General features: G+C 56.2%; 4 protein-coding genes across 7 annotated transcripts; 1 reads left to right on the top strand and 3 right to left on the bottom strand.

The window, feature by feature from the left end:
* The first annotated feature begins 2992 nt into the window (after window positions 1-2992).
* LOC111154737 (ciliary rootlet coiled-coil, rootletin) lies at window positions 2993-49742 on the top strand. The gene is made up of 37 exons (XM_022514620.1): window positions 2993-3052; window positions 3636-3780; window positions 4891-5045; window positions 9624-9809; window positions 9909-9992; window positions 10067-10128; window positions 10210-10375; window positions 11157-11263; window positions 14339-14575; window positions 15032-15128; window positions 16266-16349; window positions 16772-17005; window positions 17728-17927; window positions 19714-19896; window positions 20739-20883; window positions 21560-21706; window positions 21969-22199; window positions 22929-23122; window positions 23392-23519; window positions 24917-25086; window positions 26922-27101; window positions 27859-27993; window positions 28370-28513; window positions 28943-29181; window positions 29634-29793; window positions 31453-31620; window positions 32759-33131; window positions 42940-43109; window positions 43221-43341; window positions 43619-43782; window positions 45126-45341; window positions 46000-46224; window positions 46616-46765; window positions 47012-47212; window positions 47393-47524; window positions 48299-48475; window positions 49155-49742. Exons 1-37 carry the CDS (start codon window positions 2993-2995, stop codon window positions 49239-49241), a joined length of 6057 nt encoding a protein of 2018 aa, XP_022370328.1. The 3' UTR covers window positions 49242-49742.
* Window positions 49743-50917: 1175 nt separating this feature from the next.
* LOC111154799 (microfibril associated protein 2) lies at window positions 50918-56763 on the bottom strand. The gene is made up of 9 exons (XM_022514716.1): window positions 56710-56763; window positions 54408-54483; window positions 53316-53402; window positions 53116-53142; window positions 52931-53017; window positions 52773-52817; window positions 51916-52003; window positions 51648-51721; window positions 50918-51438 (listed from the first exon to the last, which is right to left on the bottom strand). The coding sequence occupies exons 2-9, from the start codon at window positions 54442-54444 to the stop codon at window positions 51335-51337; spliced, it is 549 nt and encodes a 182-aa protein (XP_022370424.1). The 5' UTR covers window positions 54445-54483; window positions 56710-56763; the 3' UTR covers window positions 50918-51334.
* Window positions 56764-60005: 3242 nt separating this feature from the next.
* Window positions 60006-78436, bottom strand: LOC111154726 (ATPase 13A2). Of its 3 annotated transcripts, none has more exons than XM_022514596.1 (29): window positions 78318-78436; window positions 71511-71605; window positions 71206-71388; window positions 70848-70906; window positions 70561-70672; window positions 70211-70290; window positions 69407-69484; window positions 69187-69256; window positions 68351-68458; window positions 68195-68261; window positions 67985-68116; window positions 67326-67481; window positions 66748-66858; window positions 66608-66654; window positions 66330-66518; window positions 65197-65403; window positions 64641-64736; window positions 64404-64563; window positions 64201-64321; window positions 63882-64006; window positions 62913-63073; window positions 62673-62789; window positions 62463-62542; window positions 62108-62260; window positions 61921-62017; window positions 60862-61085; window positions 60611-60762; window positions 60306-60475; window positions 60006-60220 (listed from the first exon to the last, which is right to left on the bottom strand). In XM_022514596.1, exons 1-29 carry the CDS (start codon window positions 78325-78327, stop codon window positions 60086-60088), a joined length of 3495 nt encoding a protein of 1164 aa, XP_022370304.1. In that variant the 5' UTR covers window positions 78328-78436; the 3' UTR covers window positions 60006-60085. The 3 variants fall into 3 exon arrangements, with proteins under 3 accessions (XP_022370304.1, XP_022370302.1, XP_022370303.1); XM_022514594.1 differs by having other exon boundaries at window positions 68351-68485; window positions 78318-78435; XM_022514595.1 differs by having other exon boundaries at window positions 68351-68485; window positions 70211-70287; window positions 78318-78435.
* A 6750-nt stretch (window positions 78437-85186) lies between these two features.
* Window positions 85187-115705, bottom strand: LOC111154638 (succinate dehydrogenase complex iron sulfur subunit B). Of its 2 annotated transcripts, none has more exons than XM_022514389.1 (8): window positions 115480-115705; window positions 104764-104897; window positions 96556-96641; window positions 93507-93643; window positions 92777-92893; window positions 89918-90019; window positions 87952-88074; window positions 85187-85387 (listed from the first exon to the last, which is right to left on the bottom strand). In XM_022514389.1, the coding sequence occupies exons 1-8, from the start codon at window positions 115549-115551 to the stop codon at window positions 85310-85312; spliced, it is 849 nt and encodes a 282-aa protein (XP_022370097.1). In that variant the 5' UTR covers window positions 115552-115705; the 3' UTR covers window positions 85187-85309. The 2 variants fall into 2 exon arrangements, with proteins under 2 accessions (XP_022370097.1, XP_022370098.1); XM_022514390.1 differs by having other exon boundaries at window positions 104764-104891.
* Window positions 115706-116280: the final 575 nt, after the last annotated feature.

Below are 116280 nucleotides of genomic sequence, written 5' to 3'. Positions count from 1 at the left end.
GGGAGGGTGGGCCAGAGCCCAGCAGGGGTGGGGAGGGAACAAGTGCAGAGTGTCTCCTCTGTATTTGCTGAACAACGGCTGAGATATGCCACTGTGTAGCGGGTACAAGGTTCTAGAATGGGTATTGGGAAAAGCCAGTAACACCAGCGGTAGTAATGATAACGCCAATAAGAGCCAGCACTCACGCACTATTTAACATGTAATCATTAAGGTGATACCAGCTGATATGACAGTGAGACCCCGAAGTCTCAGAGGCTTAACAGAAGTTTATTTCTCATTCATGGAAAGCCCTGGCGGGTGTTTGGCAGGTGGCTTTCTACATGGCGACCCACGGACCCAGACCCCTCCAGCTGGTGGCTCTGGCATCCCCTGGGACCTCAGCATTATTTCCTTCCAGCTGCTGGACAGGGCAGGAGATTAAACAGTCCCTCATGCAAGATTTTCATGGGCAGATCTGAAGTGGCACACATTCTACTTTGATTCTGCTGACCAGAACGTGTCACGTGGCCATATCTGACGGCAAGGGAGTCCCATTTTCTAAGAATTGGAAGTATGTTTTGGTGAACACATAGCAGTCTCTGCCACACCACGTCCAAGCACACAGCTAGGCATGGATCACCTTATTGAATCCTCATGATAGAAATAGGCACCATTATCATCCCATTTTACAGATGAGGAAACTGAGGCTCAGAGAGGTGAAGTCACTGGCCCAGGTCGCACAGCTGGTGGGGAAGGATAGCCAAGACTGGGGTTGGATGCTGAAACTATAATGTCCAGATTTTTCCTATGAGGAAGTTAATCATTGCTTCGAGGTTTGGCTGCAGATTCGGGAGACCTGCCTGTGCACACAGGGTTTAGATGTGATTTCTTGGCATCTGGAGAACCCAGTCAGACTCTAGGGGGAGAACTCTGGGCAGAGCCAAGGGTTCTGGCATCCTGCTCCCTTCCCCTGATCCCTTAGGGCACTGGCTGGGGGAAGGCACAGAATAATGGCCAGTCCACTAAGCACATCTGGGGTGCCTCTGTGCCAAGCCGGGCAAGTGGGGGGTGGAGATCCTGGTCTAGGGGGTGTTTGTGACCCCCCCCCCTGCTCTGGTTATGGGTGTGCAGCCTATAGAGGGGACTTCTGGAGGGTGTCTGGAGGTGGGAAAATGGGAGTCCCAAAGTTTTGTAGTGACAGCTCTCTGCCCTGGCCCGGTTCACTTTTGCCTGAATTTGGCCTTGCTTGCCATAGCAACTTGATGGTGCTTACCGTTTTGGCCTGGTGCCCTGTTTCCTGGTTTTCCATTTGCAGAATGGATTTCCTAGTTGAGGGTGAGGGGTGCAGCCTGACTAATGTGCACTTATATTGCACCTGCTGCATTTCCCAGTCTGACCTAGAGAGAGTAATAGAGTCTTTTTTTTTTTTTAAAGATTTTATTTATTTATTTGACAGAGATCACACACAGACAGAGAGAGAGAGGGGGAAGCAGGCTCCCTGCGGAGCAGAGAGCCCAATATGGGGCTTGATCCCAGGACCCTGAGATCATGACCTGAGCCGAAGGCAGAGGCTTTAACTGACTGAGCCACTCAGGCGCCATGAGAGTAATAGAGTCTTAAAGGGAAAATGTCTGGCTTCACCTTGGAGCACTTACTGGGGGGCTGCCTGGCCCAAGTGGAATGAGCTCTGGGCTTACCACTTCCCTGTGGTATGTCACTTTGAATGGGTGAGGCTCTAACCTCTCTAAGCCTTGGTTTTCTCACCTGGACATGGGTTGAGGTGGGGACTTAATGAAGTAATGCGACTCTGCCTCCGCTGGGACATGGCACTTAGTGGGGCCGCAGGAGGCAGGAGTGATGCTAATGAAAACAGGACGGAGCTACCCGCTGGGGTTCGATCCCCCTTAACCTTTGAACCCACATGATCCTCAGTGACTCTGTGTGGCAGAGGCTCTCAGTCCCATTTTAGAGATGAGGGAACTGAGGCTCAGAGAGAACCTTGGACAAGGTCATATTGCCGAGGAGTGGCAGCGCTGGGGCTCCCAGGTGACCACAGATATGCCGCTCAGTCCAGGCAGCCTCCCTGCCGGCAGGGCAGGAACTATGGGACGGGTGGCCGGACCTCTGGCCCTGGGATAGAGGGACTGGCCATTTTGGATTTTCAAATGAGTGCAGTTGTTATTTATTGAATGCTCACTATGAACCTGGCACTGAGTCACACGCTCTTTGTGCCCACCTGGTTTTTGGTTGACTCTCCCAGACAACTCCGTGAGATGAGTGCCAATCATTCTCCTCATCTTACAAGGGGATGGTGAGGCTCAGAGAGGCAAAGTTGCTTTCTCAGAAGTACACAGCCTGTGTGTGTGTGTGTGTGTGTGTGTGTGTGTGTGTGTGTGTGTGTGGCAGGGAGTGGAGATGAGGGGATGAGGGGATTCAGATCGCTGGGTGTGGGCGATTCCACAGCCTGCGATCCTTACCTGGAACCTCTTGTGAGAAAACGTCATCCCAGCACCCTGGGAATAAGGGCTTAGCAAATCATGTGACCCCTGTCTGGGTCAGCAAAGAAGGTCTAAGACTGGCCTTTTCCACCTCCTGATGCTGACCCCACTGCCTGGGCTTGGAGGGCTCTAGGACCCAGCAGCTGGGGAGGGTGGACAGTGTGTGTGTGTGTGTGTGTGTGTGTGTGTGTGGTTGGGAGGGGTAGATCCTTGGCTCCAGGGTCCTCCTCCCCCTTCTCTCCATCCTTTCCTTTTCTCGCCCACCTCCTCCCCTCTTTCCTCCCCTCCCCCCTCCATGCCTGCTCTTCCTCCGCTTCCCTCCCGTCTTCTCCGTTCCCGGCCCCTCCCCCTCTCTCAGCCCCTCCCACCTCAGTGGTCACATGGGGGCACCGCGGGATTTAAGCCTAATCTGCCCTGTGCTCAGCACAACGGTCTGGCTGTGGGATGGGCAAGCTGAGCTGGTCTCTGGGGCCCTGGAGAAGGGCCTGGAGGGGGGTGCCCACAGCTTGCCCCCCATGAGTTTGGGGCTGGAGGAACCTTTGGAGGCCCAGCTGGCACTGGAGACGGTTATCCAGGTGGGTCCTGAGGCCTGGGCCCACCCCGTCCAAGGCAGGGGAGCCTGGGTCTAGCAGGAGTGGGGGAGTGGTAGATGCCTCTTGGGGTCCTGGGGTGGGATAGGTGGGTTTGGGGTGCACAGGGGCCCCAGCTTGCCGCTCCCAGCCGGGCTGGGGGTAGAGCAGCTGCTCAGGGCTCAGCGGCTATGGCTCCCCTATTCCAATGTCCCATGGGGAAAAGGGCATCCCTGCTCCCAGACTGAAGGGTTGAGGTGACTTCTGCTAGCACAGTGGGATCTTCATCCATGTGGGGTTGGAACTGGACGGCCGCCCCCGACACTGCCGGCCCGATGGGTTTTGTGAGTGGGCCATGCCCCACTGGCCCTCCGTGGGGGCTCCTTCCCTGGGCAGGGGGCACACAGTCTTCCCATGGGGGCTGTTGGCCATTCTGACTCCCTGGCTTTCCTCCATTTGGGGGATTTCCTGAGGGTCTCCTGGGCACCCACATCTTGGGCTGCGGGACTTTGTTCCTCTCCCACCAGACCAGGGAGCCCAGCGTCCCAAATCCCCTTCAGAGCTTCTCTCCCCCTGCCCTTCCCACCAGACCCTGGAGAGCGGCGTCCTGAGAGCAGGCCAGGAGGAGGGCCTGAGCGTGCAGGACCCAGCCCAGGACTCTCCTAGGACCGCTGGCCTGCCTGCCCGCATCAGAGAGATTGTCACCCGCCACCTCTCCCAGCCTGAGAGCCAAGGTGCCACTCTTCTTTCAACTTCCACAGACACTGCATACCTCTCACCCCTCCTCATAGCCCCCTTCCCGTGGTCAGTGGCAATGGTGACTCACCTCGAGGCAGACACAACCCTGTGATGGAGGGACCCATTTCACAGATGAGGAAATAGAGGCTCAGAGGTATATTTGCCCAGAGTTGTTCCCCATGTGGTGCTTCTAGGCAGTGGGGACCAGCACCCCATCTGGTAGCCCATAGCAAAGACTGAGACCCAAACACCACATTCTCTCCCAGGGATGGTGTGAGCTGCCTGACCCTGAGACTACAGGGGAGGGCAGCTCAGCTCAGCTCAGGGCTTTGCAGAAGTCCAAAGGGTGGTACTGACCATTCCCTGCCCAGGCAGAGAGGCTGATGGGCCCTTGTTCCTCCCGGTGGGTGGCATCCTCAGCCTCATAAGCGGTTTGGGTCTGGGAAGGGCGCCCTCCGATGCTACTTGTGTGTTTGCAGCTCTCCTTTCCTTGGTGGTGTTGCTGGTGCTCTGGCTGCAGTCCTTGTCCAAGCTCAACCTCCTTGGGAGGAACAGAGACGTTGGGGCCCCTAGGAGCCCCAGGCAGGGAGAGACTCAGAGAGCCCTCACCTCAGTCTGGAAGAACCTAGAGGCCTGTGGTGTGTTGGCGTGTGTCCAGTTCTCCTGGGATGGAAGGGGAGCCCACAGGATCGGGGGGGGCACATCCACTTCTCCCTTTGGCTCTTCCTCCCTTTTCCTCCTCCCTTTTCCTCTTCCTCCTTCTCCTCCCAGCATGACCCATACTATCTTAAGCCCTGGCTTCAGAAGCTTCATGAAGCCCTTCCCTTAAGCGAGGCCTCCCGGCTCTCCTGGTCGGGTCTGGTTACCGTTCCACTCATTTGCAGAGCAGCAAAACTGAGGCCCAGAGAAGAGTAACAATTGGAGAAAGAAGGAGTTAGTCCCTGCCTCCTAGACTGAGCCTCCCTCCACACATTCTGGGCCTGCTGGGGCCACCCTTGCGCTGTGGTCGTGTCGGCTCTGAGGCTCGCTCCGGGGATGGATGTAGGGGGAGGATGTCCCGCTGCACCCTGGGGGAAGCCAACCTCGTGCCTGCTGTCCCTCTCCAGCCCCGCTGCCCGCCCCGGAGATGGCATCAGTGCGCTCACTGCAGGAGGAAAACCAGCTGCTGCAGCAGGAGCTGTCCCGCGTGGAGGACCTGCTCGCCCAGAGCCGTGCGGAGCGCGATGAGCTGGCCATCAAGTACAATGCGGTCAGCGAGAGGGTGGGTGCTGCCTGCGGCCCGGGAGCTGGGCCCGGTGCTCCTCCGATGCGAGGGCCGGGAGATAGCTGGGCCGGAGCACTGGGCCGAAGGTGGGCCCGGAGTCAGGCTGGCCTGGGTGCCGATTGTGGCTCTGCCAGCGTGAGTGGCCTTGAGCAAATCCCTGTGCCCTCGAGGTCTGTTTTCTGTCTTGGGGATGCCAGTGTGATGTGGGTTTGTGAGGAGTCGACCAGCTGATGGAATCAAGCGCCTATAGCCAGGGTGTTTCATGCCTACCTGTCCCACACCTGCTTGGGGTGGGGGGCACAGAGAGTAAGACCCCTAGAGGACCCTGCTACCCCTTCAGTGTCTGGACATCCCTCTGTGCTCCCATGTACACGGGTCTTGGGGTCCGGCCAGCGGTGGCTGGACATGAGGCAGGCAGGCTGGAGTAGGCACGGGTAGCGTTCTGCCAGCCCTCTGGGGCGGCCGCAGACCTGCAGCCACTCCCAGTGGGGTTGAGACCTCACCAAGGAAGGAAGGAGAAGCCAGGCCAGCCTCCAAGTCCAGACAGGACTCGCATTCCCCAGGCACCCGTCCCCAGGGCCCAGGCCAGGACTGTGCGTTGTTTTGGGTGCCTTGTTTTCACTGGGCCCCCAGGCTTGTGAGAGGGGACACCAGGGAGCAGTAGCTGGTGGCTGGGAGTTGGTGAGAGCGTTGCTGGAGGGAGGGCGTGTCTAGGTGGGAGACGTGCAGGTGGTACCAGTCATCCCAGTAACTACTGTTTACTGACTCCCTCTGGGCGTGGCGCTTGCTGGGCACTTCACAGTTGCTGCACCAAGAGAGCAGGCTCCGAGAAGGACAGCGCCAGGCTTGGGGTCACACAGCCAGTGAAGGCTTGGGCTGTTGACCCCCAGCCCGGGGCTGTGCTTTGCTGTTTTGTTTTCTGAGTGTAGGAAGAGCCAACTGTGCTGGGAGTTCCGGGGGGGGGGCAGTTGGAAAGCTGGAAGGACCTCAGACAGAGCCCCCTGTGCGCTAGGCAGAGCCAAGTTAGCCGAGGCTCCCCAGGCTGGGCCTGTCCCACGGGGGCTTGCCTAATCACATTGGGAAGAGGGGCACACATTTATGTGTGTGGTTGTGGGGGTGCAAATGTCCTGGCGTTGGCTTGCCTGGACAGGCCCCTGACTTGTTGAGACTTGCGGAGGAGCAGGGCGGAGGGCCCGGAGTGGCCCCTAGCGCAGGCGACAGTGCAGAGCTAGTGTTCCCAGGTTTGCAGGGGGTGCAGAGGTGGGGGCTGGCCCAAGTCCCCTGTTGTTGTGGGTGACGGGGCCTCGAGCCAGCCCTCCTCCAGTTTAGCCCCCTCTCATCTTTTGGCCACTGGCTCAGTGCCAGGCCCCCGGGGGACAGTCTCTTAAATGCCAGCTTCTGACTGACAATGAAGCTGGCACGGCACCCCCTCGCTGGCAGAGGAAGAAAAGGAGAGATGGGAGGTGGCAGGTTTCTCTTCTGCTGAGACACAGCTGCTGCAGCTGAGGCTGCCTTGGTCCAGAAGATTCCCTCATGTGGCTGGACAGTCCCCTGAACAGCACCCTGAGGGAGCCGGGCGTCTCGCTTTTCTGGGTGTGAGCTGGTGTGAGTGAGGCCCCCCGCGTGCAGGCAGGGTTTGGATGAGAGTGCCCTCCAGGCCTGTCCTGGGGTGTGGGCTCCCAGAGGACATCAGAGCCTGGAGATCGCCCATGACAGATGCAGAAGCAGGCCCAAGGTAGGGGCTTGATAGGGTCAGTGGTGGAGCTGGGTTAAGGGCCCTGGTCCAGGGCTCTGCGGTCCTGTGACACTCTGTCCCTTCTGCCCACTTGTTCCCATGATGCAGGTGGCAGGGCTGGACCTTGTGGCCATAACTATTACATGTGGGCTGTTTGGAGGCCCATCAGTGAGGTTGTTCTGACCCTTTCAATCCTATGCCATCCCTGGGAAAAAGTAGTGGAGGCGAGGTCAGAATCTGTGCCCTGTTGACTGCATGTAGAGAAACTGAGGCAGGGGCTCCCCGTGGCCTCCTCTCAGGTCAGAAGGAGAACTTCATGGTCCCTATGGAGGTCCCCTCCATCTTCCTGTCCCTGAGGAGCAGGTGTTGGGCAAGGCAGCTGGGAATGGGAAGGAAGGCATGGCCACGCCCCCTGGGCTCCCCCAGTGTCCATGGCAACCTGGACCCAGTGAATGAATGGCGGGTAGTAGGCAGCGGTTGCTAAGGGAGACAGTAAACTTCTTTCATCCTTAGCTTGGTGACCCGCCTCTTTCGCTTTTGAATTACAAGTTAAACTGAAAGGCTGTTTTGTGAGGGGTAAAGTTTGTGCGAAGGGGTGAGGTGTGGCTGGGAGGGGCCAGGGCCTGGCTGTGAGCTGTGGGGAGAGCCGGTGGAGCACCCAGCGACTGCCTGAACCCCCCAAAATCACAGCAAATAGTGCCCGCTTCACACAGATGTGCAAACACACAGAGCAGGGGCCCTGATCAGACCCCACCTGGACACACAGAGATGTCACCTGGAAACACAAGTCCCCCATCGTGATACACTCTGATTCGTGGACCGGACACAGCATGAGTCCCCCCAACAGCCAGACGCCACACTGTCCCCACCCCCCACAATTCACCGCACGTACCTCCCAGACACACAGCCACACCACTGAGCTGCCCTGTCCGGCAGACAGCACAATGCGTGGCCTCCCGTCTCGTGGACACACACAGCCAGACAGAGGTACGCTCATACCTGCACGTTGCTCAGAGTTGCTGATACACATGCTGCTGACACACGTGGAGCCCAGACACGCCCCCCAGCCCCGCCCACTTACAGATCTGCCTCCAGACATAAAAACACATGAACGGGGCGCCTGGGCGGCTCAGTTGGTCAAGCGTCTGCCTTCGGCTCGGGTCACGATCCCAGGGTCCTGGGATCAAGCCACACATCCGGCTCTCTGCTCAGCGGGCAGCCTGCTTCTCCCTTTCCTCTCATTCTCTCTTTCTCTCTTACTATCTCTGTCTTGTTCTCTCAAATAAATAAACAAAATCTTTGAAAAACAACAACAACAACATGTGAACACATGGGCGCTCACTGGGGTCCCTGTGAAGGCCTAGCCACAAAGACACACAAGGTCCCCTGTGGAGACAAATGACAAAGCACAGCCAGCGAGGTGCGCCCTCGATGGGCAACACACGTGGGATCTCAGTGCCACCACGCTCCGAGGGAAACACTGTGCCTGCCACCCTGGTCACAGGCCTGCAGCCCACCTTCCAGGCAGCAGCCCTCAAGCACTCCCCACCCGCCCCTCCTTATGGGTGGCACCCCAGTGGCCATGGTCGCCCTGCTCCGGCACTGACCCCAGCACACGGGGTGGGGTAGGCAGAGAGCAGGTTGTTATCATGGTCGGTGGCTCGTCGAGGGGCTCCTGGGCATACTGGGTAGATGTAGGCCCAGAGGGCTGGCCTGGCCTGGCCTGGTCCGGTTCGTTAGCCCGCGTGACAGCAGTTGCTCTTGCTGTTGGCGTCCCTGGGACTTGGTGTGGGAGGGCTTGTGAGTGGCGTGCCAGGCGCCGGGGAGGTAGATAGATGGTGAGTGTGGGCCTGGGTCAGGATCAGCCAGGCTGGGCTGTCTTCCTTTTGGTTCTCCCTGGGCGTTGTCACTCTTCTTTCTGTCCCACTCATCCTCAGCTGCCCGCTCCCCCCTCCCTTCCCCAACAGCTTGAGGAGGCTGAAGGGCCCCCTGGGATCAGCAGGTGCCTAAGGGGTTAGGAGGCTCTGCCAGAGCAAGGATGACGACAACAGCACACACACCCAGGCATCCGGCCTGTGCTCACGGGGTCTGCTAATGAAGGGGCTGCCAGCTGCCTGGGGGCGGAGCCTGGCGCTGACAGCAGCTTTCCATAGACGCCCGCCCTGTGCTAGAGTGGGTGCCTCTTACAGAGCGCTGTGTATGTGGGGAGTGGGGGCGTGGCGGGGAGCCCACCCGTGTCACCCCGGGGGTGTTTGAGACTGCCACTGTGCCTTCTGTGTGTGCGCGTGTCTCTAAGCTCGGATATGCATGCGTGTATTTTTGCCTCTGTTTGAAAGTATTCAGATGTGCTCATGCGATTAATTCACGATTCAACAAGCACGCCACTGCCACTCTCCTGGGTCTAAGATACGATGGAGAACAAAAATCTGGGTTTTCCTGAGCTCACCTTGGGTAGGGGTGGGGGGATAGGGGCCTGTTGCTAATAACCTTCCGCAGCCGGGTGAGGTGTTCAGCCCGGAGGCTCGTGGTGCCCCCAGGCAAGAGCACAGAGGGCCTGTAAGGTTCCCTCCCTGCCAACCCCAGGCAACTTTGTGTTTTGCGTGCGCGTGTTCATGGGCCCGCCTGCATGTGTCCACCGTGCCTGATCTGTGTGTCCATGCGTGCCCAGCCTGTGTCCCTGCACAGCTGCATTACCCTGTGCATGCGAGCGCTCCACCCTGGGCTTGCCCACGTATGCCTGCAGGGCATGTGGGTCTGGGCCCAACCTGGCATCCTCTGCAGAGTTCCGTGCCTGCCTTCCCCGGAGGCCCAGGCCTCTCACCCAGGGACCTTCCCTGCAGCTGGAGCAGGCTGTGCAGCTGGAGTCTGGGGAGCTGGAAGCGCCCGAGCCCAGGGGGCTGGTGCGGCAGAGCGTGGAGCTGCGGAGGCAGCTGCAGGAGGAGCAGGCCTCCTACCGGCGCAAGCTGCAGGCCTACCAGGAGGGCCAGCAGCGGCAGGCCCAGCTTGTGCAGCGGCTGCAGGCCAAGGTCAGGGCCACCCACTCCTGCTCCTGTCCCCCTCCCCCACCTTACTTTGCTCTGCCCCCATCCCCTGGGGCTAACCTTCCACTCCGCACCTGTCCACAGACCCTCCAGTACAGGAAGAAGTGCTCAGAGCTGGAGCAGCAGCTGGTGGAGAGATCCACAGAGCTGGAGCAGCAGCGGCTGAGGGTGGGTGCCAGCGGGGGGCAAGGCAAGGCCCTTCCCTCTGCTGGCCCAGGCTCACGCCCACTTCTCCTGCCCAGGACACGGAGCACAGCCATGACCTGGAGAACGCCCTTGTCCGCCTGGAGGAGGAGCAGCAGAGGTGGGGTGCGGCTTCGAGGGCGCAGGCTGGCAGGGCTGTCTCTCCTGCCATGGGCCCACCAGTCCCTTTTGCACCCCCCAGGAGTGCCAGCCTGGCCCAGGTGAACTCCATGCTCCGAGAGCAGCTGGACCAGGCGAACTCAGCCAACCAGGCTCTGAGTGAGGACATACGCAAGGTGACCGCCGACTGGACACGCTGTCGGAAGGAGCTGGAGCAGCGGGAGGCGGCGTGGAGGCGTGAGGAAGAGGTGGGCATGGGAGTGCTGGGAGGCCAGTGGGGCCTCAGGGGCCCAGCCTGACCTGAGGGGTAGGACTGAGGGGTCAGGAGAGGGGTCCCTGCTAGTGAGTGAGCCCTTTAGCAGAAGTAAATAGTTGTTACAGTAAGACCTGGCCTTGCTCAGCCCATACCACGTGCCGGAGCACATTTTCTCCTCTGTTCCTCATAATAACTGTGTGTGGTAGGTGCTGTCACGCTCATTTTAAAGAGAGGTTACGTAACCTGCCCACAGTGAGGCAGGGATGCCGCTGGTAGCAGGATATCTTTTTTTTTTCTTTAAGATTTTATTTATTTGACAGAGAGAGAGGTCACAAGTAGGCAGAAAGGCAGGCAGAAAGTGGGGGAAGCGGGCTCTCTGGGAGCCCGATATGGGGCTCGATCCCGGGATCCTGAGATCATGACCTGAGCTGAAGGCAGAGGCTTTAACCCACCGAGACGCCCAGGCGCTCTCTCCAGCACTTTACGACCTTTGCGCTGCCTCCTGCAGCTGCAGCCCGTGGAGGCGTTGCAACCCGATTCCCTGTGCGGGAGGGAGGCGTGGGATCCCGAGCGGGACAGCCCCCACTTCTCCTGTACGCTGGCCTGGGGCGCTGGCTCGCGGGAAGACCCACGCCCTGGTCCCCGCCCTGGTCCCCGCACCATCGATCTGAGTTGTGGGAGGAGGCGGGGCGGGGCCGCGGCGGGGGCGGGCGGCGGGGGACGCGGCAGAGGAGGGGGCGGACCGGCCCTCACGCAGCCCGCCTTCCCTCCAGTCCTTCAACACCTACTTCAGCAATGAGCACAGCCGTCTGCTCCTCCTCTGGAGGCAGGTTGTGGGGGTCCGACGGCTGGTCAGCGAGGTGAAGATGTCCACCGAGAGGTGAGTGAGGCCCGGGTGGCGGAGGGGCGGCCTGGGGAGACGCTGCGGCAGCTGGGAGACAGCCCCGCTTTTTGAGTTGGATTCAACTTAGCTCAGTTGAACTTCAGTCCAGCCCAACACACCTACTGTGTGCCAGGCTCTGTGGAAATGCAGAGACAACTAGTAATGTGAACTCCTACCACTCCTGGCAGTCAGCATTTACTGGGTGTTTACAGTGAGCTAGGCTCTTTGGCCATTTTGTTTCTTCTGAGATCTACAGCGTTCCTGGGAGGTAGGAACTATAATCCCCATTTTACAGATGAGGGCACCGAGGCTCAGAGGGGTAGAGTGACCTTCCCAAGGTCACACAGCAGTAAGTAAGTGGCTGAGTCAGGATTTATAGCTCCTGCTTTTAATCCACTGGACCATTCAGCTTCTGCTACAGGACCTCACAGGCTCTAGTGATGCAAAGATACGGACCCCCAAAATTCTAGACTGAGGAAGTGAGTGGTGAGTGACATGGAAATAGAACAGAGAATATCCCAGATTCTCAGGAGGATGGGAGGGTTGGGGAGGTCAAAGAAACAGTTCATAGAGGAGGTGGAATTTGCACTGACCTCAAGGGCTGGGTAGGATTTTAACCAGCAGAGCCAGGGGCGCTCCAGGCAGAGAGAAGAGTGGGAGCAGAGGCTTGGAGGTAGGAGGACATGGCAGTCGATGGGGCTAAGGCAAAAAGCAGGGGAAGGGAGGTCAGGCTGGGAGAGCCTCAAAGGGCCACATCAGCAGGGGAGCGTGTCCTGCTTAATCTTTGAGCAGGTGAGACTGCGGGAGAGCTGAGGCAGGCCAACCCCTTCCTTTCCTTTTCTGCATTAAAATTTTGTTTAATTAATGATCTTATGTTAAAGTCATCGGATATTCGGTGTCCAGAGTTCCAGTTGACACATCAGTGTCACAGATGATTCACTTTTTTTTTTTAAGATTTATTTATTTATTTGACAGAGAGAGACACAGCGAGAGAGGGAAGACAGGCAGGGGGAGTGGGGGAGGGAGAAACAGGCTTCCTGAGGAGCAGAGAGCCCGACATGGGGCTCGATCCCAAGACCCTAGGATCATGACCCGAGCCGAAGGCAGACACTTAACGACTGAGCCACCCAGGTGCCCCGAGTCACTTGTTTTTATAATTTGTTTGAATTAGAACCCATAGATGCTCACCAAATGTGACTGGCTGACTTGTGTTTTAAGTCTTTTCATTTATTCGTGTAGGAAACTGGGATAGTTGGGGGGCGCCTGGGTGACTCAGTCAGTTAGGCGGCTGCCTTTGGCTCAGGTCATGATCCCACTGTCCTGGGATCCAGCCCTACATCAGGCTGCCTGCTCAGCGGGGAGTCCGCTTCTCCTTCCTGCTGCTCTTGTACTCCCCCCCCACACCCCCCACCCCACCCCCCGGCCTCTTAAATAAATAAATAAATAAATAAATAAATAAATAAATAAATAAATAAAGGAAAGGAAAGGAAAGGAAACTAGGACAGTTGTCCTAAGAGTTTCCCACAGTCTGGATTCTGAGGTGGTGTTTAACACCTTGTCCCCTATATTTCCTGTCAGTTGGATGTTAAATTTAATTCTTTCTTTTTTAAGATTTTACTTATTTATTTGAGAGAGAGAGAGAGTGAGAGAGAGCACGAGCAGGGAGGAGGGGCGGAGGGAGAAGGAGAAGCAGGCTCACTGCTGCTCAGCAGGGAGCCCAAGGCAGGGCCTGATCTCAGAACCCCAGGATCATGACCTGAGCGGAAGACTAAGATGCTTAACAAACTGAGCCACCCAGGCGCCCCTGGGTTTAATTCTTGATCAGATTCAGGTCTGGGTTTCAGGTACCCCTTTACTTAGTTTCAATTTAAGATTAAATTTTTTAAAGCTTCATTGAGGTATGGGGCCTCTGGGTGGCTCAGTTAAGCATCCAGCTCTTGGGTCTGGCTGAGGTCATGATCTCAGGGTTGTGAGCTGGAGCCCCGTGTTGGGCCCCATGCTTGGTGTGGAGTTGGCTTGGGATGCTCTCTGCCCCCACTCCAATAAATGAATAAATCTTTAAAAAAAAAAAATTTAACGTTTTACTTTTGAACAACTCACATAGTCACATGGTTCAAATTTCAAAAGGGTGTACAGTGAAAAGTCTCCCCCGTCCCCATTTCTCTGGTCCAGATGCTTCCCTCCCCTCCTGGAGACAAGTGGTATGACCAGTTTCCTTCATGACCTTCCAGGCTTATTTTATTCAAGCAAATACAGCAGGTCACACACACACACACTCTCTCTCTCTCTCTCTCTCTTTCCCCTCCCCCTTTGCTCCATACTCTTGGTGGAATTTCATCTTTGTGTTCTTGAAGATGCTGTCTTCACCGAATAGCTATAACTCAGAGGTGGCTCCGTATCAAACTTTGAACAGCTTCCCCATTTTTCTTGGCTACAGAGTATTCGCTGAGTGGATATACCAAATTTATTTAATAGTAGCCCTCTTTTGGGGTGCCTGGGTGGCTTAGTTGGTTAAGCATCTGCCTTCAACTCAGGTCATGATCCTGGGGTCCTGGGATGGAGCCCCACTTCGGCTCCCTGCTCAGCGGGGAGTATGTTTCTCCCTCTCCCTTTGCCCTTCCCCTTTTTTGTACTCTCTCTCTCTGTGTCTCAAAAAAAAAAAATAAATAAATAGAAGTAGTAGCCCTCTTGATGCACATTTAGACTCTCCCCGGTATTTCTTCCATGAGCATTGCTACAGGGGATCACCTTGTGCACAGGTCCCTTTCCTTGCATTGGGGCCATATCTGTAGGATCAGCTCTTATGGGTATAGTCAGTGGGTCAAACAGCCTATCCACTTATAATTGTCAGAGCTCTTCCTAATTGCCCTGTATCGTGGTTACACCCACTTACCCTCCTGCCACAGGGCCTGTTTCTCCACAGTCTCACCTGCATTGTGTATTATGTGACTTTTCTTTTTTCTTTTTTTGCCATCCTGTTAGTGACATCCCACTGTAGCATCCTGGGATAGTTTTAATTTATCCTTGGGAGCCTGCCTGTATCCCATGCCTATCCCGTGTTCTCTCCACCAGAGACCTGCTGCATTTGGGAGGGGAGCTGGCCCGGACCTCAAGAGCCATCCAGGAGGCGGACCTGGGGCTGAGCACTGGCCTGCAGCTGGCTGAGAGCCGGGCCGAGGCGGCCCTGGAGAAGCAGGTGCTGCTGCAGCTACAGCTGGACGAGCAGCTGCGGGACAAGGTGCTCCAGGAGAAGGAGCTGGCCCAGCTGCAGGTGCAGAGCAACCTGGACAAGGCCAATCTCAGTGCCAGGTGGGTGCCTGGTAGGCAGCATAGGAGGCGGGCTGCTCTGCACAGGGGGCATCTGGGGATGCAAGGAGGAGCGAGTGCCTGTTAACTGGCCACGGGCCTTTCTTCCCAGTCTGCCCCAGTCACACCCTCTGTGACAGAGGGAGAGACTGAGGTTTGGGGGCTCTTGCCCAGGGCACATTAATGAGCAGTTTAACTGCTGATGCTAGAACTTAGGCTCCTTGCTCCAGAGACCTGGGCGAGTCCCAGTGCTAAAGCAAATGGCAACCTCCTTCTCCTTTATAGAGGATCAGCCTGAGCTGCAGAGGGGAGGGACTCGCTCAAGGTCACACAGCCAGGGACGCAGATGCTAGGGTCTCTCCCTGAGGTTAGGGAAGGCATGAAGGACACAGAGCTGGTGGGTTTGAGGAGAAGGTGGGGTGCGTCTCCCTTTCACCTCTGTTACTGCCCTTCCTCCAGAGTGACCGAGCTGGCCCTGACAGTGGAGCGCCTTCAGAACCAGAATCTGGAGAAGGATCGGGTCAACAAGGCCCTGAGCGAGAAGCTTGAGGCCCTGGTGAGATGCAGCTGCCCCTGAGATATGGAGGACGGGATCGAGAGATAGACCAGACCCCTGGATCAGGGTCATGTTTGCTTGGGCCACTCTTAGCATCCTGTGTTGGCTCAGTTTCAGCCCTCATTCACTGAGCTCCTAGTGCGTGCCAGGCTTAGTGTGAGCCCCTAGTGTGAGCCCCTAGTATATGCCAGGCTTAGTGTGAGCCCCTAGTGTGAGCCCCTAGTGCATGCCAGGCTTAGTGTGAGTCCATAGTGTGAGCCCCTAGTGCGTGCCAGGCTTAATGTGAGCCCCTAGTGCGTGCCAGGCTTAATGTGAGCCCTGAGTGTGTGCCAGGCTTAGTGTGAGCGCCTAGTGTGAGCCCCTAGTACATGCCGGGCTTAGTGTGAGCCTCTAGTGCGTGGCAGGCTTGGTGGTAAGTATGTTCACCTCCTTCATCCTATTTCAAACTCTCAGCAGCCCTGTAGCAGTTTCCCATTACACAGATGAGAAAGCTGAGGCCAAGGGGAAGTACTTGCCCAGAGTCTCAGAGCCAATAAGGTGGGGCTTGAACAGATGCCTGTGCCCTGCTAGCCCAGGGCTCCTTTTCTTGGAGCTCAGCTGCCTCCCCCCGAGAGGGACACCCTTCAAGAGTACTGCTGGGTTGGTCATCCTTCTATGTGGGGCCTGGCCTGGGTTCTTTTTTTTTTTTTTTTCTTTTAAAGATTTTACTTAGGTATTAGAGAGAGGGAGAGACAACACAAGCAGGGGGAATGACAGGTAGAGGGAGAGGGAGAAGCAGGCTCCCCTTGGAGCAGGGAGCCTGATGTGGGGTTTGATTCCAGGACCCTGGGATCATGACCTGACCCAAAGGCAGATGCTTAACCAACTAAGCCACCCATATGTCCCATGGCCTGGGTTCTATGTCCGGCTCTCCTCCAATAGTCTGTGTGACCTGTATGGTGACACTGCGCCTCTCTGGGCCTGGGCTGTTAGGTGCGGGCCCTGGGGCTGCTACGGGGTCTACCAAGCGGCGGCCTGTGGTCATGGCCTTAGAGATCTCCTGATGGGCAGGGCCTCCAGGAAGGGAGAGGACGGGGGAGCTTCAGGTTGGGCAGAGAGCCTGACCACTGTTTCTTCATCTCCACGACATCACTCCAGGAATCCCTGCGGCTCCAGGAGCAGGCGGCCCTGGAGACAGAGGACGGAGAGGGGCTGCAGCAGACCCTGAGAGACCTGGCACAGGTGTGAGGTGGGAGGGAGCCCTGTGCGGGGCGGGGCTCGGCCGGCTGGGAGCACCGCCGCTCTGGTGGCCTTGAGCTGAACTGCAAGTGGTTGGGGGCCCTGGGGACCCAGGCTGTTGCTGTTGGACACCCCTGCTGGCTGAGCCTGGCCTCTACCCTGAGGGGAGCCCCAGCCTGAGAGGGGAGGCACTGCCGGTTCCAGGCCCATCGGTGAGAACGGCCCAATCACGGCTGGGTGATACACGGGAGACCTCACCGGGGTGCTGAGGGCTGTGAGCCAGGAATGGGGAAGACCTGTAGGAAGCTTAGAATGTGCTGCGGAGTGTGCGAGGAAGCCGGACACCTAGCCCCGGGACCCCACTGCCTCGCCTGGGCCAGCTAATACGTGGCCCCCTTCTCAGTGGCCTCCCCACTCCCCCTCAGGCCGTGCTGTCGGACATGGAGAGCGGGGTCCAGCTGAGCGGCTCTGAGCGCACTGCGGATGCATCGGACGGCAGCCTGCGGGGGCTCTCGGGTCCCCGGACCCCCTCCCCGCCGCGGCGTTCCTCGCCGGCCCGCGGCCGATCCCCGCGCCGAGGCCCATCCCCAGCCTGCTCCGACTCCTCCACACTCGCCCTGATCCACTCGGCCCTGCACAAGCGCCAGCTGCAGATTCAGGTAGGAGGGGCCCCAGCGCCCTCCAGGGCGGTGCCAGAGTCCCGGGGGTTGGGTTTTGGGCCACTCGGGGCGGAGCCAGTGCCCTGGGGGTGGAGCCAGAGTTCCGGGGGAGGAGCCCGGGTCTGAGCTTTTCGGAGTAGAGCCAGAGCCCTGAGAACGAGCAACTGAGTCAGGACCCATGGAAGTGGCCGAGAGCGAGGAGGCAGATCTGAGCCCAGAGTGGGAGGTGCTTGGGCAGCGGGCGGCGGAGCCTGGGGCAGAGCTAGAGCGCGGGTATAGAGAGGAGATTACTGGACAGACAGAGCCAGGACCCGGGAACCAGGAAAAGGCCGGGTGGAGGGGAGGGGCGGGAATCAATCTAGGATCAGAGGAGCTGGAGAACTAGGGGCAGCGAGGAGTCTGGGGGAGAGTCAGAACCCGGATGCAAAGGGGAGGGGCCTGGGAGCCCTGGGGTAGTCAGAATCCGGGAGAGGACAGAGTGTGCTTGGTGGTTTGTGTGGGGCTTAGGTCAGAGTGGCCAAGGAAATGGAGGCTCCGAGCCGTGGCAGAGCGCTCTAAAGGGCAGTGGGGGCACAGTGAACAGGAGTGGAAACCTAGTGTGGGGCCTTAGCCCCCCTCTCCTGGCCAGGGCCTGGGCTGCAGAATGGGCTGGTTGAGCGGAGTAGGGGGCGCTCTGGGAGCTTCCAAGGGCTCCCACAGACTCAGCGGTTCCCATGCCACAGGACATCCGTGGGCGCTATGAGGCCAGCCAGGACCTTCTGGGCGCCCTGCGGAAGCAGCTCAGTGACAGCGAGAGTGAGCGCCGCGGCCTAGAGGAGCAGCTGCAGCGTCTACGGGACGAGACCAGCGGGGCCACCCAGGCTCAGGAGGATGCCCAGCGTGAGGCCCAGCGTCTGCGGAGCACCGTGGACCTTCTGAGCAGGTGCCTGAGAGGTCAGAGGTGGGGGCCCGGATCTCATGCCAGCCTGACCCTGTAAGCACGTGGTCATCACTGGCCATGTATGTCTGTTAAAATTCAGTTAAGCATTATGGGGGCTTCTGGGTGGCTCAGTCGGTTAAGCATCTGCCTTTGGCTCAGGTCATGACCCTGGAGTCCTGGGATTGAGTCCAGTGTGCGGCTCCCTGCTTCGCCGGGGGTCTGCTGCTCCCTGTACCCTTCCCCCTGCTTGTGCTCTAGTAAATAAATACCTAAAATCTTATCTTTAAAAAGATTTTAGGTATTTATTTGACAGAGAGAGAGAGTGAGAGCACAAGCTGGGAGACAGAAGGAGAGGGGGAAGCAGGCTCTCCCCTGAGCGGAGAGCCCGATGTGGGGCTCGATCCCAGGAGTCAGGGGTCATGACCTGAGCCCAAGGCAGATGCTTAACCGACTGAGCCACTCAGGTGCCCCCAGTTAATCATTTTAAAAAGTAAAAGTTTAGTCCTTCAGTTGTCCTCGCCACATTTTAAGTGCTCAGTAGCCACACATAGCCATAGAACATTTCGATCATCTTAGAGAGTTCTATGGACAGTGCTAAGAAATTACCTGCTCTTACCTGCCTGGTTATTTTTGTGTTTTGTTGTTGTTGTTTGCTGTGTCTCTTCATAAATGTAACCACAGAGTAAAAATCTCCCAAAATGAAGGGAAAATAAAAAGGTGGGCCCTCGTCGCAGCCTAACCCATTAATGCACTAGTTCTGCTTCCTGTTGCGCTTCTGGGTAGTGAGGCAGGGGACGCTCCCCATACACCTACCGGGTGCCAGGCTCAGTTCCAAGTGCATTACGTGTCTTAGCCCAGTTAGTCTCCCCACCAGACTCACGCCGTTCGGAGCTGTGACTGTCCCGAGCTTGAGAGACTTGTCCAAGCTGACACAGTGGTCTGGCTGGGGGTAGAACTTGGAACTCACGTCCTTCTGGAAGCAAAACCAGAGCTTCCCATGCCTTGGAAGGAGGGCATTTCTGTAGTCGTGTACACAGTGAACACCTCACTTCGCGTTGTGCTGTTTTAATGTTGTGCTGTGTGGTTTTTCTCACGTCCTGCCGACGTGAGTGTCTAGTACACACCCAGGTTGTCACTTCGAGTGAAGCGGTAGGGGCCATGGAGACGATGCCAGCAGTCAGTCCTCAGCTTGAGCTGAAAACCCCAGCTGGCTTGGAAGGAGGGGTGACAGATATACTCCCCACCCCCCCCTTTGCTGTGACTGCTGGAACTGGGGGAGAAGGCAGAACTCTGAAAATCTCCAGAGTTCCCGGTTGCTGCCCTGTCCCTCCACTGCTGGCTCCCATGTGCTACTGGCCTGTGCAGCAGGAGGGGAGGCATCTGGGCACACCGAGCTCTGTCTTCCAGAATTGTGGGGCTTGGGAGGGTGGAAGAGCTGTAGGAGTATCTCCTGGTTGAAGGGACTGGCACTGCCTGCGGGTCCCAGGAGCCTGGCCCGGCCTCTTCAACCTGGTGGGGTGGTTGGAAATGATGCCAGTGCCTCCATCCATCCTGCTGGGCCTCTGAGCTGGGGGGGTTGGCTGTTGGGGTGTTGCCCTGGGGAAGAGTCGGCTCCAGGGAGATGTGGATGAAGTGAGTCACTCATGGAGGGGGGCAGGGAAGGCTTCCTGGAGGCACTGTGCCTTAGAGGTCGGAGGCTGTGGCTGAGGCTAGGACTGCATCTTGGCCTCCTTCCCTGGGGAAAGCAGCCCCAGTCTCCCCGACAGCGCCCCCGGCTCTGGTCCTGCAGGGAGAAGGACAGCCTGGCCTGCAGCCTTCAGGCAGCCCAGCAGCAGGCCGAGGAGCTGCGGCAGGAGCGGGAGAAGCTGCAGGCGGCCCAGGAGGAGCTGAGGCGCCAGCGGGACCGGCTGGAGGAGGAGCGGGAGGACTCCGCGCAGGACAGCACGCGGGCTCGCAGGGAGCTGGAGCGCAGGTCAGTGGCTCCTGGTCTCCTGCCAGGGCCACTGAAACAGACCATGGGGCTCCCAACGGTGTTCCTGGGGGCTGGGGGGGAGGACCCACGCCCCCTGCTGTTTGGAGGAATCTCCACGGCACCCCTCTGAGGTGGGGCCTTCCAACCAGCCCTGTTTCAGGCAACAGGCTCAGACATAGACTCACTTCCTGGGATCAGAGGATCGCTGTGAGGTAGGGGTGGGGGTGGTGACAACAGTCAGAGTTCAGATGACCGTGGTAATAGTCATATTGTATTGTAAATGGCAAGTTACAGGAATAGTGTTAATAATAATATTACCAAGTGCCGGACACCATTTTAAGCACCCATGTTCTCTTGTTCAGGCCTCATGGTAACTCTGTGATGTAGGACCTGTCGCTGTCCCCATTTTGTGCGTGGTGAAACTGAGGCACAGAGGGGTCATGTAATTTGACCAGGGTCCCAGAACTAGTTAGTAGAAGAGCCAGGATTTGAACCCAGGCATTCTGCCTTCAGCGTTAACCTCTTCACCGTGCACGCCCTGCTTTCTCCTCTGAGGCGTATAGTCACGGTGCTGGTTAGTACCTCGTGGTACTCGGTATCATTCATGTTTCTGCCGGCTGTTGGAGGGGAGGTATGTCAGGCACTGTTCTAAGCACTTCGTGTTCAGTAGGTCCTGTATCCTTACAACAGCTTCATGAGGCAGCTGTTACCCCATTTTGCAGATGTGAAAACCGAGGCCCAGAGTCACAGAGCCCGAAGCAGAGGGCTTGGCTGTTCTTTTGAGTAAGGCTCTGGCCTCCAGGGTTCCTGTCTCAGGCCTGCCGGCACCCTCTGTCCCACAGCCACAGACAGCTAGAGCAGCTGGAAGGGAAGCGCTCAGGGCTGGCGAAGGAGCTGGTGGCCGTGAGGGAAGCGCTGAGCTCTGCCACGCTGCAGCGGGACATGCTGCAGGCGGAGAAGGCCGAGGTGGCCGAGGCGCTGACCAAGGTGGGACCCTCGGGGTGGCACCACCACTAACCCGTCCCTCCCCCAGGGCCCTAGGCCTTCTCACTCTGGCCGCAGACTGACCCCGGCGCCAGGATGGCCTCGGGCTGAGCCCTTGTGCCCGGACCACAGGCTGACCTCACACCCCAGCCACAAGTGACCTGCCCTCTATTCGTGGTCCTGTCCTTGCCTTTCCACACGCTCCTGGGCCGGTGCCCGTTTTTCAGGTCAGCCCGTCCCATCTCCAGATGCAGGTCCTGGGGACTTTGGGAGCCAGGGGCGCTGTCCTTGGTGGGTGCCTGCCCACCCCATAGTCTGGGTCCTGACAGTGTCCCCCTAGACCCCACTCAGGGACCCTCTGGCCCTGGCCCTGCCCTGCATGACCTGGGGTCCACCTGCTCCCACAGCTTTGCCATGTGTGGCTTTTGCCTGACTTCAAAGGCAGCAGGCCTTCCTCACTGGTTGTTTTCCGTCTCATGTCATGTCTTCTCTCGCCCGCCCACCCCACCGTCTCGGAGGGGTCCCCTCTCTCTGCCTCTTGTGCCACCCCACACTCCTGCCTCCATCTCTCTACCTTCTCCCATCTCCCTGTCTCTGCACATCTTTTCCTGCCTTTCCCCGGCTCTCTTCTCTCTCCGCCTCTCCCCTCTGACCATCCCTGGCCCCCCTGGTCCCGCAGGCGGAGGCCGGCCGCGTGGAGCTCGAGCTCTCGGTGACCAAGCTGAGAGTGGAGGAGGCCTCGCTCCGGGACTCCTTGTCCAAGCTGAGCGCCCTCAACGAAAGCCTCGCACAGGACAAGCTGGGTCTGAACCGCCTTGTCGCCCAGGTAGGCTGGTGCCAGCGGCCCCCCCTGCCCGGGTGCCTCCCTCCTTGTACACCTCTAGCCCTGCACCTGTCCTGGTCACTGCCCCTCTTTCTGTCCACACGCCCGAGGGACCACCCTTTCTCCCCATGGGCCCTCCCCTGGGCTGGTTGGGGTGGGCGAGTGGGTAGAGAGGAGGGGGCGTCCTTGGTCCTGGGTGGGACCCCCTTCCGTAGGTGGAGGGGCTGAGCCGACCTACTCCTTCTGCTCTGCCCGTCTGCCGCAGCTCGAAGAGGAAAAAGCCGCCCTGCTGGGCAGGCAGCGGCAGGTGGAGCAGGAGGCCTCCTTGGCGCGGGAGGAGCAGGAGCGGCTGGAGCAGCTGCGGCTGGAACAGGAGGTGGAGCAGCAGGGCCTGGAGGGCTCCCTGCGGGTGGCGGAGCAGGCCCGGGAGGCCCTGGAGTTCCAGCTTCCCGCCCTGCGCCAGGAGCGCTCCCGGCTGCAGGAGCAGCTGGCCCAGGTGGGTGTGGGGGCGGGGCGAGGGGGAGCAGGTGGAGGGGCTTTCAGGCTTCCAGCCCCCTGCATCCCGTGCTGGCCAACTCCCAGGCCTAGGAGCTTGATTCTGGGTTTAAATCCAGCCCTCCCTTTGCTAGCTGGGAGCCTTGGGCAAGCTACCCAACCTCCTTATGCCGCGGTTTCCCCCTCTGTAACATGGGGCTAACAGTTCTCATCACAAAGGACTGTTCTGAAGTGTAAGTACTTGGTAGATGGAGACCTCGCTGCTCATTAAGAATTCATGATATGATACCAGATAGAGAATTTTTGAATTGGAATCTTAGACTGTAGAACACAGCTGGAAGGCACCTTAGGGTTTTAGGGATCCAGGGGCTAGGGGGCCGGGGTTCCTGGGAAGGGGCTCTAGGGGATGGGCCATGGGGCATCCCCTAGATGGGGAACAGGGCTCCAGGTCTCCACTCTGAGTCTGTTTTGTATATTCAGCCCCTCCAGAAACTTACCCCCAAACCACGTGAGGACGCTTATGTGCTTTGGTACGCATGTACGTTGCGGGTCCAGAGAGGGCTGTGACTTGTCCCAGGCACGCATAGCACGTCGGGGTCCAGCCTGGGCTTGAACCCAGGTCTCCCACCTGCCTGGCCAGGGCGGGGTTGGGCTCAGGCTTGGAGTGCTGCTTGGTGAGCAGCTAGGAGATTCTGGGAGTGGTGCTCATAGTGCCCGGGGTGGGGGGCAGCTCTCCCGGCAGCTGAGCGGGCGGGAGCACGAGCTGGAGCAGGCACGGAGGGAGACCCAGCGGCAGGTGGAGGCGCTGGAGAGGGCGGCCCGGGAGAAGGAGGCACTGGCCAAGGAGCGGGCTGGCCTGGCTGTGCAGCTGGCGGCAGCGGAGCGAGAAGGCCGGACCCTGTCGGAGGAGGCCACTCGCTTACGGTAAGGCCCTTGGGCTCACCGCCACCCTGGGGGTCTGCCCGGGGCCGCACTGTGACCAGCCACACCTTGGCGTTGGTCTGCAGGGATGGTTACTTAGGACCCAGGCTTGCCAGCATGTCCTAGCTAGGGGCCCTGGCTTCCCCAAGGAGCGTGGGCCTGGCTGAGCAAGTAGGTTGGCACCTGGCCCACGGCTGGCCACGCCCCGGGAGTCACCGTTTCCTGGGGCCTGAGAAGCTGAGTCCCAAGGCCTCGGATTGTGTGTGCTGCAGCCTGGAGAAGGAAGCCCTGGAGAGTAGCCTGTTTGAGGTGCAGCGGCAGCTGGCGCAGCTTGAGGCCCGCCGGGAGCAGCTGGAAGCCGACGGCCAGGCCCTGCTGCTGGCCAAGGAAGCCCTGACAGGTATGGGGGGGTCCTGAGTTGGGGGTGGGGAACTCCAGGCTCCAGCCCAGGCTGTAACCTGTCGGGTCCTGGGGTCACCAGAAGTTGGGAGCACTGGCTTTGGAGTCTGGCTGACCTGAGTTCCAGTCCTGCTGCTGCCACTTAGATCCGAGCTTTCTCGGGCAAGCCCCTTCCCTCTCTGGGCCACAGGTTCCTCATCTGACAGTGGGCAGTGCTAACACTCACCTTCTAAGGCTGTTGCTAGGATGAGGTGAGAAAAGCACGGGAAGACCTTGGCACAGTGCCTGGCTCGGCCAGCGGTGGCTGTTTCTCGTCACCAGGGCACTTAGAGAGGTCTGAGTTCTTTGCAGAGCTGTGGACTCTCTCAGCCCAACCTCCTGCACAGCCCTGCTTCCCTCCATGTTCCTGGGGCCGCACTGTGACCAGCCACACCACACTGCACTCGTCCAGCATCTGAACTCAGGGCTTCCTCTTGCTCAATAAGCCTTGACTAGGCATCTGCTTGGGCCACAAAAATTAGCTTTCCCGTCCACATCTCCCTGGGCCAGACAGAACCAGGAAGGGAAATGCCGACAGAGGCTCTGGTGGGCTTCCTACCCAGGAGATGGCTTTTAGATTGTCCACAGTGGGGGGTGGCTTCCCCGTGGTCACATCCATTGGTGCTGACAGCCCACCAAGCACGTTTGTAGCCATCAGTCATGCGAGGAGATGCTTTATGGACAGCTGTTCGGCTTTGGGGAATTACCTGTCTCCTCTGAGCCTCCACTCCCTCCTCTGTAGGTTGGGCACGAGGTCAGCTACCCGAGTGTTACAGTGAAGCTGCTGAGACTGGCTTCACAGGCTCACCCAAGAGTCTGAGCCCTTGGGGCACCTGGGTGGCTCAGTGGGTTAAAGTGTCTGCTTTTGGCTCAGGTCGTGGTCTCAGGGTCCTGGGATCAAGCCCCATATCGGGCTCTCTGCTCAGCAGGGAGCCTGCTTCCTCTCTCTCTCTCTCTGCCTGCCTCTCTGCCTACTTGTGATCTCTGTCTGTCAAATAAATAAATAAAATCTTAAAAAAAAAAAAAAAAGAGTCTGAGCCCTCGTAAGCACTCAGTCCTTTATGGGGGTGGTTGTATTTTGCTAACCTCCCTATCGAGGGAGTCTTCCTCATGCCATTTCATTCCTTTGATGCCATTCTGGCTAGATAGGGAGGGGGACAGGGCCAGTGGAATCATGTGGCAGATGGGGACTCGGGCCCAGGGAGGGTAAGAAGCTTCTCCAAGGCAGCTCAGCTTAGATCCCAGGTGGAGCCTCTCCGCTCTGGGATTCTGCCCACATGGCTCATCTGGCTTGAGTCTGCCGGCCCACAGGGAGGTTCTGACCCGAGCGTGTCCCCTCCTCCCGTCCCTCCTGTGCAGGGGAGCTGGCAGGCCTACGGCAACAGATGACGATTACAGAGCAGAAGGCAGCTCTGGACAAGGAGCTGATGGCACAGAAGCTGGTGCAGGCTGAGCGGGAGGCCCAGGCCTCTCTACGGGAGCAGCGGACAGCCCACGAGGAGGACTTGCAACGACTTCGGCGAGAGAAGGTTCGGGCAGTTGGTTGGGACAGGCAGGGCTCTGAACCCGTGTCTCCTCTGTGACCTCAGAGAACTTACCCTTCTCACTCTGCATCGGTCTCCAAATCTGTGAAATGGAACTTCATCTCTGTTCCAGAGACCCTAGGGGCAGCTGAGAGAAGCCCCTGGGTATGCCTTCTCAAACGCACGGTTGCCCAGGCCCCACATCTGGTTCAGCCCTGGTGACCCTGATGCAGGTGATCCAGAGCCACAGTTGGGAAATGCTGACCTAACGTACAGTAGGAAAGCATTTTCATTTGCTAAGAAGTACTGTCTGCATATGAAAGACCACTCTGGAACCTGAGCACATAGAAAGACATAGAGCCAGGTTACTAGAAGACAGAACAGAGCTATCTAAGAACACTGGTTCTAGAATTTCATTGCCTGGGTTGGGACCTGATCTTGGCCACATCCTGGTTAGGTTACCTGAAGGGCCTTCATTTCCCCATCTGTAACAATGGGGACAATGACGCTGTAGAGTATTGTGAGGATGAGGCAGGGTAATCCGTAGAAAGGGTTTAGCGTAGTGACTGGCATTTCATAAGTGTTCCACTATTATTATGGTCCTGAGATACCATCCAGAGCAGGCCTTGGGGCAGGGCTGCTGAGTCACCCGTGTTGGACAGGGCTGCCTCCGTCAGAGGTTCAGGCTGTCCTTTATGACCCGAGGGGCACCACATCCCCCCTGTAGTCTTGGATTGGGGCAGGTATGCATCTCACTTCTCCTGCAGGTGGCAGCAAATCCCTCGAAGAAGGAGCACTTGGGTCTACTTTTTTCAGTAACTGGTGGGGCCTAGAGCCGGGGCCAGATACCTGCCTGGGACCCCGAGGGGGCCTATCTTTCTCTCTGGGTTCTACCTACACACCCGCCCACCCTCTAGGGAGCCAAACTCCTGTGTCCTCTCTGACTCCTCCCGCACCTTCTGACTTGGCTGCCTTTTTTTTTTTTTTTTTTAAGATTTTATTTATTTATTTGACAGAGAGATTGAGAGAGAGAGAGATCACAAGTAGGCAGAGAGGCAGGCAGAGAGAGAGGGGGAAGCAGGCTCCCCACCGAGCAGAGAGCCCAATGCGGGGCTCAATCTCAGGACCTTGAGATCATGACCTGAGCTGAAGGCAGAGGCTTAACCCACTGAGCCACCCAGGTGCCCCCTGACTTGGCCTCTTAATGTCACCAAATCTGCACTCGTCAGGCCAGCTGTTCTGCTGTCCCCTGGCCACCTTTGTCCCTCACAGTGCACCTAGCTCCTCTCTACCCGAGCCCCAATCCCCATCCCTCTTCCATAGCTTTGAACAACTCCTTAGTTCCAAATTCGGATACTCCTCGTCACCCTGACATGAGGCTCTCTATTGCCCTGACTGTTCTCAGAATTGGCCAACGTCTCCTTACAGCCCACAGGGCCTGGTCTGGCCTGGCTGCTGCCTGTGACTCTGGTTCCTTTGCTCACCGTGTCCCCTCGTAGTACAAGCTCCAGGGGCCTTAAATAGTGCATCAGCTTCTCTCTAGCCTCCAGGCCATCTCTGGGGCTGGACTCTGGGCCTGGGGCTCTGTTTCTTTTCTCTCTTGACCTGGTTGACCACTGCCCATCTCTCCTTCGGGACATGTTCTCTGACCCCCAGGCCAGGCTGTTGCCACTCCCTGGGGCTTGCACAGCCCTGGTGTGTCCCCGTCACAGCCCTGATCACTCACCCCGCCTTGTAGTTACCAGGTCACGGGCCCTGCCCCTCAGGGTCTGGGCTACAAGTGGCTCTTACTGCCTGGGCCGAACCTGGGGTGGTCACAGGTGCCTGGGCCTGGCCCACAGGAGGCAGCCTGGCGGGAGCTGGAGGCCGAGCGGGCCCAGCTGCAGAACCAGCTACAGCGGGAGCGGGAGGAGCTGCTGGCGCGGCTGGAGGCGGAGAAGGAGGAGCTGAGCGAAGAGATCGCGGCCCTGCAGCAGGAGAGGGACGAGGGCCTCCTCCTGGCTGAGAGCGAGAAGCAGCAGGTTCGTGAGCCCTGGTGTGGCCTCTTGGCTGCCTGAGGGGGCCCCTATTCTGGGGCCCGTCCTTGCTCAGCCACCCAGCAGCTAGGAGCTGGGAGTCCCTCTCTGGGTCTCAGGGTCCTCGCCTGCAGGATGGGAGGCTCAAGGGGCATGTGTGAAGTGTTGCTGAGTCCCGTGGTCAGCCACGCCTGGTGCATGGTGGGAACTCACCGAGTGGCACTGCCTTCGTGACGCTGTGAGCCCTGGGTCCAGGAAAGCAGACCCACAGTCCGCCCTCCCTTCTGCCACGGTGGGCTGGCCTGGGTGCCCACAGATCTGAGCAGTCCCCGTGAGGCCCACATGTATCAGTGGACCCTCCTCAGGAGAACAAACTCCTGTCTTACCCATAATGTCGTGATGGAGTCAGGCTAGATAGCATCCATCTCCTCATTAGCCGTGTCCCCCTGAGCAAGTCACTTTACCTCTTGAGTCAGTTTCCCCATCTGTAAAAGGGGAGTGATGAAGGGCAAGGATTGTTGCGGCCAGTTAGGGAGATTTCTAAGTTGTGTCCATGTCCAGATTTACTGTATGGCTGTTGTGCCCTTTTCTGGGGCCATAGAAGGGGTGTGTCTGCACCGCTGCCTGGGTCCACCTGCAGTGACCCAGACGAGGTACCAAGCCCGCAGTGGGCACATTTCCCCGGGGAGGGTTGGGGCAAGGCCCGAGCATGCCCCCAAGACCAGCCAAGCTCCAAGCCTCTTTGCTCCCTGCCTCTGCCCAGGCCCTGTCCCTGAAGGAGTCCGAGAAGACGGCACTGTCAGAGAAGCTGCTGGGCACGCAGCACAGCCTGGCCGCCATCTCCCTGGAGATGGAGCGGCAGAAGAGAGACGCTCAGAGCCGGCAGGAGCAGGACCGGGTAGGGCAGGCCAGGCAGGTGGGCCTCCATCTCAGCTGGGAGACATGGCCCTGTCTGGAGGGGCCCCGTGTCTAAGGCGTGGGGCACATGGCTCTGCCCTGGAGAAGCCTCAGGGCTGTGGGGGAAACTTCAGCCCTTCCTTGGGAGTCCCCATCAGAGGGAGGCGGCCGAGCTCTGCTCGGTGAATCCTAGCCTGAGGGAGAGAGCAGCTGTGGGGACAGCACTCACTGGGCATCGAGGGACCAGCAAGGCTGTCTGGCCGGGTGGCAGGAAGGGCTGTCTTTGGAGCTGAAGGTGGACAGCTGAGCTGGCCCCTCTGGGAGCAGCCGAGGGAGGGCTACAGTGGCAGCAAGTCTGAGGAGCCCGCCTGTCCTAGAGCACCGTGAACACCCTGACGTCCGAGCTGCGGGACCTGCAGGCCAAGCTGGAGGAGGCCACTGCCGCCCACGCCCAGGAGGCGAAGAGGCTACAAGAGCAGGCCCGAAACCTGGACAGGCAGCGGGAATCCTCGGCGCGCGAGGTGAGCTGTCCCCCCTCTTCCGGGCAGCGCACTGAATGCCACTGGGGCCTGGCCTGCTGGGGTCTAGAAGAGTGTGAGATTTGTCTCCGCATGTGAGAGCAACTGAACAGCCAATGCAGAAAGGAGGCAATAAGCATTTATGGAGTCCTTGGGGTGTACATGCGGGACTCAGGGCACGGGGTGGGGTGGTCCCAGGCCTCTTGGGTGTCCGTCCATTGCAAGATCGCAGGGGCTGATTATTCTAGGCCTAAACACCACTAACTCCATCATGCTTTGCGCCAAATCAGATCTCACACATGTGGTCTCAGTGGCTGCAGAGGGAAGCGGCAGGTGCCCATGGCCAGGGACAGGAGTATGGGCTGGTTTCGGCCAAGTCCCAGCTGGAGCGGAGCCCGTACCCTGTCCCGTGACGGCCTGCCACCCTCCCAGGCAGAAGAGCTGCGGACGCAGCTGCGCCTGCTGGAGGAGGCCCGGGACGGGCTGCGGCGGGAGCTGCTGGAGGCCCAGCGCAAGGTGCGCGAGGGGCAGGATGGCCGCGAGGCCCAGCGCCAGGAGGCCAGCGAGCTGCGGCGCAGCCTGAGCGAGGGCATCCAGGAGCGCGAGGCCCTGCGGCGGTCCAACGAGGAGCTGCGGGCCGCCGTGAAGAAGGCTGAGAGCGAACGGATCAGGTGGGGCAACGTGAGGGGACCCGCCCAGAGTCCTTCACACTGGATCTCGTCCCTGGAAGCTAACTTCACCCCCCGGTTCTGGGGAAATCACACAGATAGGGAGTCTTTGCCCCTGGAGCTGGGTGCGTAGGGGGGGTTTTAGGTGATTTTCCTATCTGAATGAAAGGGAAAGGTAGCGAAAGGCAAGGTGACCCCACCTGTTGGTGTCACCCCAGAGACTAGCCCTAACCTTGGAGTCACTGGCCTGCCTCTTGTGGCCTCGGACCTGGCCCCTGGCCCTCCAGGGCTCAGCTCAGGAGGGGACCCTGTGGGCAAGTAGCACTTGGGGCACCTCTAGGCCGAGAGCCAGTCGGATGCACTCGAGGGATCAGGGAGCAGCCTCTGTGTAGACCTACACGCTGTACTTTTCCCGGGACCAGTGGCTGCCTCTGACTTCTGCCTCCCCACGCCAGCCTGAAGCTTGCCAACGAGGAGAGGGAGCAGAAGCTGGCACTGCTCCAGGACGCGCGGGCGGCCGTGGGCAAGGAGGCGGAGGAGCTGCGGGCCGGGCTGCAGGAGGTGGAGCGCTCCCGGCTGGAGGCCCGCAGGGAGCTGCAGGAGCTCCGGAGGCAGGTACTGTCCCTGCGGTCCTGCTGAGGTACTGACCCTGCGCTCCTGCTGAGGTACTGTCCCTGCAACTCCTGCTGAGGTACTGTCCCTGCGCTCCTGCTGAGGTACTGTCCCTGCGCTCCTGCTGAGGTACTGTCCCTGCGCTCCTGCTGAGGTACTGCCCCTGCGCTCCTGCTGAGGTACTGTCCCTGCGCTCCTGCTGAGATACTGTCCCTGCGCTCCTGCTGCCGGAGCAGCAGCCCCCCCCCCCGTTGGTGGAGCCTGGGCCGCCACATCTGCAAAACCAGGGCCTTGGTCTCTAACAAGCCTTTCCAACTTAAGAACCCTTGAAACTGTGTGCAAAAGTGAGTGTGTGTGTGTGTGTGTGTGTGTGTGTGTACAGTTGTGTAAGTAGTCACTCACCTTTGTCCCTGGGGCTCTTGTCCAAATCTCAGAGCAGTCCTTGAACAGCTCGAGGTACAGACCCAGTGAGATGGAGCCGGAGCTGCAAACATCTTTTGCCAAGAGCCCAGCAGTAAATATTTCTGGCGTTGCAGGCCACACAGTCTGTCGTAACCACCCAGCTCTGCCATCGGAGCGGGAAAGCAGCCCCGCACGGCACAGAGATGCGTGGGCATGCGTTCCATTCCGACTTTGTGTCTGGACACCAAAATTTGAGTTTTATATCATTTTTCACATGTAAGAAATGTTGTTCCTCTTTGGTTTTCTTCCAGCCATTTAAAAACAAGCCATTTCCAACTATTTAAAAATATAAAAACCATCCTTGGCTCAGGCCTTCCCAGAAGACTTGCAGAGCAGGCGACGGCCCCAGTGGGCTCCTCTGCTCTGCCTTGCCCAGAGCTAGCACGGCCTGACAACCAAGTCCTCTTCATCTCCCATCAGCACCCCCTCCACCCTTTTAGCCCCCTTCCTGCTCAGTGGAAGTCCCGGAAAGCCATGGGAGTCCCCGAAAGGAAGGCATGTGTGTGTGCCAGGCTCTCGCTGGGGGCTTCGGGTGCTACAGCATGATCTCTGTTCCCTTCACTCCGGGCCTGACTCCCCACCTGCTCCTCTGGGGAAATAGGGGCTTAGAACTTACCTCTGCATTCTGCTTGTCTGAGATCGACTCCCAGTCTGCTGCTTGTGGGCTGTGTGACTTTGGACAAGTCGCTTCTCTTCTCTGAGCTTTAGTTTTCTTGTCTGTTCAATAAGGATAATGTTAGTACTTGCCCGTAAAGAATTGTGTGAAGATGAAATAAGTTCGTACACTTGAAGTGCTTAGAACAGGGGTGGACACGTGGCAAGTACACCATAAAACTCATGCATCCCTGCAGAGAAGGGGGGCCAGCAAGCTGTGCCTTCTGCCCTCCAGAGTTCCTCTTCCGATGGGGGTCTGCCCCTCCCCACGGTGAGTGGTTATGATGAGGTGGTCAGTGGAGGTCCTCGGTGCCCAGGTGCCAGGCATGGCTGGAGCTTGGTGAAGTTATCTGGGGCAGGTTCCCAGTGGATCTGAGGTGGTGTGGTGTTTGTGTCCTTAGAGCACTGGGTCCTGAGTGCCCCCCGGGCCTGGGCCGGGCAAGGTATGGGGCAGAGTTGAACAGGCTGTCAATATGTTGGGCTAGAAGGGGTTGTGGATGCTGAGAATGGGTCCGAGGTCCTCCCTGTGTCCGCTGTCTCTCACAGATGAAGATGCTGGACAGTGAGAACGCCAGGCTGGGCCGGGAGCTGGTGGAGTTGCAGGGTCGCCTGACGCTGGGTGAGCGGGCAGAAAAGGAGGGCCGGCGGGAGGCCCTGGGCCTCCGACAGAAGCTACTGAAGGGCGAGGCCAACTTGGAGGCCATGCGGCAGGAGGTAACTCGGATGGACGCGGGCTGTGTGGATGGGGAGGGTCTTAGGAGACGGTTGAGGTGCCCTGTGCTTCCTCCCATCAACAAGAAGTAGGTGGGGACTCCAGTGCTGGAGTCACTCTGAGAGATCCCTCCCTAGGACTTGTCCCTGTCCCCCACTCTTTGAAATTCTTCCCCAGGTATAATAGTAATAACAACTGCGAGAACTGTGTAGCAGGGGTGGGGAGGTGAAGGGGAGCTCTGTAGACGTAACTGGGTTTGAATCTCCCAGCTGCCTCAGGAGATAGGTATGTTTAGTCCCATTTTGCACAGACACCCAGACGCTTAGGCACACTGCTACCCGGGTCTGTCTGATTCCAAAGCCTGCGCTTTTTCCGTTCTGCTTTTCTGGCTGTTTCCCTGTAGTGGATCTACTGTCTGACCTTGACTAAGTCACTTGACCTCTCTGTGCTTCAGAGCGTTGGTGGGATGGGGGCCCTGGCATAGGTCCTGGCTTCCAGGTCTTTCGTAAATGGTGGCTTCTAGTGAAACTCATGACCGTCAGGGGTTGACTTATTCCCTAAACCAGAGTGCTGTGTGTGTGACCATGCACTCCGTCAGAAAATAATTTTTTAGTACATGCCCTGTTGTGTGGTTTATTGATAAATTTTGTGCACAGAGAGGCAATATGAGCTCATAGTTAAAAGAACAGCCTGTGGAGCCTGTGTGCCCGGCTTTGAATCCTGGCTCTCAACTTAGTAGCGGTGTGGCCTTCCGTTAAGTTATACAACTGCTGTATGCCTCAGTTTCCTCATTTGTAAAACGGGGATGATTCACAGTGGTAATTGGAGTTTTTTGCAAAGTATTTAGTGCCTGGCACTGATAAGCCCTATCTATGTAAGTGCTGGCTGTTAGTTTATTGCTAAGAAACTGTGTATATTACAAGGCATGTACACAGAAGGAAGAGAAAAAACAAATTCTAGCAGTTAACTCCCACACTCCCAGGGTTGTTCCTGCACATCCCACCTGGGTGGGGACCACTCAAAACCAGGTGTTGTGCAAGCCGCTTTTAGGGAGGTGGGCTCCAGGCTGGACCTGGGAGGCAGGGCGCCGGGTTGGGGGAGGCCCTGCTGACCCCCACATCTCGGCCTTGCCTGTTACAGGTCCAGGGGGCCCAGAGGAAGCTGCAGGAGCAAGAGGGCGAGTTCCGGGCCCGAGAGCGAGGCCTGCTGGGCTCCCTGGAGGAGGCGCGCAGCGCTGAAAAGCAGAAGCTGGACCACGCCCGCAGCCTGGAGCTGAAGCTGGAGGCTGCGCGGGCTGAGGCCGCGGAGCTGGGGCTGCGGCTGAGCGCGGCCGAAGGTCGGGCTCAAGGCTTGGAGGCCGAGCTGGCCCGCGTGGAGGCGCAGCGGCGCGCGGCCGAGGCCCAGCTGGGCGGCCTGCGCTCAGCCCTGCGCCGGGGCCTGGGCCTTGGGCGCTCCCCCAGCCCGGCCCCGGTGCCCTCGCCAGGCTCTCCTGCCCGGAGTGCGCCGGCTGGAGGTGAGCAGAGAGCAGAGGGCAGAGGGAAAGGGCGGGGCGGGGGGGGGTGTCTTGTGGAGTCTCCGCCTCTGGCCACACCCCCGTCTAGTTCGGCTCCAACCGAGAGCCCGTTGGGGGCGGGGCTGCACCTCTCCTGGACGCTGAGTCTCAATCCCGCCCCCAGGTCACTTTCCTTCCCTTTGGGGACCCTGCCGAGGTTCCTCCCCTTTGCTGATCCGTGCTCCCTTTGTTGCTTCATGGTGATGCGTCTTAAGGCCCCTGACTCCGAGTCTTTGAGGCTCCATCTAATAGAATCGATGCTCACCGTCTCCCCATCAGCACCCCATCCTCCGCAGTCTTCCACCCCTAACTTGACACACCTCCATTCTAGGCTTGTGACATCACAGCCACAACATCACAGCCAGACAGATACACACCCAGCCTACGAGCCCTTCCAGCAACTTCGTCAGACATCCTTCCAGTCCCATTTGCTCCCAGTGACCCTGGGAATGTCAGCCCTGTGCTTCAGGGAGTGTGAGCATCCACCTGGTCTCTGCCTGACCTAATCTTGATTCCTAGGGCCTAGAATAGAACCAGCACCGTCTTAGCCCTGCCGGCAGTTGACTTTGGGATACTGAGTCGTTGCCTCTTCAAAAGCAGATATAGCCCCAGGATCCCATTCATTCAGGCACTCAGTATTTATTAAGCATCTACTATGTGCTGAATACAATTGGACGGAGCAGTAGACAGAACGACTAGCATTTCTGCCCTTACAGAGTTTGCAGTCTAGGGATGGGAGCCACAGACAATAAATGCAGTATATAAATGAAATAGAAAATGTTCTCGGTGGTAGTAAGGGCTCCGAATCCGTAAGGACAGATGTATCAAGGGACTTGCTAGTGAGAATGAACTTCTACCTGCCATAGAAGATAGTTGGCAGTTCCTCGGAAAATTTAGGATTACCGTGGGCCCCCACAGTTCCACCCCTAGGTTATAACCCAAAGAACTGAAAAAGGGAACTGGAACGGGTACGTGTGTGTCCGTAGCAGCACTATTCACGGTAGCCAAAGGGTGGAATCGGCCAGTGTCTCCATCGACAGATGAACGGATAAACAAAATGTGGTGTATCCATACAGAGGAACGTTATTCAGCTTTAAAAAGCAATGCCAGGGGCGCCTGGGTGGCTCAGTCGGTTAAGCGTTGGACTCTTGACTTCGGCTCAAGTCGTGATCTCACGGTCACGAGATCAAGCCCTGCATCGGGCCCTGCGCTGAGCAGAGTCTGCTTGAGATTCTCTCTGTCCCTCTCTCCCCTCTCTGCCACCCCCACTCCCCACTGCTCGCACTCTCTCTCTCTCTCTCTCTCAAAAAGACAATGACATTCTGACACATGTTACAACATGGATGAGTCTTGACATTATGCTAAGTGAAAGAAGCCAGTTACGAGAGGGCAAGTGTAGTCTGATTCAGCTTATATGAAATGCTTCGAAAAGACACATTTCATAAAGGCAGAAAGTAGATTTGGGGTCCCCAGGGCCCAGCACGGGGGGAAGGGGAGAATTGGGAGTTATTGCTTAGTGGGTACCGAGTTTCTGTTTGAGGCTGTGCACATTAGTTTGCTTGGCCAAAACAAAGTACCGTGAACTGAGTGTCTTTTTTTTTTTTTTTTTTTTAAGATTTTATTCATTTGACAGACAGAGACCACAAGTAGGCAGAGAGGCAGGCAGAGAGAGGAGGAAGTAGGATCTCCGATGAGCAGAGAGCCCGATGTGGGGCTCGATCCCAGGACCCTGGGATCATGACCTGAGCCGAAGGCAGAGGCTTTAACACACTGAGCCACCCAGGCGCCCCTGTGAACTGAGTGTCTTAGGCAACAGAAATTTGTGTCTCATGATTCTGGAGGCCAGAAGTCTGAGATCAAGGTGCTGGCCAGGCTGTGCACCCTCCGAAGTCGCTAGGGAAGGGTCTATTCCAGATCTCCTGGCTGCTTGTAGTTCCTAGGCATGTGGCAGCAGAACTCCAGCCTTCAGATTTCCCCTCTATATTAGGACACCGATCGTGCTGGATCAGGGCCCACCTTACTCCACCAGGACCTCGTCTTAACTAGTCACATCTGCAACAACCCTACTCCCAAGTAAATTCACATTCTCAGGTACCAGGGGTTAGAACTTCAACCTATTAGTTTTGGGGGGACATAGTTCAACCCCAAATAGGGGTGATGGAGAAGATTTGGAAATAGTGGTGATAGACATACGACGATGTGAATATAATTGATGCCCCTGACCTGTACACTTAAAGATGGTTAGGCTATCAAAATAGACGCAGAAAAAGCATTAGATAAAATACAACATCCAATTATGATCCAAACTCTGGGAAAACTAGAAAAAGATTTCCTTAACTGATAAACTAGATCTTCAAAACCCTATAGCAAATACTACATTTAATCCTTCTATTTAATATTGTTTCGGAAGTCTCAGAGGTCCTAGCCAGCACACTATGGTAAGAAACATAGAATTACCATGGTAAGGTTCAGGAAGGGAGAAACTTGCCACTATTTACAGATCACATGATTTTTCTATGTAGAAAATATAGGAAAGCTACAATCAGTTGTTAGAACAAATAAGAAACTTTAGTAAGTTTGCTGGAAACAAGGTCAACATACAAAAATTAATTATATTTTATTATATCAATGGAAGCAGAGGCAAGAGGATGCTGGGGGCAGGCTGACACCCTGCCCTGCAGTTCCGCGGTTGGCCTCCAGGTGCCACCCTGTCTCTGTGCGCACTGCCCCTCCCGCCTCTTTTTTTTTTTTTTTTTTTTTTTTTTAAACACTCCTGCTGAGGTACTGTCCCTGCGCTCCTGCTGAGGTACTGTCCCTGCGCTCCTGCTGAGGTACTGTCCCTGCGCTCCTGCTGAGGTACTGCCCCTGCGCTCCTGCTGAGGTACTGTCCCTGCGCTCCTGCTGAGATACTGTCCCTGCGCTCCTGCTGCCGGAGCAGCAGCCCCCCCCCCCGTTGGTGGAGCCTGGGCCGCCACATCTGCAAAACCAGGGCCTTGGTCTCTAACAAGCCTTTCCAACTTAAGAACCCTTGAAACTGTGTGCAAAAGTGAGTGTGTGTGTGTGTGTGTGTGTGTGTGTGTACAGTTGTGTAAGTAGTCACTCACCTTTGTCCCTGGGGCTCTTGTCCAAATCTCAGAGCAGTCCTTGAACAGCTCGAGGTACAGACCCAGTGAGATGGAGCCGGAGCTGCAAACATCTTTTGCCAAGAGCCCAGCAGTAAATATTTCTGGCGTTGCAGGCCACACAGTCTGTCGTAACCACCCAGCTCTGCCATCGGAGCGGGAAAGCAGCCCCGCACGGCACAGAGATGCGTGGGCATGCGTTCCATTCCGACTTTGTGTCTGGACACCAAAATTTGAGTTTTATATCATTTTTCACATGTAAGAAATGTTGTTCCTCTTTGGTTTTCTTCCAGCCATTTAAAAACAAGCCATTTCCAACTATTTAAAAATATAAAAACCATCCTTGGCTCAGGCCTTCCCAGAAGACTTGCAGAGCAGGCGACGGCCCCAGTGGGCTCCTCTGCTCTGCCTTGCCCAGAGCTAGCACGGCCTGACAACCAAGTCCTCTTCATCTCCCATCAGCACCCCCTCCACCCTTTTAGCCCCCTTCCTGCTCAGTGGAAGTCCCGGAAAGCCATGGGAGTCCCCGAAAGGAAGGCATGTGTGTGTGCCAGGCTCTCGCTGGGGGCTTCGGGTGCTACAGCATGATCTCTGTTCCCTTCACTCCGGGCCTGACTCCCCACCTGCTCCTCTGGGGAAATAGGGGCTTAGAACTTACCTCTGCATTCTGCTTGTCTGAGATCGACTCCCAGTCTGCTGCTTGTGGGCTGTGTGACTTTGGACAAGTCGCTTCTCTTCTCTGAGCTTTAGTTTTCTTGTCTGTTCAATAAGGATAATGTTAGTACTTGCCCGTAAAGAATTGTGTGAAGATGAAATAAGTTCGTACACTTGAAGTGCTTAGAACAGGGGTGGACACGTGGCAAGTACACCATAAAACTCATGCATCCCTGCAGAGAAGGGGGGCCAGCAAGCTGTGCCTTCTGCCCTCCAGAGTTCCTCTTCCGATGGGGGTCTGCCCCTCCCCACGGTGAGTGGTTATGATGAGGTGGTCAGTGGAGGTCCTCGGTGCCCAGGTGCCAGGCATGGCTGGAGCTTGGTGAAGTTATCTGGGGCAGGTTCCCAGTGGATCTGAGGTGGTGTGGTGTTTGTGTCCTTAGAGCACTGGGTCCTGAGTGCCCCCCGGGCCTGGGCCGGGCAAGGTATGGGGCAGAGTTGAACAGGCTGTCAATATGTTGGGCTAGAAGGGGTTGTGGATGCTGAGAATGGGTCCGAGGTCCTCCCTGTGTCCGCTGTCTCTCACAGATGAAGATGCTGGACAGTGAGAACGCCAGGCTGGGCCGGGAGCTGGTGGAGTTGCAGGGTCGCCTGACGCTGGGTGAGCGGGCAGAAAAGGAGGGCCGGCGGGAGGCCCTGGGCCTCCGACAGAAGCTACTGAAGGGCGAGGCCAACTTGGAGGCCATGCGGCAGGAGGTAACTCGGATGGACGCGGGCTGTGTGGATGGGGAGGGTCTTAGGAGACGGTTGAGGTGCCCTGTGCTTCCTCCCATCAACAAGAAGTAGGTGGGGACTCCAGTGCTGGAGTCACTCTGAGAGATCCCTCCCTAGGACTTGTCCCTGTCCCCCACTCTTTGAAATTCTTCCCCAGGTATAATAGTAATAACAACTGCGAGAACTGTGTAGCAGGGGTGGGGAGGTGAAGGGGAGCTCTGTAGACGTAACTGGGTTTGAATCTCCCAGCTGCCTCAGGAGATAGGTATGTTTAGTCCCATTTTGCACAGACACCCAGACGCTTAGGCACACTGCTACCCGGGTCTGTCTGATTCCAAAGCCTGCGCTTTTTCCGTTCTGCTTTTCTGGCTGTTTCCCTGTAGTGGATCTACTGTCTGACCTTGACTAAGTCACTTGACCTCTCTGTGCTTCAGAGCGTTGGTGGGATGGGGGCCCTGGCATAGGTCCTGGCTTCCAGGTCTTTCGTAAATGGTGGCTTCTAGTGAAACTCATGACCGTCAGGGGTTGACTTATTCCCTAAACCAGAGTGCTGTGTGTGTGACCATGCACTCCGTCAGAAAATAATTTTTTAGTACATGCCCTGTTGTGTGGTTTATTGATAAATTTTGTGCACAGAGAGGCAATATGAGCTCATAGTTAAAAGAACAGCCTGTGGAGCCTGTGTGCCCGGCTTTGAATCCTGGCTCTCAACTTAGTAGCGGTGTGGCCTTCCGTTAAGTTATACAACTGCTGTATGCCTCAGTTTCCTCATTTGTAAAACGGGGATGATTCACAGTGGTAATTGGAGTTTTTTGCAAAGTATTTAGTGCCTGGCACTGATAAGCCCTATCTATGTAAGTGCTGGCTGTTAGTTTATTGCTAAGAAACTGTGTATATTACAAGGCATGTACACAGAAGGAAGAGAAAAAACAAATTCTAGCAGTTAACTCCCACACTCCCAGGGTTGTTCCTGCACATCCCACCTGGGTGGGGACCACTCAAAACCAGGTGTTGTGCAAGCCGCTTTTAGGGAGGTGGGCTCCAGGCTGGACCTGGGAGGCAGGGCGCCGGGTTGGGGGAGGCCCTGCTGACCCCCACATCTCGGCCTTGCCTGTTACAGGTCCAGGGGGCCCAGAGGAAGCTGCAGGAGCAAGAGGGCGAGTTCCGGGCCCGAGAGCGAGGCCTGCTGGGCTCCCTGGAGGAGGCGCGCAGCGCTGAAAAGCAGAAGCTGGACCACGCCCGCAGCCTGGAGCTGAAGCTGGAGGCTGCGCGGGCTGAGGCCGCGGAGCTGGGGCTGCGGCTGAGCGCGGCCGAAGGTCGGGCTCAAGGCTTGGAGGCCGAGCTGGCCCGCGTGGAGGCGCAGCGGCGCGCGGCCGAGGCCCAGCTGGGCGGCCTGCGCTCAGCCCTGCGCCGGGGCCTGGGCCTTGGGCGCTCCCCCAGCCCGGCCCCGGTGCCCTCGCCAGGCTCTCCTGCCCGGAGTGCGCCGGCTGGAGGTGAGCAGAGAGCAGAGGGCAGAGGGAAAGGGCGGGGCGGGGGGGGGTGTCTTGTGGAGTCTCCGCCTCTGGCCACACCCCCGTCTAGTTCGGCTCCAACCGAGAGCCCGTTGGGGGCGGGGCTGCACCTCTCCTGGACGCTGAGTCTCAATCCCGCCCCCAGGTCACTTTCCTTCCCTTTGGGGACCCTGCCGAGGTTCCTCCCCTTTGCTGATCCGTGCTCCCTTTGTTGCTTCATGGTGATGCGTCTTAAGGCCCCTGACTCCGAGTCTTTGAGGCTCCATCTAATAGAATCGATGCTCACCGTCTCCCCATCAGCACCCCATCCTCCGCAGTCTTCCACCCCTAACTTGACACACCTCCATTCTAGGCTTGTGACATCACAGCCACAACATCACAGCCAGACAGATACACACCCAGCCTACGAGCCCTTCCAGCAACTTCGTCAGACATCCTTCCAGTCCCATTTGCTCCCAGTGACCCTGGGAATGTCAGCCCTGTGCTTCAGGGAGTGTGAGCATCCACCTGGTCTCTGCCTGACCTAATCTTGATTCCTAGGGCCTAGAATAGAACCAGCACCGTCTTAGCCCTGCCGGCAGTTGACTTTGGGATACTGAGTCGTTGCCTCTTCAAAAGCAGATATAGCCCCAGGATCCCATTCATTCAGGCACTCAGTATTTATTAAGCATCTACTATGTGCTGAATACAATTGGACGGAGCAGTAGACAGAACGACTAGCATTTCTGCCCTTACAGAGTTTGCAGTCTAGGGATGGGAGCCACAGACAATAAATGCAGTATATAAATGAAATAGAAAATGTTCTCGGTGGTAGTAAGGGCTCCGAATCCGTAAGGACAGATGTATCAAGGGACTTGCTAGTGAGAATGAACTTCTACCTGCCATAGAAGATAGTTGGCAGTTCCTCGGAAAATTTAGGATTACCGTGGGCCCCCACAGTTCCACCCCTAGGTTATAACCCAAAGAACTGAAAAAGGGAACTGGAACGGGTACGTGTGTGTCCGTAGCAGCACTATTCACGGTAGCCAAAGGGTGGAATCGGCCAGTGTCTCCATCGACAGATGAACGGATAAACAAAATGTGGTGTATCCATACAGAGGAACGTTATTCAGCTTTAAAAAGCAATGCCAGGGGCGCCTGGGTGGCTCAGTCGGTTAAGCGTTGGACTCTTGACTTCGGCTCAAGTCGTGATCTCACGGTCACGAGATCAAGCCCTGCATCGGGCCCTGCGCTGAGCAGAGTCTGCTTGAGATTCTCTCTGTCCCTCTCTCCCCTCTCTGCCACCCCCACTCCCCACTGCTCGCACTCTCTCTCTCTCTCTCTCTCAAAAAGACAATGACATTCTGACACATGTTACAACATGGATGAGTCTTGACATTATGCTAAGTGAAAGAAGCCAGTTACGAGAGGGCAAGTGTAGTCTGATTCAGCTTATATGAAATGCTTCGAAAAGACACATTTCATAAAGGCAGAAAGTAGATTTGGGGTCCCCAGGGCCCAGCACGGGGGGAAGGGGAGAATTGGGAGTTATTGCTTAGTGGGTACCGAGTTTCTGTTTGAGGCTGTGCACATTAGTTTGCTTGGCCAAAACAAAGTACCGTGAACTGAGTGTCTTTTTTTTTTTTTTTTTTTTTAAGATTTTATTCATTTGACAGACAGAGACCACAAGTAGGCAGAGAGGCAGGCAGAGAGAGGAGGAAGTAGGATCTCCGATGAGCAGAGAGCCCGATGTGGGGCTCGATCCCAGGACCCTGGGATCATGACCTGAGCCGAAGGCAGAGGCTTTAACACACTGAGCCACCCAGGCGCCCCTGTGAACTGAGTGTCTTAGGCAACAGAAATTTGTGTCTCATGATTCTGGAGGCCAGAAGTCTGAGATCAAGGTGCTGGCCAGGCTGTGCACCCTCCGAAGTCGCTAGGGAAGGGTCTATTCCAGATCTCCTGGCTGCTTGTAGTTCCTAGGCATGTGGCAGCAGAACTCCAGCCTTCAGATTTCCCCTCTATATTAGGACACCGATCGTGCTGGATCAGGGCCCACCTTACTCCACCAGGACCTCGTCTTAACTAGTCACATCTGCAACAACCCTACTCCCAAGTAAATTCACATTCTCAGGTACCAGGGGTTAGAACTTCAACCTATTAGTTTTGGGGGGACATAGTTCAACCCCAAATAGGGGTGATGGAGAAGATTTGGAAATAGTGGTGATAGACATACGACGATGTGAATATAATTGATGCCCCTGACCTGTACACTTAAAGATGGTTAGGCTATCAAAATAGACGCAGAAAAAGCATTAGATAAAATACAACATCCAATTATGATCCAAACTCTGGGAAAACTAGAAAAAGATTTCCTTAACTGATAAACTAGATCTTCAAAACCCTATAGCAAATACTACATTTAATCCTTCTATTTAATATTGTTTCGGAAGTCTCAGAGGTCCTAGCCAGCACACTATGGTAAGAAACATAGAATTACCATGGTAAGGTTCAGGAAGGGAGAAACTTGCCACTATTTACAGATCACATGATTTTTCTATGTAGAAAATATAGGAAAGCTACAATCAGTTGTTAGAACAAATAAGAAACTTTAGTAAGTTTGCTGGAAACAAGGTCAACATACAAAAATTAATTATATTTTATTATATCAATGGAAGCAGAGGCAAGAGGATGCTGGGGGCAGGCTGACACCCTGCCCTGCAGTTCCGCGGTTGGCCTCCAGGTGCCACCCTGTCTCTGTGCGCACTGCCCCTCCCGCCTCTTTTTTTTTTTTTTTTTTTTTTTTTTAAACATTTTATTTATTTGAGAGAAGAGAGAGACAGTGAGAGAGAGCATGAGCGAGGAGAAGGTCAGAGGGAGAAGCAGACTCCCCGTGGAGCTGGGAGCCTGATGCGGGACTCGATCCCAGGACTCCAGGATCATGACCTGAGCTGAAGGCAGTCGCTTAACCAACTGAGCCACCCAGGCGCCCGCCCCTCCCGCCTCTTAAAGCAAGAGTTCATCTTTCTGCCTGGAAATAGGGCTTTACCTGGTTCCCCATCTCAGCTTGGGATCGTCCCAGCTTTGTGACCAAACAAATTCCTTAACTGCTTTGAGCCTGTCTGGCCTGTGCAGGGGGGACATTGGTCCTTCTCAGAATTATCGTGAAGGTGGACTAGGGTGCCAGAAGAGGCGGTGCCTGCACTGCAGGGAGATGGTGCGGGGGTGGAGTGTCCACCTTTGGACTGGGCCCTGGGGGTGCAGCCCTCACAGTGCTCCTGGTCTGGGTGGGGAGGCAGATCTCGGTGCCTTATGAGGGGGTGATGAGCTCACCCCAACCCAGGCTGGGCTTGGGGACACCTCTGGGCAGCAGGCCTAAAGGAATGGGCCAGGCAGAGAGAAGCCAGGGGGAGAGAAGGGAAGAGAGAATGTTCTAGAACTTGGGATCTGAGGGTGATGTGGAATGGACTGCTTGTAAAAGTGAGAGGGCTGTGCTAGGGTGAGCAGCAGGGCCTCTGTGTGATGGCAAGGAAGTTGGGGCTTATTCTGAGGGCCGTGGGGTCTGGGAAGGGTTCTGTAAAAGTGGGAGACCCCCAGCATAGTGCAGGAAGCTCATGTGAGCTGCTGGGTGCGGCAAGGTGAGTGAGGCGGTGCACACAGAGCCCGCAGGGTCCTTCCAGGCAGGAGAGGCCAGGGCTCCCTCACCGCTAAGCGTGCCTCCTCCCCTAGGAAGTGGCGAAGGGCTCTACAGCCCCAGCCCCTTGGAACACAGCCCTGGGTCTGAGCCACCATCCCCAGGACCTGCCACCTCCCCAGCATCCCCAGACCTGGACCCTGAGGCGGTGCGGGGGGCCCTCCGGGATTTCCTACAGGAGCTACGGAGTGCGCAGAGACAACGGGTGAGGCTGGGTGTGAGCGGCTGGAGAGGGAACCGGGTGCCCAGGGTCCTGCGGGATGCTTCGGGTTGTCAGAACCGAGGTCTTCCCTTCCCCCGGACGCTGGGGCCTCAGGACGAGCTTCGGGCCCAGATGAGCACCCTGAGTCGCCAGCTGGCCGAGATAGAGGCCGAGAGGGACAACGCGACGTCACGGGTGAGGCAGCTGCAGAAGGCTGTGGCCGAGAGTGAAGAAGGTGAGTGTCCACCCCTGGGTCCTTGCTCTGCTCTCTCTGCTCTTAGCAGCCACAGTGGGACCTGTGGGATTGGCCCGAACCACTCCTGCGTCCCAGCCCTAGCCATCGTGACCTGAGTTGGGGACCTGTCTCCTTTGGGGGGCCCCACTGGCTTTGGTCAGCCCCACTCCATGTGTCCGGACTGGCTAGACCCTTGAGGGCCCTGTGGTGGGTTGGGGGGCGGGCAGGCCAGGTGTCTGGCGGCCAGTCCGGGCCTGACGGGGCTGGGGGTCCGCAGCCCGGCGAGGTGTGGACGGCCGGCTGAGCGGGGCACAGGCGCAGCTGGCGGAGCAGGAGGAGAGTGTGCGGTGCAGCGAGCGGGAGCGCCGGGCCGCCCTGGACCAGGTGGCTGCCCTGGAGAGGAGCCTGCAGGCTACGGAGAGTGAGCTCCGGGCCAGCCAGGTAGGCAGGAGCCGAGGGCCACAGGGGCAGGTGGAGTCCGTGTGCGCTTCCGCTGCGGCTGTGGGTCCTACTGTGCCTCTCTGTTGCTGTCAGCCTGGGGCCCGGCGCCCGTGAACGTGACCAGCCTGGGACTCCGCCCAGAAGCACGTTCAGCTTCCACACTCCCCTTCCTCCCCGGGGTCCCTAGGCTGTAGAAGAAAAGTCCTGGGCTTTTGAGCCCGATGCAGAAAAGCCTGGATTCTAGTCCTGGTCCGGCGGCTTGCCCTGCCCACTCTCACTTTCTTCCTCTGTAAATGGGGGAGAGCAGCCATCGTCTCCTGGAGATGGAAATAACGTATGGTGTTCGGGGGACCATTTCTTTTTCCTCTGTATAGCTATACAAGTGTGTACGTGTGTGTCTGTCTGGGGCAGGACACCCTGGCCCTGGTAGTGACGGTCCAGGCCACCAAAGCCTTGAGCCTTTCTCACAGCCACAGATCCCCTCACTCCTTCCCCTCTCACTCCCTAGCCCTCCAGCCTTGCCCCCACAGCCCACCCCCTGCCTCTGGCTCCAGGTCAAGTTTGAGCTGGATTGTTATGTCTGTGGTTCCAGCTCTGGCCTCGGGCCCAGCCACAGGGGCCGCAGGAGGAGGCCAGGAACAAAGCTGGGCAGGGGCCAGCGTGGGGCTGTCGGGCCCAGACATGGCTGCATTGGGGCTCTGAGTACGGCGGCAGAGGGGCCGGGCACAGGGCAGGGTTGTATCGGATGTAATGGGATGGGAATGGCAATGGAAGGGCCCCCATCTGTCTTCCTGTCCTCTCCCCACTTCTCAAGTTTCCTTTATTGTCTGACCCCAAGTGAGGGGAAGAACACCATTCCCTAAAACCAGGTGGGGCCCAGGGCTCCTACCCGGCTCTGCTCAGGTCCCACAGTTGCAGCTTCTGGGCCTGCCTCTGGGGAGTGAGGCAGCAGAGCAGGGTCGCCGTGGAATCTGCATTTTTACCCTCCCTCCATCCTCCCCAGGGCTCTGTGAATACCTTGTGGTACCCCTCCCCAGGCAGTGCAGTCTCCCACTATACATATTTGAAATAGGGCCACAGAGCGGAAAAAGAGAATTCTGGATCACAAAACCTGGTACACTCAGCCCAAACCAGAACATGCTCTGAGATTCTCAGGTCAACGCATCCTGCAAACATGTGGGTTGACTGAGGCCTCAGGAGGGTCACAGGCTGGCCCCAGGTCACACAGGGAGTGGTTGGACCAGCCACCTCAAGGCTGCTCGGCACTTTCTCCTGTGGGTCCTGAGGGGATGGGGGGTGTGGGGCAGCCGGGCAGCCGGGGCCTGACCCCTCCGTACCCCCAGGAGAAGATCAGCAAGATGAAGGCCAACGAGGTGAAGCTGGAGAGCGACAAGCGGCGCCTGAAGGAGGTGCTGGACGCCTCCGAGAGCCGAACCATCAAGCTGGAGCTGCAGCGGCGCTCGCTGGAGGGGGAGCTGCAGCGCAGCCGCCTGGGACTGAGTGACCGTGAGGCCCAGGCCCAAGCCCTGCAGGACCGGGTAGACTCCCTGCAGAGACAGGTGGGTCCCCACCTCCGCCTGGAGGCTTCTCGTCCGCACGCCCAGCGCCAGGTGCTTCACAGGGACCACGTAATACTCCCAACAGCCCTGTGAGGCAAGCGTCATCCTCATGTCATGGACGGACAGACGGGTTCAGAGGTGACCTCATCACCCAAGGTCAACATAGCTAATAAGAAACAGACAAAATTAGACTCTCACAACAGAGTCTAGGAAGTCTGCTTCCCACCTAGGAAGTAGGTGGGACAAGTTAGAGATGTAGATTCCACTCGTGTCCCTTTTTGCCTTGGCTGCCAGGAAGCTCAGCTCTAGAATGTTCAGGAACTCTGCTAGCCCTGCATGGTCACCTGCCAAAGTCAAGAACTCAGAACATTTCCAGGTTGTGGAGGCTGTGGTGGTTATTTTCTCTCTTCTGTAGCAGGGAGGAGACCATGGGGTCTGAGACAACCAGGTGGGTTTCACTCCAGGTGAGGGACGTTAAGCAGCAGTGAGCCAGGGCCCCGGTTGCAGTGGGCTGAGCCAGCGGGAGCACATGGAAACAATGAGCATCAGTGATGAAGGCCGAGGCAGAGTGGGAGGGGCTTGGCTTGGGTTCAGCCTCCTTGCTGGAGGCCCTGGTGAGAGCAGAGCCACCTTACCGTCCTCTGTGTCCTCCTGCCAGGTGGCAGACAGTGAGGTGAAGGCAGGGACCCTGCAGCTGACAGTGGATCGGCTGAGTGGGGCTCTGGTCAAGGTGGAGGAGAGCGAGGGGGCCTTGCGGGACAAGGTGCAGGGCCTGACCGAAGCCTTGGCCCAGAATAATGCCAGCCTTACCAGCACCCAGGACAAGAATCTGCACCTGCAGAAGGCCCTCACTGCCTGCGAACATGACCGCCAAGTGCTCCAAGTATGGATTCCGGGGCCTGGCTCGGGGTGGGCTCAGTGAGAGTTTGCCATCAAGGGCAGGCTTGGAGGGACCCTGACAGAGAGCCAGCCACTGGGGCCATCAGTTGGGAACCCTAGGGAGCCAGTCAGTGAAGCTTGGAGCGGGGGTGGGGGGCAGTAAGAGAATAAGTCTATTCCTTGAGGCTTACAGGGACCCAGAGGCAGGGTTGATAGGACAGAGCTGGGGTCTGAGGGATCCCCACCTTATGTAAGTCCATGGGCCAGGGCTGCCATCTGCCTTGCCCTCCAGATAAGATTTTGGAGCTGTTTTATGGGCTGTGACCCTGACCCAGAGGTACAGAGTAGAGGGGAGCCTTTGCTCCCTCCTGGTACCACCAGCCCCTGTCCCCCAGGAACGGCTGGAAGCCGCCCGTCAGGCGTTATCTGAGGCACGCAAGCAGAGCAGCTCACTGGCCGAGCAGGTGCAGACGATGCGGGGCGAGCTGGCGGACCTGGAGCTGCGGCGGGCGGAGGCGGAAGGCCAGCTGCAACAGCTCCAGGAGGTGAGGGCCGGAATGGGCCCCTTCTGTCCCCAGGATGCTGAAGCCCTCCGGATGGAGTGGGACCTTCCTTATCCCCACCTCATCCCTGATCTTGGCTCGGCCTCCCATGGAAAAGCATGGTTCCTTCAGCCCCCGCCCCCATTACACAGATGCAGAAGCTGAGGCCCGGAGAGGCGGCCTCAGCTGATAGCTGTCTGACGGGCTTCGGGAGGCTTGGTCCCACTGGCGGCTTGCTGGCTTTTTTAGGTGCTGCGGCAGCGCCAGGAGGCTGAGGCTGCGGCCCTGCACACGGTCCAGAAGCTGCGGGACGAGCGGCGGCTACTGCAGGAGCGCCTGGACGGCTTGCAGGGTGCCCTCGGCCAGCTGGAGGTAGAGAAGCGGGAGGTAGAGCGGTCAGCGCTGCGGCTGGAGAAGGACCGCCTGGCCCTCAAGAGGATGCTGGACAAGGTGGGCTGAGCCTCCGGGGCCCTCCCCTGCCTTCCTCTGGGTCCTAGCTGGGGTTGATTTTGGCTGTGTGCCCCCCGACCCCGGCCCCTGGTCTTGCTGCCTCTAACCTGACCCCTCTTCGTGGGACCTCCCTCCCTCCTTCCCGAGGCCTCCTGATGCCCTCCTGCTCTCCCTGTGCAGGTGGAGCGCGAGAAGCTTCGCAGCCACGAGGACACAGTGCGGCTGAATGCGGAGAGGGGCCGCCTGGACCGCACGCTCACGGGGGCCGAGCTGGAGCTGGCTGAGGCCCAGAAGCAGATCCAGCTGCTGGAGGTTCAGCCCCTGGCCACCCTCTCTCTCCCGAGCCCTGGAGCCGGGCCCCACCTCCCACCCTGCCCTCGGCCTGAGTGCCCAACCAGCCCAGGAGCTGCTGATGGCTCAGCCGGTCCAGGCTCCTCAGCCTCCATAACCCCCTAAGTCTGGACCCTTGGAGGGGGCAGCCCAGAGCCAGGGCCCGGAGGGAGGGGTCCTCCCAGCGTGGAGAGAAAAGACATGCCAGTTAGTATGTGAGCCTGTGGGTGTGCTCTGGGCATGTAGAGGTGTGAGTGTGCCTGGGAGTATTCTCGTGCATGTCTCCTGAGTCTTGTGCATGGACATGGCAAGTGCAAGTATTAGGAATGTGTTTTACGTGTGTGTGTGTGTGTGTCTTTCTGTACAGATGTCTTCCTGTCTGTAGATGTATGTAGGAGTGTTGGGCTTTGCACATATGCATGCATCCATGTGAACACGGTAAGTGTTTACGTGCTTGCTTTTGTGCCTCTGTGTGCGTGTGGGTCTGTCTCTGACTACATCTGTGTGTGTGCACGCGCGCATGGGTGCACGCCTGTCAGCGGGGCTCACTAGCTACCCTGACCCAAGATTTGCAGACCAGGTGGGCCAGGAACATGGGAGACAAACAAGGGTTTCTCCGGCACCCCCTGCCTGCACTGACTTTGCCCTGAGGGGCCTTTAGGCTCCGGGAGGTGCCTGACATCCCCTTGCACGCGCACACGGCACACGCACTCACGTGCACAGGGCCAGACCCCTGACCAGCTGCCGCTCCCACAGGCCCAGGTGGCGGCCCTGGAGGCCCAGAGCCCCTCCCGGCTGGAGGCCGAGGAGCAGCAGCAGCGGGAGCTGCAGCAGGAGGTGGAGCGCCTGCGCAGTGCCCAGGGGCAGACAGAGCGCACGCTGGAGGCGCGGGAGCGGGCCCACCGGCAGCGGGTGCGGGGCCTGGAGGAGCAGGTACTCGGGCCCCTCCCCGGGATATGGAAGGGGGGAGAAGAGGGAGGAGCTGCAGAGGGCTGGCCCTGACCTCGGGTAGAAGCAGTCGCTGGTCTGATCGGGGACCCACGCTGGTATCCGTCATGGCCGGACACGGGCCCAAGTGATGTCACTGGAACTCCGGCCCCCTGCTGTGGCTCTGCTGTCCTCATGGCTGTCCCCTGGATGGCACAGGTGGCACGAGCAGCCCCAGCCTAGGTCATCCCAACGACCCACCGTAGAGAAAAGGGGACCTTTTTCCTGAGAGCAACAGCAGAAGTCCCAGGGATGATGCTGACTAACCAGCCTGGGTCCCAGATCTCTTCCCAGCTGTCCCCAACCGACCTGTGCATGGGTAGGCCAGGCCTGGGTCATGGGTTCCCTGAGTCGGGCTAGTACCAGGACTGCCTTAATGATGCAGGTGGGGACAGGTGGCCCCTGAGGAGATGCGAGGATCGGTCAGAAGAGCGCCAGCCGCCATGTGAGACGGAATGGGAGGGGAAGGAAGCGGCCTGGTGCTTCACGAGACCCATTTTTTCCTGAAATAGGCAGGATTGGGTCCCTTGTGGGGCCCTGGCTGCAGCCACCCCCGTCTCCCCATCCCCACCTTCTTTGACATTAGTCTGGTGGCCTGAGCCGCCATCTTCTCTTTCTTCTCCAGGTGTCCACACTGAAGGGACAGTTGGAACAGGAGTTTCGGAGGAGCTCAGCATCCTTCTCCCCCATGTCCGGCCCCGCAGGGGAATGAGCCCCTTACTGGTTGGCATCCTAGAGAACAGCCGCGGCCGGGTCAGGACCGCAGCCCCCCATCTGCAGGGTCCGCCCGGGCCCCGGCCTGCCAGGCCACCAGAGCTTGGTGGGGGGTGGGGAGGAGCCAGGTGGCAGCACTGAGGGCCAAAGGCTGGGGACTCTGAGGAACAGCTTTGTGGCCTCACCTGTGGGTCCCACCTCAGTTTGGTCCCTCCCCTGCGATGAGCCTCCAGGTCCTGTGATAGCCTCTCTGAGTGGCTGAGCCGAAGCCCGGGGTAAAGGAGACCCTCCCCTTGTCTTTGGCTGGCCCTGGGGCATGGGCTCATGGGAAAGAGGAGGGGAGCCTGGGGGTCAGAGACCTGGGCCCTCCCCCAGCTTTCCAGAGCTCTCTCTGCCTTAGTTTGGAGTGTTTGTCAGGAAATTCCTCAGAGTTCAGAGTCCCTGTATTTTTATACCTTTTTACAGTGTTAACGGTTCAGAACTATTGTTTTTTTGTAGCAAGGAGACCTCATTTTCTAAAAATGGTTTGTGTAGATGTGTCTCTTCACTTCTGCACCTGAGAGATTGGAGGGGCCAGGAGGGGGACACCGGGGCCTGGGCCGGGAGGGATGCGGCCCCTGGCCAGAGGTACACAGGGAGGGGAGGCTTGAGAAGTGCTGGGAGGCTTGAGAAGGGCTGTGGCACTTCCCAGCCTCCCAGGCTGTCGGCCTGGGGAGGGCTCCGAGGTCCTGTGCCACCCGGCCCAGGCAACAAATGCGGCTGTGACCCAAACTGCACTCCTTCCAGCCACAGCGCTCTGGCCCCTCCTCAGGACGGGGTTCCCCTCTGGACACAGGCAGGCGGTCCAGACAGTGCAGGCCTGGGAGAAACCATAGGGTCTTGTCCTGGCTCCACCGAGTGAGCCTGGCGAAGCCGCACAACCTCTTGGAGGCTCGGTTTGCTTGTGTGTAAAATGGGCACACACCTTGCAGGGGGGTCGTGAGGAGGTTCGTGTACAAGGCACTCAGTGTTGGCGAGGAGACATTCCTCTCCTCCCTGGAGTCCAGTGGAGTCAGGCTCTGCCCCAGCTCTGCCACTTCCAGCTGTGGACCCTGGGTGGGTCACTGATGCCCCTGGGCTTCTGGTCTGTTAGAGACATTACCAGGCCCCACCACGCAGGCCTGTTGGGAGTGTGTGCTGGTCAGACAGGGGGAGCCCGGTCCTCGTGTGCTGGTCAGAGGGAGGCATTCTAAGGCCTTGGCCTACTTCTACCCTCTGACCATCAGCCTTCTCTGCCCAAAGGTGGGTCTGAGTCCACCTACCTTGACCTCCTGCTTTATATCCTAGATGTACCTTTATGCCTGCATGTGGGCAGCTTCCGGTCTGGGCTTGTATCCCTCTGATGACAGGAACTCACGCCCTCACCAAGCAGCCTGGACAATAAAGAAGCTGTATCTCCCCCTCCCCGCAATGACCCGCAGACCCTGGGTGGGGAGGTTGTCACAGTCCATCTTTCTGGGTGGGTCCGCTGGAGCCGGTGATCAAGGAGGCAGGACTGGGACCGCAGAGGCAAGGCCACAGGTCACCCAAACGGTCCCTTGTCCCAGGGGGCCAGGCAGCCTCTCAATGAGGACAAGCAGTGTTGGAGGTAGCTGGCCACCTGCCCTGTCCTCCCAACCAAAAAATGACCGAATCTTTTGTAAAAACAATTTTAATTTTATATAAAACAAAGGTGGTCTATGCCCGGGAACCGTAGGAAACCCAAGCAGACCAGCTGGGGTGAGGGGCATAGCCTACCTCGAGGGGCTGGGGGGCCAGGGGACTGTCCTCACAAGGACTGAAAAGGCACATCAGAGACCCTGGTCCCACCGAGAGACCTGGGATGCCCCTCATCTGGGGGCAAACACTGGACAATTGGGAGCCCCCTGCCTTGTGTTCCAGGGATGGCCACAGGCTGGGAGAAGGGCCTGAGATGAATCCCCAGGGCCACAGTCCACTAACTTTTTACAGAATAAAAGGAATGTGAGGCTGGGGAGAAAAGCACCAGGTCAGGCAGGGCCTGAGGGCCCCGGATCCGAGGAAGGTCCAGGGCGCGGGGCTGCCAGCTCCGTCCTAGCAGCCCCCACAGCTCCTGGCACAGGAGGCCGCCACGGACTGACACAGGCCACTGCTGGCCATGACCCCGCACTTGGAGAACTTGTCCCGACACAGGTCAGCTGCGGTGGGGGCAAAGAGCTGGGGTCAGGGTGAGGCTGGGTGTTGGAAAACCACTGCCCCTCCCCCACCCCGTGGCAGAGAACGTTCCAAGGCTAAGCAGCCAGGAGGGAGCTCAGGGTCCCCCAGCAGTGACCCCCGGCACAGAACACGTGCTTCGTAACCACGGGGGTCGGAGCGGGGAGGGGTCTAGGGGGGCAGGCCTTCCTACCTCGAAGGAGCTCCTCATGGGCACAGACCGTGCGGACACAGATCTCCCTGTTGACCACGTACACGCGGCGGAGGCTGGGGACACGGAGCCGGGACGGTGATGTCACCCCACCGTCACCCAGCCCCACTGGGGGAGCCTGCGCATCCTGACCCCGAGGTCAGAGCTCAACCAGAGTCGAGTTCAACTTCAGGATTTGTGCTTCCCTCAAGTCCCACCTCGGCTGGGTGCTCCTGCCTGCCCTGCGCCCCACTGCCCTGCATGCGCTCACCTGTAGAAGCAGACCTCGTTGAGACACTGTTTACAAGGCTTGTGGATGGAGTAGAGGCGGGTGCACGGGTACTGCTCCTCCCGGCAGTCTGGGTGAGGGGCGGGATCAGATGAGTGGCTGCGGCCTGGGGCCCTGTGCTGGGGCGCGCCCCCAACACTGCCCACCAAGACTGGCTGTCCTATGGGGGTCTAGGTCCACCCTGCGCCCTCTGGCCTGGGACGCACACACACAGGGGCATGCACAGCTGCACAGACAGCACGGCTGAGCCCCCAGGGGCCGCCGGGTTTTATACAATGTATTTATACGGGCACAGATTTGCAACCACACTTGGAAGCCTGTAAGCTCAAACCCAACCACGCGCACACGCCCAGGGTCCGCATACGCCCAGGGTCGCAGAAGCACACACCGACCACCCACCGGGCCAGGGCTGTGGCGACTTGCAGGACCACACCCCAACACTGAGCTCCGCTGGGGGAGAGCAACGCTCACAGTCTGGCTCCCTCAGGCTTGAGGGGGCAGCACGGGCTCGCCTGGCTGGCTGGGGCTTTGGCTCCCCTCTTGGCATCATCTGCCATGAGCACCACCCAGCGCCCCCTTCCCCTTCCCGGTGTCTGGGGGTAGAGGGCCCTTCCTGAGCCTACGGCTAAGCCCAGGGTCAAGGGGGTCCCCCAGAGCTGCCCGAGGGGCCCTGGAGTTGCTGGCCTAAAGCAGGGGCACATCTGCAAGCCACTACCCTACCCTCTACCTGGCAAAAAGCCAAAGGCCTGGCTGTCTCTGTCCTACCAGCGCCGCACCCCACTCTACCCCAGCTTGGGGGGCCGTGCCTCCGGTTCCCCTGCGGTCGGGGAAGCTCTTACCCAGAGGCCCAGGCTCCGTGGGCTCTGTCTCCACGTTTCCTGGAGCTGGTGTTGGGAGAGGGGCCGGCAGAGATCACTGAGAGGGGTCTGTTCCGAGGACCTGCCCCAGCCCAGCACAGACCCGCCCCTCCCACGGCTGACGGGAGCTGGCAGCCTACCTACGGTGGGGACCCCGATGACTTCCTGTTGGACTTGCTGCTGGGACTGGAACTGGAACTGCTCCGCGGGGGGCCGGGGAGTCATCTCTGAGATGGGGGACGATCAGAGGGTCCACTCCTTTCTCTCCAATCCCTACCCAGCTGCCCACCCACCTGACCTGCCCCGCTCAATGCCCTGCCTTTACCTTGATAATCATAGTAGTCCGCGTTTTCTGAGAACAAAGACAAATATGGAATTGTCGGGGGTTGGGCGAGCTCTCAGTCCCAGGGGCCAAGAAGGTCACAACTAAACCCAGGACTCCTACCCCCTTCCCACCGGGTCCCCAGCTGAGTCAGGTACACCCTGGCAGGGTGTGGGGAGACCCGGGGAGGTCAAGGCCCTTACCTATCTGGTCACTGTAGTGGGTGTACTGGACGTGGCCTGGGAACGGAGGCAGTGGGTCTAGGTCGTATTGGCCCTGAGCCAGCAGGCCTACCATGAGGAAGCAAAGCATGAGGGGGTGTCCTGCAGGGAAGGACAGCACGGGCCCCAAGGCACATCTGGGGAGGATAGGTAGAAGTCCCAAGGGCAGGCAGGTAAGACCTTAAGATTCTACACCCAAACTCATTCGTCAAGCATAAAGGCCCTTACACTCCCTGTTCCCAAGTCACCTTACTGACTTTTGGGCTGTTCCCTCCATCGTAGCTTCCTGACTATTCCTGGAACTCAGCATCCTCCTGTCTGCCCCAGGGCCTTTGCATTTGACTTTCCCTAGGCCTACAATCTTGGTTAACTTTTCTTCCTTCAGATCTCAATTAAACATTCAGTTCTGCCAAGATGCCTTCACTGGCCCAGCCACCCTCTCCATCCCATTCTTCTGCTTATTTCCATCACAGCACTCGACACACTGACATTTATCACAGGGACTTGATACAGCAGCTTCCCGTCCCCAGATGGGCCGCAATGAAGGCAGGGATATGTCTGCCTGGTTCATCACTGTATCCCCAGGGTCTAGGCCCGTGCCACGCACATAGTAGGAGCTCAACAAATATCTGTTAGATTAATAAATGTGAGACCTGGCAGGGCCTTGGGGGTCACTCCACAGTCAAGATAACATAGGGTGGTTGGGTCCCAAATGGGTCTAGAACCCAGACCTAGAGACTCCCTACCTTGCGTGCTTCTCCCCGCTTACACATCAGTTCCCAGGAGGGTTAGTACATTAGAAGAAAAGCAGGGGCTCCCGGTGCCTGGGTGTGTGCCCACTCTCCAGAGCCCCAGCCCGGCTGCTTCTGTGGGGGGGTTGGGATGAGGGCGTGGGATGCCCCCGACTTTGGGAGGGGTTGGTCTGTCTGGTTTGTGGTCTAGGAGTCAGGAGGCCCTGTGACCCAGGGAGCTGAGTTCTGGCCACAGGGCACAATGAAGGCTCACTGCCAGCTCCCACCCTCCGCCCACCCCAGGGGAGCCCCCCACCCCCTGCCAGCCCCAGGAGCCACTCACCAGGCAAGAACAGCAGGAAGAGGTAGGCAGCTCTCATGGCTCCGAGGTGAGGCCGTCTGGGCTGGTGTCAGGACAGCTAGAGGAAGAGGAGGGATAAGCTCTAGTTCAGGCCCACTCACCCATGGCCGAGGAGCCCACCTCTGCTCGCCCACATCTAGCCCAGAAGAGGAGGAGGAGGAGGAGACACTCGGACCAGAAGCCAGGCATAGGGAGGGCAGGGAGTCGGGTGGTGATGGGGGGCCGCCTATGGAGGGACAACTGCTGTCCCTGTGGCCCACCAGGTGTTCAGGTCCCAAGGGACAAGGCCTCCACCCTTGTTCCAGCGTTGATCTTGCGAATGGATAGAACCCACCCTGCCCTTCTCACCGGGGGGAACTTTCTAGTCCCCCACTAGCCTGACTCCACTCTCCTAACCTACAGCCATGCCCGTCTTCTGACTCAGCGCCTTCTGGTGTCTCACGTACTAATGTGAACCCCTGACCCCAGGCCCAACTTCAGGACCCTGGCCCCGCTCAGCCACCATCATAGCCAGGACTCCACAGCATACGCCAAACCCACCACCTGTTCCCAATTAGCCAGAGGGCCCTGAGTGTCTTGCTCTGCAGGAAACCACATGCATGCATGGGCCCCAGGGGCCGAAGGGCAGCCAGGCCCGGGCAGGGCTCCCACCCCCAGAAGATTCCTCTCCTGCCAGGCCTCCGGGCCTCCTAAGACCTGGCTGTCTACATCACAGACTCACGAGACTAAGGTCTATTTTGTCTGCAGCGGCAGGAAGCACTTAGGGTGGAGTCTGAGGGGAGTTTCTCTGGATCCTGGAAGGGCAGCGCTGAAGGGACCGTGATGTCACCCAGCCCAGGGGTTCTGAGCCCCCAGCACGGTATGACAAGTGTTGTGCGGGTCCTAAGTGGTCCTTAGCCTTCCCCTGGTTCTTGAAGTTCAAGAACGGCAGTGTCTGGCCACACCGTGGGGTTGGCAGGGTCCACGGTTCCCCATGTGCCGTCCCGGCTCAGTGGGAGGCAGTCTCCGGACTGGACTGTCATCCTTCTCCAGCGGTGCTGGGCGACAGCCCAGGGCTCCCCCATCCAGGAGGGCCCCTCCCACCACAGCAAAGAGAGTTCTTCCAGACAGCTAACTGGACACCTGCCTGCCTCAGGGCATCTAGGGAGAGGGAAGGAAACGTGGGCATTGGTCTCTCTTCCCTCCCAGTCCTGAGCCTTCTGGGACCCCCAGCCTGGCTCATACACTCGCCACCCCCTTCCTTACTGGGGTGGGGTGGGGTGGGGTGGAGGAGATGAGGCCCATGACTCAAGCGGCCCCAGAGGCAGGGTACTCTGGTTCCCTACAGTCCTGCTCTGAAAACCCTTGGCCTCTCACGGGAGGTGGGACCGAAATACCTGGAGCTCTTTCCTGGTCACTCCCCACAAGGCCTCACTATCCCCTCATCGTCCCCACGGACTGGTGGCAGCCAGGCCAGTTGGAGCTGGGGCCTAAGGGGCTTTAGAAGTGGGGTGGGGCTGTCTGTCCCCCAAGCCCCTCCTAGGCCTCTCAGCCTCCTGCATGGACTCTCCTTCCCGGTGAAGGTCTGACACTCAGGCCCAGGCTTATTATTGAGGGGACCCCCCAACCCCGGGGCAAAGGGTGTGGGAGTAAGGGATCCTCCTTCCTCTTGGGGGGAACATATCTCCAAGCAACTCTGTCTAGACTATGGATTTTGGGGTGTGGGAGAGGCCGAGTGCTGCTTAGGAGGCCCCTTCCCCTTCTGGGGAGCCCACCCCATGCGACAGTGGGCAGGAGGGGATGAGCGGGGCCTCCTCAGAGCCCCCCCCACCCCATGCTCCCCGGGTAGGGAGGAGGCTGGTTGCGGAGTGGCGGGGAGGGGGGGCGGTGGGACCAGATGTGGCCGGGCACAGCTGGGAACAATCAGCCCCGAGCTGGTACGTAGGCTCCCCGCGCCCTCCGGGTCTCGGGTGTCCCTTTGTCTCTCCTTGGCTGTGGCCCAGCGGCTCCGGCCGACTCCCCCACCCTACCGTGGCAGTTGAGCCTCCCGGGGCAAAGGAGAGCCACTCCCACGCCCCGACGCCCCAACTCGGGCTCCCCCAAACTTCCCCAAACTCGGGCCCCTCTCCAAGCGACTCCAAACCCCCTAAGTGCCCTCTTAGCATCTGCTCAGACGGCCCTGGGTTCAGGAAACCTGGCAGCCGGTCCCAGGCCCGGGGTCCTGAGGAGCCCCCCAACCACAGCACCCCCTCACAGGGGTCCCCTTAGTGGCCCCCGCCGCTCCCGGCGCCAGGCCTGCGCCTACCTGGTCGGGTCACTCCGCCGCCGGCTCCGAGTCCGCCCGCGGAGCCGCCCCTCCGCCCTCTCCGAGCCCCCCTCCGGGCCCCCGACGGCTCGGCGCCCGCCCTCCAACCCCGGAGCCGCTGGGTCCTAACGCGAGCTCCGTCCGCCTTTCGCGCCTGCGGGGCTCCAGTCCGCTTCTGGGGCGGCCCTGGGGGAGGCGCCCCCGGCTGCCACCCTCACATCAGCTCAGAATTCAGGTGAGCAGAACGTCTCCCCCATCTCCTCGCCACATCTGGGCTGGGGTCTGGTGTGAGGTGGGTTTTGGAGGACGTGTTACCACATTTCACAGCGGAGGAAACTGAGTCCCCTAAAGGGGATTCACCCACAGCCACGCAGCTCTCCCCTCTGGCTTCTCCTCGCTTCCAGGACAGCCTTCCTGACCTGCTTTCCCTACTGCCTCTCTGGTTGTGCCTTCTGGGTCTCCCCAGCCAGCTCCAGGGTGGGGCTGGCTTTGAGAACCAGCACTCAGGTCTGTGCATGGACCACAGGCTACCAGGCCTGGCCCCAGGAATGTCCCCAAAGCAACAAGGATCCAAGGAAGATCCAAGTCCAAATTCATCCCTCCTGACCCTTCCCCAGGCCTGGTTCTCCAAGAGGTCCCCCTCCGGGCAGAGGTCCAGCATCTTTCCAATCCCTCAGGGTTCCTTGCTCCCCGCCCCTGCGCCCAGCCCAGCACCCAACCCAGCACCCAGCCCAGCACCCAGCCCTGCACCCAGCCACTAATCCTGCGCACTGGTCCCAACTGTGGTGGAAGCCGCAATTAGCTCTTGCTTGGACTCTGTAATAACCTCTAATCTAGGCCTTCTCAAATCGGCCCTGCCCTCTCTGACCCACTGCAGACGCTGGCCCCCTTCTACTTAGAGCCTTTCGCTGGCTTCCCAGGGTATCTGGGGAAAAAGCTAAACTTGCCTGTGACCGCCTACCCCCAGGACCCCACCCTTCATCTTCTCTGGCTCTTCCTCCTCATTCCCTGCCTGGTCTCCCAGCAGCCAAATGGCCTTTTGGGCTTCTCTCCCTAAACCCTTTTCTCTGCCTGCCCCAGGACATTTGCACAAGCTGTTTCTTCCTCCTGCAACACTGACGAGGTCCCCCCTCCTTCAGGGGATAGACTTAACCCTCCCTTCCTCAGAGGAGCCTTCTTTTTCTCCCTGTTTGGCCCCTAAGCACCTTCTGCTTTGCGACTCATAGCTGTCCCATTGCCCTTTGTCCGTGGCCATTTGAATTCTGCTCCTCTCCCACGGGAGCTTGGGGGCTACTTGAAGATAGCCATAAAGTCTGTTCTTGCCCATCTCTTGTTTATGCTCATTAGGCACAGTGCCAGGCTCAGAGCCGCCGTTCAGTAAACATTAATGGAATGAATGAATATGCCCTCAGTTCTCCTGGGGCAGACTGGCTGGGGTGGGGGACAGTGCTGGCCCCTGCCTCTGGGGCAGACCTTTGCCTTGCCTCACCAGGGGAGCCTCGGCCTGAGGTGGCAGCTCTGGCTGGGAGGACATAGGATCTCCTTGCCCCCCAGTCATGCACCCACAACTGCCTGTCCCTTAAATTCCGAAGCCTATTAGAGAGAAACTCTATGTCCCATGCATCCTTTGTTCCCTGGCACTGGTTTGTCAAAGGAATGAATGAATGAATGAACGAATGAGTATCCGCCACCCCCTCTCCAGGGTCTATTACAGAATAGCAGGGACTTCTGTTACCTGGAGCCCTGTGGGCCCTGGGGGCCAGCACAGATCTCCCTGCCCCCCCCCCCCCTTAGCCCTTGGCTGCTGTCAGGCCCAAGCCCACTAGGGGAGGAGGGGAAACCACCTTGCAGAAAGGCTGTTCCCTTCACTCAACAAAAGGGGGGAAACAGAGGCCCCTGAGTTCCCCACTCTCGTGTCCTGGTCCCCAGATCCTCTCTGCTGCTTTTCCCCCCTCCCCTGGCCCTAAGGATCCAAGCAGAGGTGGCAGCTATGCGAGGAGGGGGCAGTGGGTGTGGGTACTCTTCTCGTGACGACCCTGGAGGCTCACTCCTTCCCTGCTGGCCTCTCCCACCAGGTTACACGCTGTCCACGGGCAGAGACCAAGTCTCTCGTCTACTGTGCTAGCACCTGTACCCGGCCATGACTGTCCAATAAATGCGTGACTAAATCGGCTCAGGGTAGAGCAGGGATTCAAACCCAGGCCTCTCCGGGTGTCCTCCAGCCTCCCCCTGCCCAGCACCTACGAGCCTGAACTGCTGATGATTGACACCGCTGTGCTCGGCGCACGTCTGCGGACACGCCTCGTACTGTAAATTGCTTTCTCACACCTCACATCCCTTCTCTGCGGGTTGATTCCACATTGACCGAGCTCCTGCGAGGACAGGCCAGGTTTGGCACCAGGACTTCCGGAGATAAGGTCGGCGAGGGTGTCCGCAGGGCAGGAAGCAGTCTTTCTTTCCTGCTCTCTCTGGCCCTGCCTGCACTGACGGGCCAGATGACCGAGTTGCCTCTCCGGAGCAGGGCTTGGACAGCGTCCCACGGGTGGGATGAGGTCAGAAGCACCCACCCTTCCCCGGGGGACAGGGCACGTGGTTCGGGTTGGGAGATGTGGGCTCAGAGCCTGGATATTCATCCAAGAGAGGAATCGGACCACAAACTTGTCCCGGGATCTGGGGTGTGGGGCGGGGGCAGAAGGGAACAGTCCCATTAAAAGCCTCGGAGGCGCTGGCACTTGTGGGAGGCATGGCCCTTCTCTTGCTGACCCACAGGATGGAGGAGTGTGATGCTGGAGTCCAAGTAATCTGGCTCCACCTCTAAGTGTGTGACCTCTAAGCCTCAGTTTCTGTATCTGTAAAATGGGGATGAGACTGATGCTTTAGTGGTGAGGACTGAAAGACGCCACACACAAGGTGATTAACGGGGCACCAGGCATGTGCTCAACCCGCAAACACCAGGACTGTCCGATGAACACACGGAGGCCCCGAGAAGGGGGTCGCCCAAAATGATCTGAAAAGTCAGGGGTGCCGGGAGCAGACACGCACCGGGGCCCCCCCACACCAGACACCCGGTCCGTGGCACCACGTGGGAGACAGGCTGCACCAGGAAAATATTTTGACTTTTATTTGCTACACCGACAGCGGCCCCGAGGGAGGCTGGTGGCTGTCGTCTCTACACGGGACGTCTGAAGTGGGGGACAACAACAGCATTTCCCCAGCGGATGGCAGGTCAGGCTGGGCCGGGCAGACTAGGGGCAGGAGGATGACGTCTGCCAACCTCCGGGCCGCAGGAGTGATGGCGGGGGCGTCTCTGGATATGCATCCCGGGTGGTGGCTCAGAGGCAGGGAAGTCCAGTGTCCGGGGGCCGAGAGGCCTGCACTACCTCACCGGCCCGGCGGGCGGCGGCCAGGGCTGCTCGGCCAGCTCCCGCTCCAGCTGCTTGAAACGCTTCTTCGAGACCCTTTTGGGCTGGAGCCGCCGCAGGCAGGCCGGGAGGCACTGGTCCAGCACGCTCTGCGGACGACATCGAGGGTGCAGAGGGGCGGCTGTGGCCCACCCCCGAAACCCCCCTCCTTCCCCAACCCAGGCTGAGCCCCACCTCCAGCATGAAGGCCCCCACGAAGTTGAAGGCCACCAGGCCCAGCAGCAGCAGCTTGAAGCAGGTGTCGGCGATGTTCCTCAGCGCCAGCGGACCTTGCAGGAGGCCAGGGACCAGGAGGAGGCCCACCAGGATGGAGGCCAAGAGCGCCAGGGCCACCAGGAAGGGCACTGCGGGTGAGGGTGCACATCAGGCTGGGGGGCCCTTGCCCCCTCCCACGCACGTCCGGAGGGGAGAGTCCCCCACCCCAGGCCACCCCAGCCCGTCCCTCCCCCACCCACACCGGCCCAGCCTCGCGGAGGCACCGTTGGTGTAGAGCGGCCGGCGGAAGGGTGCCCCCTTGGACACGGCCGCAGCCAGGATGAGGTACTGGAAGCCGGACAGAGAGAAGACCACTGTGTTCTCGTAGTTGGGCAGGTTGTCTGGCGCGGGCACGGTCTGGTTCAGAGGCACAAACCTGGGTGGGGGGTTCAGTGCGAAGATGGGGGCTCAGGGAGCGCATGCGCAGGGGATGGGGCGGGGGGCGGGGGATCTGGGAGCCGGGCTCCCTACTCACCAGGGCTGGGCCACAGTCAGGAAGTAGCCCCCCAGCTGCACGCCGGCCACCAGGGCCACCTGCAGCAGCAGGCTGCTTAGCACAGGGATGCTGAGCAGGGCCCCGGGTGGCCGCGCCCGTCCCAGTGCCAGCGCTGGCCCCGTGCGGCTCATGAGCACGGCCACCGTGGTGGTGATGACCAGGTCGATGGCCAGGAACTGCACATCCCCCAGGTTGGTGTTGATCTGCCGGCAGGGGAGGGAGGGCACAGGAAGATGGCAGGGAGGCACCGGCCCTGCCCTCGGGAGCCTGATGGGGAAGGCCGGATTCCTGACCAGCAGCCCAACCAGGGGCGGGGTGGGCAGCGCCCTCCTGCTTCTGGGGAAATCTGAGTCTGATGGGGAGACCCCGTGCTGGCTTCAGGAGCCCCCTTCCAGCATGAGGGAGAAGGCATTCTTGCTGACCCTTTGGACACCTAAACCTAATGGGGTCAGTTCCTCCTGTCCACAGGAAGCTCCCAGTGGGAGGGGTGCTCAGGCTCTGCCTTGCGGGGCCTCTGGTCACCAGAGGACACAGTTCTTGGTGGAGGCAGGGACAGATGCCAGCCAGCTGGAGATCTGCATTGCCCCCCACCCTCCCATGTCTCCTACTTTCCGTGGGGCCAAGCCACGTGCGCTCAAGAGCAAAGCTGGGGAGATACTCTCTGAGTAGGCGTGATGGGCAGGACCAATTCTGGACCAGGGCGAGTGGGGAAACGGAACAGTGGGATAGGAGCAGCGGCCCTGGCTCTGTCCAACTCCTGCCTCCGTCCCTGCTTGGGCTCTGTCTCGGTCTCCCCTGCAGACAAGAGCTCCTGAGGACAGGGATGACACGTTAGCATAGGAGAGCTGTCCCTGTTTCTGAGGACCTACTCTGTGCCACCACCCCAGGCTCAGGAATTGTCCAAGCCACGCGGCTAGAACGTGGCAGAGTGGGATCTGGGGCCACACCATCCATTCCAGAAGCTGCTGGGCTCCTAGGCACAGGGCTGAGTGTCCCGTCTCTGGGCCTGCTCCAGGCAGCGGGCTCTGCCCCACTCACCGTGTAGAGGATCAGGACGGAGATGAACTGGGTCAGGCTGTACAGAGCCATGTACTTGAAGACGCTGAACGAGGTGTCGAGGGAACACCGGCCTTCCCTGGGTGTAGGGTTGCGGTGTTAGCGGGCCCAGGCTGGCTGACGGGCCCCGAGGGCACCCCCACCCCCCGCTGACCCCTGCCCACCTCACCTGATGACCATGGGCACACACTCGATGCTGGCCATGCTCGAGGTGAAGGGCGAGACTACCGAGGCCTCAGCCTGGGACAGCGAGATGCCCACGTCCGCCGCCTTCAGGGCCCCGCAGTCGTTGGCACCGTCCCCGCACATGCCCACGCAGTACCTGCACAGAGCGGGGGCCTGTCTGGAGCCTGCCTGGTGCCCGGAATGTCGCAGGGGCCCCGGGAGAGCCTGCTGGGGTTCTCCTGGGGGTGACGATGACTCCTGAAGCCTGCGGTGGGACATGGGGGCTCGCGCACCCCCACCCCCATCCCTATCCCCCCAGCTGGGCCCGCTAGCCCACCCTCCCACCTACTGGTACGCACTGGAGTTTCTGGAGCTCACACACCAGCTCCGTCTTCTGCTCCGGAGCCATGCGGGCAAAGACTGTGCCCTGGACAAGGACCTGAGAGCACGGGAGGAGGGAGAGGCTGAGGCAGCTGCCACGTGGGGGTGGGAGCTGTGAGGAGGGGGCGGAACACGGGGAGGCTTAGGACGACCAGGGGTGCTCGGCCGGGGGCAGGGGGCAGCCCTACCTTGGGCAGCAGCTTGGGGAAGTGCTTCATAAGGACACCAAAGGTGGACCCGCTGAGGGCCAGGTGGCTGGATCGGGGGTCCGGCTCCATGGTGTAGCTGGCGGCCTGATCAGGATCCTGGGGGCCCAGGAAGCTCAGCTCAGCTTCCCCTGCCCGCACCGGAGCACTGGGGCCGGGGTCAGGTAGCACAGGGCGGGGTCGTCAGTGGGGTGTGTGGCTGGAACCCCAGCTCGGCCTCACCTTAGCCCCGTTCACAGCTGCGGAGGATTCCAACGGCAGGAGCTCGAGGGAGGCAGGCTGGCCTCGCTCAGGGGGGGTGGCGTGGATGATGACCAGATGCTCCCGGGGGCCCACCATGCCGCAGCCCTGGGCCACCGTGACTGCTGTCTGCAGGTTGTCCCCTAGGAGCGTGGGGGCAAGGTCAGGGCCCAACTGCTGTCCTGGAGGGCCGTCCTCACCCTGACACTTAAAGATGGGAAAACTGAGGCCGGACATGCTGTCTGCCGTGACTGGCTGGGTGAGCTCAGGCAGGTTCATCAATGGCTCTGAACCTACCTTCATCACCTCTAAAACCAGGCACTGAAGGACTTAGGAGAAAGTGGAGATCAGGGCTAATGACCCACATATCCTACTTAGTGCTGCAAGACTTTCTGGAAAGTGTGTGCATGCACTCAAGAGTGGGGAGGACAAGGAGAAAGACACAGACCTACCAGGCGCCTCAGCGTCACCGTAGCTAGAATCTTTTTCTTGCTCCATAAAACTGTCACCACTTTCCAGGGTGACATAATTCCCCCCATTTCCTACAGGGGGCACTGGAACCCAAAGAAGCTACGTCATCACAGGCAAGAGGCTGGACCCCAGGCTGCTTAGCACGGGGGGGGGGGGGGGGGGGGGTGTGTGTGTGTGTGTGTGTGTGTGTGTGTGTGTGTGTGTGTGTGTGTGTTTGGTGTTGGTGTTGGGGGGGGTGCATAGGGAGGATGAAGGCAGGGGTTGGGGGGATGCCTAGAGGTCATTCTACTCCCCGGGGCCTCACCGTCCTTATCTATCAAGCGGAGGGACAAAGGCCACTTGGGAGGGATCCTGTGAAGACCCATGAGACATCTGGAAAGGACCTGGCCTGAGGCAGGGATCCGAAAAGAAGGGGTGCCTCTGTCCATGATGGTGGAGGGGAATGCCGCCCTCCCAAGCCAGCCTATGGCCCACAGGCACCTGTCACCATAACGGTACGGATGCGGGTCCTCCGCAGAGCCTGGATGACTGCTGTGGTCTGTGGCTTCAGCAGGTTCCTCATGACCAGCAGCCCCAGGAGGCTCAGCTCCCGCTCCAAGGTGTCCCTGGAGGGTGGGCGGATCCAGGTCAGAGGTCACAGGGTGGCTCAGGACCCTGTCCCCGCCTCTGGGCAAGGCTCTCTCCCCTAACACCCTACCCTTGTCCCCCGCCACCCTAGGGGCTCCTAGCAGAGAGGCCCCCCCTGCTCCAGCCGCGCCAGGGCAAGAGGCCCAGTCCCCGGGGGGCGGGGTCAGCCCACCTCGTCAGCTGCTGAGCAGCCTCCAGGCTGGGTGCCACGGGCAGCGGCTTGCTGGCAAGGGCCACCACGCGGTAGCCAGCGGCCGTGTAGCTCTGCAGCCTCTGGGCGAAGTCCGGGGGCACTGCCGGGGAGAGGCAGGTGTCACCGGGACAAGGAGCTGGGGGCTCACCCCATTCTGGGCCGCGGCGGCCTGCCCCCTTCACCTGTCTCGGGCTTGCAGAGGCCCGCCACCAGCTCAGGGGAGCCCTTGACGTAGGTCTCGGGCTGCGCGGCTCCCGGCCACGCCACCACCACGTTCATGCGCTGCAGAGCTGATGAGAAGGGGAAGCGGCTGAGGATGCTGACGGGTACTGGGGGCTCCTCCTGCAGAGATGAGGGGGCAGCTGAAGGGCCGGCGCAGGGAGCCCGCCCCTCCCACCCCACACCCCACCATGACTCACCACGCCCTGCAGCTGGGGCTCCTGGAGTGGGGGTCTCATCACCGCCAAGACTTGTGTCCCAAAGGCCGAGTCGGCAGCCGGCCCCTCCTCCAGCACCTGGGAGGCGGGCAGAGAAGGTTGGCCTCCACCAGGATGGCAGTGGCTGGGCCCACCGAGGGAGGCGGCGGGAGACTCAAGTTAGCCTCCTGGAAGCCTTCTTTTGTGGGAGAGCGGAAGTCACGGGCTGTGGAGTCGGAAGGACCCCAGTTCAAACCCTGGCTTTGCCGCTCACAAGCTGCAGGGGGACCTTGGACAAGTTACTCCGACTCTCCCTCAGCCTCCGCTTCCTCCCTCTGGGGCAGGTTTGGAAGCTTCCCTCCAGGGCTCCAGGGGAGCGCGAGCCAAGGCCTGCGCCGCAGAGCGCTGGCACCAAGTGGGGGCTCCCACGTGACCCGGGCCATTGTTGTTAATGATGGTGGCACAATGATGCCACCCAATGTCCCGGCATGAAGACCAGGCGGGGCCAGTGAGAGCCCAGCTGCCCAGAGCCGGGGGCTGACCTGCTCGGCCTCCTCACCCAGCCAGTCGATTCCACCATCTTGAGGTCCATGGGGTCGCCCACGGGGGTGTCCTGGAGCCGGCTGAGGGCATGGCAGGTGGCCAGCGCTCGGAGCAGGGGCCCCACGGGCAGGCGGCGGGGCTCTGGCACCAGAGGCAGGAACGCCTGCCCTTTCAGGGGCACCACACCCATCACATCCAAGCCGTCCTCTGTGAGGGTGCCCGTCTGCAGGGGGCAAGGGACGGGCCAGTGATGAGTCCGGGAGGAGCTGTGTGTGCCTGCGTGGGGCACCCCCACCCCAGGCCAGGTGGGGGCCGGGGGAAGCCCGGCAGCCCGCGCAGGAGCCAGAAGCGGTCCCTCTGCCAGGGTGGCCCTCCCCAACCCCCGCCTCCTGTCTGGCACCACTGCCTCCAGGAAGTCTTCTGCCCCCTATAGCAGGGTCAGGAGGCCCCTGCTCTGGGCTCCCACCCATGACCACTCTGTTACCACCCCCCATCACTTGTTTGATGGGAAGCCAGGAAGGAGGCCTGGCCACACTGTTTCAAAACTCCCTGTGGCCCCCAGTGCCCTCAGAATCATTAAGGTCCGAACTCAACGGGGCTCACCAGCCTCTGCCTGACCAGGGCCCCAGCTGCCTCGGCCTGGCCCCTTACCCCCTGCTCGCCGTGCCCCAGGTCTGTTCCTCCAAGGAGCCAGGCTGACTGCTCCCCGGCCCCTGCCTCCCCTGCCTCATGTCTCCAGGGACCGCCCCCCACCCCTGCCCCGAGGTCACAAGGAGCCTTCCTTGATGTCATGTCCTAAAGGGAGACCCTGTTCACTTCCTTCCCCAAACCCATCACCACCTGCAGCTCCCTATGCCCCCCAAGTCACTCATTCTGGTGGGGGGACATCACCCTGGGGGTCTCTGCTGGATCTCAGTGCTGAGAGAAGCCCCAGGGAGCGACTAAATGACCTCAGACGGTCTGGGCTTTGTCTGCCAGACCCTGAGCCGGACATGCTTTGGAGGGGGCAGGGGGCGGGGTCTCTGAGCATTTCCGTCCCAGGACAGGATGTGGCACTGAGCTGGCCCTCGGTCAAGGCTCCCAACCGAGGTATACAGGTGCAGGGACCTGGTCGTGGTAGAGTCGTGGCCCCCGCCCTGCGGCCCCCACCTTGTCAAAACACACCAGCTGGAGCTTGCCCCCCAGGTTGATGCGCAGCGGGTGGATACAGAAGATGCCCTGACTCCGGAGCCGGCTCTGCGCGTAGAGTGTGCACACGGTCATGGCGGCCGGCAGGGCGGGGGGCACCACCACCGTCACCAGGTCCAGTGCCCGGATCACGATCTCATTCAGCGGCATCTGGCAGGAGGCAAGGTGAGCACCAAGGGCCAGGCCAGCCCAGGTCCCCACCGGAGGTCCCCGCCCCTCCCCGGGGTCCCGAGGCTCACCCGGTTGCGGTGGAGGATGAAGATGCTGTAGATGGTGCCGAGGAGAGCTGGGGAGACAGCCGGGGACTCAGTCCGATTTGGAGGTGGGGCTTCAGGGGGTGGGGCCAGCCAAGGGAGTGCAGGGGGGCCCCCCGGCTCACCCAGGACTGAGAGGGCAGCCACAAACTTCATGCTGTGTTTGTAGAACTTGAAGTTGATGGGCCGGGGGTGCAAGATGGAGCTCACCAGACCTCCTTTTGCTGTGCAGAACCCTGGGAGGAGCCGGGGAGGGGTGGAGTGGGGAGGGCAAGGGTCAGGGCAGGCCCTCCCAGCCCCTGCCCTACCCCACCACACCTGGGGGCTGTGAGACACTGCTCCTGGGATGAGAAATCATCCAGGTTGGGGTGACTCGTGATGGCGCACACACCTTGCCCAGCCCTCACAGGGTTTAGTGAAAACAGAGGAGTGGACACCATCTATAAAGTGGGCGGTTTCATTTAAAATCCAGGTATGTGGCTTCTGCTGAAACACTCAGACTGGGGGACACTAGGTCCCATCCCCACGTGACAAGAACCTCTCACAGTCGTATAGGGCTACTCCTGTCCTAAGGGCTGGGCTCCCACTTGCTGGTCTCATCCCTGACCACGTCGTCCGGCCAACCCCAAGCTGGGGGGTGGGACTCTCCTGCCCTGCCTGGGGTCGTGAGCCTGGCATCCCTCCCTGCTTCCCTGACTCCCACCTGTTCGAGTCACCACTGCCAGGACGTGGGGTCCGACGAACGCCCGTGCCTGTAGGATGAGGGTCCCACAGAAGAGCGTGTGCCGCCGGTGGGTCTCTGGGCAGTAGGGCACGGGTCCCTCCGGCAGGGCTGTCTTTAGTACTGGGACGCTCTCCCCTGGGAGGGATGCGGTAGGAAGCCTGTGAGGGGCCTCCACGCCACCCCTCCCTACCACCCAGACAAGGGTTAAGCACACTTAACTCTTGTAACCATATGTGCGGAAGTCACTGCCCCCATTTTACAGAGAGGGACACTGAGGCTCAGGGCAAAGGACATAGAGACACAGCCAGACAATGCGGAAAGAGGTGTGCCAGCCGGGTACCAGGGGGAGCCTGACAGTGTGGGTGCGCATGCCTGCACCCAGCCGGGGGAGGGGGCATGGGGAAGACGTTCTCACTCTGTTGGGATTATTTTATAACAAGCAGTATTATTTTTATAACTCAAAGCAACACACCAGGGGCAGGGGCAGGAGCGCTCAACCTCTCAGAAGCCCTGAGCACACGAGGGGTGTAGGATCAGCAACTCGGGAGAGCAAAAGGGGAAGAAAAACCTCAAAGTGCTGCTGTGAGGCCAAGGGCCTGGTGGCAGGGGCGGGAGCTGGGAGGCGGCGGGCCGCTGACCTGTCAGAGCGCTCTCGTTGACCACGCACTCGCCGGCCACCAGGGCCGCGTCACAGGGCACCAGCCCGCCTTCCTGGGGCAGCACCAGACAGTCTCCGGGCACCAGCTCGCTGCAGTCCACCCATTCCTTCTCTGCAGGCAAGTGGGGCCCTCAGCACGGCCCAGGGTACCCCCAGCCACCTCCTCGAGCCCCCCTTCTCCTGCTCTCACCTCCCCCGGGCCGGCATACACACACCCGCGCCGACAGCTGCACCATGTCCCTCAGAGTCTGGCTTTGCTATGGGCAAAGGAGGGCATGTAGGGAGTGGCAGGCGGCGGCCCCATGGGGGGCCCACCTGCCCCACCCCCCGCCCCGCCCCAATCCACCTTTCTGGTCTTGTAGATCGCCAGGCAGATGGACGCGGTGGAGATGAGGAAGATGCACAGGGCGTACGAGTAGTAGCGGTCGGCCAGCCACAGCCCGATGCTGAAGGCCTGGAACCCATAGTAGGGGTTCAGTGCCTGGGGGAGGGGCGGGGAGGCAGCATCAGGGCCCGCGTCCCCGGGGTGGCTAAGCCCCTCCAGACATCCCTGGAGCCTCCGGGACACAGAGGACACAGGCACGTAGATGCCAGGCCCCCGCTAAGCCCGTCCTCGAAGGGTCATCCAGTGGTGATGACAATTCCAAGCTCTATTTTACAGACGAGAGCACCGAGGCAGAGAAGGCTCCTCCAGTCACCGGCCCCGAACCACACAGCTCCCCAGGGGCTGCCTGGGGTTCCCATCAGGCCCGACTCCAGGAGCCAGTCTCCCTCTCGTGGGCGTCTGCCTCTGGCTCAGAGCGCTGGGACGCCCAGTGTCTTCTAGGGTGTCCGCATCACTGGCTCCTCTCTGTCCCCTACGCCACATCACCCCTCTGAAGCTTGGGATCTTAGCATGTGAACTGAGTGCCTCTACTTGTGTGGCTGCCAGAGGGTCAAGGTGGCTCAGGGGCAGCAAGGCCCGGGCTCTGTGGCCTGGCCTCCCGGCCTCCACTCCCAGCCCCAGCCCGGACCCCAGCCTCCAATTCCTTGGGTTGGGTGGATAAGGCTGGATCTGAGGTGACTCTCCCTTGTGGAGGAGGGGAGAGTCCCTATCAAGTGACCCTAAGACAGCAAGCCCCCGGCCAAGGTCACACAGCCAAGCCAGGCCAGAGCTGGGGCGAGGCCCAGGGCCAGCCCTACCTCATCCACCAGCAGCTGGGGATAGGACTTGACCGGCACACTGATCACGTTGGGGCCGTATATGGTCTTCCTGTAAGAGAAGCGGCCGGACGAAGAGATGGAGGGCGCAGCAGCAGCTGGACCCTCCAAGGGCGACAGAGCTCCTCATCTTACCGCCCGGGAAACCGAGGCCCGGAGAAGGCAGGGGACCGGAAGGCCACGTGTGCAGGGTGGTGCCCACCTCACGGTTTGGTCCTGGAGGCTGAGGCCGGAGCAGGAGCGGTGGACGTCGTTGCAGGTGCGGCCGCGGTCCAGCAGGCTGGGGGCGGGGGGTGGCGGGTAACTCATGTGGGCGACGCTGCCTCCCTGCCCCATGGGACTCAGGGCTCCAGGCCCCTTCTGGGCCACTGAGCTCCTGGGTTGGGGTTGGGGGGCAAGTCCCTCACTGACTCTGGGCTTAACCTTCTCCTGCCCCTCTGATTGGGCCCCAAACCACCTCGCCACAGAAGAACACCGAGCGAGGATAAGAATAATGAAGAGTGACAAAAATCGCTGTTACTGAGTGACGGGGGGACTCTTTCCAACGACGATGCTTCTGGAGGTGACTTAACCTCTCTGTGCCTGTTGCCTCACCTGCAGCGCGGGGGTGGTGACAGCACCTGCCACGTAGGGCTCCGGGGGTGAGAAGCCACACAAAGCACGTGGCTGGTGCATCCCCACGTCCCCTTGTCACCCACCTCTGCAGATGCAGCTCCATCTACGAAGCACTTGGGAGGCGGCAGAGCAGGGACGAGCCCCCAGACAGACAGTCCAAGTCCAGAGCCTGAGGTCTAAGTCAGCGTTTCCACCTCGGCCTGAGGCTGAGCCAAACTTTGGGCGAAGCTTACGTGCTTCCCCCTCAAAAAAGCCCGAGGAGGCAGGGATTCTCTCTATGCCCTGGTTACAGACAAAGACCCCGGGGCCTGGGGAGGCTCAGTGACTGGCTCACGTCGCAGGGGCACGGCTGAGTGGGGCGCTCACGCCAGGCCACAGCCCTGACCCCTACCTGACTTGGCAGAAGGCCTGCTGCCTCTCGATCCAGACATAGCGCTGCCCTCGGAAGAGGTAGTACCGCAGTGTCCCCTGCTGGGCAGGAGAGAGAGGAGGCTGGGGGCAGCTGCAGGAGGAGCGGGGGCGGGGGCAGAGCAGGGGAAGAGGCCAGAGTCACAGGAAAGAGGCCGGGAGGTTTGGGTGTGTTAAGGTGGTCAGCTGAGCATCCTGGACACTGGGGACATTGGGGACAATGGAATTGGAGGTGCCTGGGGAATGTGGTGTCCCACCCTCCCATTGTACAGAGCATGAAACTGAGGCCCACGGAGGGTTAAGGACTTGTCCAGAACCCAGCTGTCCACTCACTGCCTCTTCTCTCCTGCAGAACTGGGCAGTGTCCTTCCACGCACCCTCTGGTACTGTCCCCACTGCCACCTGGCTCCGGCCGTCCTCCGGGCCCTGTGCAGGCAGCTCCAGGCTGGGAGGAGTGCGGGGAAGCTTGGGGAGGTCTGGAAGCTGATCCAGCACCTCCCCACCCCATGGAGCCTCAGCCCCTGCCCCGGGGTGGGAGGCACTGCTGCCTTTGTTCGGAGGCTTGTGGACAGGGGCGAGCGGGGAGCAGGGGCTTCTGGGAGGGGTGACGGGGCTCTCACCTGCCCTCGCTGATGGCCTCAGTCTGCACCTGCACAGTGTACAGCTGCCACGAATTATCCTGGAACAGACGTTTGGACTTGCTACTAGGGGAGACTCCTCCCCTCCCAGATCCCACCCTGCCACCTGGTGGCCCCTGCCAGGGATCAACGACATAGGTGACCCCCTTAGGAGCCACCCTCTTCCCCTTCTGCCCACTGCTCAGATGGGAAAGTGGAGCTCCAGAGATGACAGCCTGTGTGCGGTCCCACAGAAAGTCAGTGGGCAGATGGGGCTGCAACTCCATGCCTGATCCCCCGCCACCCCCACCCTGTCCGACCCTGCCCCAGCACCACCCTCTCCAGCACGAGGCCGCCTCACCTCTTTGTCTCTTATTTCGATGACGAGTGTTTCTGCGCGGGCCAGGTTGCAGGGCCGGAGCCGCAGCCGCACCCCCCATACCGGCTTCCAGCGGAAGAGCAGCAAAGGGATCCCCGCCATCATCCAGACCACGATGTGATAGCCTATGACCCTCCATGGACTGCCACAGTAGCCGCTGAGCCTCTGTGGGGGCGACAGACAGGCCCTGTGGGGGCGGGGCAGGGCGAAGGCTGGGAGGAAGAGTGGGGCGGGGCCAGGTGGGGGGGGCGGTGCCCAGGGGGTGCAGGGGCTCCAGGCCCACCTACCACGGATGAAACTGAGGAGCTGAGGGGATCTACAGATGTCTCTATCGTCAGGGTCCCATAGCCGGTGGGCGTGCTGCCCACGAGAGGGCTGCTGTCTGTGGGCACAAAAGAGAGAGGTCATGGTGGGGGGCGCTCCTCCCTCTCTCATGTCTTCAAACAAAATTAGCATCAGCATCGTCATTTTGTGGCCCCTATCAAAGTGGCGGTGGCTTCTGCACAGCAGCGGTGGTCAAGAAGGAGCTGGAGGGACTGTTTTGGACGTTTGCTGTCCTGCTTGCTATATCTGACCTGTAACATTTGGGGAAAAGACAGTCCCCACTGCCTGCCATTTCTCAGGCTCGGAGAGAGCGCTTTCTTTCTTTCTTTTTTTTTTTTTTTTTTAAAGATTTTATTTATTTATTTGACAGAGATCACAAGTAGGCGGAGAGGCAGGCAGAGAGAGGAGGAAGCAGGCTCCCCGCTGAGCAGAGAGCCCGACGTGGGGCTCGATCCCAGGACCCTGGGATCATGACCTGAGCCGAAGGCAGAGGCTTTAACCCACTGAGCCACCCAGGCGCCCCAGAGAGAGCGCTTTCTTAAAACTGACAAGCAGGGCGCCTGGGTGGCTCGGCTGATTGAGCATTCAATTCTCCATTTTGGCTCAGGTCATGATCTCAGGGTCGTGGCATCAAGCCCTGTATCGGGCTCCGTGCTGGGTGTGGAACCTGCTTGGGACTCTCTCTCCCTCTGCCCTCCCCCCCACCGCACTCTCTCTTTCTCTCTCAAACAAAAAAACCTGGCATGTTCCCAGAAACCAGCAGAAATGTTCCATTGATGGGGTCTTGCCTACAGTCATCAGAGCAGAGCTTTTGAGAAGTAACCTGCTGAGACCAAGGACCAGCACTGAGGGGCAGATAGGAGCGGGTTGGACACGCGAACTGGAAAAATGCAGCGGCAGTTGGCACAGGTCTTTGCAGTGTTTTGGGTCCTTGCCCTGAAAAGCTGCAGGTGTCGATCCCAGGACCAAAGGCAGTCAAACCTTTGATGCAGAAGAGCGCAGGAAAGGGACTATAAGACTATTCAAGACAGTGGTATTTGCAGCGCGGTGAGACAAAGGTTCTGGCAGGAACCAAAGTGGCGCTTTCTGGTTGAGTGAGGATCCTGGGGCCACGGCCGCGATGGGACACAACCACCGTGGGACCTGGCTGCCCCCATGTTTCCTGGCGGTGCCTGATTCTGAAGACTGAAGACCCCAGCTTGCTGCTGGGGCTGGGCTTTAGAATGAGGTCATGGCCAGGAAAGCGGTCTTCACCTGTGATTACACTTGGGAGAGGAACACTATGGGAATGACGAAGCGGGAAGACCACAGGTTATTTTATTTATTGTTTTTAAAAGATCTTATTTATTTATTTGACAGAGAGAGAAATCACAAGTAGGCAGAGAGGAGGCAGGCAGGGGGGAGGGGAGCAGGCTCCCCGTTGAGCAGAGCGCCCGATGTGGGACTCAATCCCAGGACCCTGAGATCATGCCCTGAGCCGAAGGCAGAGGCTTAACCCACTGAGCCACCCAGGTGCGCCACCACGGGATATTTTAGATGGAAAACCACGACCTCTGTATTTCTGCTAATGCTGACCGGACCAAGGAAAGACTTGAAGTAAAAAAGAAGAAAAGCATCGCTAGGGGGCGCCTGGGTGGCTCGGGAGGTTAAGCATCTGCCTTTGGCTCAGGTCCTGATCCTGGGAAGCCGAGAACCCTGCCCAGCGGGGAGTCTGCTTCTGTGCCCCTGCTTGTGCTCCGGGGCTCTTGCTTGCTCTCTTTCTCAAATATAAATGAAAAAAAAAAAAAAAAAAAAAAAAGCACTGCAACTTTATAAGCTGGTCTGATAGACCCAATGGCTCAAGGCTTCACGGGTCTGTTATCTGACTGTTCTGGGGTTCGCTCACAGTGTCTTGTTCCCTTGTGTGTCTGGTTATCCCTGGCTGGGTGTGGGTGTGGGTGGACAGGGCCTGGTGAGCGCCCTGAGCTTCCACAGCCCTCACACACCCAGCTATCTGCTTCCTGGGAGCTCTGAGGCCCACTTTTGCATCCGGGCCTCACCCAGAGGGCACAGATCAGGGCTGCTTATCCTTGTTCAACTCCGGTGCCCAGCAGAATCCTGGCAGCAAGGAGATGCTGAGAAGACGAGTCTGGACCTAGGAGATGTCAGGCCTGCCTTTGACAGCAGCCAGGAAAGGGGCCCCCACTCTCAAGGTGGGATGGGGGACGGAGGAGCTCAGCCACTGTGGAGGGGCAGGGGGGCAGAGAGGAGGGGTGAGCAGAGGACAGAAGCCGCTATGTCCCAGCTGAGCACGTACCAGGGTTACTAAACCCTCTGCGGGCAAGGCCTATCACGCCCATTGTACAGATTAGAAAACCGAGGCTCTATTGCAGAAATTCTGTTTCCTCCTGTCTCCCCTACGACAGAGCTGTGGTCCTGGCAGGGCAGGCGGACAGTGAGCGTGCTGGGGCTGCGGAAGACCTGGGCTCACTATTCCCGCCTGAGACACCCGCAGGTGCCTGGGCCCATCCCCAGAACTTTGGGAGCGACGGCAGCAGTGCTGGGCACCTACAGGCTTCACAGGAGCCTCTGGCTTCACTTAGGGATGGGCGTGCCCGGCAGGTGGGGGCAGGCACCAGATTTCTGAGCTCCTGCCCTTTCCCCTCCCCAGCCAGGGCCCTGCAGAGCCCTGACCTAAAAGTTTCCACCAACAAGCCCAGAGTGTCCCAAGCCACTGCCACTGTCACAACATCCCCAGCCCCTCAGCTGCTCTGTTCCCAAACACTTGGGCTTCCCCGCAGCGTTCAGAACACTTCCAAAAGCCCATTGTGAGCAGGCTCTGCTCCTGGCCCTTTTAAATGCGGTTAACATACTAACCCTGCTGCATGAACTCCATTATTATCTCCTTTTTATAGAAGAAAATGAGGTTCAGAGAGGTTAAGCAACTTGGCCAAGCTCACACAGCAAGGACACAGTCGTGTCGGGATGCAAGTCCAGGCAGGTGGACCCCAGCGCTGGTTTCATCCCTCTGCTGCACCACCCAGGAATGCCTGAGGACTGGGGCCTCCTGTCCCCATCAGACCAGGCAGAGTCTGCGCTCTCCCCCCACAGTCCCCACATCTCCACATAATTACAATGGTAATGACCTTAATCAGAGCCGCCAACAGCCATTAAGCACTTCCCAGTGACAAGACCCACTCTCAGCCTCCAGACGAATTAGCTCATTCAACCCTCCAGCAACGCGAGGAGGGGGACTCCTTTCTCTCATTTTACAAATGAAGGAGCCGAGGCTCAGAGAGACAAAGACCCCCCACCCCACCCAGTAAATGGTGGGGCCAGGACCTGGGAGCCGGATCCTGCTCTTTACGGCCCAAGTGGGCTACCAGGGCTCATAGCCTCACCTCCCCAGACTTCTCTGAACTCATGATTCAACAGCCCAAGCCACACCTCTGGGCAGGCCCTCCCAGTCCTCTCCCGTGACTCAGAGAACAAACAGAGCCACCAGCTCCAGGAAGAGGCCAGTCCCTGGGGAAAACACACACACACACACACACACACACACACACACACACACACAGAGCCTGTAGCCTGCAACCACAGGGTTCTCTGGCTGGTAGCAGGAGTGGCAGGCCAGATCAGCCTTCTTCCCTGGGGCTCCGACAGACCCGAACCTGAATGCTTGTCAGGGAAGCATTTCCTTCCCTTCCTGACAGCGGCCTGCACACAGCACACAGCAGAGGGCCCTCTGCCAGCTGCGGGAACCTGGAAGGGGGTGACTCGCTCTGGCTCCCAGCCTGGGGGGAGAGAGCAGCAGGCCTTCGGGGCAAGTGACACAGCCTGGCGAGCTGGATTCTCAGGTCCTTGCCACCAAAAAGCCACAGACATCTCTTACGGTGGTCCAGTTGCTAGTGGAGTCCCAGCTGTCCTTTCTTCCAGAGTCCTCCACCGGCCCCAGAGACCCGCTCCACGAGCAGGGCATGATGGGTTGTGTTTTGGCCCTGAGGGCTGGTCTTGGGGGTCTCCATGGCTTAAGGGAAAGAGCACCTTGGGGTTCTAAGGGGTTGACACAGGCCAGGCACTGTTCCAGGGGCTTCAATACATCAACTCACTTACTCCTCACCCACACTCTATGAAGAGGGTACTACCTGTATCCCTACTGTACAGATTAGGAAACTGAGGCCGGGAGAGGTGAAGCTGGGGGCCCAGGGGCCACAGAGCCAGAGAGTTGTAGGATCTGGATCGAGGCAGCCTGGTTCTCAGGTCCACGCCCCTAACCACGGCACGCCCATCCTCAACGGCTTCCTCGCTGGGCCCCTGGTTCTCTTAGAGGCAAGCTGTGTTTTGGGAGGCAAGTGCCTTAACATTTCTGGGTTTCCATTTCCCCTCACTAGGAGCGGACCCCTGAGCAGCTGGCACGCGAGGAGGTGTGAACGGCGGCCGCCCTGGGGGAGGCGGATGCTCCCGAGGCCTGGGCCTGTTTCACGGGCAGCTGCCGGCTTCCCTGCCAGAGGTGTGGCTCAGCTCTGACCCATTTCTCAGGCTCTCCTCTATGTCGCCATCAGCCTGTCCAAGTCCACTGCCGTGCCCCTGCTCCCCTTGGTGGCTTCTCCCCGGCTTGCTGCTGGGCAGGGCATGGGGAAGAAGCCCGCATGGCATGCTGGGCCCCTGGAAGCAGGTCGCTTCAGTCGTGCCAATCTGCAACCACCCTGCAATTTATCCCATTTTACAGGTGAGAAGACTGAGTCTTGGAGAAGCAGTTGCGCCCCCAACTTGTCTAGCAGCTGGGAAGGGTCTGTGTGGCCTCAGCCACACCCACCAGCAGCCATCATGCCATCGGGCCGGACCAGGCGTCCCCATCCTGCCCACAGTGCCTGGCATGTGGCTGGGTCTCAGGACCCATTTACTGAATGAGCCCCACTGTGTGCACGCCTGCACACCTCGCTCACAGAAGCCAGATGCTGAGGGGCGAGCCTCTTCAGGAAGGGCCCTGCCAGAGGTCACCTTGTGCCACCCTCGTCTGCTTGCTTCCCCCTCGATCTCAACAGTGTTCCCTCTGGGACGAGGGTCCTGCGGCCTATCACACACCCCTCACCTCCTTAGAGAGCACGCTCTCCCAAGTCCACCTTGGGAGGAAGGACAAAAGAGGGGCTTGAAGGAGGATGTCACGTCTGTGGAAAACTAATCTCTTGGCAAGGTCAAAGCTCAGCGCTCTCTCTCTCCTGCGGAATGACCCCTGTCAAAACACTAGGAAGTGCTGGTTTGTCTCCAGGCACATTTCAGTGTCCCCAGGGATGGCACAGGAAGGTCAGGGCCGTGTCTGATCTTTCAGGAACACCAGCTCAGGCTGGCTGCCTAGCGGGCTATGCGGAAGGAGAATCCTCTTTACGCTAATTGCAAGGCTCTTCTGAGTAACAGGGACTGATCACCCGTCACCCTCGGAGGAGGGGCTATAATCAGCTCTCTCGACAGCAGGGGAGACTGCCGGAACTTCCAAGTACCTGGCCCAGAGTCAGACAGCCGGAAAGCGGAGAAGTTGGAAGTGAGTGGGTCAGAATGAACACATTCCCCAGTTCATCCTCACAGCCACCCCGTGAAAAGTATGGATTTGGATCCCATTTACCAGGAGGCACATCTTAATACGTCCACGGTCGCACAGCAGCGGGTGGTCCAGACTAGACTTGAACCTCCCCTGACTCCACAGCCCCGAGGCCATGCCACCAACGGCAGAGGGGAGGGGCTCCAGTCAAAGCCATCTCAGAACCTCTTGTTTCCTGCGGAAGCCCAGCTTCCTGCAGCTGACCTGGCAGTGGCCCAGGGTGGCAGGGCAGCCTCCTCCCTTGCCTGTGCTCCCCCTGCAGCCAGAGGCTCCTCTCCTCTGCCAGGCTAGCGGGGTGAGGAACAACCTGTGAGTAGTAACCTGAGCCTTAGGTCTGGAGTTCAGAGACCCTCTCTCCTCAGCCGTCCCCCCTCCCTCACCAGGGTGCACACTGAGCTTCGGGTTGGGTTGGGGGAGAGAGGTGGAAGATGGGGAGGGAGAGAGCAGAACTGAGGGGTCTGCCTCTGTAGACGATGCTCAACCTTTGGTGGGCCCTTTGCTGAGGTCTGGGGTCTGAGTGACTGCCATGGAGATGAGACCCTCCTGGAGAAGAGAGGTCTCCGGGCTCCATTCCCAGCACGTGGGATTTAGACTCCAAAAAGGGTGGGCCCGGGACACAGGGTCTGGCAACATGCAGGGTGTGGTCCTCAGACCTGGGTGTTGCCAGGCTTCCTCTGGGGGCTTGAGGCAGATCAGGAGTGGCATTAGCGTCCGGGACACTCTGACTCAGGGATCCGGGAGCCCTGGCTTCTCCAACCCCCATTCATTCATTCATTCATTCAAGAGGAGTACTACCCAGAGGCTGCGGATGCAGCGGCCTCCATGGCTCTTCCCGGACCTGGACATCTGTCACTGAGGGAAGGAGTCCAGTGGGCGTGGGGCATCTTCCCGCGCCCCTTCCCCGTGGACCTCCAATCACCCTCCTGCACAGCGCCCAGGGCTGCAGGAAGGCGGGGAGGAGCCGGTTCCATGCACCGCCATACCCGGGGCTCCCGTCCTCTCTGGGAACGCCCCGTGCCCACTCCCCCAGACGGGGGCGGGGACGGGGACGAGCGCGCGGATGCCCCCAAGGGTTGTTCCCCTGACCCGCGAGCCTGCGGTGGGGGTGGCGCGTGTCGCGACGACGGGAGGCCCAAGAACCGCGCCCGGTACCGGGCGGCCCGGGCGGCCCGGGCGGCCCGAGCTGCGCACTCACCTGCGCTCATGCCGGCTCCTCGCGCTCATCGCCGGCCCCGGCGCTGCGGCCCGTGGCCCCGGCCTGGGCGTCGCGATGCCCCGCAGCGGGGGCGCGAGGCGGGAGCGGGAGGCTGGGGCGTGGGGCGGAAGTCCGGGGGGCGCGAGGGGGCCCGGGGCACCTGCTGGAGCCGACGGCTGGCGCGGCTGGGAAGGTGCCGCAGTCGGGGTGTGCGCGCAGCCAAGCCCCGCCCGGCCCACTGCGGCCCCACGTCCGCCCCGCGCGCGGGCTGCCGGGACTCGTAGTCCGAGCCGCCTGCACCGCCCGCCGGCGACAGACACACCCTGGATGCGGCATGCTCAGGGACTGCGACTCCCATCCCTCAGACACAAGAACACACAGACACACACTATGAGACAGCAACCCTCGGACACACACACACACACACATACAGAGTCACACACACAGGTGACACGTAGAGACAACGCACCATACACAACAGCGCTGTGACACTCAGAAACACAGATACAAGCGCGGCCCGTGCACTGTAGACCCGGAGTCAGCCCCAGCTGCCTACCGCAGTAGCTAAGGCCTCTGCCTACGGCTTTCGGCTGGCCTCCACCTTTCCAGGCTGTGTGACCTTGCGCAAGTCACCTAACTCTCTGGGCCTCCTTTCTTAACCGACGCGATGGCAGTGACATCCGCGATGCCCGCCTCATAGAGTTGTGAGCCTCACGTGAGGGAAAAAGTAAAGCACTTGGGACAGCACCTGGCATGGCTTGATAAACGCTAAAGAAGGAAGACACACCCGCGCAGAGACTCACAGACTCCGACATGTGGGTGGACAAGGGGAGCCTCTGCAGTGAGACATGGGAGGCGTCTGAAATGCCAGAGGGAGAGCCGAGGGATAGCCCAGCTCCCAGAAGCCTCGCAGCATGACTGCGGGTACCCCTGCACAGGTGGGACGCATGGAGGCCCTGACAGGCACCGACACCTTGTCCCTGTATGCAGTGTGGAGCACACTGCCCTGTCCTGACAGGTGCAGACACAGTGTCCCCTAACCTGGGGTTGGTGGCTTCTGGACTAAGGACTTCCAAAGGCCGACTGTGAATCCAAGACCCCAGGGTCTGGGACAAATCAGGGAAGGATCATATTAGGGCCAGGATAGGACTGGCCCTATTCATTATCCATCCAGTGTTACCTGCGCCATGCCAGGCACTGTTCTAGGAGCTGAGAACAGGACGGTGAATGGGACAGACACCGGGAGCAGACAAAGGCAGGCAGAGGAAAACTCCAGCAATAATAACCTGTCATGGAAAGGGCTGGAAGGAGTCAGAACTTCGATGGGGGGGGGGGTAATGGTGCAGGATAGACTCCAGAAGGGAAAGCAGGGAAGGCCTTGACAGTACCAGATACATGGCAGGAACGCATGCAGACATTTGCTAAAGGAGCAAACGCTGACAGCACTTTCTGATGGGTGGCATGTGGAGTGCAGGAGTGTGGCATTGGAGACGTTCCAGGGGTCTGTTTATTTATTTATTTTTTAAGATTTTATTTATTTATTTGACAGAGAGAGAGATCACAAGTAGGCAGAGAGGCAAGCACAGAGAGAGAGGGAGAAGCAATTTCCCTGCTGGGCAGAGAGCCTGATGTGGGGCTCGATCCCAGGACCTTGAGATCATGACCTGAGCCAAAGGCAGAGGCTTAACCCACTGAGCCACCCAGGCGCCCCCAGGGTTCTATTTTGAGTGGGGTCGGGGTGGGGGGACAGGGGGACAATGGAGCCACTTGCTGAGCTCGGGCAGGCTCCTGGCCGAGCAGCTCGACTACCTGGGGGTGTGGCTGGCTTCACTCCGTTGAGAAGTGCTGTGTCATCTGCTGATGAGATTTGTAGTGTGGGCAGGTGACTTCTCCGAGTCCCCATGTCCTCCTCCAGAGCCCAGCCTCACACCTGACAGACCTCTTGCCTGGGGAACCCAGACCCCCCACAGCAAGCAGAATGGCTGGGTTCATAGAAATGGCTCGCTAGGATGGCCTTGCCAAGAGGCAGTGTGGTACGGGGACTGGAGCTGGACTGTGGCCCCAGAGACCTGGGTTACGATGCGCATCGGGTGCTTTCTAGCTGGATGAGCTTTAAAAAGTCACTTTCCCTCACTGAGCCCCTCTCCTGCTGTGGAAAACGGAAGCCGTTCAGAGGGTGGAAGGAGATAGCAGGTGCTTGGGGAAGGCTGGTCGCTTTCTCTAGCTCCTGGTGCTGGGCTGGATGCTTCATAAAACAAGGGTCTCAGGGATCGCCTTGTCAGATTGGTCCCCTGGGCTGGGCTTTGAAGAGGCTCCGCCCTCTGAGCCATCTGGGAAGGAGCCGCACCTGCTGCCCCGCCTGTTGCCTTGACCCACAGGAGGACAGAGGAAGTTTTTTTCCAAACCACAGAGGATGTGGAAGGTCCTGCCGTCTGCTGGGTTTACCTTTGGGGAAGTGGCTCTCACAGTGTGGTCCACTGAGTGGTCTGTGGGTTGGGCTCTAGTCACATGTGGGTCAGAACCCATCAAGGAATTTTCCTTGCAAGTGGCGGCTCCCTTGGGGCCCCCCCCGCAGAGAAGGACATAAGATATGCCTGGTCCAAGTGGCCAAAGGTTTGACAAGTCACTAGTGTGAACCCGTTTTTTCTGGAGCATTGCCTTACTTCTCCATTTCGCCAGTTTCACTAGATTTTTGCAACAAAAGTGGATTTTCTCTTCTAGTAACAAACCCCATGACAGGATGATGCCTGTCTGGACACAAAAGGGGGGGGTTTCACAATTTGTCTTATAGTCTCCTGGGCAAGAAGGACCTGAGAAAATTTGGGTGTTGGGATCTGTCGCAGCACTCTGAGCGGTCAGTGTGACCCCAGAAACGAGCGCCAAAAAAAACCATCCTCTAGACGGGAGTTCCCTCACTCTGGCCGGAAGTCCTGGGTGGTTCCTGTGACCCTGAGGGGGCCTTCCACGCCGTGGGGATTCAAGACAAATCTGCTCAATTGTGTTTCTGGAGCATTTGCTCTACTGCAGGCTAGATGCTGTCCCATTTGCCTTTATTTTCTTTGGAAATTAATATGTTAAGTATTTATTTAAAATTTTTTTTTCGAGTTTTTTGAGGTATAAAGGATTGTCTTCCCTGAGTTCACACATCTATCAGCTCACATATTTACTTTTTGGAGGGGGGTTGAGAACTCACATTTATTATTTTCATTTGGAATTGAGCCACAGTTCTTTTTTTTTTTTTTTTTTTAAAGATTTTATTTATTTATTTGCCAGAGAGAGAGATCACAAGTAGGCAGAGAGGCAGGCAGGGGGTGGGGAAGCAGTTTCCCTGCTGAGCAGAGAGCCTGATGCGGGGCTCAATCCCAGGACCATGAGATCATGACCTGAGCTGAAGGCAGAGGCTTAACCCACTGAGCCATCCAGGCACTCCTGAACCACAATTGTGAGCGGTGAATGCTATTAATTCCCATTTTATTTTATTTTATTATTTTTTTAAAAGATTATTTATTTATTTATTTGACAGAGAGAGATCACAAGTAGGCAGAGAGGCAGGCAGATAGAGAGGAGGAAGCAGGCTCCCTGCTGAGCAGAGAGCCCGATGCGGGGCTCGATCCCAGGACCCCGGGATCATGACCCGTGCCAAAGGCAGAGGCTTTAACCCACTGAGCCACCCGGGCGCCCCTAATTCCCATTTTATAGATAGGAAAACAGAGGCACAGAAGTTCAAGTTGCCCAAAGACCAGGGAAGAAAAGATGGCTGGGTCCCGTCTTAGAGAAATTTGAGGAATTCCACAATATTACTTTTGTGAATGAAGGCACATTGACTGGACACGGTCGGGGCCACAGAAGTAGCATAAGGGACAAAATACCCTTTGTCTGCTCAACTATGAAGTTTTTATTAGAAAAGTCTTTGTGACTGTTGAGATGGAACGTTTGCCTAAAATCCGGGGAAAGATTAAATAAGCAGTAAGTGCAACCATGGGTGGGTCACGTGTTCCCATTTGACCCTGGTCTGAGACGTGGTTACAGTGGCCGGCAGTCATGGATTTGCCAGGTGTAGAAGAAGATCAGCAGTGGCAGCTCCCAGGACAGGACACTGCCTCGTCCCCGGAGCCAGTGGCGCAGAGCTGGCATTCCAAGCCATGACTTCATGCACGAGAAAAACCCTTCTTTCTCTACCCAACAAGGCACGAGAGGCAAAGTCAAATCATATGTGGATCCAAGAACTGGGACCTTTCCAGGGCTGACAGAGGTGGACAGAGTGTGAGCGGATGTGGAAGGTGTGGGGACTGCCGGGGTCTTTAGGTTCCCACTTCCTGAGGACGGGGTACCATGTAGTCTTCCAGGGCTGGTCAAGAATTTGAGATTGGACATTTTAGGGCAAAGACCCTGTTCTGAATTTCTCATGAATCAGTGTCTGCTCCTTTTTAAGTTGGTGACTTGGGCTCCTCGGTGGCAGGGAACACATCTTAGTCATCTCTACCCCTAGCGCCTAAACTCTCCTAATAATGGAGACGAGTCCTTCTGAGCTGTCCCTTCTCAAAGCCAGAAACGCTCATTAAGGTTCATCCCGGATGAGTCAGACATTTATCTTAGCCGCCTGACTCGCAATGGCAACGCCAAGAGGCCTTTGTTTCTCCGCTGATCTCACTGCTGTGGGTTAAAAGAGCCACCTTGGAGTGCTCCCAAGGGAGAGGAGGGTCGGTCACCGTGCACCTGCGCCACAGAGCTTTGAACCTGGGGTTCGAAAGGCTCAAGCGGAATTTAAATCACACACACAGGTAGATCTTTATTAACATCAAAGAGGCCCTCCGTTATCGTGGGGTGAAAACAGAAGGCTGCTGTGATTCACAACAGCTAAAAGACGTGGAAGCAACCCAAGTGTCTACTACGGGATGGATGAATCCACAAAATGTGGGGTCTACACCCAAGGGAGGATTCTTCAGCCTGAAAAAGCAAGTTCAGGGGCACCTGGCTGCCTCATTTGGTGGGACATGCGACTTTTATTTTTTTTAATATTTTATTTATTTGACAGAGAGACACACAGTGAGGGAGGAACACAAAGGAGAGAGAGTAGCAGACTTCCTGCAGAGCAGAGAGCCCAATGTGGGGCTCGATCCCAGCACCCTGGGATCAGCAACTGAGCTGAAGGCAGACACTTAACGACTGAGCCACCCAGGCCCCCAGGGACATGTGACTCTTCATCTCAGGGTTGTGGGCTTAAGCCCCACGGTGGTGTAGAGATCATTTACTTCTTGCTTTTAGAGTACGCACAGGGTTGGGGGCGGGTTGGGGAGGGGCAGAGGGAGAGGGAGCGAGAATCTCCAGTGCCCCCTACTCAGCACAAAGCCCGAGGCGGGTCTCGATCCCATGACCGGGGCTGAAACCTAGGGTTGGATGCTTCACGGAGCTACCCAGGTGCTCCTTAAAAATAAACACCTAAAAAACAAAAAAAGGAAAGTGGTTCTGACAATAGGCTACAACACAGAGGAACCCTGAGAATTTTTTTTTTATTTTAAAATTTTATTTGTCAGAGAGAGAGAGAGAGTGCACAAGTAGGCGAAGTGGCAGGGAGAGGCAGAGAGAGAAGCAGGCTCCCCGCTGAGCAAGGAGCCCGATGTGGGACTCGATCCCAGGACACTGGGATCATGACCTGAGCCGAAGGCAGCGGCTTAACCCACTGAGCCACCCAGGTGCCCGGAACCCTGAGAATTTTATGCTGAGTGAAGTGTTTACCAAAGACTACTGCCCGGCTGCCCTCTCAGGAGGGAGCCGTCAGTCCTGCAAACAGAAAGTAGAAGGGTGCTGGCCGGGGTGGGGCAGTCGTTTCACGGGGACGAGTTTTGCAGGACACAGAGGTCCGGACGGCGGGGGCGGCTACACAATGATGCGAATGTACGTTCTGCCTCTAACAGGGCACTTAACGATGGCACTTAAGGATGTACATTTGTTACATGGATGTGACTGCAGTAAAGGAGGAAAAATGGGAAGCGGACAGGTTAGATCACACCCCGCTTTTTTTTCCTAAGATTTTATTTTAAGATTTTATTGAGAGAGACAGAGTGCCTGTGCCAGGGGTGGGGAGGGGGGGAGGCGGGTGTGGGGGAGGGAGAGAATCCCAAGCAGATGCGACACTCAGCCCGACACCGGGCTCAATCTCACGACTCTGCGATCATGACCTGAGTTCCACGCTTAACTGAGCCACCCAGTTGCCCCATATCACACCCTGATTTGGAAGGGAAAGCTTTGTGTGTGCCCATTTGTCATGACATAAAGGTCTGGGAGGAAATACAACCATCAGCGGGGGTGGGTGGGCTGTTCGGAGGGCCTTTCACTTCTGCCCTGATGCACTTTCGCGCTGTCTGGCTTTTAGTGAGCGTTGCGGCCTCGGTGGTAAAGCCAAGCGCTGGGAACCCGAGCTTGCCAGAGAGGCCCCTGGAGGTCAGCCGTGGAACTCAAGGTCACAGCTGACCTGGTCACGCTCCGTGTTGGGAGGCAGCCAACCTCGCATCGGTAATTCTAATCCCGGAGTCTGCATAAAGGACAAGAGCCAACAGTGAGCGTGCAGTAAAGTCTGTTCCCACAGCCACGGGTGAGGCGGCCAGTCACCACCCTCCCCGTACAGACGGACACACGGCGAGACTGGAGGAGGAACCCACCCAAGGGTGTGGAGTGGGGAAGGGGCAAAGGGAACCCCCTGCACATTCCCCTGTGCACACAGGCCCCGCCCCACCCCCCAGGGGCTCAGCGCAGGAGCCGGCCCCTCTCCGAGGACAGGAGGGACTCTTCCTTCTGGCACCCGTGCATTCCTCTTCAGGGAGTAAAAGGAACAGGCTTGCTTTTTTGTTAATAAAGTAGAATAACATTTATTTATTTCTTAAAATCTTTATTATACATGCTGTATTCATGGAAAACCAAGACCTCTGAAGGGACTCAGACTGGAGATACAGCACGTCCAGCCGAGCTGGCTGTCGTGCTGGGTGTGGGAACAGTTACACGGACGCCTTCTTCCCCTTATAGGTGGCCATCATTTTCTTGATTTCAGCAATAGCTTTGCCTGGATTCAGCCCCTTGAGAAAAGAGAAGAGAATTGATATCACCAGGTCTGCGAGGCTGAATGAAGAAGCCGGCGCCTTGGGCAAACCCCCCAGTGGGAAAGGGACAAAGCAAGGCGGATGCAAACCGCACCCTTCCAAAGCCAGGGGGTTGGGTTCAGGGCTCTCCCGCCTCCACCTGCACTGGCCTCCTGGCGGTGAGAGCCTTGCCCAGGGCCGACCCCCCCGCCCCCCTGCACACACATCCAGGAGGGGGCAGCTCTTCCACGGCCATGGCCAGTGTCCCAAGCAGCCAGCTGCCCTTGGATCCTTACACATTCCCCAGGGCACACACGCGCCCTCCTGGGTGACCCGAGCCTCGTGGGTGGCCCCTCCCAAGCGCCATCGGCAGTCTGGCCCGCACTGGTTCTGCAGGAGGCACCACAATGAAACCCTGCGCAGACCTGCCGACCGCCTACAGGTAGGCAGACACGTGAAGATGTGAAAAACGAGACAAGGGCTCCTCTGAGGTTAGAAGAGAGTGCCGCCTTCTAGCAGGACAGCTCTAATCCTGACACTTAAGTGTGTGGGAAGAGGCCCAGAAGACGGCTCGTGAACACCCGAGCAGGAAGCAAAGTCTGTCGCCTCTAACACCCAGGAACTGGCCAAGGACATGTGGCCATGCCCTCTGAGGGGCAAGAAATTCAGGGCCGAGTTTGTACGCACACACATCGTCAACAAGCACGCAGAGAAGACTGAGCAAGGAGGGGACATTTGTAACAACTTTCTCCTTGGTGCCAAGTGCCCAGCTCTGCCTGAGACCAAGCCAGCTCGGCCCCCTGGTCCTGCTCAGATTTCCCCCCAGGCCTGGCCCTGGGGACCCCCTGCCCACAGACTCCCCAGGGCCTGATACCCTATGGTCAGGCCTAGCCCCCCATCCTGGGCTATGCGGCTGTTGCTGTGTGCCCTGCGGTCCCCGCACAAGGCCACCGCCCCCTTCTGCCCGCTGTGGTGTGGTCCTGCGCACCAGGATGCCTTCCGCGGAGACCCGCAGGCTGATGTGGACTCCGTGACCTGGAGGCTCCAGATGGTGGGGAGCTTTCGTACGCCATCTACTCTCCCTCACTCCCGGCACAGTCTACAGTGGTGACGGCCTCATCCCACCCAGCTGGGAAGCTTTTGTCTGTGCAACTCAATGGCCAAAAAAAGCACTTTTATGGTGGGAAAAAAAAGTGCGTGGAAAGGAGGAAAAAAGAAAAAGAAACAAGAGATCTTCAGAGAGAAAGGGAGAGAGGACACTCTTCAAAGACGGATACAGAATGGTCTCCCAAGTAAATTAAGGGGAAAAGGCAGTGTGAGACGGAACAGGAGTGGCGTGTTTGTGCACAGCATGGAAACTGCAAGGGCCTCCGTGGCGCCCCTGCCCACCCCCGTTTACCGCAGGACCTGGGGGGGGGTCTGTGCCCACCAGCACACCTGGGGCAGCAGGAAGAACAGGGTCAGGGAGTCTGGGGGGCTTTCCCGGCCCTGTCCCAACAGCGACCTCAGCAAGTGGCTGGCAGCCCACCCCCCGTGCCCGGGGCTCAGCGTCCCCAGCTGTGGAAGGGACCCTTCCAGCTCATACAACCCGGGCCTCATCTAGTCCCTCAGGTCACGGAGGGCCTCTGTTCCTGTCTGCTGCGAAGGCACCTGCCCGGGAACGCACCTCCGGAGCCCAGACGGGGCTCCCGTGTGCGGGCCCAGCTACTAACGGCTCACGCGTGCCAGGCTGGAGCCTGTGCTCTCCCTCACCGGGGGGCCCCCCAGGCCCCACTGCTGGCCGGACAGGAGAAGCACCGTGAGACAGGGGCCCTGGAAACAGTCTCCAGGCAAAAAAGCAGGGAATTACCCAGTCTCATTTCCTGTTTAAGCTATGCTATCTCCCCCCACCTTCTTTTTAAAAACTCCCAACTGGGTACCCTAGAGTTTTCCATATTGCTGCCTGTTCCCTTGCTGCCTCTCTCAGGGACCCCGCTCTGCCCACAGTCTCTGCTCAAAGGGCAGCCGTGTCCTGAGCCGCGTGGCCCTGGGCGCTCCCTGCCCACTGAGCAGACCAGGGTCGGCACCTGAGCAGAGGCCACAGCGGGCCATCCTGCTGGCATGCAGGCCCCACAGGCAGGCTGAGAGATGGGCAGTGGCAGGAGCCAAAGGTCAAGGGGAGCGCAAGGAGGGGAGGATAAGCAGGATTGGGGAAGTGTGGAGAGGAGCCCTGACCGAGGGACACCGGGGACAAAGGGGCTCCTGTGAGAGCACAGCATGTTGGCAACAGTGTTGCAAGCGGAGACCCTGTGACACGGAGCAGGGATCTAGTCCCCACAGCTACCCACCTTCTGCCACCTCTCGAGGCTCCTACTGAGTCAGGGAGAGCGAGGACAAGTTCCTGCTTGTGGATTCCTGGGGCATTCTGACTCCCCTAGGCCCGTGTGTGCCCCGCAAGGAAGCCTTTCTCCGGAGGGGGAGGGCCCGAGCTAGTCTGGTCCTCACAGCTCAGCTCGTCTGGGGGGACATGGTTCTCCAGCCCCTCTCCCGGAGCCTTGCAGGCAGGGCTGGGGCCCGCGTACCTTGGGGCAGGTCTTGGTGCAGTTCATGATGGTGTGGCAGCGGTACAGGGAAAACGGGTCCTGTAGCTTGGCCAGGCGCTCCTCCGTGAAGTCGTCCCTCGAGTCAATCATCCAGCGGTAGGCCTGGGGAGCCGGGGGCCGATGAGCCATGCTGGCATCCCAACCGGCCCGCTCAGAGCCCCGGGGGAGCAGCAGAAAGGGAGTCCCTCAGCTGAGAGGCCTGTCTCTGCTCTGTGCTTCCTGCCATCTGTCAGGGAGAGTCCCTCCTCGAGAACTGCTCTCTACTACGGTGCCCCCCACTCAGGGCACAGCACCCCGGGTACCCTGGTGCTTCAACACATGTCATCAGGCATCGTCTCATTATCTCAAGGTGCTCACTGGCTTCCTGCCCGGATTCTGAGTGCGGGAAGGCAGGGACGGTGTCACATGACTCTGTCTTCACAGCACCAACCTAGGTCTTCTAGTAGACCCATGACTTAGATCTGTCAGGAGACCGTGTGTCTCCTGGATGGACTCTTGGTCTATCTGCCCCGGGGCCTGGCTCGCAACGGCCGAAGGCAGCCTGGGCTGCTCATGCAGTGAAGTGGGGGCTGCTCGTTCCCCAGCAACTCACTGCGCGGGGGGCAGAGGCCCACCGTGCATGCGCCTCATTATTCGATGTTTTGCGTGGACAGAAATCAATACTGCTAATACAGTCAAACAACTTGTAACTTCCCTTTTTGTGGGAGGATGAGAAATGAGAACTTGCTTTTTGGAACTGGGAATCTGTGAAAAGCACTGACCACAGATTGCAAAAGCACAGCTTTCTGGGAACGAAGGCAAAGTTTCTCTGCAGTGAACTATACACGTTCGCACGTGCACGGAAAAGCAATGCTGCCTTCTTGCCAAATAACCCCGAAGCCCAGGACTCCAGGCTTTCATTAGCCTGGAAACCAGTTCCAGCCTTAGAGCTGGGAAGCCGCCCCTCCAAGAAATGTCTCTCCCCCACTTGCATGTCAGACACCCCCGTCCGAGGGCACTGGGTGACCCCCCGACAGATGTGGTCTGCGGGGGGCGGTGGGTGAGTGGGTAGACAAGAGCCAGCTGCACAGGGGATACGTTTAAACACCTGCAAGGCCTATTTTATCAAAAAGCATGCCAGCACCCTTTGGGGTAGCCCGCAGCACACAGAATGAGGTATTTTGCGGGCGAAGTTTTTTTTTTTTTTAAAGATTTTATTTATTTGACAGAGAGAAATCACAAGTAGGCAGAAAGGCAGGCAGAGAGAGAGGAGGAAGCAGGCTCCCCGCGGAGCAGAGAGCCCGATGCGGGGCTCGATCCCAGGACCCTGAGATCATGACCCGAGCCGAAGGCAGAGGCTTTAACCCACTGAGCCACCCAGGTGCCCCTGCAGGTGAAGATTTACTGAAAGCCAAGTGAAGACAGTCCTGGTTGTACTGGATGCCCGCTGGAACGCCTGGTTTCCAACAATATACTGTCCTCTTGGACTTCATTTTTTTTTTTTTTTTTTTAAAGATTTATTTATTGGGGGTGGGGCGCCTGGGTGGCTCAGTGGGTTAAGCCGCTGCCTCCGGCTCAGGTCATGATCTCAGGGTCCTGGGATCGAGTCCCGCATCGGGCTCTCTGCTCAGCAGGGAGCCTGCTCCCCCCCCTCTGCCTGCCTCTCCGTCTACTTGTGATCTCTCTCTGTCAAATAAATAAATAAAAAAAAAAAAAATCTTAAAAAAAAAAAAAAAAGATTTATTGGGGGTGGATGGAGAGGGAGGGAGAGAACACACAGGATGGGCAGAGGGAGAGAAGCAGACTCCACCCCCTGCGTGGAGCCCGAGGCAGGGCTGGCTCTCGGGACCCTGAGGTCAGGACCTGAGCTGAAGCCGAGAGTCAGCCACTCCGGCGACGGCGCCAGCCAGACGCCCGCGGCCGCCTCAGCGTCAAGTCCCCGTAGGGCAGCGAGGGAGCGCCTTACCTGCATGAGAACCGCAGGTCCCAGGTACTTGTCTCCGTTCCACCAGTAGCTGGGGCAGCTCGTGCTGCAGCAGGCACAGAGGATGCACTCGTACAGCCCGTCCTGTGTGCGGGGGAAGGGCAGTCAGGATGCGCACGAGACGGCCACGTCTCCAGGTGACGGATCGTGATGCTGGGGTCGAGGCGCGAACAAAGTGCCCACCTGTGTGAGTTTCCCTGGCAAAGTCTTAGGGGTGGCTTGCGGAGATTATCAAGTTCATGGAAAATGTCTTGGAACTGAAATATACATGCCTGCTGGGTTAGAACCCAGAGCTGGCACTTACCCTCTAATAAACACTAACCTCTCAATCGTCTAAAAAAAAACCATGAAAAACCAACCAACCCACCCCAAATACCCTACCACCGAGAATGCTCGTTAGGAGCAATGAGGAAGGACCTGCATACTGGGCCACTGAGGAGTCTACCCTGGTCTCTGCCCGGGTACGATATCTTAAATAAGCCCCCTGTGCCATACTCACTTTCCCTCATTTGATCATCCCAACAACCCAATGCTACGGCGTGAGGACTACTGGAGTCGCAGACAGGTTAGGTCACTGGTCCGGGGTTGCACAGCTGCAAGCACCCAGGTTTGCAGGATGGGACCCAGGTGGTCCGACTCTGGAATACCTCCTTGCACTTGAACCCCGCCATGCTGACTCAATTTGTCCAGCCAATTCTAAAAAACCAGACTTTCTAACTTTGTGAAGACCAGAAACTGATTAAAAGCAGCAAGACAGAGGAGCACAGGGACCTGTGACCGCAGCAGGTGGCATAGCTGACAGCCACGACTGTCGCCGCGCGCCTTTAACAAATCTCTGTTCTGTTCAGAGAGCACGTGGGAGCGCACACTTCCCCGCTGGTCCAGAAAGCACAGGGCGCCAGGCTTAAGAGCCTTCAAGATAGTCATGTTCTTTGGTCCACTTACAGAAAAACCTATTAACAAGAAAAGGAACTCACATTTTTGGCCAGAACCTGAAAGATCAAGATGTTTATCCAGCCTCACTCGTAACAGTGAGCAACTGGAGAGAATTTCACTGTGCAACAGTAGGTGGACGTTATGTAACGCACAGTGCATTCAACTGAAGTAGCAGAAAGCAACGTTTGGGCAAATGCTTATGAAGAATTCGTAAGAACATGGGAAAATGCGGGGCGCCTGGGTGGCTCAGTGGGTTAAAGCCTCTGCCTTCGGCTCAGGTCATGATCCCAGGGTCCTGGGATCGAGCCCCGCATCGGGCTCTCTGCTCAGCAGGGAGCCTGCTTCCTCCTTGCTCTCTGCCTGCCTCTCTGCCTACTTGTGATCTCTGTCTGTCAAATAAATAAATAAAATCTTTAAAAAAAAAAAAAAAAAAAAAAAAAGAACATGGGAAAATGCTCACAGTGACGAAAGTGAAGGCAGGACACAAAGGCATATTTACATTTGATCCCACCTACAGAAAAATGTAGCATATAAAAGAAAAAAACAAAAGTAGTTGTCCATGGACATTATCTTTGGGTGCTGGAATATTAGATTATTTATATTTAAAAATAGTTACTTGTATTTTCCAATCACCCACAGCGACCATTATGGCTTTTAAAACTGTGAGAAAAAGCTATGCTCAGCATACTCATTTAAAGAAGTGAAAAATGCTTAACAAATTTTTGGTATTTTAAGGTGTAAACTTGGATCATGTAGAAAACGCGCTCAGGGAGACTTTTCGCGCCTTAGTACCGTACACCCAGGAGGCAGTTCCTAGCTGGGGTTGCCTACCGGAGGAATGCAGGAGGGTGAGGTGGCCCAGAGAGACCAGTTCCAAGCCGGCCCTGTGCAGTCACACCCTCTGTGTGAGTCAGGATTGCCAGGCAGAGCGCTGTCCTGAGGACAAGGGACTCCCGACACAGGAGAAAGCTGCCTGCGCCGCACCGCTCTACCCAGAGCGCCGGGCACTCACACGAGGACTGTCCTGTCTTAATTCCATAGGGAAGAGGAGAGGGCCTCAACCATCTGACGTCTAGAAGGTACAGGGCGTTTACTCATCCACGTGCCTAACACGTACCGATAAGTAACCCGCGCCAGGGCCTTGGGACTCAGGAAGGAGTAAGACTCCGCCGCCACCCCGGAGGAACGCGGGACGCGCAGACATGCTGTCCCCTTGGCCCCGTGCAGTCACACTGTCCATACTGTTGGGACCCATCTGTTGGGTCTCCCTCCCACCGCTCCCTCCCCACACTGAAGTGCCAGGACTGCAGGTGCAAACCAGAGGCTTCTCCAGAGGAGGGCCAGAGAATCGGACCAAAAACCTGAGAATGTTCACTGTAAGACGTCCCAGCCTGGACACCGGAGCGCCAAGAGAGTGACAGGCCGTCACCGCCCCACCCAGCAATCCCCCGGACACTTGGCATTAGGAAAGAACGGCAAGGTTCCAGTGCCCGACTGGCGGCCACCTGTAACACAGGCTGGGAGCACGACTGCCAGGGGCCGGCACGTGTCTGACGTGGCCACTCTGTTAAAGAGCAGCTCTGATAGAGCTGTTGCCTTGGCAAGACCCAATCATTTGCATACAGGTTTCCCCTGAAACAACCATCCTACAACATGGTAATCATCTGCCCTTCTAGGCAGGGCAGCCGTGTGCCGGATCCCTGGTCCACTGGGGGCCCTTGTGGGATCACATGACCCCCCCCCCCGGCCCTGCGAGGACAGTGTCTCCTCAGACAGATGCTCTTGCAGTTCCTTTCCAGAACACACTCCATAAATGGTCTGCAGCGTCCCGTGCTGATACTCCCCACCCTATCACCCCAAGCCACACTTCCTAGCAAGGCAAGACAATAAATGGGGATTAATGACCAGTTTCTCACGGTCTTCTATGGACTGTAGATACTGCTGCTTGCCCTCCTGGGACTCGTCCTTCTTCTTCAAATAAGGCTCGATGGATTTGTACTGAGCGTAGAAGTTGCTCAGGTCCTAAGGTTAAGAGGAAGACGACAAAAAGAAGGGTCAGAGTCTACTATCACTCCCCAGCTTTCGTATTCACCCTGTTTCTGGGACACGGCCCATTTCCCCATCTCACACCAGCAGAGGTCTCTCTGCCCCTGGCGTGGACCCACGCGAAGATGACAGGAGGAGAACAGTCACAGGCGTTATTCGCTTCTGGGCAATCTCTCCTCCACCCACTCGGGAAACCTTACAATCCCGCAGCCCTGTCGGGGAAGGTGCTCACACACGGGGAGGCAGAGACTGAAGTACGTGTAACAACTGGTGCCTTCCCCCGCTGGTATTTTCCACATGAATTCTTTGTAGTTAACAGCCAAATTCTTGATTCCAGGACTGTTCCAGCTCTAAAATCCTATGCCTTGTTATTCCCCAACAATCCTCTCCAATGAGAGGCTGGAGAATCTTCTAGGCCTGTTTATCTTGTACCATTCAAATTCCTTCGTGAAACTCCGGAGGAAAGCCTGCCCTAGAGAATGGTAACATATCTCTCCCTCACGCACACCTCTTCCCTTCTCCCCCCAAAATAAAAAATGGGGTGGGGAGAGTGGGGGGGAGAGTGGGATGGGGGGAGGCAGAAACTCACAGGAACAAGGTCCTTTATCACATACATATGTGGAAGAGGGTAGATTTTTGAGACTTTGCTGAGGTTGGTGTCGATCCTTCGGGTGCAAGCCAGAGTGTTGCCTCCGTTGATGTTCATGGCACAAGAGCCACAGATGCCTGAGAAGAGAGAACGCATTTAGCACTTCCTCACCCAGGGCCCATCAGTCCAGCTTCAAACTCTTTTTCTGGAGTGCCGTTCCCCTACTATCAGGAGCAGTGGCCAAGGAGCCCCGTGGCGTTTTCCTTCTCCATCTTACCTCTTGGAATACAGATCTAATGACTGTAGCTCCAAATGCCATTTTGTGACCAGGAGGCAACCCATCAGTGGAATCACTGGAGACAGAAGGGGCCCGGGGCACTGTGGGCATCACGGACTTCCCACGCCAGTCCTCATGCATTTTCGGAAATAAATCAGCACCCCAACCCCTTTTTAAAAAGCCCCTGTTATTGGTCCTCAAACTGTGACAGGCTGGACCCACAAGGAAATTGAGCCTGTGCTGGTCATCTTCCGGCTGAGGCCTGGACACAGATAACCCACACACAACCCTTACGCTATCGTCCCCACTGAACTAGCAGCACAGCGGCTGCCCTGGGGACACGACACCCACATAGACCGCCTGAACACTGCCTTGCCAGGGAGAAGAATGAACTCACGTGTAAGAAAAGCAAACCAAGCAAAAATAAGGTGCTGACCAAGGACCCTGAAAATGACACTTTCCGTGCCGTGTATGGGAAGTTCCTCGGTATTTCAGAGTTTAAAGAGGACCAAGCAATCTGAACTCACTTTTCTGAAGCTGTTTTTTCAGATGTGATTACTTGTGAGACCTGCACTGGGCTGTCACTTTAGGAAGACCACCCCCTCTTCTTCTGTAAATCTTTTTTTTTTTCTTTCTTTTAAAGATTTTACTTATTTGAGAGAGAGAGAGAGGGAGAGCACAGAGGGAGAGTGAGAAGCAGATGCCCTGCTGAGCAGGAAGCCCCGATGTGGGGTTCGATCCCAGGACCCTAAGATTGTGACCTGAACTGGCAGACGCTTAACCGACTGAGCCACCCAGGAGCCCTCCTGTAAATCTTAGTATAAGCGTGTAAGAGACAACAAAGACCCATCATAAGCAAATACTCCTAAAGTTTCCCAGGAGACTGAATGCTATCAAAATATTTACATGTGCCCAGCATCCAACCAGAGAAGTATGCTCTTGTAAGAAATCAAATACAATTTAAAAAATAAATCCAGTGAGGGGCGCCTGGGTGGCTCAGTGGGTTAAAACCTCTGCCTTCGGCTCCGGTCATGATCCCAGGGTCCTGGGATAGAGCCCCACATCGGGCTCTCTGCTCAGTAGGGAGCCTGCTTCCTCTCTCTCTGCCTGCCTCTCTGCCCACTTATGATCTCGATCTGTCAAATAAATAAATAAAATCTTTTTATTTTTTAATATTTTATTTATTTATTTGACAGAGAGAGATCACAAGTAGACAGAGAGGCAAGCAGAGAGAGGGAGGGAAGCAGGCTCCCCGCCAAGCAGAGAGCCCGATGCGGGACTTGATCCCAGGACCCCGAGATCACGACCTGAGCCGAAGGCAGCGGCTTAACCCACTGAGCCACCCAGGCGCCCCTAAATAAATAAAATCTTAAAAAAAAAAAAATAAATCCATGAGCCTTCTCCGAAAAAGGCTCCCTGGAAATTCTCTTAACAGTCAACGAGGGAATAAAAAGGAGCGGCAATCAGTATCATTCTGCCTAATACTTTTTTGTCCAGATGGGTCACATCCTACGTTCTCGGCTCTGAAAAAGTCTTATGGGGAAAGGTTACTGAAAAGCGTCTCTATTTCCTACGTTGCCAGGACGTACATGGGAAGGCTGGTATTTAATTACAGCAGAGCGTTCCCTAACAGCAGGACTCAGCACGACTATCATACTATCTGTCAGCGTTTGGTACACTAACGCCCATCCTCTACAATTAGCTGAATCAAAGCAGATGTCTTAGCAGGACTGAAATACTTGAAATGTACAGCAGAACACAGACAAAAAGTGACGGGCCAAGAGCTATAGTGATTTTTCCCTTTCTGGAAGGTCACTTCAGGAAGAAGCTCCCCACTGGTTGTGGCTCAAGCGACCCTGTTTGGGTTTGATCCCAGGTTTTCCAAGCCTGGAGAGCCGGCAGAGTGTACCGCCTGAGTGCAATTCCGGAATCCGGCAACTCTGGCTGACTCCTGGCTCCTCACTATCTGCGTGTTTTTTGGAGTCCCTTAACCTCCCTGGGCCCAAATGCTAATAGTGCCGGTCTAGCCCTGCCCAGTGCACAGAACAGAGCCTGGTACACTGACGGGGCTCTATGGCCGTCAGGACCTGTCAGCCCTTGTGCCATCCCTCTGCGATTGTTGCTACGTCCGAGCACAGCTGAAGGATTATTTACGAGTTTTCTTAAAATCAACTCATTTTTACTTAAACTTATATTAAAAAACTAGATCACTGTTCCATGGTCATTAGTAATTATATTTTCCTAACACATCACCTAAATACGCAGCTATTACCATGAAAAACGCAGGTGTGAACATGCCTGAACTCGGCTCCTGTGGCGCCAGCAGCACACCGTGGGAAACTCTGTTCCCACCCAGAACGGTGCTCCTGAGCAGCTGCTCTATACACATGGTACACGTAATGCTGGGAGCCTGTGGGGGGTGCACTGCACCCCAACTAAAAACTCTCCACTGTCTCCTCCCACCCCCCCTCCCGTGAATGAACTCCGCAGGGGTGCCCAGGTGGCTGCCAGCAGGCGGGAGCAGCTTGTCCCCAAAGTGTGTGGCAGCTCACGGGGATGACAAAGGCAGTAACCACGTGACATAAAGCTCCGGATGAGAAGGAAATTCAGAAACCGTAACCCATACGACACTTGGAATTTTTGGTGCATTTACCCAAGGAAAGGGGAAGTGCGATACCCAGCAAGGTCCCCTGGCAGAAGGCCAGCCGGTCGCGGCAGGCCCCGGAACCAGAGCCCAAGCTTCTGAAGCCTAACAAGGAAGGAAATGCTTACCTTCTCTACATGATCTTCGGAAGGTCAAGGTAGAATCAATTTCGTTCTTAATCTTGATTAAAGCATCCAACACCATAGGACCACATCTGCCCGGAAACAAGAGAACACCCCAGTTGTACTGACGCAAGTTCAAGGTCCCTGCTTCAGTACAGTATGATCTGAGATGCTGCACACGGTAGATGCTCTTCTCATCCATTTGGTTTTCTCAGGGCACAAATTTTTTCACACTTTGTGTATTCTTTTGCATTTTCAGCATGGCGGAGTCACACCGCCTATGCATTTCTAGGAAAAGAAAAGCTACAGGAGACAGTCTCCCACTCGACAGCACTGCGAGTGTCCACCTGCATGGGGGCAGTGAGCGGGGGGTGGGGAGAAGGGCCGCAGCACTGTGCCTGGACGCTGCGGAGCAAGCCTGGCGTCTAGGAGCCCGGGCAGTGTCCAGGCTTGGACACTCACCAGGTTCTCAGCAAACCCCCTCCTCCTCAGCTCCCCACCTACAAAGCAGAGAGCAGCAGCTACATCTCACAGGACTACGACAGGTGAACTGACCCGGGAGGAAGATGAGGCAGGGAGCGCCTGCCCCATTTGCTCAGTTTAAGCACGACTGTTATCCTGTAGTGTGTAGTTCTGTGGAATGGCTCAAGCTCTCTGAGCCTGCTTCTTATCCGTAAAATGGAACTGATCTTTATGTCACAGGCTTGTTAGAAAAATAACTAAAAAGCTGCACTTTTCATGGCAGCTGGCACACAGACCAGTGCTCAACAAACCTGTTTCTGGCCGCTGCCCTGTGTACTTCCCAAGGCATGGCATTTAAAAACACACGCCCCCTTCCCCAAACAGCCTTTAGCATGACCCAGACTTTTCCCTAGCTTTAATGATATCATGGCCAAGGTGCGGATTTAAGGTGTTTAGCAGGAGAGTGTGGCACAGAACCGGGCTTGTCTGTTGTGAAATGATCACCACCAGGATGAGATTAGCTACTGTGCTGTTAGCAGTCTATCAGCAATGCGCAAATACCCTCCGCCCTAGCCCTATCTTAGCTAAGATTGGGAACTGTGACCTTAACAACCTCTGATATTTGAGGAGGGAGAAGTATGACCGTTGTCAGTGTTTTTAATGGGAGATTGAATTATGTCATAAAATGTCATAAAATCAGAGATTTTTCTGCACTCACTGTTAACTGAAAGTCTGCTCTGTGCCAGGCTCTGGTTGGGATGCTGGAGGCGCACCAGAGAACAGAACACATGAAAATCCACGCCGCGTGGCGTATTCCTTCTAGTCAACCAATGCCGGAAACTGTCCACTGTGTTCTCTGCCCCTCTACTTACGAGATCTGGGAATGTTTTTTTAAAGGCATTTTTTTCAAAGCTGTGAACCTTTCACCTGCTCACCCCGATACCTCACTAGATACTCATGGTCACCAAATGTGTAGCTTCTGGAACCGAGCAACCTTGCAACACGAGCTGGGTGTCCCACATTGGAACTCAGTCTGCCGCCATCGACATGGAGACAGTGTCAGATCTCTACTCAGACTCTCCCAAGTCCAGGCTGTCCCCTGTGCTCCAAATGGCTGGCTACAAATCAGATATTCTCACGATCCCTTCCTTGGGTTTGGTAATTGCTACAGAGGCTCACACAACTCAGAGAACAGTTAACTTACTGGACTATGATTTAGTAGAACAGCCAAATGGAAGAGATGCACAGAGCCACGCCCTCTCCCTACAACTCCACGAGTTCACCCACCCAAGCTCTCTGAACCCCACACTCCATGAACTTTAGGAATGTTTCAGTGCCTCAGCACGACTGAGTAATGGCTATTGGTTTAAGTGATTCGACCTTTAACTTCTCCCTCTTCCCAGGTCGAGGGGTAGGGCTGAGGGATCCAAACTTCCTGACAGGATTGGTTCCTCCCACTGAAGTAGGAGATTATCTAGATTTCCAGAAACCACCTCATTAACATAAATGCCAATGGCCAAAAGGGGCTTGTTAGGAATAACAAAGGACCACCCACTTTACCTTTATTATTTATCCAGAGCTATTTCAGGAACTGGGAGCAAAACCAAATTATAATAATACAAGATGACCTTGTAGCTCTTAAAAAAAAAAAAAGAAAGAAAAAAGAAAAAGAAAAAAGATTTATTTATTTATTTGACAGAGAGAGAGAGAGAGAGAGAGAGAGAGATCACAAGTACGCAGAGGCAGTCAGAGAGAGCGAAGCAGGTCCCCTGCCGAGCGCGGGGCTTGATCTCAGGACCCTGAGATCTTGACCTGAGCCGAAGGCAAAGGCTCAACCCACGGAGCCATCAGGCACCCCTGACCTTGTAGCTCTTATTTCTTAGGATTTACAAGGGTTTTAGGAGCCAGAAAGCCTGGACAAGACCAAAATATATACCACAAATCTGTTATATCTGATGCTAACCCTCCCCCTCCCTCACACAGCCCTCAACCAGCAACTGGCTACTTGAGTTCTAATTTGGATAGTGGAATTACCCAATTTTCAAATTACCCAATTTGAAAAAAGCAATTTTTCAAAACACAGATTTAAATGCTTACATTGTTAAACTGACTACCTCTTCCTCTTAGGATACTATCACTTTTAAATCTAAGAAGACCACACCCCTTCCTGAGGTTTCATGAATACACAGAATTTTCTCCTAGCTTTTACATCTCTAAATATATATATGTATGGGAATGGCGGGGGCAGAGGGACAGAATCTAAAGCGGTTCCATGCCCTGCATGGAGCCCAACGGGGCTCCATCCCAGGACCCTGAGATCATGACCTGAGCTGAATCCAAGAGTCAGATGCTAAACGGGCTGAGCCTCCCAGACGCCCCTGCATCATATTTTATTTTTTTAAAAAAGATTTTATTTATTTGATAGATCAGAAGCAGGCAGAGAGAGAGGAGGAAGCAGGCTCCCTGCTGAGCAGAAGGTCCAATGTGGGGCTCCAGGACCCTGGGGATCATGACCCGAGCTGAAGGCAGAGGCTTTAACCCACTGAACCACCCAGGTGCCCCACGGCATCATATTTTAAAGGCCCTTGTCTCCCTCACATGTCCTACTGTTACTGCTTTCTATTTGAATTTCACTGTGGTCAAAGAATACACTCTAGAAGATGCCAATTTTCTGGAACATACTGAGATTTGTTTTAGGGCCCAGTTAATTGTTAGAATAACAAAGACGACTGCATGCCACAGTCACTGTGATAACTGGGCCCCAAAACAAATCTAGGCTCCAAAAAACTGTGATCTTCTAGAGTGTATATATATATGTATTTTAAAGATTTTATTTATTTGACAGAAATCACAAGCAGGCAGAGAGGCAGGCAGAGGGGGAAGCAGGCTCCCCACTGAGCAGAGAGCCCGATGTGGGACTCGATCCCAGAACCCTGAGATCATGACCTGAGCCGAAGCCAGAGGCTTAACCCACTGAGCCACCCAGGCGCCCCTAGAGCATATTCTTTGACCACAAGGCCATACACAACCAATACGCTTTGTTCTTTCTTCCCCTCCTGTCTGCCTATAAATCTTTCATTTTGTGCAGCTCTGGGGAACTCCTTTTTCTTTTCTTTTCTTTCAAGTAGGCTCCAACCAGAACCCTGAGATCAAGATTTCGATGCTTAACTAAGCCATCCCAGGCCCCTTGGAGCACCTTTCCACCTGCTAGACTGGATGCTGCCGGATCCAGGAATGGTTAAACAAAGCCAGTACATCTTTAAAATTTACTTAGCTGAATTTTGTTTTTAACAATATTTAAAGCGCATTTCTTGTAAGCAGCATGAAACTGGGTTTTGGTTTTTATCGGACAATCTTTGCCTTTTAATTGGAGTGTTTACTGCCTTTGCATGGGTAGGATTATTGATGTGGTTGGATTTGGGTCTCTCGTTGTCTCAACATCTTTCTTTTCCCGTTCTTTCTTTCCTGACTTCTTTTAAGTAGTATTTTATTTTTTAAAAAGATTTATTTTAGGGAGCGAGCATGTGCATGTGAGGGGGAGGAGGGGAAGGAGGGGGAGGGAGTGGAATCCTCAAGCCGACTCCCAGCCTTGTGAGGCTGGATCCCAGGACCCTGAGATCAGGATGTGAGCCAAAACCAAGAGTCAGATGTTCAAACGAGCCACTCAGGCTCTCCTAAGTAATATTTTTAGAGTGAGTAGATATTTTTGGAATTCCATATAATTTATAAATTGGCTTTATAGCTTGCTCTCTCCGGATTAAAAACAAAATGGTTACTTTAGAATTCTAATGTGCATCCTTAACTTTTTGATCTACTTAGTTAATATTGTACCTTTACATGTAAGACCTTCCAACCTTATAGGTCAACCTGTTCCCAGCCCGTACGCTAGTTCTCATACGTATTATACCTGTATAAGGTGTATGCTACACGATACTGTAATTCTGCTTTAAACAGTCCTATATATACTTTAATGAAAGCAGAGAAATGTTTTTTAATTTACTGTAACTAGTGATTTTCATTCTTTTCTGAAGAACCAAGCTCCTTTAGCCTAAGTAACTCCTAGCATTTCATGTAGTACAGGTATTCTGGCTATGAATGCTTTTATTTTTTTGTTATCCGAAAATGTCTTCATCATTTTGTTGAGTACAGAATTCTGGTTGGTAAGTGTTTTTTCGAAGTAGTTTAGAGATGTCATTTCATTGCCTTTTGGTGTCTACTATTTTTGAGGAGAGTAAACCACCATTTGTACTATTTCCCAGATGTAACATGTTTTCCCCTTCCTGCCTTCAAGATGTTCTCTTTGCTATTTCGAACTTCAGGAATTTGACTATGATGTTCCTGGAGGTAGTTTTCTTTGTATTTACCCTGCTTGGGGTTCACCAAACTTCTTAAATATGTCAATCATGTCTTTCACCAGCTTGGGGGGGAATTCTTGGCCATTAGTTATTCAAGTATTTTTTGCCTATTCTCTCTCTCCACTCCTCCTGGGACTCCAATTATGTATATGAGACCTTCTGATATCATTCCATAGATCAGTAAGGTTCTTTTTTTTTTTTTTTTAAGTTTTTGTTTCCAGGCTAAGACTTCCTATCTCTCATGAGCACCTTTCCCTTTAATCTGTGAACATAGGTGTAACTACTTAAAATCCACAAATGCTAATTCCAGTAACTGGATTATTTCAAGGCTGGGCGGCCTCTACTGCTTGTCTTTCCACTTGAGTTTGGGTCCCGTCTCACTGTTCCTGGTATGATTAGTGATGCTGCACTGTACGTTAGACCTTGTGAATAACATGATGTAGCAACTCTGGATTTTACGGTCTCTCTGGAGAGTACTGATTTTTAAAATATTTTTTAATTTAAGTAGGTTCCATGCCCAATGCAGGGCTTGAAGTCACAACCCAGAGATCAAGAGCTGCACGATCTACTGAGCCAGCCAGATGGCCCCGATTGGTTTTATTTTTTTTTGAAGATTTTATTTATTTGACAGAGAGAGAGAGCACAAGTAGGCAGAGAGGCAGGCAGAGAGGAGGAGGGGGAACAGGCTCCCCGCTGAGCAGAGAGCCCGATGTAGGGCTCAATCCTAGGACCCTGAGATCACAACCTGAGCTGAAGGCAGAGGCTTAACCCACTGAGCCACCCAGGCGCCCTGCCCCTGATTGTTTACTTATTTATAGCAGGCACCCAAGAGCAGGGGGAGCAGCAGAGAAGAGAGCATCTCAAGGGGACTCTGCAGAGCGTGGAGGCTGACATGGGGCTTGATTCCACATCCTCAAGATCATGACCTGAACTGAAATTGAGAGTCAGCTGCTTAACCAACTGAGCCACCCAGGTGCCTCCCAATTTTTTTTTTTTTAAGCAACAATTAACATGGGCTGAACTCCCAACTTGGACAGAGTCCATAAATAGAATCAGCCCCCCTCCGCCCCATTTTCTGGTTGCTGTGGTAGCCATACAGTGTACCTTCCCGTTTTTCAGTCATTAAGTCTGGTTTAATTTTTGCTCTTGTACCTACACATCAACTGGGGTCTGCCCTCAGGAAGGAGCACCCAAAAACCTGTTCATCTGCCCAGCAGCATTCTGTTCTTCCAAGCACCAATGGCCTGCCCTCCCAGTACCTGCCCGTGACGGTTATTCTCCTGTGCCCCACAGGTCATTACTTCTCATGTTTTGTCCGAAGTTTTCCAAAGTTTACAGCTACTGTCTGGGAAAGGGCAATCTGATGAAAGCTACTCTACTCTGATTGGGAGTGAATGTAATTCCTCTTTAAAATTTTATCATTTGGGGCATTTGGGTGGCTCAGTGGGTTAAGCATCTGCCTCTGGCCCAGGTCATGGTCTCAGGGTCCTGGGATCGAGCCCTGCATCGGGTTCTCTGCTCAACCGGGAGCAGGCTCCCACCCCGCTCCTCCGCCTACTTGTGATCTTTAAAATCTTTAAAAAAATTTTTTTTTTATCATTAAAAATTACTAATGAATTTAACTCTTCCAGTTTTAGCCTCATTCTGTAAGTTTTGATTTGCAATGCTTTTATTTTCCAAGCAGCTAACAATATTTTACATTATTCTTTAATAAAGCAGTTATTTAAAAGAGTGCTTTCTAATTTTCAAGTAGTTCAGAGTCTTTTGCTTCTGATGTGAATTTTTAGTTTTATTGTATTAGGGGCGGGGGGGGGCACTGGGGGGGAAAACTGCGTGGCTCAGTCAGTTAAACGTCTGCCTTTGGCTCATGTAATCATCTCAGGGGCCTGGGACTGAGCCCCATGTCGGGCTCCCTGCCCAGCGGGGAGGCTGCTTCTCCCTCTCTGCCCCTCCCCGTGGTGTGCTCGCTTTGTCAAATAAATAAATAAAGATCTTAAAAAAAAAAAAATGTGCCCTGTATAATTTCCTTTTCTTTGAATTTTACATACGGTTTTTGATTGCTGAGTATTTGGTAATTGTCTGCTTGACAAGGTTATATATCAAGAACTTATGTGTTGATACAGAGTCAAAGAAAGTGTTGATAGAATTTGTTTTCAAACCATTTTCTGGCACCACAGAAGCTTTTGTTCAACAGAAATAAAATACTTATTAACTGACAAATGAAAGAGATCATAAAATAGAGAAGTTCTGGTTATGCTGGGGAGAGGAGGGGGGGCTGGGTGGGGGGGCCCAGTGGGAAGCTTGAGCCCCAACTCACTCCCCTTCCTTCCCTTTGGCTACCTGTGGAGATCCTTCAGGGTGGAAACCGATAAAAGACAGTGCCTCAGAGACAGAGGAAGGACTCAAGCTGCTGTTGGGGCCTCTGGAGGCCAGACTATGAGCCACAGAGCAAAGACGCCTAAAAGCTGGAAGTAGCCCTGAGCTTACAGCCAATGAAGAAACAGCACCTCGCTTTTGCAATGGTAAGGAACTGAATTCTGCCAACAGCCCAAAAAAATAGTCTCCAGAAAGGAACACGGCCTGCAGACACCTTGATTTTAGTCTGATGAAACCTTCACCAGACTTCTAACCTGCACAACTGGGAGATAATAAATCCATGCGGTTTTAAGCCACTAAGTTTGTGGCACTTTGAAGATTTTATTTATTTATCTGATAGAGAGTGAGAGAGAGAATGAGAGGGGAGAAGGTCAGAGGGAGAAGCAGACTCCTCATCTCCTCATGGAGCTGGGAGCCCAATGTGGGACTTGATCCCTGGATTCCGGGATCATGACCCGAGCGGAAGGCAGTTGCTTAACCAACTGAGCCACCCAGGCGCCTGTTTGTGGTACTTTGATGGGACAGAAATTGAAAAAATAATAGAGGTACAAATTGTTGTTAATATTTTAACTATATCCCTCTCTTGTCCTATCACCATTCCAGCCAAATTTGTGGTGTCTACCCGCTCTACCAGTAATCCTAGGAGTTAGTCATCCTCCGATTTGGGGAAAGGAAAGAAATTTTTCAAAAAGTTGTTGTTCTTGGTATTAATTTTTTCTTTTTAAGTAGGCTCCAAGCCCAGAGTAGAGCCCAACATGGGGGGTTGAACTCCAAACCCTGAGATCAAGACCAAAGCTGAAACCAAGAGTCAAATGCTTAATTGACTGAAACACCCAGGAGTCCCCGGTTATCTTTCTGAATCAGATACATACCTCATTCTTATTTGAAAAAGAGATGATTAATTCCAGACCACCGAATGATCTGTTTTTAAACCATCCAAGGATGCGAAAAGCATGTCCCTCAATCAGATCAAGAGTTCACTTCCATTTATCAAATACCTAGCTCTCCCACAGATACTCACTTATTCAAATCAATTTCGTAAGTTTGCATACGGGGTTTATCTCCAGTCTTGTCTGGGTCCCATCGGTAGATGGCAAATTTCTTGATTCGGGGAGCTGTAGCGGCAGCTGTCTGGGCCCCCCGGCAGGCCTGCAACTGAAAAATTCAGAAAGGAAAAAAAATATTAAAATTGCAAGATAAATCCTGTGTGTAGCTGGCACTATGAACTTCCACACTGGATCCAAGCCCACCCATGACTGACACACAGTGTTTCTTTTTTTTTTTTTAATTTTTTTTTTTTTTTAAATTTATTTGACAGACAGATCACGAGTAGGCAGAGAGGCAGGCAGAGAGAGAGGAGGAGGCAGGCTCCCTGCTGAGCAGAGAGCCCGATGGGGGACTCGATCCCAGGACCCTGAGATCATGACCTGAGCTGAAGACAGAGGGGCTTTACCCACTGCGCCCCCCGGGCCCCCCCCCCCCCTTTTTTTTTTTTAAAGATTTATTTATTTTAGAGTGGGAGCACCTGTGTGCACAGAGGGGTAGGGGCAGAGGGAGAGCCTAAAGCAAACTCCCCCTCTGAGCACAGAGCCCAAAGCTGAGCTCTGATCGGTAACCCGGAGACCACAAGCTGAGCCGGAATCAAGTTGGACAATCAAGTTGGACACCTAATGGACTGAGCCACCAAGGTGCCTCCTGATAAGAGTCTTCCTGAGAAAGGCAGTGAGTCATTTGATAATCCAATAAATACTAATAAGCACCTAGCACATACCAGACAAGGTGCTGGGGGCTGGTGAAGTAGCACATAATGAAACCGTCTTTGCCCTCACAGAATCTACTCTGTATGAGCAAGAAAGAAATTTATTTATTTGACAAAGAGAGCGAGCGAGTGCGCGTGTGCACACGCTAGGGACTGCACAAGCCGGAGAGCAGCATGGAGGAGAGGGAGAAGTAGACTCCCTGCTTAGCAAGGAGCCTGATACAGGGCTCGATCCCAGGACCCTGGAATCATGACCTGAGCGGAAGACAGATGCTCAACTGACTGAGCCACCCAGAAGCTCCAGCAAGAGAGAAATTAAGTATTTATAATACAGTATAAAGAGGGAAGAACACAGTAGACTTGTGCTAGGATGAGACTGGGGAAGTCCCCATAAGGGATATTCAAGCCATGGCCTGACGAGTAGGGATCAGGGGAAGGAGTGGGGTGTATAAACGGAGGGAACAACATGTGTGGAGGCCCGGATGGGGGAGAGCACAGCACATCTGGGAGACCCGAGAGAAGTCCGAGCGAGGGTAAGGATGGTGGTGGCAGATGTGAGCAGGTCAAGATTTTGATTTTATGCTAAGAGCGAGAGACCAGCACAAACGATCACGTGGGAGACATAATCATGTTTATTTCTGAGAAGACTATCCCTGGCTTGAAGGAAGAACTGTCAGACAACACGTAGAGAAACCAGCAGAAAGCTACTGGAGTTGTCAAAATGAGATGCTAGTGCTTTTAGATTAGGTGTCCTCGTCAGTCTGGGCTGCTGTGACAAGATGCCGAAGCCTGGGCGGCTTAAACAACACTTGTTTCTCACAGATCTGGAGGCTGGGAAGTCCAAGGTCAAGGTGTCAGGCAGACTTGGTGTCTGGTGAGGACCCTCTTCTTGGTTTACAGATGGCTGCTTTCTTGCCGTGTCCTCATGTGGCAGAGAGATCTTGTCTTTTCCTCTTTTTTAAGGGCGCCAGTCCTCTCCTAAGGGCCCCATCCTCATAACCTCATCTAACCCTAATGCCCTCTCACAGGCTCCATCTTCAAGCACCATCACAGTGGGGGCTGGGTTTCCAGGTATGAATTCTGGGGGAAACACAAACATTCAGGGCACAGGAAAGAAGGGAACACATTTAGGGAACTAACAAACAGCTAAGTCCTGTTCTCTAGGATAATTCTATTCCATCTCCTGGACATTCCGTCTCTGCCAGCGGCTCTCACACCAAGAGCCCAGAACCCTGGAGTGCCACTGCAGGGACGGCTACGAGAGGGTCAGGTGAAGAGGCCTGGTCTGACTCCTTCCTTCCTTCACCAGAACAGCTTTTTCCTACAAACACACTTGCCAAAAGGGTGCTACTGCTCAAAAATTTTGTATTTAAATTCATATTCCCTTTTTTTTTTTTTTAAAGATTTTATTCATTTGACAGAGAGATCACAAGTGGGCAGAGAGGCAGGCAGAGAGAGAGGGGGAAGCAGGCTCCCCACTGAGCAGAGAGCCGGATGCGGGGCTTGATCCCAGGACCCTGAGATCATGACCTGAGCTGAAGGCAGCGGCTTAACCCACTGAGCCACCCAGGCGCCCCCTGCCTCATTTTTAAAGCCACTATTTATGATGAGCTGATGAGAGCGGCCATGACTGGAACCCAAGTCTGCCTGTCTGACTCCAGGACCCAGGTTCTTAAATACTACACTAGCCTACTTATCTGTGAATATTTGCAGGTCTCTTCTCAGTTCTGTCTTCTTTTTATGTCTTAAATTCTTTGAGGGTATGTATACTAGAGTTCTCCTAATAGAATCAGAAGTATGTGTATTTATATATACATATACATGTCTATATATGTATGAAAAAATATATACATACTTATACATATTTATAAGAAGAGATTTTATTATAAGGAATTGGTTCATGATTATGGAGGATAGCAAGTGCCAAGAGCTGTAGCTGGCAAGCTGGAGACCCAGGAGAGCCAAAGATGTAAATCCAGCCAGAGCCTGAAGGCCCATGTTGAGCCAGGAAAGCCGATGATACGGTTCTAGCTCAAAGGCCAGCAGGTTTAAGACCCAAGAAGAGTTGATATTCAGCTGGAAAGCAATCAGGCAGGAGAAATTCCTTATTTGGAGGAAGAGGAGCCTTTTGTTCTACTTATGTCCTCAACTGATTGGATAAGGCTCACCCACATTAAGGAGGATTTTTAGTTATTTGAGAGAGAAAGAGTGCAGAATTAGAGGGCAAAGGGAGAAGGAGCAGCAGAGGGAGAGGGAGAAGCAGGCTCCCCACTGAGCAGGGAGCCTGATGTGGGGCTCAAACCCAGGACCCCGAGACTATGACCTGAGCCACCCAGGTCTATTAATTTAAATGTTAAACTCATCCAAAAACACCGTCACAGAAATACCCAGAATGTTGGACCAACTACCTGGGCACCCTGTGGCCCAGCTGACACATAAAATTAACCATTCACAGCATGGAACAGGTTACATTTTACATCTCCCAGCATGCCTGGTCCAGGTCTTTGCGTACGGCAGTTCAGTTTATGGTTAGGAATAACTGAAGAAAAATACAAAAAATTATGTACTGGAACTTAAATTTAAAAAAGGAAAAAAGAAAAAAGAAAAACTTGAGCATTAGACTAATACAAACATGCTGTCCCCACCGCATAGCCCTTGAAACTCATCCAAGTGGAGGACACCAGGCAAGTCCCCTGGGCCCTACTACGAGGCAGCGAGGTTGGGGGGTGGGGGGTCGGTCATCAGATCCTATCAGTCCAAAGAGCAACCAGCAGCTGAGCCCCCTGGTTTGTATGTAGACACACGCAGACTATCTCCCAGGCCAGCTAGTTCTCTTATAAGCTGGTAAAAAAAAGATGAAACTGGGAAGGTTAACTGTGTAACTACAAGAAATGTGATGGTCTTACCTACTGGCAAAAAAGTGTCCTGAATTAGGTGAGGCTGAAAATATAAACATCAGCTCTCAGTATGAGAAAAGGAAACACAGAGAAAATATGAGAATGAAAGTGAAGATAAAAGTAGTATTTTCATTTATCACCGACCTGACTCGGATCAGCAGTAAAAGGAAAGTCATTTTTACAACTGAACGTCTTCCATTAGGGACTCCATCTTCTCCCTCTCCCCTCTTTTTAAAGAATTAAAGGCAGGATTCTCTTCTAGTCCGTTCTAGTTTATTTACTTTTAAGCTCTACATGGGGCTTGAACTCACAACCTGGAGATCAAGGGTCACTCCCTCTAGCGAATGAGCCAGCCAGGCACCCGCCCCCTGCCCCCCCACTCCATTTTGTAAAACGGCAGAACATGTGGTTAGCGCCACCCTGTGGCATGTAAGACAAAGTGGAGGAAGTAAAAAGATCACTTGAGATACTTATTCCAGCAGCTTTCTGCTTGCTTAGTGCTCCCACCTTGTTTTGGTTAGATTTAATGAGGTATAACTCATTACAATAAATTTCACCATTTTAAGTGTATAGTTTGATGAGTTTTAACGAAGTGGTATAACTCCTACCGTAATTATGACAGAACATTTCCATCCAGAAAGTTCTCTAGTTTTCCGTTATAATCAGTGCCCTACCCTATCCCTTGTAACTGATGTGCTTTCTATCACTACAGATTTGCCTGTTACAGAATTTCACATCAATGCAATCAGAGAATCTTGGGTCTAGCTTCTTTCGCTCGACATAATGCTTCTGGGATTAATTCAGTGTTGTGTATGTCCAGAATTTGTTGCTTTTTTAAAAAAACTGAACTTTTCATTTTGAGATACAGAATCACATGCGTTTCTAAGAAATGATGAGATCTCTCAAATCCTTTACTCAATTTCCCTCATGACGACACTGCCCCAAACTACAGCACAACCCACCACCAGAACATCGACGCTGATACACACAGAGCATTCCCATCCCCACAAAGACCCCCAGGACTGCTCTCTCAAAGCCACACCCACAGCCCTCAGGCCTCCCTCCCTTACTCCTTAACCCCTAGCCATCACTCATCGGTCTCCATTCCTGTAATTTTGTCATTGCAAGAATGTTATATATAAATGGGATCATCTAGTATGTAAACCTTTGGGATTGGCTTTTCTTTATTCAACATAATTCTCTGGAGATTCATCCAAGTAGTGTTTCTTTTTACTACTGAGGAGCGTTTCATGGTATGATGGACTCCCGTTGGTGTAGCCATTCTCCCACTGAAGGGCATTTGGGTTGTTTCCGGTTTTTGGGTACACGAATGAAGTTACAATGAGTATTTGTGAACATGTTTCCATTTCTCTGGGATAAATGCCCAGGAAGGTAACTTGGGCTGTGTGACAGTGACGTGGGTGGCTGCCCTCCCTGTGGTAGGTGGTGGGAGAAAGAGGGACAAAATGCCTTTAAAACACAGAACTCTTTTTTTGGGGGGGGAGGGGGGCAAAACATTAGTAAAGCTTGGACTTTCAAAAGAAGCTGGGACTTTGGAGTTGCCAACTCCAGCTCCATGGCTGTGAAGGCTGCTTTAGTAGTTCTGTCAGGGGGCAAAGTCATCCAGTCCCAGGAAACTCAGTCTTACTCCCACAAAGGCTTATCAAAGGTGACCGCCATTACCGGCCACAGGTCCTCACCTTGACTTGCTCATGCAGATCTTCCCCAATGTAATTAGGGGTTTTTTTTTTTTTCTTTTTTTTTGCAGATCATTTAAATTCTTATCCTACAAATTATGTGAGACAAAAACAATGCGTGGGGGGTGGGGGGGCATCAAAACAGAGTACTACCATAAGGCAATGAGTCCCAACATAAGTTTTGGGGTATCCCAAAGTGTTACTGATTTTTTCTAAACTAATTTAAACTCGTTTTGTATATTTTATACAACACTCAGTAGGATAAGGGGGGGGAGGGCCAAGAGGAAGGAGAGAAGGTACGGAAATCAAAACTACCAGAGGAGGTTGTGGTTCTATAGTGAAGGAATGGTGGAATATGGCCGCTGCGATAAGAACAAATAAATTCGTGCAACAGAGAAATCTTAAAAATTTGTTACATGGGTATCCTAGGAGAAGGGCGGTGGGGGAGCTTCGATTCCCTGAGCCCTTACCATGCGTGAAGTGTTGTACGAAATTGTCTCTAATCTTTACCACATCTCGACAACAGAAATTTTATTATTCTCAGTTAAAAAATGAAAGTAAAAAATCACACAACAAAAGAACCAGGATGCAAACACAGGTCCTTCGACTCCAAAGTTCCACCCTACACCCATTCTGTCTGTGGCGAAAAAGCGAATCTGAACTAGAACAGCACGAAGAAAAGATAATCTGTCTTCACAAACAAATCTAAGAACACTCAACTCATACAATTAGCAAGTTCTTAGGTAGTAGCTGGCCCAGACCTATTCATTTGTTTATTTGCTCAATAAATAATTACAGAGTGGCTTCCATGTTCCAGGGACTGTTCTAGGCCTTGGGGATCAAGGGCAAAATCCACACACATTCTGATCCTCACGGAGCTTGCAGGGGCCGGAGGCACACACAAATAACATTGACAGTATGTGGGCTCTGGGGGTACGTGCAATGGGGGGGTGGTAGGGGACAATAAAAAGGAGGGAATGGGGGTCCTAGCTGTAATTCTACAATTCTAAATGGGGTGGCCAGAGAAGGCTTCATTAAAAAGGTGACAGTTGAGCAACATCTGAAAGAGGTGAGCAAGCAAGCCATGCCTGTACCTAGGGCAAGAGCAAACTGGGCAAAGGGGACACTCTTGGGGTGGGCATGTGTCTGAGGAGCACCAAGGCCGTCAATGTAGTTGGGAACGGAGTGAGGGAGAGGGGCAGGAATGGCGAAGGGAATTAGGAAGTTACCAGGAGAGCCAGATCACAAAGGACCTTCTAAAGTCTTGTTTGTTTTTTTTTTGTTTGTTTTGTTTTGTTTCTCTATGCCCATAATGGGGTTCGAACTCATGACCCTGAGATCAAAAACCACACGCTCTACTGACTGAGCCAGCCAGCCAGGCGCCCCTAGCAAATTTCTTTAAATGTACTTGGTGGAGGTTGTATATTTGAGATTCAAACTTTGGAGTACATACATTATTTTTAAAGGTTTTATTTATTTATTTTAGAGAAAGAGAGAGAATGTGTAGTGAGAGGCAGAGGGGAGAAAACCTCAAGCAGACTCCACGCTGAGGGCAGAGCCCCATGTGGGCTCCATCTCATGACCCTGGGATCATGACCTGAGCTGAAACGAAGAGTCCAAGGCTCAACTAACCTGAGCCACCCAAGTGCTCCCCACTTTTTTTTAATTAAGTAAGCTCTAGGTCCAAATGACCCCGAGATCAAGAGTGGCATGCTCTACCGACTGAGCCAGCCAGGTGCCCTGGCCTTGTAAGGGTTTTTGCTTTTACACTGAGTAAGACGAGAACTACTGAAGATTTTGAGCAGAGGAGTGACAAAGTCAGACTTAAGTTTTGAAAGGATCATTTTGGCTTCTGTTATGAAAATCAATCAAAGACGAAAGCAAAAAAACTAGGTAAGAATTGCAGTAATCAGTCATCAGCTATAAGATGACAATGGCTTGAACCAGGTTGGTGGCTGTGGATGGCAGGAAGTGGTAAAGTTTTGAATAAGTTTTTTTTTTTTTTTTAAAGATTTTTATTTATTTATTTGACAGAGACCACAAGTAGACAGAAAGGCAGGCAGAGAGAGAGGAGGAAGCAAGCTCCCCACCGAGCAGAGAGCCCGACGTGGGGCTCGATCTCAGAACCCTGAGACCATGACCTGAGCTGAAGGCAGAGGCCTTAATCCACTGAGCCACCCAGGTGCCCCAAGTTTTGAATAGGTTTTAAGAAAGAACTGACAAGAGCTCCTCAGAGACTGGATATGAGAGTGTGGCAAAGAGCAAGGACGACTCCAGTTTCTGGCTCAAGCCACATGGTATAAAGATGAATAGGGAAATGGGGTGGTAGCTGGATTTTTATTTATTTTTTTTAAACAATGGGAGAGATTATAGCATGCTTGTGTGCTGCTGATCTGATGGAGAGGGAAACACTGCCAGTGGAGGGAAGGGCGGACTCACTGGAGAACTACCTCTGAATAAGCAATGGGATACAGAGCGCGAATGAAGGGTTAGCCATAGGAGTCCTGCTCATTCTCCCACAGTAACATGAAGAAAAGGAGAATACATGGGCAGAAGTGGGGAGGTGGGAGCAATTTAAGTTTTTTTTTTTTTCCTTGTGGTCTCTCCAGCAATTTATACTACAAGCTCAAAGAAGATCCTTCAAAGGCATTTCTACCTTGATCTATAAAACTGAGTATTCAGGGCTGAGCACGGCCTTCTAGAAAATCTCAGATAAGATTAACTCCATAGTTTATAATTAATTTAAGGAAGGTCCCAAGACAATTAACAACTGAACCAGACTGAGGAGGATGAATAGGGTGAATTCTGGATCACGCTAAAGGCTGCTTGTTATTTCTTTAGGAAACCTTCCTTAGGAACAGGCTTAGAGCTCAATAGAGCAGACAAAGATTTGGAGGTAGGAAAAGAAAGATGTGGAAATGGGAGAGGAGGAAGGCAAAGAAGTCTGCATAAGCCTGAGTAAAACAGAAGGTGCAGGCTTGTTTCCGAAATGTGTGAGTGGCACTGGTTTAAATCCAAGCTCTACCACTTAGTAGCTGTGTGCTCTTTGGTAAATTACTGAACCTCTCTGATTCTATCTCCTCTTTTGTATAAAGAGAAGGGAATATTAATATCTACCTCGTAAGATTAAACTGGAGGGCCAAGTGGCTAGCATAGTCCGTAATGTAATTTCTGCTTTTCAACACTGGTAATATCACCAGTTTCTGTATCATTCCGATTGGCAGACAGGTATCCTAAGACCTGCCAGTGCTAAGCGCAATGAGGTACACAAATGAGAGAAGGCGGCACTTGCCCTACCGTTGTTCACAATCTAGATGAAGAAATAAGGCAACACAATCAATACATTACAGCCAAACACTTATAGGCAAGAACTATGATTCACAGGAGCAGATATTCAGAAGGGAAATTCTGTATCTTAAGAGTCCTGGGAACCTGAGTATCACCTTAGATAATACACCAAGCTCATTATTTCTTTTTTCTTTTCTTTTTTTTGAAGATTTATTTGACAGAGAGAGCGCGAGCGAGCACAACTGAGCACAAGCAGGAGTTGCAGGGAGAGGGAGAAACCGCCTCCTAACTGCAGACACTTAACGACTGAGCCACCCAGGTGCTCCTGATTATGGGATTCTTTTGAGGTGGCTTTTATGGGAACGAATGCACATCCCTAAGAGCTGGAGAGGCGGGACTCTTCAATTTCTCTGCCCTCAGGAAACTCTGCAACGGCCTCACCTGGAATTACGAAACTGACCTATGAAATTAGCCTTCTCCTCACTCATTCACGTAAGAGGGACCTTAGAACTCTTCTCATTGGTGGGGCTCTCACACCTTCATTGCTTGCTCAGCAACTATAAAAGGAACTGGTAAACAAGGTCATTATTAGTCATCAATTGAACGCTCAGAGGACTTGAACTTGAGGCTCTGGTAGGCAGTCCTCCTTCCCTATCGCCCCTTTTCAGAGAGCCTATAAAATGACTTGTCTGAGTTCACAGCCAGCATACTGGAAAGAGCTAGTACCAGAAGACAGGCCACACATATACTGTCTGATAGGGCCAGAGCAGTATTTAGAGGGAGAGATATCCTCATGTAAGCGCAAGAACGGGAGAGGAACTAGTAATTCTTGGTTCACCTGTGTCCAGATCTGTGCTAGGAGTTTTTCTCATATCATGTTAAAAACAAAAAAACAACAACTGGATTTAGGTCTATCAGTTCTTGGCCATCATATTCTGAACAAGAAAAATTTTCTTCCTGGGGCCTCAGTTTTCAAACTGAGGAGGTAAGAACTGTTAATCACTCACCCTGCAGGGGTTGTTGAGGAGCCCAGAGGAGGAAACAGACTTGAAAGGAATGTGTAAATTTTTAGTCCTTTATGTGTGCAATGGCAATTTCCCTCCCCCTTACAAACAGCCCCATTTAGAACGTAGATCAGAGGCGTGTGGTTTCCTGACCATACAAGGGGGGGTGTGGGGAGACGTACCACTGCACACTGAGTAATATAAACAAATACAGGAAGGCAGCGCCAAGCTCTGTACCTATGAGATCCATGCCAAAACTCGCGCTCGGTATTGTTGTATGCCCTTTACAGACAGAGACACTGAGAGGATGACACCCAGTCTTTCCCGCAGCCCCCCACCAGAGGAAGGGCCCAGATCCTTCAGGAGACAGTGATCTTCCTCCATTTCTCCCTTCCCCTTCCCTTCCCAATCCCGGCCCAGTCCCTATTTACTGAGCCCTCAATCTTGCACGCTGGAGAGAGACCTCCCTTCCCAGTTCCCATCCCTCCCACTCCCGCAGGTCTGTCTCTCCCACAGTGGCTAGTTTGAAGACAGAGAAAGAGCTTAGAGCCCAAAGGTATGGATTATAATTCTGCCTCCAATAGTGTTACTCGCTTGCCATGTGACCTTGGGCAACTCGAGACTCCTCTCCGAACTTTTTTCCCGTATCTTTATTTTATTTTTTTTTTAAAGATTTTATTTATTTGACAGACAGAGATCACAAGTAGGCAGAGAGGCAGGCAGAGAGAGAGGAGGAAGCAGGCTCCCTGCTGAGCAGAGAGCCCGATGCGGGGCTCGATCCCAGGACCCTGGGATCATGACCTGAGCCGAAAGCAGAGGCTTTAACCCACTGAGCCACCCAGGCGCCCCATTTTCCCGTATCTTTAAAAAAACCGTCTCCGCCCTGATAACCTCCCAGGCTGCGGCGAGGCGCAGAAGGATAACGGACAGGGATGCTCCATGCCCAGACCCGAGCACTACGCAGCGGGAGCGGGTCCTCCCCTTCCCTGAGGCCTTGCGCTGTGTTCCCTCGGCCTCCTCCACGGCCCCCTGAGCAACAGGCCGCCTCCATCACTCTCCTGCCTGCCCTCTCCCTCCCGCCCCGCACCTCACCTGCAAGGAGGCTACGCCAAGGGCTGCAGCCGGGAACCGGCGTTTCAAGGAGACTCCGACCACCGCCGCCATCTTGGCTTCTGACGTCGTGCCCCACCCCTTAACCCCGAGGTCGCTCTCCGCAGTCGTCCCGCCGAGCACCGCGGCGCCCAGCCGGCGTCCACCCAGGACCCGCTAGCTGCGCTGGAGCCGCCGAGTGGGAGGCGGTTCCGGTTTCCCGAATGGGAGGAGGGAAGGCGGAGAAAGAAAACGCGAGCATGCGCAGTTGTGCGTGCGCGGCGCATGCCCACTTGGCCTCCCGCCTTCCTAAGGTGACCTTCGCAGAAGGGGGCGGAGTCTGGAAGGGAGGGTGTTGTAAGGACCCGGGCTAAGACCGTGGGGTGGGGAGGAGCCTTCCGATCTGAGTCCCATCCCCATGTTAGCCTCCTTCCTTCCTGAAGAATTGTCAGGGATACCACTCATCTCTTAGTGATGAGCTTATCGGCTTTAGTCAGACAGTGGTCAGACACAGTGTGTTTGCCCGAGACTGTCCCGATTTCTGCATCCGGAGAGTCCTGCATCCCGACTCCTCAGTCCCAGGCAAACTGGGAGGGTTGTTGAAGGAAACGAGGGGATGTCAAAGATGATGGGTCATCCACCCACCCACCCACGCATCCATCCATCCATTCACCTCCCCCATCCGTCCATCCATCCATCCATCCACCCACCCATCCATCCACCCTCCCATCCATCCATCCACCCAAGCATCCATCCATCCGTCCATCCATCCACCCTCCCATCGTCCACCCACCCACGCATCCA

The sequence above is a fragment of the Enhydra lutris genome, unplaced genomic scaffold (genome assembly GCF_002288905.1).
Source record: "Enhydra lutris kenyoni isolate GAN:26980312 unplaced genomic scaffold, ASM228890v2 scaffoldscaffold38, whole genome shotgun sequence".
Lineage (NCBI taxonomy): Eukaryota > Metazoa > Chordata > Mammalia > Carnivora > Mustelidae > Enhydra > Enhydra lutris.
The sequence above is the reverse complement of the archived record's forward strand: the minus strand, read 5'-3'. Positions and strand labels throughout refer to the sequence as shown.

Excerpts from the sequence above, each read along its gene's own strand:
- LOC111154737 (XM_022514620.1), top strand. The coding sequence starts at position 2,993 with ATGAGTTTGGGGCTGGAGGAACCTTTGGAGGCCCAGCTGGCACTGGAG. Across the intron at positions 5,046-9,623 it reads ACAATGCGGTCAGCGAGAGG|CTGGAGCAGGCTGTGCAGCT; the intron begins GTGGGTGCTGCC and ends CCTTCCCTGCAG. Across the intron at positions 45,342-45,999 it reads TAGACTCCCTGCAGAGACAG|GTGGCAGACAGTGAGGTGAA; the intron begins GTGGGTCCCCAC and ends TCCTCCTGCCAG.
- LOC111154799 (XM_022514716.1), bottom strand. The coding sequence starts at position 54,444 with ATGAGAGCTGCCTACCTCTTCCTGCTGTTCTTGCCTG. Across the intron at positions 53,018-53,115 it reads GGACTACTATGATTATCAAG|AGATGACTCCCCGGCCCCCC; the intron begins GTAAAGGCAGGG and ends CCCCCATCTCAG. Across the intron at positions 51,439-51,647 it reads CCATGAGGAGCTCCTTCGAG|CTGACCTGTGTCGGGACAAG; the intron begins GTAGGAAGGCCT and ends CCCCCACCGCAG.
- LOC111154726 (XM_022514594.1), bottom strand. Across the intron at positions 71,389-71,510 it reads GCTCCTCAGTTTCATCCGTG|AGGCTCAGCGGCTACTGTGG; the intron begins GTAGGTGGGCCT and ends TCGCCCCCACAG. Across the intron at positions 64,564-64,640 it reads AGCCCCAGCTGCAGGGCGTG|GAGGAGCCCCCAGTACCCGT; the intron begins GTGAGTCATGGT and ends TCATCTCTGCAG.
- LOC111154638 (XM_022514389.1), bottom strand. The coding sequence starts at position 115,551 with ATGGCGGCGGTGGTCGGAGTCTCCTTGAAACGCCGGTTCCCGGCTGCA. Across the intron at positions 104,898-115,479 it reads TTGGCGTAGCCTCCTTGCAG|TTGCAGGCCTGCCGGGGGGC; the intron begins GTGAGGTGCGGG and ends TGAATTTTTCAG. Across the intron at positions 88,075-89,917 it reads GACCTGCGGTTCTCATGCAG|GCCTACCGCTGGATGATTGA; the intron begins GTAAGGCGCTCC and ends CCGGCTCCCCAG.